Source organism: Pyxicephalus adspersus, chromosome 11 (genome assembly GCF_032062135.1).
Source record: "Pyxicephalus adspersus chromosome 11, UCB_Pads_2.0, whole genome shotgun sequence".
NCBI lineage: Eukaryota > Metazoa > Chordata > Amphibia > Anura > Pyxicephalidae > Pyxicephalus > Pyxicephalus adspersus.
This window is the reverse complement of record NC_092868.1, coordinates 41,891,187-42,035,365: the sequence shown is the minus strand read 5'-3', so window position 1 is coordinate 42,035,365 and position 144,179 is coordinate 41,891,187. Positions and strand designations below refer to the sequence as shown.

The following is a 144,179-nucleotide window of genomic DNA, read 5'->3' as shown; positions in this document are numbered from 1 at the left end:
GCACGACAGGAAGTGAACGAACGTTCGTTCATTACGCATGCTCAGCCCATGAACGATCAACGAACGACCGTACACACGAACGATGTTCAACGATCGTCGTCCAATCCGATCCGCCGGTCCGGTCGTTCTTTTCCAACGACTTTCCTCGTTCGTCGGCGTCGTTGGTTACTTTTTTACGAACGATTTTTTGCCCAATCGATCGTTCGTCGTTCGTTTTGAACGATAAAAATTGGAAGTGTGTACGCACCTTTAAAACAGAAATTGTGTACAAAACACTAGATGACAATGGCATATTGATGTGCTGCCTAAAGTGATTGCAAAGCCTCAAGATTGGCCTAAAACATTTACCCATAGCAGAGGACATTCATGTTTCTTTGGCTTTTTGTGCATCTACAAAACAAGATAATGTAAGAAAGGTCCTCAACCACCGAGCCATGCACCGGTACCAGGTAGTGGGCTTTGCCAAACCGTTACCATCATTGCCAGCTGCAGCCTTGGCTGTAACAGGAAAGATCGGTGTCCTCTCTCCTATCATTTTGCTCACCCAATCATGTAAGCTGGCTTGCATGATTGGTTAAAAAAATGGCAGGAGAGAGAAGCCGGCATACATAATTGGCTGAACAAAATGACTTCCTGTCACAGTGAAGACTGCAAATGACAAAAGAAGATCTGTTTGCAGGTTCTCCCCGTGTTTGTGTGGGTTTACTCGGGGTACTTTGGTTTCCTCCCACATTCCAAAAACATGCAGTTAGGTTTATTGGCTTTGCCCGAAGTTTGACCTTAGACTGTATTAAAGGGACATTAGATTGTGAGACAATTTGAGGGACAGCTAGTGACATGACTATGGACTTTGTACAGGGCTGCATAATATGTTGGTGCTAAATAAATATCATGTAATAATAATAATTCATTCATATATTTCATATTCAGCTGTATAGAATTATGAAAATCAATTGACAACAAGATATGAAATATCTCTGCATGTTACAAAGTACTTCCAAATGTAAGGATTCACATTTTCCCCACCCAGGATAGCCCTTAAACATCCAAATCCTTGCCTTAATCAGTCATTCCAGGGGCAGGGCAGCTTTTCCTGCTGAACAAACTTAGCCAACAAAGCAGAGGTGCACCAAGACAACCAAACAAATCTAAACACACAGCCATGACTATCCTAACATTGCTGCATGGGTTGCAATCATTTCCATAAATACCGGCTTTTGGCCGTACTGTTCCTCTATAATAGGCCTCACAACAAGGTTTTCCCACAGTAACAATCCATGGACAGTCTAAAGGTGCCATGTGGCAATAGAAAAAAATGCTGTGAAAGCAAAATAACTAAAACTTGATTATTTCACACTCATATAAAACAATTTTGCCAGACAAGGAAAAACAAGTATCATTTGTCCATAATAAGGAAGTTTTTTTTTTTTGTTTTTAACAGAAATAAAGAAGTGAATGGCAGCTTTAAATCCCCAGTAATTTCTTTTGCATTGGTTCACAGCCCTGAAATGCCATGTAATCACTTTTGGCGGCAGCACACTTCTTATACATCACTTTCTATACGAGTATTGAGCAATTATCAGACTATACTCAGCCAACAAGACAATTGTGCCAGCGGCCGTACATAACGGATCAGGTTACCCTGGTTAATGTACAAACAAAGCAAACTTCTCATCGATCCTGGTCATCTATGCAGCCGCCTATTTGTTTAGTAGCTGCATTGCTTTTATTCAACAAACCGCTGTTTATGTAGTAACAAAATTACCGGAGTGCACCAGGAAGAAATAATACCATACATTCAACATGTCCTGCCCTGCTACTGTAAGATTTAGGAGATGAGAGTAGTTATCCATATGTCTGGTGGACACTGTTTTATAAATGGAAAGTATGGCTTTGGATTAGTTTTACTGCCACCAGAATAACTCAGATCTGCCAAGGCATGGACTAGACAAGACCTTTAAAAGTTTCAAGATGTCAGCAGCTGATCATTCAAATCACATTGCCTCTGTCATAGAAGTGGACTGAATCTCTACTCATCCACCCAATTACTTTTGAATCTACTGAGTTGGGGTGAGCAGATCCAATTAAATGGGGACAGGTAGGGATGGAGATTCTGTCCCTGTGTACACCTCTGCAATGCCAACCTGCTTCCTCCCCAAAGTGTAGCCAGGTAAACGACACACACCTGGCCTTTCACATGACCCAAAAGAAAACATAATTCATCAAACCACCGCTCCACGGTCTAGTGCTGATAAACACGTGAACACTGAGGAAATTGGACAGAGGTCAGCATGGGTACTGTGATCTGCAGAAACTGAAACAAGCTACATGGATTGTGAATTCCAACACCTTTCTCCTGGGCAATGTTAAGTTACAGCATTTTGTGTTCTAGTACTTCTTCTGAAGGATCAGACCAGAAAGGTGAGCATCACCTGCCTCAATGAGCCTTGACTCTGTCAGTGGTTCTCTGTTGTCTCTCGTTGGAAGGCTTTTGGTAGGTACCAGGAATACCCTACAAACTTTTCGGAGATGCTCTGACCCAGTTATCTAGCTACCTTAATTTAATACTTGTCACAGTCACCCAGTTCCTTACACTTGGTCATTTTTCCTCTTCTGAAACAGCGGTCGCCAACTTCACGGGCCACTAAATTCATAATTTTAAAGCCCACGGACCATTATTATGAGTTTAAAACGAAAGTAAATACATTTGTAAAATAATGATTGCTTGACGAGGACTGTGGAGGCTCTTATTCATTGATCAGCTCACGGTTAAGTGAAGTATTACTATTGTTACGGTACTATTATCATTAGTTGTATTATCTTTAGTATTACTAAGGATATGCTAAATATTTGTTTGCTTTTTCTCACTCATTATGGGTTTATTTCATTCCAATCTAAAACTAAACAAGAAATGATAATTATCAAAATCAAACTATTTGATGCTATTAAATATAACAGTTAAAGAAAATACACAGTTAAGGTCATACTTACCTAAAAGAGCATCTGAGAAATAAATAAAATAAAACAATCGGATGAGAATCGGTATTCGGGGAGCAGCATGACTGTTGTAATGGTGGAAACAATACTGAAGCGTACGGCTCGGCAATGGTTGCCTCATATAACTTAACACTACACTGACGTCACGCTGCACCTCCCTTGTTTTCCCGTCTCTAGTACAGTTTGGGAATTTAGTGCAATATAAAGGCAAAAATTGCATTCAGAATTTAGGAAGTTATTAGAATATTTTTCTTGTTTTATTATTAATATAACATTAAAATTGCAAATAATGTCCAAAGTTTTCTGTGGATCAACTAATTTTTGTCTGGGTTGTCCACCACTGATCTCAAAGAACCAACCCTTCATTTACTGGTTATTATACCCCCCTGACAGATACCGCTGAAACCAATTCATCAATGGTATTCACTTTACTTGGTGGTACTAATTGTGTGAATGACTGCCATGCGTGTGGTCATATATATATATATATATATATATATATATATATATATATATTGTATTATCCAGAGATGAAATCTCTAAATATATACAGGTTCTCCACGTGTTTGCGTGGGTTTCCTCCCACAATCCAAAAACATGTAGTTAGGTTAATTGGCTTCCCCCACAAAAAAATTGACCTTAGACTGTATGAAAGACATATGGCTATGGCAGAGACATTAGAATGTGGACAGTTGACATGACTATGGACCTTGTACAGCACTGCGTAATATGTTGGCGCTATAAAAAATACTGTGTATTAATAATATAAATCTCTTATCTGGAGAGCCGGCACAGCAGTCACTGCCTGCCCAGACTTATGTACACTATTTCTTTATCATGATATGGTTATAACCACTACACATTCGCTAGAAAAAGTTGCAGATTTCAGGGCTACCACCCTGAGCTTGGTTTTACTATTTACATAGTGAATGACCTGGAAAAAGAATGTAGGATGGCATTTCAGACTTCACTGACTGCATGATTGTTCCAGGACAGTGACTTGTTAAGTGATAAAACCAGCATCAGAACAATCACCAACGATATTACTTATATTATATTACCATATTCTAGAATACAAATAATTATTGATATTATAATGCAGTATTCTCCCCAGAAGTAATTAAGCTGGGTGGGAAGAAGTTGTAGATGGGTGCTAACCCCTGTAAGTTGCGGACCCAACTTTTCAATAACCACCGAAAAACAGCCGGGTGGTTACTAAAAAAATGCCGGGTGGTACGCCCGTCTAGAAGGGTCCGGGGAGAACATTGGAATGTAATAACCCTGCAACAAGAACATGAAAGGTATCACCAGAGATGTACAGAAGAGAAGGAAGGCAAACTGCTGTAGCTGAACCTTGTCTTAAGGCTCTACTAAAAATAACCTGAAAGGTAAGGTTTGGGTGGAGATGACCTTTAGTATACATTTTGAAAGGTCTTTCCAATCATAATGGAAAAAGTCAGAACTGCACTATTACTGGTAGCTGCTGGGACATAAATTCATTACAAGCCACATAACAATTGCTGAGATGGATATGATTTAATCCCTTCAATCAGGTTTGCTGGGATTAGCCTTTAAACCAGTGTTTTCCAACCAGAGTTCCTCCAGAGGTTGCTGGGGGTTCCTTGAGCAATTTGTGCCTCTCAGAACTCAGGCCACTAACACCAATGATCTTTTTGGCCTAAGGAACCTCAAAAATGATTTTAAGGTGTCAGGGAACCCCTGCTATAAACAATTAGTTGCCAGTGGGAAGATCACCATCCTATACATTTGGTGGTCAGATTGCCACTGTTACAGACAGCTAAAATAAATGTCCTTAGTTTCATGCCGTGGTTTTGGCTATGCCAGACCATCTTATAGGAGGTCAGCCAGTCAGAGATAAGGGACCTCTGGGAACTTGTGGGGGGACCCTAGGGTTTCTTGGAACCTTGGTTGAGAACAGCTGCCATAGACGGCTCACCATGGATGGCATGGTGTAGATCTGGTAAGGGTATAAACAAGTCAGTAAAGAAATGGTGGCAAAGTTTACCTAACCTTTAAAGAAGTCTTCTACCACCAATCCACAAGCCAAAAAAACACCTCCAGCCAATGAAGTCTACCTTACTTTTCACCCCACCATGTTACTTCTGGCCCTGCAATTCTGTTCTCCACCATGGACCTCCTAGAATGATTTCTTTATAAAAAAAAAAAAGTATTTCCTGTGCTGGCAATATACAACATTCCTGGAAAGGCCAAGCAGTGCCAACCACACTGCTTTACACTTAACCATAAAGTTAGCTGATGCAATGCCCAATGACCCATTAGGTGACACGGAGTAGAAAAGGGATGGATGACCTTTAAAGAGAACCTGTCAGTATAGTAGATTTCCCACCACCAATGCTGGAGGCTGCTATGGGTAAAATCTGGTGCTAGTGTGGAGATAACCATGTTCTGCCGCAGCTGCCAATAGCAAGGAGGATCCAATGCTGGGTTGGAGTGTGTGCTAGGGGGGCACAAAAGATGCCTATAAGGATCCCACAGCTGGCACTTCCCCCTGGAGGGCAATGATATGGAAGGGGGACATCCAATACTGGGTTAAGTCTGTGCTATAGGGACAGAGATGCCTAAAAGGACCCCACAGCTGGAACCTCCCCCTGGAGAGCAAAAATACTGAGGGGACATCCAATGCTGGGTTGCAGCCTGTCCTTGGGGGCAGAGAAGAAGTCCATAAAGATATTGCAGCTGGCTCTTCTCCCTGGGGGCAATGACATAGAAGGGGGAATTCCAAAGCTGGTTGGAGTCTGTGCCAGGGGGCAGAGAAGATATCTATAAGGATCCCAGAGCTGGCATATCTCCCCGGGGGGCAATGATACAGAGGGGGCATACAATGCAGGGTTGCAGCCTGTGCAAGAGAAGAAGTCCATAATTTTCCGGCCGCTGTCACTTCTTCCTGGGGGGCAATGACAGAGAAGGGGGGCATCTAATGCTGGGTTGGAGTCTGTGCCAGGGGGCAGAGAAGATGCCTATAAGAATATTGCAACTGGCACTGACATAGAAGAGGACTTCCAATACTGGGTTGAAGTCAGTGCCGGGGGCACAGAGAAGATGCCTAGTCAATATACAGCGCTGCGTAATATGTTGGCGCTATATAAATCCTGTTTAATAATATAGTAATGCCTATAGGGACCCCACAACTGGCACCTCCTCCTGGGGGGCAATGACAGAGACGGGGGGCATTTATTGCTGGGTTGCAGCCTGTGCCAGGGGGCAGAGAAGAAGCCCATAAAGAACCCACAGCTGGCACTTCTCCCCGAGGGCAATGGTACAGAAGGGGGGCTTCCAATGCTGGGTTAGAGTGTGTGCCAGGGGGCAGAGAAGATTCCTATAAGGACAGACAAATAATTTGAGGACTTTAGGTTTTTTATGAGGTGGACTCAGATCCTAAAGTACAGATCTTTGCCCTGCCATGGCAGCAACAACCGTATGTCAAGAATAGGGCTGGCATTCCCCCTGGCACTGACATAGTCAGCACTGTGCCTCAGCAGAGTTCCATGGACACAGGGCAGCGTGCAAAGTGTCACCTGAAAGTACCCATCCCAGGGGCACATGGCAGTAGATGCCAACCACCCCCTCCTCATACCGATACAAAATATAGAGAACGGGGCACTCACCAGCCTGGACGAGGACCCCGGTAATTCCTGTGCGTATCCTCTGCTCACAGCCGCATTTCCCTTTCCACTTTCATCCCTCTCTGACAGGAGAGACGGATAAGCCCCAGCCGTGCAAGGTCTGATGGGAATTGTAGTTCGCTGGCTGTTGAAGACGTCTACCCAGAACAGGAAACTAGACTACAACTCCCGGCATGCAGTCGGCTGGAGGCAGCTCAGATGGTCTGGGGCTCCCTAGAGCTCTCTGCAGTGCTTGGTGGTAGGGGAAGCCCAGGCTGGCTGATTGCAGAGCACAATTATTCCTGGTGTGTGTGAGGAGAAACATGCCACATTCTCACCCTGTGAAGGAAGACTTCTAATTATTTACCTGCTACAGATAATAAACATTCCACATGCCCTGCATGTAATTACAGTGTGACTTGCAGCACATATGTTTGTGTGTTTATAAACACAGCTCCTCCCTATTGCTTATCTATGCCACAAGGCTTGTGGTTACACAAAACAAAGCCATAACCCAGCAGATCTGTGTGTTACCAGTAAACAAATAAAGGAATGCAGACAGAACATTAAAGTGTATTTATGGACAAATAAAACCCCATGAGTTTTTTTTTTTTTACTGTGTCCCATCGGAGAGATTTCCCTTTACTTCCTGTTTTGTAGACACAGCTGGGAGTTGGAGCAAAGTGTTGGACTTCCTGCCAGAGCTGAAGGATAGACGACGACTCACAAGGGCTTAGCATTCTGGGCTTTGCAGCTCTGCGTCCCAGGTTTGAATCTCAGCCAGGCCACTATCTGCATGGAGTTTGCATGTTCTCCTCATGTTTGCGTGGGTTTCCTCTGGGTGCCCTGCTTTCTTCCTACATCCCAAAAACATGCAGTTAGGGTAATTGGCTTCCCCCCAAAATTGACCTTAGATATCGGTTTTAAAGACATATGACTAAGGCAGGGACATTAGATTGGGACAGCTAGTCCCTCAAACCATGCCAATTGTTTGAATATAAAGCTGATTAAAGCAATTAAATCACTTCTGTTATTTGGAAGCACTAAAAAAAGGAATCAAATTCCTCTGCCACGCAACCCTGTAATGGAAAGGAGCCTATAAAGAAAACCGAATCATTCAATCTGAATCAAATTAAAAAAAAAGTTGTATTAGCCACATTTGGGCAACATTCTGTCTGTCCAAATCTGTATTGAGAAATCTGAATTGTTTTTTGGAGAGGGGTACATGCCTCTTCCTGTCCACACAATGACTTTCAGTGAGCATTGTATTTTGGAAGGCAGGTTCCATGTTTAAGTTTGTATGATCAGGCAGGTCATTATTGCAGAAAGGGACAGGTGACAGCGACATACCATCCTGATTGCGCCAGGTTTCTTTGCATGTGCTGGGATGATAAATGGTTATGTCATCCTAGCACAGCCAATCAAGATAACTGAAGATCACCCGGAAGTGGGACAATTGAAGGAAAATGGCGGCCCGATGCTGGGACGCAGACAGGTGAGTTGGTTGGGTTTAGATCTGCTTTGATTGAGCGTGCCAAGGCCATGTTTACACTGGCCATAAGGTTTTATTGCGTTTACCGCTTCCTTATGGCAGGGAACCGCTGCCTCTGGGACAGCCACAAGTGGTGTTTCCCGAAGACAGCTCCATAGAGAACAAATTGCTCAACATCAATGATCAATATTCCAATCTGTAAACATTCAGAAGGCCCAAAACACTGAACCCAGATCCAAAAGATTATGCCCATTCAATTGTTTTACCAGATAGAGCAACTAAATAAATTTTGATGAAAAGTTTTATTGCATAAAAGCAGGATACAACTTGTGTACATTGGATCAATATTTCTCAACCCATCCTATCTGTCCACAACTGAGTGGAACCACCAAAATCGCTTACAATTGGTCAGCTACTAAATTGAAAACCTTGTTGGTTTTATATATATTTTATATGTATATACACAGAACACACACTTACTTTTTATATTGTTTTTGTACTTGTAACTGCTGTACCAAAAACAGTGTGTTACTGATTAACCTACACTTAGGGCTCTATTTATAAAACAGGGAATCTGACACTCCCTCGAACATTCCCTGGGGGGAATCAATTACTGTTGTTTAAACACCTATGATTCCTAAAGGTTCCTACAAGGGAATGTCTATTATATATGTTTATCCATGAGTTTTGTTGAGTTTTTTATATACATGTTTGTCTTTTAGATTCAAATAAATAATAATATTTGCGGAAACACTAGAACAGCAAAATACATTTTAATGCCTTTATATTAGGTGGGTTGTAGTGGGCATGGCTGAGACTCCCTACAGGGATTATTGGAGAATGGAGAATGGGTGTCACAGTCATTGGGGCAACACATGGTAGCCACTGGCAAATTAAGGACCAGGTTAGAGTGGTGCTGGCCCAAGAAACTAATTTTTTAGAAGCTTCTAATAATGCTGTTCCAGCAATTCTTTTACAGTATAAAGATATATATATATATATATATATATATATATATGATATAAAGTATACAGTATAAAAAAGATATACAGTATAAAGAGAGTATAAAAAACAGGGCTGCTTCAGCATTCTGCACTGTCAGTAACATCAATAAACACTGATCACTATGAATATTGTCTACATGAACTGTTTACAACTGTATTACCTACAATAAAGAAGCCCAATGCAATCCCCATCTCCCTACATTTGCCTTAATTTAAAAAGCAAGAATAGCCAAAGGCCTAGTCGCTTCCTTTCATCCATTACTAGCCAGCCCAAAACCGGCTGCAGAGACTCTGGTTCTTATAAAGCCCTAAAAAGATGACTTTTATTGAGCAGAGCATCCCTTGGCCTCTATAGATATGCAGTCATTCACTTGGCATCTCATTTACACATCTATATAGAGAGTACGGCAAGCAGATAGTGTTGTAAAATAAATTACAAATAATATTTTTGATTCAATAGAGCATTTTAGCATTTCATTTGCTTTTGATAACGGTACTGTGGAAGTAGATTTTACAGCACTTGGATTAACGTTTGTTTGACTGCCTACAGTAACTCCACAGGCGGGAAAAAAAAGAATGCATTACAATGTGCTGTGATTTGTAAGTAATATCCACATAAACCTGTCTGATGTAAATGCTTAGCATGTTCTCCACAAGAGGGCATTGGATGTGTTTGGAGAATGTTACGTAAGTTCTGTCTGTAAATGCAATATTTTATGTATTATAAGGAATGATTGCAGGCATGGAAAAGTTTTGACTAAGACAAAAGGAAACATACACTGTTATTATAACACAGAATTCTGCAGGAAAGAAGTTGGCTTACCATTTGTGCCCTAGCGGCATTTAAGGAAGATACCACGGGCAACATAATAATGAATTTGCTTTGTTGCACCACTACCCCATCATGTGATCCAAAATACCTTGATTAGTATATTTAAGGTCCAACTCACTTTCCCTAACTTTGCATTATTCTGAACATTTTGACATCCCTTCCTGGGAATAATCTCAGAAAAAATACAAAATAAGGAAAAGTGTCAGGGGACCTTCCAAATGGGCATTTGCATTGGCTTTGGATAATGATAGTAATACATCACAAAAGATAAAACAGAAATGCTATAACAATTTGGTATTAAAAAGAAAATATCTTTTTTTGTGGCTGGATGAGCACAGGGACACCCTTGACTGGCTGTGGGGCTCCATACTTTACAATTGCAGGACTTTATAATTGTGCACTGGTACAATGTTTGAGCATCTATATACTATGTGGATTATAAATATTCCTTCCTGGCATAGTGTTCTGCAGGGCATTTGGGGAGACTCCTTTTCTTTGATCTTTTTTTCCCACACCTGCAGGACTGGTGGACGCTGCTGTTCATCCATATTAGCAGGCAGCCTGTGTATAACTGAACAATTTGAAGTCAGATGGCCGGCAGAAAAGGAGGATGTGTCCCTTTATCATCATTACCATTTTCTAAAAGTTTATAAGAGTACATTGGAAACCAATAATTCTTATTAACTTGTATTCATTGAGTGCCAACATATTACGTGTTGCTTTACTCAATTCATAGTAATAGCACTGAGGGCAGTATGTTGGCTCAGTGGTTAGTACTCTGTCCTTTGCAGTGCTAGGTCACAGTTTCAAATCTTGGCCAGGGTACTATCTGCATGGAGTTTGTAGGTTCTCCCCATGTCTGCTTGGGTTTCTTCCAGGTACTCTGGTTTCCTCCCACATCCTAAAAACATGCAGTTAGGTTATTTGGCTACCCTATATATATGACCTCAGACTGTATTAAAGATATATGACTATGGTAGGAACATTAGATAGTGAGCCCTTTTAAGGGACAGCTAGTGACATGACTATGGACTTTGTACAGCGCTGCATAATATGTGGGCACTATATAAATAGTGTGTAATAATAATAATAATAGCACTAACTGTCACTCAAAGAGGCAATCTAATGTCCCTACCATACTCATATGTCACAGTCTAAGGCCAGTTTTGGAATTACTATAGAGAGTGGCCTGGGAAGACATAAGAGGTTGTTTGCTGTCCACAACTGTAGAGACACAAATGAAGACATGACAAGCCTAAGGCTACGTACACACCTTCAATATTTGTCGTCAGAAAAACAAACAACTATTCATGATTATTGTGAACGATTGTTTAGTGCAGGATTCGGTACATGCTGTAATGATAAGATAGTTCAAATATATTCCACCAATAGTGTACACATGCCAGATACGATCGTTTGAACGATGTAGGAAGTGACGTGTACCGGAGCAAGCGTACTGCAGAACAATCTGCGATGACTAAATGACCGTACACAAAATAGATTGCAAACAATCGCAGCCCAATCAGATCAGCCAGGACGGTCATTTGTTTACAGCGACATTACTCGTTCATCGGCCTTGTGCACACTTTTTTGTTAACGATTATCTAATGATTGGTCGTTAATCGTGTATCGACAATTATTGCATGTGTGTACGTAGTCTAAGACTTAAACCCCATATAGACGTCAGATGGACATTTTTTGCAAACGTTTCCGGTGACAAATGAACAAAGGCGTACTGTATACATAGCGCCGTCCTGTTCAATGGAGAGGGGAGGATGAGTGAGTGGCACCCTGCTATGTTATCCTCCATAGGAATGCACAGTGGTTGTTCTGGATTAGTAGTTCATTATTCTGCCACATGGGTGACCGCTGTACACGTCACATTTTCAGGTGGTGAGCGCAATCTTAGGTAGCAATAATGTGACATGTGTACATAGCTTTATTCCTGTCCATGACAGCAGAGGAAGAGGACATTCTGAGAAGGCTTACTGGTTAATATGTAGCCCTAGAACATGTAGTGCCTATTTACTGCTGCTAGAAAATATATCCAAAATATAAACTAAAATATCTCACTCTGTATTCGTGAAAACTTTTTTTATGAAACAGCTTCCCTAACTCCATATTGTTCACATGAAGGATAAACCTGTGCATGTAATACAATCTTGGGAGCACAGCATAGTAGCAATGCCATTTTGGTAGTAGTACCAAAAGCTGTTTGAAAGTAATAATAACTAAATTTATATTCTTACTATAAATGAACTACAATTTCTCTTTAGGCTATCATGAGATCAAGATAGGGCCATCTATCCTGGTTGGGCTAAAGCCAAGGCTGCAACATCTAACATCAATACTAATATTTCTCCTGGCCAGCAAACAAACTTTGACAAGATTACTGTAATGTAGAAAATCTAGGGATCACCTTGCACACAAGGGCAGAGGAATGCTGCATTGTGTCATCCTGATTTGTTCCTGCTGTACTGACACTATGCTGACCAACCTGTCCAGAAAAATGCATCATGTCAGCAGTTTCTCTTTTGCATGGTCCAAGGCTGAAGTGCAGCAATGCGTGAATTATAGTGAAGTTACCCTGACTAGCATTTAGTGTAACTTTATACTTTTATAGAAAAAAAAATCCTCCCTGGGTGATTAGTGTTCATTGAAAGTATTTTAGGAAAATTTGTTGAATATTTCTACTTTTATCTGTTCTGAAGAAATTGCTGTTTGTTTGCAAAATAATTTTAAATGAAAGTTTGCTTTGTTAAAATCAACTGGAGCACTTCCCACGCTCTAATGAGGAAAGCTGCAGTGTCTACATTCCCTAAAAAGTAATTACCCTTAAAGAATTTCTCAATAAAACTTACATTTATATTGTAAGGTGTTTTGTCAGATAATATTGCCTTGTCATATTATCCAACCTGAACTCAGTGGATGCCTATAATTTAACTTGTGTGGATTTCTGGATGTGATGTACCTGATGGATGGTGGAAGAGATGAAGGTGGTCTCTCTTGCCAGCCTGGCCCTAGTGTTGGTGACAGAGGGCACTGTGCACCAGGAGGGCATGAGTGCCAGCAATGAGGTACTAAAGTGCAAGTTTAGTAACTAGCAAGGGTCAGAAAAGTAAGAACAGTAAGCTAATCATGTCCAAGAATAACCCAAGGTCATCAATGGTTAGACAGAGTCCAAAAAAAGGTAACAGAAGGGTAATTCAAGAAGGTAGGTAATCCAATCCGAGTAAGGTCAGATTACAATCTGAGTTGCCACACGTGATCCAAAAACACAAGTTGGGTTGGTGCATACAGGGATGAAGACCACTCAGAAAGACAGCAGACATGAGGCTTAATTCAAATAGGCTGCTTAATCCAAGTTAAGAAGTGTGTGATACAAACCTGTATACCATGCGCACAGTTACGCACGTTTCCTAATGTACAGACTTGCACACATGAGTATGGTAATGCTCCTGCAAATTTGTTTTTTCTACATGCGTGCACAGAAGCATGGGTAAGCAGGCCTGGAGCAACATAATGGGCGGAGGGCCTCATGACAGGGGGAGTATTGAAGACTGAATATGAAGGGGGTGAAAAGTTCAGGAAAAGGGGGCCAGGTGAAGTTGGAAGTGAGAAGGACCACGAGGCAAGCAAAGGAGGGGGTCATAAGTTCAGAGGAAAGGCTGGAGGGTGAGGAGGTGTAGGCACGTGTGCAGGGTGGTTAAAAGAAAAGGTTAATAGTTTAAAAAAAAAAAAAAAAGATATAATATATGTTAATGAAAGAAAATGTGGGAAAATCGGGGATCAGGATTGGAGGGGAAGCTTAAGGGGTGGTGAGAGTTAAAGGGTTAAAAGGAGCGAGAGGGTTAAAAGGAGGATGTCTGGGGGGGAAGCAGAACCTTTGAAAATATTATTGCTGTGGGACTGCATTCCCACCCTCCCTCCCTATGTTAAGGACGGTGGGGGGGTTATTGTCACAGCAGCTGATCCGGGGCAGGTTTCTGTTGTTCGGGTCCATGGAAGTTAGAGGTGGGGTAATGGAAATATAGAGGGGATGGGGACACAGAAAAATTTTGTTGGGACAGTAAGGGTGGCCTCGCATGACACTTGGTTGTTGTGGAGGCTAGTTTGGAATATGGGGATCCGCTAACTGTCCCCGAGGCGGGGTATGAGCGCCTGGGGGCCTGGTGGGGATGCGGAGACAGCTGGAGTACTATGAGAAATTGATACCTTTCATGGATCCGTTTAAAGAATTGTTCCGGTTTTATGCTAAAATATTATTGTTAATGTATTTAAGAGCATGGTTAATAAAAGGGGGCTGCTGTGGCCAATTTTTCCACCAAGAAATTGTGTGATGGTTTTTCTTTATTGGTTGGGAGCAATTGGGGGTTGGTGGATTAATCGGTTATGGCAGAAGAAGGCTTCTCATGCTGTACCCTGGTCATGCATCTGTACCAATCTCCATGATCTTTTCTTACATTGGGGAAATGAATGAGCCAATCACACAATCATGAATTGACATTTCTAATCAGTACTCCTCCAGTTTGTATATTGGTTGTAACTTTTTGACATTACAGTGGCTGCAGAACAAAAGTGAGGTAGAATTTAAAGTTTAAATTTAAAGTACATTTAAACACAGTTTAGATTTAAACAGTTTAACACAGTTTACTAACATCCTATCATTTGTACAACGCTGATGTAATAAGTTAAAAATGTTTAAATGTTTATTATTTTGAAATCTGCAGGCTTGTTAAAAATGTTTGTGTCTTGCCCTAAAGGTCACCTGAAACTAAATTCACCTGTCCTTGTTTGTTGCTGATACCGTTATCTTCACCTTCACCTTTGGTTTGTGTCTTTGGCTATCATGATTGGCTCAGCCGGAATTACATAAATCCCGCGTTCATGGACATAACATTTACAGTACCCAGGTATATCGGGATTGTACCCTGACATGTGCACAGATCTGTGTGCATTCAATAGAAGATTCTGAACAGGCAGGTAAGTTTGTTTTGTTGCAGAAGAGACAGAGCTTACCTTGCATTATAAAGTTTAGTTTCTCTTTATAATCAATGAAAACTAAAGTAATACATTTACATCTGCTTTAACTTAATAATACTCTTCAAAGCTAAAGTTTCTTTTGAAATAGATGTATACAGAGTGTGGCGTATTACGGGGGGTTGCTCATGGTAAAGGGATGCTTACAGGGCGGATTAGAGGCAGCAGACTCCAAAAGTCCAAAATAACAGCAGTATTTATTTTAGCCAGGTGTTACAGCACACATTCGACAACTTTATAATAAAACAATAAACAGTAGCCCAACTGGGCATCTGGCTACCTCACTGCATGCCCCCTCTTTTTAACACACACTATATCACCACTGTTCACTAACAGTTTAAGTCTTGTTTGGCCGCTGGCTTTCCTGGAATCCTCTGGCTCTCTCTCAGCCTGGAACCCTCTGGCTCTCTCTTCAGCCTGGAACCCTCTGGCTCTCTCTTCAGCCTGGAACCCTCTGGCTCTCTCTTCAGCCTGGAACCCGGAACCCTCTGGCTCTCTCTTCAGCCTGGAACCCTCTGGCTCTCTCTTCAGCCTGGAACCCTCTGGCTCTCTCTTCAGCCTGGAACCCTCTGGCTTTCTCTCAGCCTGGAACCCTCTGGCTTTCTCTCAGCCTGGAAAATTCTAGCTCTCTCTCAGCCTGGAACCCACTCTGGCTCTCTCTCAGCCTCTTGCTGATCAATTCCCCTCCTTGCACCCGAGTGCAGGTGCAGATAACCCAGATCAGGATTGGGTTGGGCCGGCTCCAGGGCCCCAAAATCCCTCTTTTTTTCCTAAAAATCTATCCAAGCATATTGACACACTCTTTCCCAGGAGCCTTTTATACACGATCCCTGACATTTTTGGGACACTCTGTCACAAGAGTTACAAAACAGAGAAAATATTTACCCTCACTGGAGGAAGCTTTATGTTCCCTTTATTACTGCATCCAAAAGTAAAAATATTTAGGCTTTGGTTTTGTATACTGAAATGATGAAAACCTACTACAGCATTGTATTGAGTAAATGTCAGTATTTTACCCCTGTCAGTATGTATTAGATTCCATCCACAGCTTTATGAAACATTCACTTCAATCCCAATAGTAACACTGCAATGCACTCTATACAGAGCAAGTTATACCCTTTTGTGCTGCAGGAAAGCAGGGACAAATGATACAAAGTTTGTTTTTGATTGGACAGATCCAGATTTGGAACATACAATGTTTTTAGTGAACACTGAGCTCATAGCTGCCATTTACTTGTAAAGTAGAAGATTGTACTGTTGGAGTGTTGCTCAAACAAAGCTTTGTTTTTTACAACACAGCATTTAGGGTGCCTAGAAACATTACACACTGACCTGCTATGCATGAATAACCCAAGAGGCGAATGATTTATTTAAAAAAATATTTTTTTCCAAATATCTGCATTCTGAAAACTTGCATGTTTGTGACTATGGAGAAGGGACATAGGGGTGAATGTCAGGAGGAAAAGAAAAACAATAGTGAATGTCCAAGAAAGTTGATCCAATCCAATCAATGTTCCCTTAGGCAGGTTTTACAAGGAAGTGTCAAACAGGCTTTGGAGGCATTTAGAAAAAGAATATATATATATAATTATATATAACTAAAATCAAATATGCTTCAGTTGAACAACTGGTGGTCCACAGAAAAAATGTGGACATTTGAAATGTTTATGTTTAATTAATAGTTAAACAAAAATAATATTAAAACAAACTGTTATATTCTGAATGACAATTTTTGCCTTTATATTGCGCTAAATTCCCAAACTGTACTAGAGACGGAAAAACAAGGGAAGTGCAGCGTGACGTCAGTGTAGTGTTAAGTTGTATGAGGAGACTGTTGCTGAGCCATACGCTTCAGTATTGTTTCCACCATTACAACAGTCACCTCGCTGCGCCAATACCGATTTTCATCTGATTGTTTTATTTTATTTGTTTATTTCTCTGATGCCCTTTGAGGTAAGTATGACCTGAACTGTGTATTTTCTTTAACTGTTATATTTAATAGCATCAAGTAGTTTGACTTTGATAACTATGATTTCTTGTTTGGTCTTAGATTCGAATGAAATAAACCTATAATGAGTGAGAAAAAGCAAATAAATATTTAGCATATCTTTAGTAATACCAAAGATTTAGTAATGATAATAGTAACAATAGTAATACTTCACTTAACCGTGAGCTGATCAATGAATCAGAGCCTTCACAGTCCTGGTCAGGTACCATTAGGAAGATCATTATTTTACAAAGGTTTTTTTTTTTTTTTTTAATTCATATTAATGGTTCATGGGATTTAAAGTTATGAATTTAGTGATCCATGAGGTCCGAAAGGTTGGCCACCGCTGCTCTAGCGCATAAACAACTCTTATGGAACCTCCACCACCATTGATGACAGCACTAACGTTTTTTTTATTAGAACAGGATCTTTTAGACACTTAGGGGGCTATTTGTAAAGCAGTGAATCTGACATTCAATGAAACATTCCTTGGTGCAGAATCTTCCTGGTCCAAGTACTGGACCAGCCATTGAGGCAGTAGTTGGTTCTCCACCAGGGAATGCTTCATTGAATATCAGATCCGCTGCTTTATAAACATCCTAGTTGTCTTTTATTGTCTTTATAAACATCCTCTAGAATCTGGCACGCAAAAACCCTGGTGGAGGTTCAGCTAGAGGATGTCTATATAAAAATAAAATAAAATAAATTAAATTTATATTGTAAAAAGATGTACTTTATTAATGTGCCCTCCACTAGGCTTGGTTCGGGACTCCGAATTTCGGGGTATCTATTTTAATGAATTGAAAAAAGGTACTGGGAAGAAGAATGCCCAGTTACATGGACTGTCACATGAACGTGTGAATGATCTTGGTTCCTATAATAGACTGTGCAGAGAATAATTTGAGAGAAAGCACAACCTCCAAACAAGTTGTAACTGTATATAAAGAATGCTTAAGGGTTAGGTGTTATTAAGAATTATGATTCACTGTGAATCACAAGCATTTGTTTCCTTTTATTGAAATAAAAATTTCCCCGGTAACACCCACGCAAAGCCTTCATGATTAAAAGAAATGAAACCAAAATAAAGGATGGATAATAAATAAATTGATCAGTACAATTTTGAAGCAGCCAGATAAAATTTAAAGGAGAAAAGTAAATATTGGCCACTTAGAACTACATAATGAGATGGAATGTAGATTAACCAGTACAGAGTCCTTGCAAGTGACTTGGAAATGTTGGCAAAGAATAAACATGAGCACCATGAGAATTCTAGTTTTTCAACACTTGTTGCTTGTACCACTTGTATGCAATGTACAGGAATCAAGGGTACATTTATATTTAAAAAACGCTATTGTTCTCTCCGATTTCTCCCCTACTAGGTACCAATCAGATATTGTTGTCACCAAATCAGTGTGGAAAATGTAGGATTTCCAATATCATTATCATGGCCTCTACTGAAAAACTTTTGAGCCAAACTTTATGAGGAACCCTAAGTTTCAGCCTTGGTTACTGTTGGTTATCCAGCAATAAATCTATCAGTTTGTTATTTCATAAAATGTTGATTCGAGAAATATTGGAGCTATTTGAATTATGACATTTAGCTCAGTAATATTAATATTATTATTATTAATATTATTAATAATAATAATAATAATAATAATAGTAAAAAGGATTTATATAGCGCCAACATACTATGCAGCGCTGTACATTAAATAGGGGTGATACAGGAGGAGAGGACCCTGCCCTGAAGAGCTTACAATCTAGTAGGTGGGGGAATTTCACACACAATAGGATGGGAGATATGTAATGGTGGGAAGTAGTGAGGGTTTCAAAAGACAGAAGAAGATTGGTAGGCAAGTTTGAAAAAATACGTTTTGAGTGCTCTTTTAAATGAGCAGAAAGTAGGAGCAAGCCAAATAGGATGAGGAAGACCATTCCAGAGAGTTGGGGCAGCTCTAGAGAAGTCCTGGAGCCGTGCGTGTGATGAGGTTATGAGTGAGGAAGTCATTAGTAGGTCATTGGAGGAGCGGAGAGAGCGGCTGGGGGAGTTCTTTTCTACCAGGTCAGAAATGTAAGTGGGACAAGAACTGTGTAGGGATTTGAAGGCAAACCACAGGAACTTGAATTTGATTTTAAGGTGAAATGGAAGCCAATGAAGAGAACTACAAAGAGATGCAGCGGAAGAGGAGCGGAGGGAAGGATGGGTGAGTCTGGCTGCAGCATTCATAATAGATTGTAGAGGAGAGAGTCGGGTTAGTGGAATACCAGAGAGGAGGAGGTTACAGTAGTCCAGATGGGAAATGATAAGAGCATGTGCAGGGAGTTTGGTGGTCTCAGGGGACAGGTAGGGGCGGATTTTGGAGATGTTGCGTAGGTGAAAGTGACGAGACCTGGAAATGTTCTGAATATGGGGGGTAAATGAGAGGGCTGAGTCAAAGGTGACACCAAGACAACGTGCCTGAGGGGAGGGCCGAATAACAGTGTTGTTAACAGTTAGATATATGTCAGGGGGGGATTTGGAATTTGAGGGGGGGATGATGATGAGTTCTGTTTTATCCAGGTTGAGTTTCAGGAATCGGTCAGACATCCATGATGAGATGGCTGACAGGCAGCATGAGACCTTATCCAGGACTGAGGGAGACAGGTCAGGGGTGGACAGATAGATTTGAGTGTCATCAGCATACAGATGGTACTGTAAGCCAAAGGAGGATATGAGACTACCGAGGGAGTACAGAGAAAAGAGAACTGGTCCAAGGACTGACCCTTGGGGATATATATGTGACAAAACCTCTAAGGAACAGAATATGGACCACGTAGCCATGTATACTATATTGCAGCTGTATTCAGATCTACATTGCAAATTATCTTCAAATTCAGAAATCAAGTGGTTTGCAGATTTGTAAATTGGTGTTTAGCAGCCAAATATTCTTACCTGGTATATACTTAAACTTTTGTTTGATAGGAGTCTCATTATAAAAGTTTTCACCTACGATTCACCTAACGTTTCCAGAAAATGTACACATTTTTAACATATGAAAACATTAAAAGATGTGAATCAGCTTTTACTTATGATTTATAATTTTCACTAATTTAAAAGTGTATAAAATGTGTAAATTTGGGGTAAAAGTTGGGTGAATCTTGGGTGTGTTTCTTTGAATGCAATGCAGGCAAATATTGGGTGCTGTGTGGGGCTGGGATTGTGCTGCACATTTCTTTCTGGAAAATCACACCACCTTGCCTGAAATCATCCCAGCCTGACCTGTCACAATGGTCAAAGATTGGAACCAGGAGGAAGAGAAGAAGAAGTTGCCATTGTTAACGATGGAATGGACACCGGTAAATGTATTTACCTAATCATGATATGACAGGTAAGGGTATTTTATTACGAAAGGTACATCCCCTGGCCTTTCTACAATAAAGAACCTGCCTGATTGAAATTGTTTTCAATAAGGGATTTGTTCTGCTTTACATTTTTAAACTTCTTATTTCTTTGCCACCTGGTTGAAATTTTTGCCAAAAGAACTGACAAGAGAACAATAAGTTGATGATATGCAGATGTTCCATAATGTAATATAGTGAAAAGTTAAGAGAAACTTTGGGCTCTCTGGTTATTGTCTAAATCCCTCTCTAGGCCTTGCTATTGGGCATCCGATGATATTTATGTTCTTCATCTGATTGATTCATTATGTGGGCAGTGATTCTGGAGGGTCTTTCTATCCCTATGATGTTAGCCTGGGAACATGTATCTGATTTGTTTGGGTAAATGACTATATCAAATTATATGTTTGTACTGGAGTTTTAGGGGGGGGGGNNNNTCATGGAGTGACATTTAGACGTATGTACTCAGGTAAGCTACCATTATACTATGTGTCTGTCTTGGCATGATTTTGGTTTATGATGCAGACAATTTGCTAGGAAAAACATATTTAGTATAGAATTGTTTTACTATGTTTTGTTTAATTTATGTATGTTTTAAGTTTCAATAAACATATGCAAAAAAACAAAAAACAAAACTGGCAGCATTATTTCATGTCATGTTGGTTGCAATTATTTGTTGTCCTTTGTCCCCTTGTGCTTGCTGTGGATTTCCTCTGATTTCCTATGTGGGTTAAAATGTACTGCAGGGAGGGCACACTCCGGCTCATTGTTGTGGTTCTATACATGACCTGTCTTTAGGTTTGTGTTGTTTATCTTTTATGTCTCCTGGCTCAGCTTGTGTGTTTGCCATTCTGTTTGCTGCCTCCTTTGTGCTGCCTGCTAGCCTGAGGCTGCCTGCCATGGCATTTTTGTACTTTATCTCCATGTCAGCTCATCAAAAACTCATTCTTGGGTCTTTTTCAAACTCCAGGCATTCTTTAGACTCAGGGTTTTGTTTTTGGGAAGTTCATACCCTGAAGGACCCTACAAACCATCTTCAGAAACATTCTTGTTTTTTAAAACTACAGCACAGCTGTTTCTCTCATCATGCAAAATAATTGTTTAATTAACAAACAATTTTACTAACCAATAATCTAAGCTTCTGTGAGTAGACAACAAACATTACTTAAGTAAACATGCAAAAGGCAGAGCTTAATTCAGAATGCACAAACATTTTCATACTCCTGCACAACCAGGGTATATGGTCCAGGGATACTGATAATGAACACAGGTTGATAAAGGTACAAGGATGAAACATCACATATTTGTTCTGGGACTAGTTGTAATGTTCACCCATGTTAGGTCCAGCTGTGATGAAGATGCTGACTCGGAATTCATATATAAAGGGGATTACAATCTCGGTGGTTTATTCAGCCTTCATGCCTCTGGATCTGACTGGTCTTCCCGTTATACTCCAGAGGTGAAGAGTTGTTCCAGGTGAGACATATCTTCTGTTCTATGGGTGCAGTGGGGCTACAAATATGCTGGTATTGTTCACCACAAAATACATGACTGCTTTAATGTTACTATTGTTCTTTAAGTTTACATTGTACAAGATTCCCAAAAATATGTAAATTTTGCTGAGCTTGTCCATTTTTACAAAACGAGGTTGAGCATACTGGGGCAATGTTTGGTTAGTATTACTGGGAATGTAAGAATATATTGTAAATTGTTTTTTTTTTATCTTTGTAAAACATGTTTTAGACATCAACCATACTGTATTTAAGTATTTAAAGAGAAATTGAAGTGCATAAGGCAGACAGGGCATAAATGACCTATGACCAGTGTTGCCTGTGATCTCCTATCAGCTGATTTTTCCCAATACTGTCTTACCATGCCTTGTTCTGCATTGTGTCTATGTATGGAAATGGCCATCATGGTATTGGCAGGGCTATGCTTCCTCATATCAGAACTTCCTTACAGAACAATGAGCAGCACAGTAAGGATGTCATTTATTATTATTATTATTATACAGTATTTATATAGCACCATCATATTACACAGCACTGTACAAAGTTGATAGTGGCGTAACTAACTGTCCCACAAAGGAGCTCACAATCTAATGTCCCTTCCATAGTCATATGTCATTAATGTAGTCTAAGGTCAATTTTTTAGGGGAAGCCAATTAACCTTACTGAATGTTTTTTTTGGGATGTGGGAGGAAACCAGAGTACCTGAAGGAATCCCATGCAGACACGTGGAGAACCTGCAAACTCCATGCAGATAGTGTTCTGGCTGAGATTCAAACCTGGGACCTAGCACTGCAAGGCAAGAGTCCTAAAACACTTAGACAGTCCAAGGTAGTGGCATGTTAGAGCTCTCACTGCATATATAATGCTGGAAGTCCATATTCATAGGAGTGCCTAGGCACAATCATTCATGCAGTGCTGATTAGAAAGCCTAAGGAAAGTTTTGAGGAACATCAATTAACCTACCAGTATGTTTTTGGGATGTTGGAGGGAACTGGATTAACCCCTGAACACACGTGACATGATTTCCTTGGTGTGTAGTCCCTCACCTGGCATGAATGATAAACTGGAGGAGGCTGATATCTACAATGTTACACAGTTTTATGTAAACTTTTATTTCAATTATATTTTTATGACTACATAACTCTATTAAATGTTGGATTTGTATTTGCCTGAAGCTCAGCTTTAAAGTCAATGGGCCTGATTTATGAAAGCCCTCCAAGGCTGAAGAGGATACACTTCTGTCAGTGAACCTGGGTGATCCAGCAAACCTGGAATGGATCTGGTCCAGGATTGAAAACATTTGCTAACCAATAGCAAGTGACTTTCAGGAAATCCATTCCAGGTTTGCTGGATCACCCAGGTTCACTGTGGAAAGTGTATCCTCTGCAGCCTTGGAGAGCTTTAATAAATGAATGACAGAATATTTCTTTTTAGTAAGACAATACATAACACTTTGTTCTTCGTTCTCCTTTCAGCCTAAACGTCAATATGGCAGGATATGTCTCCTTTCAAGTCATGAGGTTCGCAGTGCAGGAGATTAACAACAGCAGCTCCCTACTACCAACCATTACTTTGGGATATAACATATTTGATACCTGCTATACGTACAACAACATTCAGCCAGCGCTGAAATTTATATCCAAAGATAATGTTATTGACACAGAGGAAAATTATACCAACTACATCCCCACTGTGATTGCTGTGGTTGGCCCAGACAACAGTGATGCAGCAGAGACCACTGCTGACCTTTTCAACCTGCTGCGTCTTCCCCAGGTAAGTAGCCATCCCAGCCTGTGGTTTATTATAACTAAGTATATTATTGTAACATTTCTAATTTAAACACTAAAAGTAAATTTCTTACTGGAGAGTACTAGAGGCTTTCTGATAAGGGCAGGGTTGTAGTTGTAAAAAAAGAAGAGGGTGCACAGTAATAGTGATGTCTATCCATGGCAAACACTAAGGGGAGGCTTATACGGGGGTCCCAAAAAAAGTAAGGGCATGCCGTGCCCACCCCTCTACATCCATGGGGTATATTTATTATATTTATTATTTAAATTCACAGTTGGAAAATCAAATAGAGCCATTTAAAACACATGGATCTCTGAGAATGTTGCCGATTGTTAAATTCTCTGCCTTCTAAACAGGCCCCCAAAAGTCAATTCATAATCACCTAGACCTACATCAACCAAGCGCCCCTTCCCTACACTAAATATGTGTTCAGGCTATTGGAAATCAAGACTGTGCCATTGTTTGTGGATAAGAAATCAATTTTGAGTGGAAAGTAATAAAAATTAATCTTAGAAATAGGAAGAATTCAGTAGTCATGAAGACAGAGCTGACAACGCTGGTTGAGATTTCCATGCAGTAAAGGTAAGGTGTTGTCTGCTCAGAGCACACAGGTTTTCTGGCAAAGCAAAATATTTTTTTACTTGAAAATGTGCATGTATTGCAGAGATGTACTGAAAATGCTTGCCCCATTTTATCAATACAAATATTTTAGGAAAAATAACTTTTACATAAGGAAGGTTTTACTTATAGAGGCCTGATTTGCCCTTACTTTATACCAATGAACCATATCCAAATTCAATAAAAATTCTCACTTTGGTTGAATATTATTCATTGACAAAGAAGTCTGCTCCCAATAAAAGAAAGGAGCACAGAAGATACTTTTCTGGTTTAGAGCTGCAGGGTGGACTCTTATTTTTACAACTTATACAACTTAGTAATAAAACACAACTTCACTATTAGGAAGCCCTAGAAAATACAGTCATATAAAGTTCAAAACCAATAGTTCTGAAGATTCATCCTGGTCTATATACACTGATATAAGTTCTATGTTCAAGCTGTTTTTGCTCTCTTTAGCCACTAGATGTCACTGTCTATTTTACTTATTGTAAATAGATTTTTCTTTGCCATACTAGAAAGGGTGACATCAATTGGCTAAAAATAGGAATATAACAAAACAAAAAAACAAAAGGAAATAGGAGATTTTAAGATTTATGAGTAGTGCAATCTATGGCAGCTTCTGAGAGAGGATGGTGCATAGATCAAGAGCACACATGGTTAACATTTTCACTTGGTGACAATTAAAGATTGGAATACTAACTGTAATAAAAACGCCACTATGACAATATTGTAATAGATAGATGCCACTGCAAAAAAAAAAAAAGACAGTCAGCACATAATCTGTGTCTCTTAAAAGAGTTAAAATTGTTTCTGTCAATACTGAAATATGGGCGCTACCATTGCTATCCTGTTTTTGAAGCAATACTGAAGAACATTTTTACTTTCCCATTTGGCAGGTAACTGCTAAGGACATAATTGCCGTCTGTTTGTTTTAAATGTGTTTGAAAACTGGACCCCAATTGGGTGCCAGGTTATTCCCCAGGAGGATGTTTAAAGTGATTTCGGAATTTTTGAAAGACAGATTATGGAGTGCAGGGTAAAAGTGTTATTGAATACATAAATACTGGTAGTGCCCGAGTTAAGGACATCCAACATACAGACGACTTCTAGATATGAAAGGGGGCTTAATAGGGGTGAGGGGGGTGGTTCAGATGACTAAAGCTACGTACACACGTCAGATTTTTATCGCCCGATAATCGGCATCGGCCAATTATCGGGCGAAAATCTGCCGTGTGTACAGTCGGTGTCGTCCATCGTCCAGACGGCCGACCTGTCGGATCCACGGACGATGGACGACAGCCGATCGTAATGAAAGTGAAGGGGAGAGCGCGCAGCAGGGTGCCGCTCCGTCGCTCTCCCCCTCCCCTCTCCATAGAGCATGAACGGTGCTGTATGTACAGCACCATTCATGCATCGTGCACTCCCTTGTCGTTGGAAAGGATCATGAAAGATCCTTTCCAACGACAAAAATTGGCAGTGTGTACACAGCTTTACAAAAGAAATCTTTTGCTAAACACAGACTAAGCTGCAACATCTCTCTAGTAACCAGGACAAACCTTGCAGCTGTTTCTTTTTGCATATCAAAGCACATTAATGAATGTCAAGGCTCCATAAAGTTTTTTTTTGCTTTGTTTGTGATTAACTCACAGTGAGGATTTTATACAGTAACTGACACCACACTGCCTAATAATATGTTGAGACAAACATTTGTCCTAATTACATGTATTAAAACAATGTACCTGTTCCGACTTACATACAAATTCAACATAAGAACAAACCTACAGTCTCTATCTCGTATGTAACCCAAGGACTACCTGTATAAACAAAAGCATCCATGTTATCTTTTTCTATCTTTATATTTTGACATGTTACATTATTCATCCTGTTTTCACTTGTACTGCCTACTAATCTTTTTTCTACTCCTTTTATTTTTGGCAATTGAAGCTGTCTCAGATCCTTCCACCTTAGACATTTCTTTACTCTATAGAGATCTTGGCCATGTGCATTCTGCCTCTAGTTCTATTGTAAAGTGGGTCCTCTTGTGCCCATGTGACATGACCATATAAACAAATCTGTCATCGTCATTACTCTGCATTGCATCATATTTTCTATTTCTATGGCAGTGACAGAACGTACCAAGTCTAATACAAAAATACTGCCCTAAAATAGAAGTTGGCCCCCAAAAAGCAACCTTCTTATGGTTAGTCCAAATACTCAAATAAATCTTTGCTCACATAACAAGGCAGGTCCAATACTTTTTTGGACCAATAGTGGAAGGGTCCATCTTTAGGAATGTGTTCACATGGTGCCTGGAATGTGCATTTCCATTGGCTTTAGAACCCGTGAGTGGACCTCCCAGGACCTTAAGACTTCACTGGTGGTGTAAAAAAACTGTGAAGACTGGTGGTGGGCTCAGGTTAGTAGAACGATATTTTTTTGGTAGGGGTGTGGGAGGTTGAGAATGAAGTTGGGAACACATTTGCCTAGAGATGGGCTTTAAAGGTGGAACTTTCCTTTCATTATAAATATTTTTTCTTTTATGTTTACAGATCAATGTTCTTGCCACCAGTAAAAGGATGAGTGAACTGAGTCTGCCAGGTTGTTTTCAGACGATTCCCAGCAGTGAGGTGCAGCAACATGCATTTGTAGACATCCTGAATTATTTTAATTGGACTTGGGTAGCTGTCTTGGGAAGTTTTGATGAATATGGGATGCAAGGAGTCCAGCATTTTTTAGAAGCCACCTCCAATCTAAATATTTGCCTTGCCTATAAGGACTTTATACCCATTAAAATTTCTGGTAAGGAAGCAGTATGGAAAAGCACAATACGCCAGATTGCCAACAATATCACCTTCACCAACGTTAATGTCATTTTGCTTTTTTCTCAGGACATTATTCTTATTGACTTTTTTAAAGAGCTTGTGGAAATTAATTTTCCTTCAAAAATCTGGCTTGCAACTGAAACTTGGTCATTGTCTAAAGACATTTACAATTTACAGAATATTAGGAAACTAGGGGTGATATTTGGTATTGCCCTAAAATATGTGCAGATCCCGGGCTTTGATGAATATCTTACAAAAGTGTATCATCAAAACAAAAATAGTTCTGGAGGGTCCAGGCCTGAAGAAAACTGCAACCAGTACTGCGATGGTTGCCGAAACACCACACTAAGCAATTTTCTGAGTTATTTTGAAACTAAAAGCAGCTTTAGCATTTATTCTGCAGTTTACGCTGTGGCTCATGCATTACAGGATGTGCTTGGTTGTAATGAAACTTACTGCGAGAACAAGGATGTCTACCCATGGCAAGTAGGTGATGTTGCTTTTGTATTGTTAGTAGATGACTATTGATAACAGGTATTAAAGGCCGGCAAAATAATCGTGATATGCTGAAATTCCCATAACAAGACGTCTACCAGTGTGCAAGTACACCCCACCATTGATATTATTGCAAATCCAGACTTTAACCATGAGTCAAATTTTCAATGTCTCCTCCACACCACCAGTGGGCAGGAGAAGGTGCAGATAACCGATCCCCCATTGGTGATGCCCGATGATGTCCCATTTGGTCCTTTAACTGCTTAACATGACATAAGTTGAAAATACAGCAATTTTGCCTATTTATTTGAAAAGAAGCTCCCTCTGTCTTGAACTTCCTGATGCTGGAAGTTGTACAGTCTGGTTTAGCATAGACACATAGCAGAGATTTTCAGAGATATATACCTAAAGCTATTAGCTTCAGCTTTTCTATTCCTATATTTGATTTCCACAAACAGCTTTATTGGCCATCTTGAATTAGAGATCTGAAGTGGCAGACTTGCACTCACTCAGGCTTTATTTCCAGTGGCCACCATGCCAAAATACTGCGAGCTGTGGATATAGTAATTATTGCAGGGCTTCCCTGAAGACCTGAAAGTTATTCCAAAGGTTTCCCAATGGACAGATAACTTTGGGAGGTGCTGAGACTGGATGAGGTCAGGTAAAATACTAAACCAAAGCTTTAAATATATATTTTGTGATTTTGATTATTACATAACTGCATTTGTTGGTGTTTTATTTTAGAGTTTAGCTTTTTGTCCCCATTGTCCATTTGCCCATGTCCCTGCAGCTTGATGAAAACATGTAATTGGATTTACTTACATTTTTACATTTGTACATTTGTTTAAGATCACTAGGACCTGACAATCTATGCTTTGAACCTACTTATGTCATAGTTTTGCTCTGCAAAAGCACAATAATGTATATAAATGGTCATAAAGGTAAAAATGACATAATAGACACTGTACAACCCTTAATGATATCTTTAGTGCTGGCCCTATTGGGATTTAGAATGTAAACTAACTTACCTCTCTTTTCTCCAATCCAGGTCACAGAGGCACTAAAGCATGTGAATTTTTCACTACTGGACAATGAAATAAGCTTCAACTTCCGTGGTGACTCTCCAACAGGATATGACATTGTCTTCTGGAACTGGTTTGGTGGAACTTCATTTTTAAAAGTTGGATCCTACACCAGTTTAGGAAAACTCAAAATCAACCATCAAAAAATGTTATGGCAAACATCAAACAATGTGGTTAGTTATGAGTTTGGGTAGGGGAGAGGTGTAATAAAGTGGTAAATGGCAGTGAGAGAACAAGCTAAAACAGTAAGCAGTACACAAATATGAAACCTGCCATGGTAAAATGACTTCAGCCAAGGAAAATATAATTATTGTAGGTATGGACTTATTTTTTAGAGTTTAGAGTTCCATGGTTGCACAAATTAACAAATCAGTAATCACATTTCCAAATAAGTTTTGGTACGGTTTGGAAACCTTTATATGCCACAAGGTCAGTTCTAGCTGCAACTTATATGCATCTAGAAACTGTTATCATTTTATAAGCTCAAAATCAATAGAATCAGAAGTTAAAGTTATAATGCCAAATTTTAAATCTGTCAAAAACGTTGATCTTTTAGGGAATGAGGTTTAATAGTGACAGCTCTTTGGCAATCTCACTGGCAATGTATGGGCAACTGTAGAGTGAAATAAGTTTGTACATTCTAACTATAAAATAATTTTCTTCAAGTTTATTGATAGGCACAAGCAGTTTTGTACCTTTGGGTTCTATTGCTTGGACACTTGCAAACTTGTGGGCCCTCCAAGAAAAAAATCTCCTGCTAACCAAGTACCAAGAGCATGGGTATGAACACAGAGGGGTCCAAGAAAAAGTTTTTTTGCTAAGATTTTACAATATATTTTTATTCTTTGATGGACAAAGGAAATTGGTTATCTTCAGGACATGTAAAGTAGCCCAGTTGAGGGGGGCAATTGGAGCACAGCAAAAAACATCAATGGGCCCAAATAAGTCTGCTTGCAGATCTAGCCACATGAAACTAGAGCCAATGAAGACACTCTTACAAACTGTAAAATACCCAGAAAGTCCAGGACCAGAGCAAGGATGGAGGACTAGGCATGGTGTCAAGGACTTAAAGAGGTGCAACACCGACCTTAGCAAACAGATGCTTACATCTATCAGACCATCTTAGAGGTTCTAAATGCCAAAATAAAAAACAAAATAAACCAATTACTGTTGTGAAGACAAAAAAGAACAAGGACAACCGCTCCACTACAAGGTAATATCCAGCATGTTCCTACACAGTCACAGAAAACAAGGAAGAACATTATAACTCTAAAGTGACTCTTGACACCAAAAAAGGAACCAATGTCCTATTGGCAAGCGATACCTGTAATAGGCAAGCCTACCTTTCAGAACTGAAGTGACAAAAAAAAAAGACCCAACTGACCTCCAAGGAGCTTATACCTTTGTGAAATCAAGGAGGGACAAACTGAAGTCTCCTCCAGTAGGGGAAATTTTTATATGGACCAAGGATGGGCCCGGAAAAAGAAGCCATTCAATAAGATAGTGAGTTCTGTAAAACTGAGCCCAAACAGTCAACAGGGGCTTTCACACTTCAACCAGAATACTCAGAAACTTTAACTATCCAAAGAAGCTAACTAAAAATGGAGGAGATATCATTCTCAAGGAGATTGCAACCAGTAGAACATGTATGTGGCTAGTATATAATGCACAAAAACAGCTCACAAGCCACTAAGACCCCTCACACCTGTAAGAAGGATGTTTTTTTTTCTCCAGGAGGATTCTGGTCATCTGAATTCCTTCAAACCAAACCAAACTCATTTTCCAGAAGGACACCCTAACAAGAGCTCGCCTCCAGTCCTTAAAACTCCAAAGCCAAAAAATGTGTACACAACCTTAGTTGCACACTGTAAAATAAAGATTCAAATAGTGGGTGCCTAATATCCTAGTTAAGATTACTATTAGTTAAAATAGCCAACTAAATATTTTACCCCAGTTTAGAAAAGAGGGTCAAAATCTGGCTTTTAGGGTCAGCAATAAACAAAGCTAAACACCCAATAGGGTCGCGTGAGGTTTTGAGGGACCATATTGGAACTGGACTATACTCAGGGCTAGGGTAGAATCTGACATAGCAATGAGGAAATGATTTCAGGTTACAGACATCCTTACCTTGGGGGCAATGAGGATCTTAATTCAGAGCCATCAGGAGAACGTAAGCCAGGGCCACCGATAGTAGTAGAACCAGGTGATGAGGTCACTGTAGATGGACAGTAAGAACAGACCAAAAAAATCATTAGCAGAAAGCATTAAGGATGCACATGTTCTTTATGAGTATACGTTATTAAATCAGCCTTCAGGGACTTATGTAGAGAGGCAGTGAAAAACAGCTAACTAGTACCAGAATTTGGTCTAAACAGTTTTTTTTACATAGAATCCAGTGGAAAACTCTAACTTCCAGGTGGGGGTCGCAACATCCAGTCCAAAGGGGGCTGGATTCAACACTTTTATGTCAGACATTATGATCTGATATAGCTACAGAAAGATAGAACAGCTCATTGCAATATGCAATCGGCAATATGTCAAATCTTGATTGGAGAAAAAGGAGAATAAAAAAAAGTGTTGGAGAAGAAGTGGACAAAAGTATATCAAACCTCCTAAAACATTAGCAAAAACTGAGGCATGCTTATGGTAGGAGTGTTCTGTTTATCAGAGTCCAGTCTTCCTGTAGGTAACAGCGTAACCTAAAGATTTAGGATTTCCAGTGCGTCATGATGAACAAGAATTAAAAGGAATTTAAAAAATAATAAACATCACAGTGACATATACAGACAGCTGAGGGGTGTATACTTGAATATCAGTGTGATAAATAAAATAGTAGACTAACTGTATATATTGGCAGATCACTGGCAAATAAAGGTAAAAAAAATCCATATACAGGAAACCTAGTTGGTGTCTGCAGCCAAATGGCAATATATTTTTTAGGTTTGCTGCTATGGTTTGGCTTTCTGATATGTGGTTATACTGTGATCAATTGCTATTGGCTAATACACCAGATTGATCTTTCCACTTTGTTATTAAATTAAGACCCACTAGTTTTGCGGCTTTTTCTGAAACTGTATTTATTTTATTAGGTGCCATCATCAGTGTGTTCTTCTGAATGCTTACCGGGGCAGGAAAAACAGCCAAAAGGGTCCTATAAGTGTTGTTTTGACTGTGTTAGCTGTGCGGCTGGGACCTACCTCCATGCAAATGGTTTGTAGATCATAATATGCGCAGCGTTTATTCATAAGTTCATAAAAATAAATACTTTTCATTTGGAAATTACAGTAGACTCAACATTAAGCAGTTGCTTGTACACTGTTAGGTAATAATTCTTGTAAATGTTCAGCTTTCTGTTGTTATGAAGAAGAAATCTCCCAAAGTAGAATTCCTCTCTTAGACAGTTGTCTCTGAAACAAGTCCCCCCTTGGATGTGTCTACACCCCATAGGACTTGAAAGAATTAGAACTCGGAGTCAGAGGCTCCTCTGGAGAGATTCCTTTACTTACGATCTGGTAAAAAGGTTGTCAAACAAGGGTAGTTAGTATAGTAAACTCCCTGACAAGGACTTTCTGTTAAATAGGGCATGCTAGAACCTCTGTTTTTTTTTAATGTTGTCTATATCTTTGTTGTAGATTTTTTCTTTATTGCTGTTTAATAAAAGGTTATCACAGGGACAAAAAAATAATGGTGCTAATAAATCTCTCCAATGGAGCCTGTGATATTGCTAGAACCTGACGAGGGTTTACACCTTTCCCTATTCTATCCAAAACTAAAAAATATTTTGCATATAGATATACTCATATCTATACCCATGTGTCCACACCAACATTTCCAACAAATTCTTCATAGGATTCATTAGGTTATTGCTACCAACCTCAAATGATGCTCAAATGATAATTTCCCACATTTTTGGGAAAAGTAAACAAGGGCCCAAAGGATATCCTCTCAACTGCATGAGTTCTAAATCATGGTGCATAAATTATATCACAAAATACCTTAATATAAAACAGTTTAAATGATTTATTTATGACCATATTTGACACCATAATCATCTTCTTTCATAGGTACCTGTGTGTCCTGTAGAGACGACCAGTGGTCCACAGAAAGGAGCACCATCTGCTTGGATAAAACAAGAATATTTATGACTTGGAGTAATGTTATTACCATTACTTTATTGACTGTAACACTTATAGCTATACTTCTTACCATTGTGATCATGGGAACATTTTTTGTTCACTTATCAAGCCCAGTGGTCAAAGCTGCAGGAGGAAGAATGTGTTTTCTCATGCTTTCATCATTGACAGTTGGATATATCAGCATCTTGGCTTACCTGGGTGAACCAGGGACAGTGAAATGCATCATGAGACTTCCCCTGTACAGTATTGCACTCACTGTCAGTTTCTCTTATATTTCCATACGTTCCTTTCAGATAGTATGTATATTTATGATGGCTTCTAAGCTCCCAGCTACGTATGACTACTGGGTAAAACAGAACGGGCAGTACATATGCCAGGCCTTCCTTAATGGGGTACAGGTTTTCATATCTGTTATCTGGATCATCACTGACCCACCTACAGCTACCACCAAACACTTGAGTTCTGACCAAGTTCTGTTGGAATGTAGTCAATTTGGCTCCGTATACAATATCTTACAGTATGGCTACAATGCCATTCTCAGCCTTCTGTGCTTTACCTTTGCTTACATGGGCAAAGAGCTACCCAAAAACTATAGTGAAGCTAAATGTATTACCTTTGCCATGTTAATTTTTTTTGTGGTCTGTATTTCTTTCTTTACAGCCCAACTAATTGACGTTGGGGAGTACATCACTACTATCAATGCAGGTCTGGCCTGGCTCAGTCTGATGGGAATTACAGGGGGGTATTTTTTCCCCAAATGTTACATCATTTTTTTTCATCCCCAATTTAACACCACAAAGCATTTTCAAACAACCATACAGTCCTACACAAAAAGAGGAAGTGAAAGCACCAAATGATTTCAAATCTTTACACTTTAGATAGGATGGGCCAGATTTATTAAGGGTTCTCTAAGGCTGGAGAAGATACACTTTCATCAGTGAAGCTAGGTGATCCAGCAAGATTTCAATAGGGAGATTGTAAGAAAATTGTATGTATTAATAAAGAATCTGTTCGGATGTTAGGATTTCTCTGCCTAAAAAAAAATACATCCAGGCTATTTCAATAAGGGTGGAAGACCTTCAATTTGCCAGTATAAATTAAAATTAATAATTCCTTAAATCTGTTGTAATAATGAAAGTAAAAAAAAAGTAATTGTATATATTAAATGTATTTTAAAAATAAACTAATGTAAGTATCTAAATGTGTCTTTTCTCCAACTCTTAATAATTACCTGTGGAACAATAAGATCCAAAACTAGCAGCCAATCCTATTCTGCTTTAGTACTTTGTGTGTATATCCACAGTATATATATATATATATATATATCACCTGTGTAATAAACTACTTTCTTGGGGTTCAGCCTTTAACAAAAGACATAAGACATATATATATATATATATATATATATATATATATATATATTTATTTATATTTATTTATATCAACCGTGTTATAAACTACTGGGACAATAGGATCTAAAACTAGCCGCCAATCCTATTCTGCTTTAGTTTTGTGTGTGTGTATCCACAATAAATATATATATATCAACTGTGTAATAAACTACTTTCTTGGGGTTCAGCTTTTAACAAAAGACATAACTGAATATTGTGCACTGATCTTGGGAAGCATGCCAAATTGCTAATGATATGGAGTATGGATAGTTTGTTATGTATGAAAACACTGCTCTCAGATTCCTTGCTTTACAAGGAATTAGGAAAATACAAGAAAATTAGAGTCAGCGAAGCATGCAAAATATGAGTGATGTTTACATAAGCATGTGTACAGTATTAAAATTAGCTCAAATCTCTTGTTTGTACTGCAAAGCAATACTACATCATTTGTACATGACAAGCCTGATAGGCCATATATATATATATATATATATATATATATATATATATATATGTATATATATATAATTACGGCCTGTGATAATTAATTAGTTAAAACAGACATAGAAGAAGATTTGTTTTTCCATGGTAAATTTAATTATTGTGTAAGTGTAATACTTCCATATTGAGGCAACAACAACCTCTTTTTTGGTGCAGGTTTCCTTTAGAACCTTAGCAGTCTTATTGCTTACATTACTGTTATTTCTGTATTCTGTATTATTTTGTCATTTACAAATCCTGAATTGTTCCTGACAGTGTCTATACACAGGAAAATGTATTGGTCTGATAATGATGATACGGACATCCCATGATTACTTTTTCCTACACGTCTATATGCAGCCTAAGTTGGTTATGCAAAAAATACCAACATAAACCTACTAGAGCTACTGGAACACCACCAACTATCATCTCCCTGTCCAATGAGACAACTGGGACCTTTTTGAAAAGGTTTATTATGGCTGACTGGTTCACTTTAAAACCCAACCAAACCCAAAATTGAACAATTTAGTAGTTTGTAAGAATTACTATTAAAAAATGTACATATGCAAAGCAAATGAATGTAAATGTGTTTGTGCACTGCACTACATCTTATTTCTGTCTTATGTGGATTCAGCTGGTGGGCACCCAAAGAAGAAAGCTAAAGAGCAAATGCTAGACTTTATTTGCCCTGAAAAACACAGACGTTCGAAAGTCCCTAGGACTTCAGGTTTCCAAGTTCATTGCTGAAAACAATCAAGCAATCTTCATAGCTCACTGTGCCTGCTTTATTAAGGCTCTCCAAGGCTGGAGAGAATACACTTTCACCAGTGAAGCTGGGTGATCAAGCAAACCTGGAATGGATTTCTTCAATGCCATTTGCTATTTGCTAGCAAATGCTTTGAATCCTGGACCAGATCCATCCCAGGTTTGTTAGATAACCCAGCTTCACTGGTGAAAGTGTATTCTCTCCAGCCTTGGAGAGCTTTAATAAATTAGGGCCACTGTCTCCACTATGTCCACTTATATCACAAAGTCGCGCCTTATAGGGCCCCTGGAACACTCTGGGCCAATGACGAAGAGAACTGAACTAATCCTACAAAAGAGTTTAAAACAATTAGTTTATTAGCCTATGTGGATGCAAACCACCAATGCATTTCAGGACCCAAACACATCCCCCTTCATCAGGGCCCAATGAAAACAAAAGGACTCATTATTTACTGTTGCTGGAAGTAAAGAAATACTGGGGTTGTTGCCCAGGAATTCCTGAATACGACATGCATTTTCCAGCATCTCTTTATTACAGTGAAAACCATATGTAAAAATGAGAGTGGGTCCAGTAATAGGTAAGTAGGTCATGAGCAGAGGTGTGAGATGTCTACAATCTGTAATAATAAGTGTACAGCTTTAGATAATATTTACCATTTACACTAATCACTATGGTTGGTTTGAGAACTTTAGTTGGGCTTTAAGAGTTAAATAGATGAAAAAACATCTAGAAATTGTAGAGATTTCAGCAGCTTTCAAATATAAAGAGAGGCATATTATTTTGATAAGGTTCACTGATCACAAACTGTACTAAGAACATTCTGAAATTATTAGTACGGTTTGTGGTCATTGAACCATATCCAAGTAAAGAGAGTCTAAATACCCTTCCAATCTGCTCTAGTGTCTGATGCTCTAAAAGTGCTATAATATTCAGCCTATTTGTTGTCAATTTTTTTGGCAGGAGGAGAAAAACGATAAATCTCTATGTATTTTTTTCCGTAGGTTAAAAACATCTTTCCCGTGAGTGCCATGTCCTTTCTGCAAACTATTTGCTTTTTCAAATAAATGTAAAATAGCTGTAGCAAAAGGAAAAGTGAATTGCTATGTAGGATTTCTTCTCTACTCTGACTGAGAGATTGTGTACAAGCTAACAATAAGGTACATGAAGACATTACAACATTCTAAATTGCAGCAAATTTCACAGATGGATCTATTGTCACACTACAGGTAGGGAATCTTTTTACCAATACAAAAAGTTATGCATAAAGTTTCAAAATGTGACAAAGCAAAAATAATTGGTTTTCTTTAAAGTGGAACTAAACCTATGTCACCTTTTTGTTCACCTGAACCTCCTCCAGATTTGGGATCTTCACCCATCTTAATTGACTTGGCCAGATTGATGTACCTGCTGCGCATGCGCATACAACTAAATATGAGGTCAGTTATAAAATAAATGCAAGATGAAAACAATTGCTTTTATTAGATGGGGTTGATATACGAAAAGTGTAAAGGATGTTTGTATTTAAAGTTTTTAAAACTTTACTAAAAGTAAAAAAATTTACTTTGCATTGAAGTTTTTACTTATCTTAGTGGATGAAGTGAAAATTCACTTAGCAAATATTATCTAATTATGTGCAGTGGAAAAAACAGTTTTTTTTTTGCTTTCACATAAATGGATCACAATAATATATATAAAGTATAAATTACAATTGCATTTTGTAGATGGGGGTTCATATACTAAAGGAGAAGATCGTGTTTGCTTAAGTGACATTTAAAAAGGGATAATGAGTTATTATTTTAGAAGCATGCAGATTTTTTCCCTAATCATTTTTATTGTATATTTGCATGAAATGTAAAAGTAGAACAGAGTATAAATCTGTTATAAACTGGTGTGACAGATCTAAGTTTATTAATGTATAGTGATAGAAGGTTTTCCTTTAAAACAGTGGTTTAATTCCTTCTTTAATAGTAGCACTAGCCCAGGTGTAAAATAATGTACCTGATAGGCACTCATGACAGCCAATCAGCATTTACTCTCGAGCCAGACCCTCGGACATCATCTTATGTAAATCTCCATTCCTACATTGCTCTTTTGAGCAGTTGTGAGCAGGCAGGTCATGTATTAACATGTAGTTCCTGTCATAGAGGTCAATACCTGATAGAATGTCCATACTAAAGAATGCTCAGAACAAACTTAACTTTTTCAACACCTAACAGTGTTTCAATGTATTTTCCTGCAACCGGTCCAAATAGCAGAACAATACAAAACATTTACACCAAGTTGTTCCAAACATTTTACTGATTCATTTGGGTTGTTCTTCTATCTTCTTCCTCGACTGCCTCTTGCTATTGTGAATTTACAGCCAGAGTGTAACAGGTAATTCAGAAAACACCCAAATTGGGTTCGACTAGGACATGGAAAGTCCAGCAGGCCTTTAGGTGGCATTATCTCTGTACCAGGTCATATAATTATTTTTTCTGGTAGTTTATTGGCCCATAAATCACTGCCCCTTTATCACTCCAGCACAAATCTCACCTCCATAAAGGTCCTCACCTACTAAAAGACGTCTAGTACTACTACACAAAAAGGAAGATCATCACAATTGTCCTAAAGCAAATATCTCTAACTTCTCTCTACCCCATTACATGCTAAGCAAGAAGAAGTCTTTAGGTTTTATTAAAAAATCAGATACTTTTCCTGAATATAATCCCTTACAGTTGAAGCTGTGTTTGGTTTCCAGAGGATTGAGGAGCCTGGATTAGTTAAAAGGAATGACAGAGGCTGTTTTTCGAAAATAGGCGATAGGACGCCAATGGTGGAGTACAAAAAAGCTGAGCTTTTAGAGAACTAATTAGGTTTATTGGAAACTATTGAAAGTTATTCTTTACAATATGACTGTGAGGCTACTTAATGACCTTATGCACCTCAACATTCCCCAAAAATCTTATAATTGCCTATTTTTGCTTTTGCCCAATTGATTCTGTGTGCCTTTACATGGACTATAGCAGGGGTCAGCAAACTTTTTTGGCTACTAGGCCATTTAAGGAGGTCAAGAAGGCACACTAGGGCGGACCCTCTTTCGCTGATGGCTCCGCCTCCACCAGGAACACCCCTGAAAGGAAATCCCTCTCCTCCACAATGCATAGGGAGGAGAGGGAATGTCCCCTTACCCCAGCGGCGGAAGTGGTAACGCCGGCTGCGGTAAATAGGGAAGGGAGGCATAACAAGGAGGGTCAAGAGCCGTGGGTAGCCGACCCCTGCCAGCCATGTTTAGACCGGATAGACCGGGGGGGGGCCATTAGGCCGGAATGGACTACTGGCTAGGCTGTATCTGGCCTAAAGGCCCAAGTTTGCCTACCCCTGGACTGTAGGAATGGATGGGATTTCAATGTACATGTACAGAACATTGAAAATAAACTCTGGAGGGGTTTCCAGGGGCGGAGTAACCCTAGGATTAAATATACAAAAATGTATATTTTTCATTATCACTTTAAAATATACTGGTAGCCATCAGTATAAGAACAATTATGTTGTGAGTTAAAGTAATATTGTTAAGTCTGTTACCAGAAGTGTTATAAGTTTCATTTTTTGATACTTGATATCATTTGTTACAAGGGGGGCTTGTTGCACTGCATGCTCACAAATACTGGCGTGAAGGAAGTTGGGTTCCCCATTACCAGCAAATCATGAAAAGTTGCCTTAAAGTATCCAGCAGGAAAAACAGCTATTAACTACACTATGGAATCAGTGCAAGCAATTGCAATATCTAATCCCATCCACATAAGAAAAACCCTTTAAAATATGCTTGTAAACCATCCACAACACTGTCATGATGATCAGCAAAAATGTTAATGCATCCTGATAACCCCCAGCAAGAATTTTGATGTAAACTTGATTAACTTTGGTTCAATACTTCCTAATTATTCAATAAATTCATCTGCACACTGTGTAACAGAGAAAAATTAGATGTCACCCAGTTTCTGCTTTAATACTTACTGCATGTAATCCATGAAATGCATAATTGTTGAAGAGGCAACCATAGCCCAGTATGAGCATGTCCCAAGTAAAAGGTGATAGGAACATTATTCCTTCATAAATCATGGTACATTGGAGACCCATTTATACTAGTCAAAGAAAGGCATCATAAATCATAATGACAGAATCATTAATTGCAACTACATACTTCAATTCACTTAATACATAGGATAGAAGCAACATTTGCCACTTTTGGCCTCAATACATCCAACATTGATTTTTTTAAATTCTGATATCCATGTATAAGCATGAAAACACAGATCTATGAGTCTTCCTTAAAATCAGTGGTTTAAATCCTCAATTAATCAATGTAGTCAAACAGTCTGGAGCTGCAGTGGCTATAGTAGCTGTGGCAAGAGAAAAGCAACTTGGTATTGATGGAAACGTGCAGCCGCCATGGGATGGACACTGCATTATGGTAAAAAGGGAGGGAAGCCAACATGTGAATGGGTGGGTGCAGTTGTACACTGGAGAACTATGCTTGCTACAGAAAAAGCTTGAGTCTGGTCAACACATTGATAAGAGAGAAGAGTCATGTCACTAGAGACCTAAAACTAACTGGTATAACTTTGCTGTCTCTATAAGTTAAGTTTGCAACCCAAGTTGTTTTCCCATTAAATGCCTTCTGAAGCATTGCTGCATATTGCAATTATTTTTTGGAGACCACAGCTGTCTTTCTATTTAAATTCTGGGCAACATCTAAATATCCAGATGGATCAGGCATACAAGATCACATTTACCTACCAAATATTTTGCATTGCTATCCATTTGGTCCTGAGATTTACACATTTTTATCATCCAGCAGATGACAATTCTTTCACCATTAGGGAGTGCAGTAGCGTTAACATTCCACCAAAAAACTATTAATGGTAAAGTGAAGGAGGAGAATCAAGTAGATAATTGTCTCTGCTTAAGCTGCTCTGTCCTAGTACAGGTAGTCCCTGGGTTAAGGACATCCAACATACAGACGACTGCTAGATACAAATGGGGCTTCCCTGCTTGCTCGTGAGCAGGACAGAGGCTTGATGGGGGGAGGGGGCCGTTTCCATGACTTGCATAAGAAATCTTTTGCTAAACACAGCTGAGGTTGTGGGTGATTTTAGGGGGGTGAGCTCTGACAGGACAAACTTTGCAGTTGTTTATTTTCGCATATCAATGCACAGCATGCTCCAGAAGTTAATGAATGTCTAGAGTTTGTTTGTGATTAACTCACAGTGCGGATTTTATACAGTAACTGACACCACAATGCCTTGTAATATGTTGGGACAAACATCTGTCCTAATTGTATTTATTAAAATATTGTACCTGACCTGATTTACATAGAAATTCAACTTAAGAACAAACCTACAATCCCTATCTTGTATGTAACCTTGTAAGCACATTAAACACACTATATTAGTCACTCTTCTTCCACTCTCCCAGTCTAAAAGTTGTGGGATTAAAGGATGGTGAAACCAAATCAAATACAAACATTGACATTCAAAAATCCGGAAACCTCCGGACCTGAGGAGTGTCGGATTTTAGAAAATTCCGGATTTGTTTTTTTCATACTTACCTCCACACACAGGCCAGCCTTCCTCACACAGCACCGCAGACATCTGGCACAGTTCCAGGGAGCAGGGAGGTCTCAACGTGTATTTAGTGTAGCAAGCAAGACCTAACAGCTGTTTCTGCAGAACAGCGCCATGAAAACATTAGTGGCCCTGTATTGTAAATGCGATTCGCAATTCATGCCGGAAAACTGAAGGATATGGATTATCAATGGCCGGATTTTCGATTGTCAACCTGTACTAGCACTTGGTATAATAAATATATATAAGCAGGAATACACAATTTTATTAGCATCAAACATGTATGTCTGATTGGGGATTAACCTAAACTTTAAGCCACAATAAAATTACTTTTCGTTTTGATGTTGACAATGCAGTGCACCAAAAAATGTATGTGCTGACTCGCAAATACAATAAAATGTGCATGAGGGTGCTGTGGTCCTCATCTGAAAAGGAAGTGCATCAAAACTCCTGAACTCCCCAGGTGCAAGAAGTCCACCTGGATGAAACTAAGTGTGCTTCAATCTTTAGGGATTTAGAATTGAAGATTGCCTTCCAGTACCAGGGAGAGACTCTCCAGATATACCTCCTTAGGAAGATTTGAGGGCGAGCCTCAAACAATTGGCACCCTCCGACATGAAAACACACAGTGAGGCATAAGTGAAAAGTAATTGCAACAATTATTAGCATGTGGTAAGCCATAGCAGGTCTTGCATCTGGTAATAGTTATATAAGTGGAGTATTCTGGTGTCAAAGTGTTAATGTCTAAGCTGCTTATTGTAGGAACTTAAGGTATCAGTGAACAAACATAAACTACTTCTGTAACTTTGCTAAATGTATAACACATTACATCAGGAAGGATTGCTGTTTGTGAATTTGCATGTGCTATTTGTAAAACACCTGTCATCGATTCCCCACCTGAGTCCTGGACTTCACAGTGTTCAGTAACAGGTATCCCTAATTTTCTGTACTCATTAATGTACATTAATAATGTGTATTTTTTAGGGTGTGCTGTCTATGAATGCATAATGATACAATACAATTCTCACGTTGGCTTTGCTGCCTACAAAACATGAAAAACCACAGCCAATTTCTATGGGATGTATGGGATCTTAAGGTACTCTTTATATCTTCTGTTACAGTACGCAGGTAATCTGTGCTGTATTAGGCAGCTCATTCATTTTGAACAGTCTACCAAATAGTTACATGTGTTGGAATGCATTTGAACGTGTGTAAGTCTCTGTTGAGCCTGGTGGTTAAAAACTGTGATGTTTACTGTTCCCTGGTGCCAGACTGTTGCCAGTATATGCCCAGGGGTGGTAAAAGGAGGTAAAACTTTTATAGCCATTTGCTTTTTTTTTTCTAACTTCTATATAGAATTATTATTATTGCACAGTATTTCTATTACGCAGCGCTGTACAAAGTCCATAGTCATGTCACTACCTCACAATCCAATGTCCTTACCATAATCATATGTGTTTATTACAGTCTAAGGTCAATTTTGGGAGGGGAAGCCAATTAATTTAACTGCATGTATTAGGGAGGAAGCCAGAGTACCCGAAGGAAACCCACGAACACGGGGAGACCTTGCAAACTCCATGCAGATAGTGTCCTAGCCAGGATTTGAACCTGTGAGTTAGCGCTGCAAAGGCCAGAGCACTTATCTCTGAGCCACTATGTATGTATTTTTGTAAGCAATTGGTGCAGTTATTATGAATGCTGTATGGATTGCCTGAAAAAATGTACAATAACACTACCGCAAAACCTAAGTTTTTTTTTTAAATGAACAAACGTATTTGTTTTAATGTTAAAATTTTTAAAGGGTGGCACCGCCCCATATGTTATTGTGTGTTTCAGTACTGCATGGAAAAAAAATCACAGCATGCTAATGCAATGTACAGATTTTGAAGCCGGCCTTGGCAATCCTTAACCCTGTTTTAAAGGTTTTCCTGCTACCAAATGTATTTAATGTTCCCTTAGTTCTCCAGCTGATGGATGATGTCTCTGTCTCCACAAACCTCACCATTTGACTGTACATCCTGTCCGTCCTGTGTAAAACAAAGGTTTTCAGTTACTCAAATCTTAGGGTTAGAGTCTTCCGGGATAACAAAAGATTACTAATTCTATCCTTGTTTCATTCTACTTTCAGACCTGTGTGTTGACAATAGCTGACAGCTGTTGACGTTCCCAGCCACCTCCATTCATTGTCAATGACTTAGAGCTATGATAGTTTATGCGGTCTTATCGCTGGGATTTTGTGTGGGGGCTATCCAGGGAAACTATGAACCTGTAGCCTATCAGGTTTTCAGAAATGTGGGCGATATCATGCTTGGAGGCCTGTTTCCCTTCCACACCACCGTTAACGACATGGATAACTATTGGAAACCCGAGCCACTGACATGTTCAAGGTAAGACCAGGGACCATATAGGGGAAGACGTATACCTGGCTTATCTGGGGAAACCTATGCTGAAATAAATACTGAGGCTGCTGTTGATTATCTCCTGATTGTCCGGCTGACCACGGCTTTATTACTTTAGGGAACTGAGCTGGAAGATGGTAAAGATCAATAATAATCAATAAAACCTGCATAAATTTGCCCTTTCAGTGACTTAAAAGTTATTGTATCAGCACGACAGCCAGACAAGTGCTATGTTCCCAGGGAGGTTAGCAATACCAGTCTCTAGGCATGGTCACTGCATACTCATCATCTGTTCTCAAGAAATCTTCTGTTATATATCAACATATTTGTGCCTGGTATATGTGAATATAGTGTTCATATATGGAACTCCAATGATATTCCTTTATAGATATAGTACAGTGTTTCTCGACCTTTTTTACCATAGAGGAGCTCTGAAAATAACTTTAAGATCTTCAGGGAAACCATACTATAATTACTAAATCCACAGCTCAAAGTACATTAGTGTGGTGGTCATTAGGAAGAATGCCTCTTACATTGTTGGCTATTGGGAAGAATGTTACAAATAGCCAAAAAGATAATTGGATTAAGTTAAACTGACCCAAGTCAAGGGACCCCTAGGAACCTCTTGACGAATCCTGGTCGAGAAACACTGGTGTAGCACATACAGTATACAATGTATGTTCATTCTCATAAAAAGAAAAAGTTTACTGAAGCTTGTATACTTTAGCTTAAACCCTACAGGTTTTCTCCAAGCTATAGCAATGATATATACACTGGAAGAAATCAACAACAGCACTACCCTTCTTCCTGGATGGACCTTAGGCTATGAGATTTACGACACTTGTCTTAATACCCTGGCTGCTCTTCATCCGGTCATGCTTCTCTTAGCCAAAAATGGGACAGAACACGTGGAAATGAAGTGCAATCTTACCAGCTACAAAACCCGAGTGATGGCTGTAATTGGACCTTCATCCAACGAGGTGGCCACTGTCACCATGAAGCTCTTCAGTGCTTTCCTTATACCGCAAGTATGTCCCTATTTTCTAGGGAGGGGGTTTGCAGTGTCTAGAGATTTAATCAATAGCACCTTAAACATTTAAGAGTCTATTAAAAATGTAATCATCCAAAATATTTATTTCACTTTTATTCATGATTTATACATTTTTGTAATGTAATGCATGTTCACATTTTGCATGACTTGCAGAAGAAATCTTTAGTTAAACACAGCTGAGGGTGATCTTAAGTGCTGAGCTGATCTGTAGCATCTTGACAAACTCTGCAGTTGTTTCTTTTTGCATATCAAAGCACAGCTTGCTCCAGAAGTTAATGAATTTCTAGGCTCCATAAAGTTTTTTTTTTTGCTTTGTTTGTGATTAACTCACTGTGAGGATTTTTTACAGTAACTGACACCACACTGCCTAATATGTTGAGACAAACATCTGTCCTAATAGCATTTATTAAAATAATGTACCTGTTCCGACTTACATACAAATTCAACTTAAGAACAATCCTACAGTCCCTATCTCGAATGTAACCCGGGGACTACCTGTATAGTTAAAACATTTTTCCTTTTTACTAGAAGAGGGTAACTCCTCCAAGGCTTTTTGCAATATATATAAGATAATGAGGATTATTCTGGATTTCTCTTTACTTTGTTTTGGTAAGAATGGTCACCAAATAGACTGCTGACAAAATTCCCCCAAACCCTTCCTTATGTTTTTCAGAAATTTTTGTTCAATTTTTGCTTTTTCACACATATTAGGCTGCCAAATGCTTACATTTTCTAAGTAAAAACTGTATTCTTAGCCAAAAAGTTTTACACATAAAACATACCACGCTGTAAATTCTACCTGATTTTGTAGTATTTTGATGTATTTGTAAAGTGATGGAAACTTTTTTTAGCATCACTTTCAGATGAAGCTTCTTGTCCCTTTTTTTTTCTATGTCCAGGTCAGCTATTCTGTGACTGCTGAAGTATTTAGTGATAAAGCTGTCTACCCTGCTTTTTTCCGAACTGTGCCAAGCGACAGTAAGCAAGTTAATGGCATGGTTGATTTGATGACATACTTCAAGTGGAACTGGATAGCTGCCGTGGCCAGTGAGGACGATTATGGTGAGACAGCTCTACAGCAGTTCTTTTCTTCTGCCATGGGGAAAGGCATTTGTGTCGCCTATGAAGGACTGATACCGGAAATACTCTCAGTCTCTGAAACAACAACCATCATTGAAGACATATTGGACAAAATAGCTCAGACTGATGCCAATGTGGTGTTGGTGTTTGCTTCGCTACCCCAATCCATAGCTCTTTTCAAAGAAGTAATTATGCGAAACATGACAAAAGTATGGATAGGAAGTGCCTCCTGGGTGCTCTCAGAAGCTGTTTTGTCTTTGCCAGGCATTGAACGTGTTGGCCCAATCATTGGATTCTTCCCAAATGCCCACTACCTTTCTGGATTTGAGGCATTTCTAAAAAACACCATCTCACAAATATACACATCACAGGCCTCGTCTTTGGGAAACAGTGAAGTTTTCAAGTCAGATGTAATCAGCAGTATATTAAACCCCTTGACTGCTTTGCATGCACATAGTGTATACACTGCTGTGTATTCGGTGGCCTATGCATTGCACAATCTTCTTAACTGTACCTACATAAGGTGTAACAACCAAGATTCCAACCTATATGCTTGGAAGGTAAGCACCAAATTTATACAGCTTTATCTTTACAAATGCCAAGTAGGAAAGTTTGTTTTTAAAAGGGGGTATACTAGTGTAACCATTCTTGGCCAACCAATTGTGGATTTCTGCATTTATCCACCGATATGCCAAGGTGTTGGGAACCTACAGTTAAATTAATGGATTTTTTGTCCCTGGAACCATTTTAAATCCACATTTTGATATCAGCACAAACATCTTTATTAAATCAACCCCAATCTTTTATTTGAATGAATACTAAACATGGTCTTAATCTGTCTGAAACTTAGCTTAGTAGTGGCACTAGCCTAAGTCTATGAAGACCTCTAGTCACCCAATTAATGTTAGGAGTCATTGTAAGCTTTGCTTATGTGAAGGTATTAGGTGAGAGGTGATGGTAAGGTGATATATTGCTATTTAGTAACGATATTTTATTGTTTATTATTATCTGTAACCATTTCTCTTTAAAATACTACAGTTACTAGAAGAAATGAAGAAGGTGAATTTCTCAATCTTTAACACATCCTTCACATTTAACAGTAATGGAAATCCCAACACTGGGTATGATATTGTTACACATAGCTTGTCTGGGATGGGATTCACCATAATCGGATCTTATAATAATGAACTGAAGTTGAATAGTTCTCTTATTAACTGGGGAACCAAACAAAACCTGGTAAGAAAGTTTATATATTTCAGTACATATCAATCATTCTTATTTTGTTACTGCTGATGGACTGATTTCTACCCAAGGAATTGCTTTACATTTCTATTCTAATAAATAACTAAAAAACACTAGTTGGTTCAAAGAATAAAAATAAACTCTCTTACATCTTATGCAATCACATTCAAAGGTCCTAGTCTTTTAATAAAACCCATTATAGTATCTTCTATCAAAAAACATTTATACTGAAAACTTTAAATAATTTAGGAGTGTGGAAGGATCTGAATCCTTGTAGTCTGATTCTCCATTGGATAGATACATTCACTTTCTGTCTGTCTTGCAAAGGCACATAGGCAGAATTACTTTTTTTAAGCTCAGTTAGGCAACAACCCTAGAACCGCTATCAATTTTTTATTTAGTATTTTACCCTGTCACAGATTTTCACCACTTTCATCCCATAAAAGGTTGTTGCAAGAATAAAAAGTGTGGGAAAATCCTACTAATAAAGCCCAAAAAGCATTATGTAAAAATCAATACCTCTATAAGCATAAAATTCTCTACTTTTTATCATACTAAAGTAACTATAATGTTCCATAAGTAGTTCTTTTATAAAAACACTTCAAAAGGTTACTACAAATTTAGAGGTTGATATGCTGTCTGTGTAACATTTGGCCTAGGACATTGGGTACAGGTTAAATCAAAAACTGGGAAATTCCAAAGATTATTTGACTAGTAAAACACTAAAATGACCATTAAGGACATTAAGAAGTGATAATTTGGAACTAAACTGCAATAAATGCCTTATTATTATTATTATTATTAAACAGGATTTATATAGCGCCAACATATTACGCAGCGCTGTACATTAAATAGGGATTCCGTTCTTAGTTGTGGTCTGAAGTTATATAGCAGACTGCAATGCAATTTTTTTAAAGTATAAAAAACACACTAATCTAGGTTATATTTTAGAAGTGACCCTTGAATAGTATAGTAACCCTGAATATATTTAATGAGCTAATGTGTTGTGCCAGTACAGTTATCTTTCAATACAGATGATTAGGTCTCATGGCTCTGAATATTTACAATCTTCTTTCAGGTTCCAGTATCTCAGTGTTCCAGTGACTGCTTACCTGGTCAGATTAAGAGAGTGAAAGGAACACATTCATGCTGTTTTGACTGTGTTGATTGTCAGGAGGGATTATTTCAGTCCTCTGGAGGTAAGTATTAATCATTAAAGATCAGCAAGATATTTTATTTCTCAGTAAAGTTTCAGATTGTATAGAATTATCTAAATGTAAGTACTAAGTTTTTTTTTGGCAAGTGTAATAAATATATATTATATATATATTCTCCCAGAAAATTATTGCAATTACAAATGCTTGGGTATTGTCATGTGTATTTCTTTTGTTGGCACCAGAAAACACAAAAAAGCAGAGAAAAAAAATCCATTCCAATAGCCTGGATAAAATGATGGGCACCCTTAACTGATGTTAATCACTTTTGGTAACAATAATTGAGTGATTTACATTTTTTAATTTTGGACCACTCTTTCTTTGCCAGATTTATGGAGATGGACTGGTAGCCTTGGGATTGTCCATGCTTTTCTATAATTTTGATTCTCAAATCCTCTGACAACTCTTTGCTCTTCTTTCTTTACTTCATGCTCAATGTGTTGCACACAGACCTTCAAATCTGAGAGACCTGAAGCAGCTGGCGAAGGAAGAGAGTTCCAAAATGATATATTAAATAGGGGTTACAAATAAAAGACAGACAGTGACATGGGAGGAGCAAAGGACCCTGCCCCAAAGAGCTTACAATCTAGGAGGTGGGGGAAGAAGCACACATTAGGAGAGGAGATATGGAGTGGTGGAAAGTAGTGAGGATATTAAGAGACAGAAGAAGACGAGTAGGCCAGTATGAAGAGATGGGTTTTGAGTGCTTGCAGAAAGTAGGAGCAAGCCGAATAGGACGAGGAAGACTATTCCAGAGAGTTGGGGCAGCTCTAGAAAAGTCTTGGAGCCATGCGTGTGATGAGGTTATGAGTGTGGAAGTCATTATAAGGTCATTGGAGAGCAGAGAGAGCGGCAGGGGAGTATTTTTCTATCAGGTCAGAAAGGTAAGTGGGACACGAATTGTGGAGGGATTTGAAGGCAAAGCACAGGAGCTTGAATTGGAAGCCAATGAAGAGAACTACAAAGAGATGCAGCAGAAGACGAGTGGTGAGAAGGATGGATGAGTCTGGCTGCAGCATTCATAAGAGTTAGTGGAATACCAAAGGGGAGGTTACAGTAGTCTGTAATAAAAAAATAATTGCTAAATACAATTAAAAAATAAATAGAAAACTCATCAACAATTAACATAAATCAATATTCATGTAAGTATAACTCAATAGGGATATCTAAATAATCTAAATCCAAAAATCCTTTAAAACTAAATGATGAATGCATTCTGAAAAGAATACTGAATTTACATGCATATATTTTTTTTAGATGACTTCCAGTGTGCATCTTGTCCGGCGGGCCAGTGGTCAAGTGTACGGAGCACCAGCTGCAGCTACCCCACCTACCTGTATTTACAATGGAGTGACACTTCCGTAATTTGTCTTCTGCTGCTTTCCTTCGTCCTACTCTGTTTTGTCCTGGGAACCCTTATTCTGTTTTTCAGGCACAGGCATTCCCCCCTTGTTCAGGCCTCTGGTGGCTACATGTGTTTCTTCTCTCTTATTTCTCTAATGGTTGTATTATGTAGCATGGTCCTTTTCATAGGAAAACCTGCGTACGTGGTGTGTCTAATCCAGCAGCCATTCCTAGCTATGAGCTTCACTTGCTGCTTGTCGACATTCTCCATCAAGGCCCTTCAAGTCATGTTGGTGACAGATTTTAAAGACGTTCCCACTAAATTTATCCAATGGTTGAAGACCACAGGGACCTGGGTCTCTTTACTTACCGGCATCCTTATTCAGGGTTTGTTCTGCACTTGGCATATTCTAAGCACAGTCAGTTATCCTGAAAGCCATGAGGTCACCTTCCTCTACAAATATCTCAAGTGTGAAATCCCCAATATTCTTGCTTTCTTCTTGATGTTTGGTTACAATGGATTGCTAGCTCTTATATCCTTCATGCTTAATTGTGTAGCACAGGCTCCACCTGGCCAATACAACCTGGCTAGGGATATCACATTCTCAACATTATCCTATTTGTTAATTTGGATCATTTTTGTTCCTGCTTATGCTGAAGTTACAGATGTTAGTCAATCTTTGTTGCAAATGGCAGTTACTGTTATCAGTTCCTTTGGTATAATGTTAGGATATTTTGCTCCAAAGTGCTATATTCTTTTTTTTAATCCACAGATGGCATCAGAGGAGCATTTCAAAATATATATTAACTAGGCTGCTTACTGGAGAAGCTTCCTTGACCTATATATAATTTATGATTTTAAAATATTGGTGTTGGTATATCATAAGTTATTTTTTTTTAACATTATAGTGTACATTGAACCTAAAAATAAAAAGTATCATACTTGCATGTATTAAAACATTCTATTTAAAAAAATAATATATAATCATAATATCTTAACTTTTTAAATCCTTATCGTCATAATATCCTAATTATACAATCCTATTGTGTGCAATGTATCGATCCTTTCCTCTCTTGCTGCCTGTGTTGCTGAACTCCATTGACTTTAGGAGAAAAACTTTATAGAAAACATTTGGTACTCTTCTGACTGTGTCAGATGAATGACAAACAAACGTTGCTCCATGGTTCTTTCCATCAACCCTATGATGTGTACCTACCAAAGTGTTTTACTGCACTACATATTTTATCCGTCCAACTACTGAGTATATTATTTGAAATAAATCCTGCATAATGGAAAAGTAAGGGTAAAAAAATACTTATGCTTTAGCCAGACATTTTTGGGTGTATCCTCCAAAATTTGTGTAAATTGGGATGTGGGATGGCTAAGCGTTCTTCTTGACTTTTCTTGTTCAATAAAAAAACTTTAAAAAGCAAAGATTTGGCTCTATGTACATTTCAATTAAGCTCTTTGCTCATCATTAGCATGTCACATATTTAATCAGTTTCTATTTGTACATGACCAGCTGGAAAGCAGAGCACAGTACACAAATATAAGTGCAAACAGCAGCTTATTTCCATGGTCCATCAAACCGTGTCCATTTTCTGCTATACTAATGGCACAAACGAGTGGCTCTTCTTGGACTCCATGTGGAAATGTCCATCTTTGGTATATTTATTATTCTGCTACCACTCAGTTGTCCTTCGGTGTGTGCCTTACTGAAGACGAGAATATCCACCAGTCAAACATTTTTCAGCTTACCTGGAGACTTCAAACTGGGGGGTCTGTTCAGTATCCATAATGAGGCCAACATGTCGGAGAAATGGGGAAAGGATAAAATCACTAAATGCAAAAAGTAAGATTTTTATTTTCTCTTATAGGGGCTTTATAACACAATCAGTGGTCCTGTTTAAAATACCTAAGTGGGTCTGGGGTACACAGAAAGTTATTAGAGATCACCTATACTAATGTTTCAATGTTATAATGTAAGGGCTTTCGGATATGGGAGGATAGCCTATGATTCTGGATTTTTGCTTCTAGTGTCTATCTACAGAGTCTATTTGGTGTACAGTGTTTTATGGGTCTATAAGACTAAAAAGCCCAATTTTGATCATGATCCCACCTATATATTTATGGCTTGCTCATATCTATGTTTATAGGGGTTTTATCTGGAATATGTTTATTAATGTTAATGGACTTATGTATCAAGATTCTAAGCAGAAAAACGTAAAGTTTTGCTATAATTCTTACTAGTATAGCACCTTATCTGCACATTCCATTTGCGTACTTAGAATGCGAAACAGCGGCATCTTTTTGGCTATGGGGGAGCATGTGAACCCCTCCCATGCAACAAGGAGTGGTGGGGTATTGCAATAAAAATGAATATTAGTTGGTCGGCAAAGTCTTGTCTCAGACTTTGAATATTCACCTCAAATAGGCAATATATTTTACTTTAGGACAGAAGCCTATACAATTATGCAAGACTAAAATTAAGGCTGGATTTCATCCTAAAGAAATATTTACATACGAGATAGGCACTGTATGTCTGTTCTTAAGTTGAATTTGTATGGAAGTCAGAAGAGGCACATTATTTTAATAAATGCAATTAGTACAGATGTTTGTCTCATCATATTATTATGCAATGTACAAGCGCATGCACAATATGGTTCACAACTGCTCCTATTTACATGAATAGGAGTGACTGGGACCATGGTTGACCCTGCACTATAATGCTGCAGTCACCCACAGGTCTGAGAAAGCCCCTCAATTTAACAAACTGTGCCCTGTGTTTATGACACAGTTTTATTACAATCAGATCAAGACAGCCAAAAATGTAAATCCCTGTTTTAACAGCTTCAACATCTATGAATTTATTGGGTTATTGGCAATGAAGTTTACAGTGGAGGAAATAAACAACAGCAGTACCATTCTGCCTAATATCAGTCTTGGATATGAGACGTACGATACCTGCAGTAATACAGAAGTCACAATACGAGCAGCCTTGAAGCTTCTATCTGAGAGAGAGGAAAGCACTATCCAGGTAGTATGTAACTACACAAACTATGAACCACAAGTGATTGCTGTCATTGGGCCTTCTACTACCGAAATGGTTGCAGCAACTGCAAGACTATTTGGCTTCTTCCTTTTACCCCAGGTAAGTGCACTTTACAATAATGTATGGTTTACATACTGAAAGGGGAGTTTTGATGTACAATGTAAAGTAATCTATAGCAAGCAGTTCAGCAACCAAATGCCAGAATCCAAAATAACATAATAATTTCCCTTTCCTGCATAACTTGCTGTATTTATCAGGTAAATTACTCATATTTGAAGTAGATGGAGTAGCAAGTGGGACTTTAAATAAATGCATGCATTGCTGCCTCTGGTGCTGGGATTTAAGCCAATGTTCTGCAATGGATTGCAATGGCTGAGATTGGATGGAGCCGGCTTTAAATCTGTCTGGTTGCAATGAATTACTGTACTTTTCACTTTGACCAATGAAAAATATACCTTTGGTTCAAGTCTACATCATCCTGGAATGGGTTTGCTTGTTTAATATCAATTACATTGAAATATATAGACCATGTATATTTTCAGTAACATCGGGATGCATCCAGACATCTTACATACAACTTATATAAAGGAAACTTGAAACTCTTTACATCAGCAGTCACCAACCGGTGGTCCGCAGCTCTGGACGGTGCTTCCCTGAGCAGGGACAGGAGAAGATCCCTGCTGGCGGGACGCACTGACCAGAGCAATGGATCATGTCTCCCGTACGGATTGCAGAGAAAGGGCAGTGGGCCCCCACTCGCCCATTGTAGGCCCAGATCTGCGATGGGAGAGTGGGCGGGCTCCGGAATCATGACATCACTTAAGGGGCAGTTTCTTCCCCTTTGAGTGACACCTGGCATGCGTGCTCTTAAACCGGTAAATTTAGTGGCCTGTTGGCCTGAAAGGGTTGGCGACCACTGCTTTACATATATGATTATAATTGTGCAAGGTAAAAGCTTTCTGGTGATGAGTAGCCTTATTCACAGTTTAGGAATACTTTAAACCAGACCTTGCGCTAAGAGGCAGCATCTGTTTATTACATTGGATTCACTCCCTCATCTCAGAAAGTTAAGGTTCCCAGAGAAGAGACAGAACCAAGAGAACCTAAATCTCCTAATGTTCTCCCAGGAGCACTGGGGAACCTCGGTAACACTAAAGATAATTCAGGGGATCTTGGGAACACTTAAAATCTCACAAGGAGACAAGCCCGCACTGTCTTCAATTAAGATTTGTGATCCTCAGCATTCACAGGATCTAAGAATCCAGCTGTAAGGTATTTAGGATTAACATTTTACCTACAGATTTGTTTTTCTACAATGATGTGGCAATATTTAATGGGGTGAAACCTAATGTAATAAGCCTGATGTACTATATATACTCGAATATGAACCAAGATTTTTTTTTGTCCTCAAAATGCCATTGGAGAAAGAATCTCAGTTTATTTTTGTCCATTGCCATTGGGGACATGAGTTTGTTACACGCTTTACATAAGGACACAGAGCCATCTATTGGTAACCAACCTGATCCACAAGAAGACAAGCCTGCACTTCTATTAAGACTTGTGATCCCCAGAATTCACAGGATCCATGAATCCAGGTAAGTAAGTAAGGTATTTAAGATTAACATTTTACTCACAGATTTGTTTTTTTACAATGATGTGGCAATTTTTAATGGGGTGAAGACTGGTTGTAATTTTTTTGCCCTCAAAATGCCATTGGAGAAAGAATCTCAGTTTATATTTGTCTGTTGCAGTTGGGGACATGAGTTTGTTACATACTTTACATAAGGACACAGAGCCATCTACTGGTAACCAACAATAAGTAAATAAATAAGTAAACAATATACTTTAATATGTAAATTGAGGGAAAGAAGCAGACTGATCTCATTTGATTTTTGATTTTTCCACCTATTAAAAAAAAGTTTTAAAAAATACACACAATGAATGTATTTGTTCACGTTAATTTTAGTGGCATTTCTATTGATTACTGTTTTTAATATTAGCAGTGATGGCATATATACTTATATATTTGTCGTAGTGTAAATTGGTCAACTCTTTTTTGTATTTCAGATCAGCTATCAGGTTTCCAATGAAAAGTTTAGCGACAGGACAGTCTTCCCATCATTTCTTTTCACCATACCTGGTTATTTAACGCTCACTCAGGCAATTGTCAACCTTTTAAAGGAATTTCATTGGAACTGGGTGGCCATAGTGGCTAGTGGAAATGAATTTGGTGAGCAAGGACTCTTCTTTTTCACTACTGAGGCTGCCCAAGCTGGCATCTGCATTGCCTACCAAGCTTACATTCCAATGGATAAAACCAACCCAAATTTTAATACTTCTTTGCAGAACCAGGTTCTTGAACTTCAGAACACAGGAGTCAATGTCACCGTTGTGCTCTCCACAGCACAGGAAGCCAAACTATTTTTTAATGCTGTAATAGACTATAAATTAAAAATGGTGTGGATTGCCACAACAACCTGGTCCCAGTCTACATATGTCCAGCAGATGCCAGGTATGCAGTCTATTGGTACGGTTATCGGTTTTACGGAAACTAGTAAGCCATTGCCTGGGTTTGAGGAATATGTACTGAATACTCTATACCTGATACAACAAGAGAGACAGATTCTACTCAACAAAAGCACATCAAATCTAAATATCAACCATCAGAATATTTTCAAGACCAAAGACCTTCTGGAAGACTGTGAATCATGCAGCTTGTTAACACCTGACAATATAACAATGCTACAAGACCCTATGGCACTTGGCCTGGTATATCGAATATATATTGCAGTCTACTGCATTGGCCAAGCTGTTCATAATATTGTAAATGGTCCTATTGGTCAATGCAAAGATGTGTATGGCACACTTCCTTGGCAGGTAAGTATCAAATCTAAAATAATACATAAAAATTAAAAATAATATATAATATTCATGTAAGATTTCTAGACAAGCCTTTTTTAACAGTTTTATCCTTGAAGAACTTTTTACATGAGTTTTTTGTCTTAATAAAATGAAATTTACAGCGGATGGTACTTTAGTATGATCAGTAATTCTTAGATCTAACAATCTAACAATTTAACATTTTCTTCTCTTTCTTTTCCACACATATATTTCACCAATTATATATAAAAACACATTTTTTTCACTCAATAAAAGAAGAAAAAACTTATTTGTAATATGTATGGTATACATCCAGTCTCTATTGGTATTTGAAGTGTTGTGCAAGTTCTGCTTCCTCAGGAATGAAGAATCTGCCATTAAATGGAAAACAGTATAACTCAGTATAACTCACACATTAAAAGCAGTAACTATGTTCATGGCATCTCCTTATGTTAATGAGTCCTAGAGTGGGACAGGATCGACAGCGCCAATGTCCGCAAGGCAAAAAGTTCATGTGTACACATAGGAATCAGTCCAGCAGCCAGAGATTCCTGATGGGTGATGAGTCTGCAAAGTCAACAGCAGTACTCTCTGCTGGGGACATTTTCACAGAACAGACATATATATATATATATATGTACACATATATATATATATATAACCATATGGGCCCCCAGGGAGCCACCATCCAATGGAAGCACCCCCTGCTGTTTACTATTACAACTGGCAGAGCCATAAATGCAGGAAGGAACCTGCCCTTCTCTGTGTCCATCGCTAGCTTTGAACTACTCCATGCAGTACAAAGCAATGCACCAGTGAATATGTGCAAAGATAATTGCCACAATTTACACATAATACATTATTAGGAACACATTTAATAAGAATCCTTGTTTGACTTTGTTATTACACCAAGAGAATCTCTGATGTCCCTAAAATCTCTCCAAATTTCCTCTTCTGCATTGACCTTTTACTCAGTTGCCCATTTGTTCTAGATAATCTTTAATTTTAATATTGTGTTCTCTTTAAAGCTTCTGCAAGAACTAAACAGCAAGAACTTCAGTCTTAATAATAAATCATTTGATGTTCATGGGAGAATGAATATGGGCTATGACATAGTAATGTGGAAATACAATACAAATCAACCATTCTATAAAGTGGGATCTTTCTTGGAGAAGCTGACTATCAACAAATCCAAGATTGTATGGTACAGTACAAAAGTAAGTGTTCGTACATACAAGTGCTGGGTGTAAAGTGTTTGGAGTGTGTATGTTCTCAAATATCAGGCTGTACAGGGTAAAGTTTATGTAAGATCAACCAGTTGACAGCCAAACCGTGTAGGAATTACCTTCTTTTGTTTATCATCAAGGTCAGAGACATTGGTACATTAAAATACTATTGAAAATCGTGTAACTGTTCAAGCATATTAGTAATATTGAATTCGAGTGCTCAATGTGGTGACCTTCACTATAAATGTGAGATTACACTGCTATTTGTTCAGCTATTGGTTGTAAACAATAGATTTACACCGATTTTACAAAAAAATTGGTATATTTCACTTTGCCTGGGTGTTTGGAATTCTATACAATTATTGTCTGATGTTGGAACTGGCACATATAAAAGTTGAGCCTTCTGATGAAGCCAACTTTAAGGACTACAAATTTAGAAAAAAAATTATCTGGGGAAATTGTCCCACAAAATGTTGTTATGTGCTGGAATGTGTTTAATATTGTATATACATATGTAAAATTATAAATGATATGAATTGTTACTATATAAAAGTAAAGGGAGTTGTGGTACCTAAAAAAATCCCTAAAACCCAAAAATGCAATTGTAAGATCAAGCAGAACGAAAACCAGTAAATTTGTCTCTCAAAAGAAAGGTTATGTTAGAAATACATTTACAAGCTTATTGAAAAAACCTGAACCATTTATTATTATTATTATTATTATTATTAATAAACAGGATTTATATAGCACCAACATATTATGCAGCGCTGTACATTAAATAGGGATAGCCATACTGCTAAAAAATAAGCACAGCAATATAATTTAATAATGTTAACTTCACTGATTCAGCTCTGGAACTTTGGATCCGACCTACCAGAGTATAAAAAAAGAAGGAAGGCCACATAATTCTATATTGCAAGTGATTAATTCTGATTTTTAGTGGAACTTACCTTTAAAAAGGCCATTTACAGTGCAAACCATAAAATTCTTGTTGTTCTACAAAACACTTTCAGCTCATTCCATTAGGGGGCAATATTCTGTTAGAAGTTGAAGCTGAACAGCCAAGTACAAAGGCTGGGACAGCACCAACTCCATGAGTTGTGACATTTTTGAGCAAAGAACCCTATGAGACAGAAAAGTCCCTTGGGTCTTAGGAAGAAGAAGTGCCTAGGTTGTTTATAGCATTGTAGGATTTACTTTACTATTTCTAAACTGCAATTCCAACACTGGAACTTTTATTCTATATAACACTTTACTCCTTTTGGGTTAGGTAGAGCTTGCAGCTAGGGACAGCTAGGTTAAAAGGAATGACCCCTCAATATGAATTAAGCCTTTAAGTGACAGGTATTTTTTTTTTTTGGGGGGGGGGGGATTTCCTCTAAGACTTGTTAACCTGTAAAGTAGAGCCAGTTTGCCTCTGGGATTTTTTATTATTCTGTCATTTTACCTGACCAGACAGAATGCAGATTCTCTTGTATGCTACCCATGGGGTATTTAGTTTGCAAGCATAATTTAACTGACCTTTGGACATGTCCGTCAGTTGTCAATCAAGCCAGTATATTTAACAGTTTATAACATTTATGTGAATATAGAATGTTCCAACTAGATTTTTGTGGCATTTGGTGAAATGCTCTGCATCATGCATCCAAGTTTAGGGGGTCATTATAAGGGTAAATAAACCAATAACAATAAACAGTACCCCGGCTGGGCATCTGGCTACCTCACTTAGGTGCCCTCTCTTACTAACACATACACTATGTCACTACTGTTACACTCACAGGTTTGTAGTACTGTTTGGCTGCTGGCTTTCTTGGAACCCTCTTGCTCTCTTTCAGCCTGGAACCATCTGGCTCTCTCTCAGTCTGGAACCCTTTGGCCCTATCTCAGCTTGGAATCCACTCTAGCTCTCTCTCAGCCTGGAACCCTCTGGCTCTCTCTTTGCCTGGAGTCCATTCTGGCTCTCTCCCAGCCTGGAACCCTCTGGCTCTCTCTAAGTCTGGAACCCTCTGGTCCTCTCTCAGCCTGGAGTCCACTCTGGCTCTCTCTCAGTCTGGAATCCACTCTGGCTCTCTCTCTCAGCCTGGAGTCCACTCTGGCTCTCTCTCAGCCTGGAGTCCACTCTGGCTCTCTCTCAGTCTGGAATCCACTCTGGCTCTCTCTCTCAGCCTGGAGTCCACTCTGGCTCTCTCTCAGCCTGGAGTCCACTCTGGCTCTCTCTCAGCCTGGAGTCCACTCTGGCTCTCTCTCAGCCTGGAACCCTCTGGCTCTCTCTTTGCCTGGAGTCCATTCTGACTCTCTCCCAGCCTGGAACCCTCTGTCTCTCTCCCAGTCTGGAACCCTCTGGCCCTCTCTCAGCCTGGAGTCCACTCTGGCTCTCTCTCAGTCTGGAATCCACTCTAGCTCTCTTTCCCTGGAGCCTTTAATACACTTTCACTGCCATTTTTGGGACACTCTGTCACATAGTTCACAATAAATTAAGTTCTCGCTCTGAGTTTTTCCTCTCAGCAAAACAGGTACAGACTGAAGTCAATAACCTGCAGTGTTTCAAGGTAAAATTACTGTAGTACAGCATGGTATCATGACCAGAAAAAAATCAATAATGCAAAAATGTGCATCTAAAATAAACATAACAAGGCAGAAAATGACAACTGCACCAACACACCACTATATCAGCGCTCTCACATTTCATTATATATTTATTCCACCTATTAAAATATTAATGTAAAAAATTTTCCCTAGAGAATATTTAAGGCTTGGCTGCATTATCGCAATCGTGAATAAACATTCGCATTTCAGAGGATGTTAACTGAAGCATTGTAGTTCTTGAGATTGTTTTAAGTGTTTAAGTGTGCTTGGAAAAGAGGCCATAAGCAATAAAGAAAAACTTTGCTTTGACTGGACGATGATTTGCTGACTGTTTTTTTGGATGACCCTTTGTCTGGTTTACACTGCCACAAGCATACCAGACAATGTTCTGTGGTAATGTTGGCCAATACATTTGTTTTCAGTGCCAGGCACAAAACGGCTGTAAACCGGTGTGAACAGTCCCTAGCCAGTATTGTATCCCCTACATCAAAGGAAAACAGCACTTTTATATAAAGATCAGTTGGTTCAAAATTAACCCACCCTCCAACTTCATGGATTTTTTTTTTCCAAGACCTGAGAACTGGTGGTTTTCCTATATGTTTGCATTCGGTGTCCTAGTACAGGGGTCCCCAACCCAGGAGAAGGAGAAGGACCCTGCTTGGGGAGGCGCACCGGCCAATGCCGTGGACCAAATCTCCCATACAGATTGTGGGCTCAGGGACCAGAGACACAACCCGTCCACTGAACCCACTGGAGAGTTTTGGCATCATGGCATCACTCTGGTGGAAGTTCCTTCTCCTTTGAATGACACACGGCTCCCCGCACATGCGCGCTCCGGTGTCCGTGCATTTAGTGGTCCATGAGCTCCAAAAGGTTGGGGACCACTGTCCTAGTAGATTCGCTCCCACAGAAGGAATCCCTTTAGATTTCAATTGGGTTGTGTCTCAAGGCAAGCAGTAGGTATGCCAGACCTCATAAATATATGGATACATTTTCATCTACCAAATACCAAAAAATAGTGTGCTCCTAAATTGCCCTGTTTCAGTTGACATCACAGTGCCAATCAGTGGTATCAACCCTGCTGGCTGGACTACAGAAGTTCTCCAACCCTCTATGTTCATCTCCACATGCATACATGTATTTCTTTCCTCACCAAACAGTGCTGCTACAGGAGTATGCCCACACACTATGGACCTCCAAAGCAGGAGACCTTAGACTGTCATGGGAGAACCTGGCTGAGCAAACATAGGAATAAATATTAGTTCTTAGTTGGCAAATGTTTCATTCCTAGATCGGATCTATTCCTTTTGCTGGGTCACACAAGTTCTCCCATGATAGTCTTATCTTCTACAGTCCTGTAGAGCTTTAATAAATCAGCCACTATGGGTAGGGACTGAGGTCTTGTAAGATGTAGTTCTGTGGGTGTACCTACATCAAAATGAACTTACCTATAAACAACCCCTGTAATAATCATGCAAGCCTGGTGATAGGAAATTAAATTAAAAAAAAAAGTTTCTCGCTCAGGAACAAGATAAAGAATAAAAATAAAATGCTGAGGTACGATCAGGAGGCCAGTAACACAACTTAACCAATTGATACTACCCCTAGAGCTTAACCCCATAAAGGGTATCTACTTTGGTACTTTGTTTTATTAGATCTGCACTTTTTTTATATCTGCATATCTGTTATGTTCATTATGAGGGGTCCCACTCTCCAGGCAAGGTTTGGTATTTGTTTTATCAAGGAGGAATGTAGCAGGAGGCGTGGGTGGACAAAAACCCAAATTCTCCAGTGGATGACCTCAGAAACTATAACAAGAAGATCTCATTGTCAAAATATTTAAAATGTATAAAAATCCAAGGGCTGAGTGAGCCAGATATGCTTTGTCCATGTTTAGTGGACTGATGCTTTGACGAAGATGCCATCAGACCATGGTTGAAGTTTAAGTAGGGGCGAGAAGATCTTTTTGTTAAGGGAGTTCCAAATCTCCTTTTAGGATTGCATTTTGAGATAAGTAGTTTTTTGACATGAAACACTGTGTTTGATCTGTTTTGTTGAACGGCACCTTAATAGAACATGCTGTGTCCAAAAAAACAAAGCGTTATCTCAGGCAGATCAATTGCCGCCTGTGATCTGAAATAAAGGGAATTCCATTTTGCCAATTTATGTTTGATATGCATTCCAAATGCACAGCAAACACATAAAAACAATGTCCATTAAAATAAGCCCTGACAATCTCGCCATGGGTTGTTATCCAACACACTGTTATATCATTTATCTTCTCCGAGACCATTATAGTAAATATGAAAAAAAAATATGTAAAAATAAATTTCAGAGAAGACTTATTTGTATATTTATAATCAGTATAAATATTCTGATATATCACTCTGGCTGTTTTTTTGTTTTTTTTGCAGGTCCCAGAGTCCACCTGTTCTCGACAATGTTCAGAGGGCCAAGTCAAGTTGACCAAAGGCTTTAATTCCTGCTGCTTTGAATGTCAAACTTGTCCAGAGGGAACCTTCGTAAACTTCACAGGTTGTCACACTCTCCATTTCTTTTTTAAGACTTTAATGTTGACCATGTCAAAACAATAAAGTGTATATATAGCATTATTATTTCATTTTGGATAGAGTAAAGAAAAATATATACCTGTCAATTTTTTCAGTCTTTGTACCAACAAGGAAACTTTCATTCACTTCTTGTCTTAGAGAAGCAATAGGAAATAGTTGAAAATCTCCCAATATGATGGAAAATATATTTTGCCAAAATAAGTCATGCCTATTCTTACCTAACTATGTGTATTTCTTTTATATATTAGCAGTAATACAACGTGAAACGTTTAATTTGTGCAGTTAAGACCAGCTGCTTTCTTTCCTTGTAACTGGTCTTGGTGTGGGCCTGTTAGGCTCTTCCCACATCTCTGCTCTCCAAACAGGCTATGAAATGAATGAAGATGTCTCTGCTACATTTACAATGCAATAACTTGCATTTGGTACACGCAAGGAGCTTAATTTATTAAAGCTCTCCAAGACTGGAGAAGATAGACAATCATGGGTAATCACCCTGGATCACCCAGGTTCTCCCATGGTAGTCTATCTTTTTTAGTCTTCCGGAAATTGAATAAATCAGGCCCAATGTGTCCTAATATCCTTTTAGGTTATTGTGAAATATACCAATAACCTTCTAATGCTATCTGTTGCACAGATATATCACTTCCTTGCAGCTCCTGATGTTACCAGGGACATTAGCCCTTATTGCAGTTTTCAAATACAAGTTTACCTGCCTATAAGTCTGGCGTTGTGATAGATCCATACAGAACCTCATATATGTCTTTTAGCCTGGGACTTTCTTCTGTCCTTCAGTTAATAAAAGCAGAAGGAAGACTCACTGCTGCCTACCACTCAGTTAGAATAAAGACTTTATACCAGTGGTCCCCAACCTTTTGGAGTTTGCGGACCACTAAATTTATGGACTCCGGACGACGGCGCATGCTTAAGGAGCCGTGTTACTCAAGGGGAAGGAAAATTCCCCCAGAATGATGTCATGATGCCAGAACCTGCGATGGGAGAGTGGGTCCGCGGCTCAGGCCAGTGGGGGGGTGCACAGGCCAGAGCTGCAGACCACCGCTGGTCTCCATGCTCTCGCAGCCCAGCTGTCAGCCAGCCCCAGACCGGGGGTTGAGGATCCCTGCTCTATACTATACAAAGTGGATCTTAGATGTTCTAGATAGGATATATATATATATATATATATATTTTTTCTTTTTTAAATAAAACCCTCTTTTATCTAACAAATGTTTACCTGTTTATTTCCTAACAGAATGCACACCATGTCCTTCTGGCCAGTGGTCCAAGTCAGGAAGCAAAGCCTGCCAAGATCCCACATTCATTTTTTTAACATGGAGTAACTATTATGTTATCACCCTTCTTGGCTTCATGGGACTAATCGTGGTAATTATCGGCACAGTGGCTGTGATCTTATTCCAGCATTGGCGCACGCCTCTGCTTGTTGCTGCTGGTGAAATTGAGAGCTTTATGACCTTGCTTGGTCTAGCATGCATGTGTTCCTCTGTCTTCCTTTATATTGGAGAACTTTCTGACATGATGTGTCTTCTACAGCAGCCTTTGCTCTCCCTAAGCTTTACTACATTACTAGGGCCGATATTAATCAAATCCATACAACTTCATTTTAGTTCCATGCCCATCGAGTCCTGTTTGTATTGGTTACTATATCCAGGAAGATGGATTATCCTAATCTGTACATTCCTATGTCAGTTTTTCTTCTGTGCCTTGTATGTGAAGTCTTCCCAGCCATTCTCTGTAAAGGTGGCAACCCTTGATGTGAGCTCCCTGACTATTTATCTTAGTTGTAAATATGAACCACTGCTTCAGTTTGGTTTGATGTTTGCCTACAATGGACTTCTGGTCTTGTTATCCTTCATATGTTCTTTCATGGCTGAAAAACCCGTCCGCCAGTATTACATGGCAAGAGATATCACCATAGCCATGCTGACTTTAATACTTGCTTGGATCATCTTCATACCCACTTATGTCAGCACAGGTGTTGCCTACAAATCTCTCATTCAAATGGTTTTTATTCTGAGCAGCTGTCTAGGTGTCCTGTCTACTATTTTCTTTCCAAAATGCTACATTCTCCTTTTTAAGAAGGAAATGAACAACAGTGAATATTTCAGCACTTACGTTCCAAACAGTCAAGCTGAAAAAGTTAAAGAATAAACACAATTTTTTTTATAACTTTTCTGAAATTTTGTAAATATAATAAAATACCTTTCAGAATCAATGTTTCTATTTTCATAAGTAAATTACCAGCTAAACTAAATTAGCAGTTAGGTTGTACACAGGGAGAGAGGGTAATTCTGTACCAGGTCCCAATCCAAAATCATTACCAATGCTGGACCATTTAAAAATGGTAGAGAGGGCCCAGGAAGTTTACCAAGTAATGGGGCTCAGAAATTTCTGATGGTGGTCCTAGTTGTATATTCTGTACATACAATGTTCCATGGTAAGTGTTAGGCAGAAGTTCAATGGTCTTCAGCAACAACTTTTATTGAGATTGTTTGGAGGTGTTTTTGTATTAAAGTATGCCATGCTTGCAGAGCTTTTCTATACAAGAAAACACATGGTTTAAAAAATACTATATTTTACTTTAAATACATTGTAAGTCATGGTGAATACAGTACATTTAATACAGGATGCAGAAATTATAATATTTATATTTACATACAATTGATCTCTTCCAACTTGAGTGGCTACAGACTAATGGACCACAAATAGGTAAAATGAACACAGTGGGTGTGATTAAGTAAAGATCTCTAAGACTGAAGAAGATAGAATATCACAAGTGAACCTTGGTGATCCAGCAAATGCTTTTTAAGAAATATATTCCAGGTTTGATTGATAATCCAGATTCACCTTGATCAGTCTAACTTCACCAGTCTTGGAGAGCTTTAAAAAATCAGACCCAGTATATTACATTACCCATGACAATATGTGAATATTCCTTAATGCTATCATCTTCTTACAAAGGCTATCCTACTAAAAGATCTATATCATCACATAGAACTTATCAAATATGGCCTGTTCCTAAATTATCTTATAGCTTTTTCTTCGATAAGATCAGTAAGCAAATATAGGAGAAAACGTGAGTTTCAAGAAGTCAAACACATAGAGATCATTTAAACTTATGATTTTCTCATGTACCAGCACATACCATGACTGTGCCATGGGTGATATTGCTAAATAGTATTGACATAACTGTATTGACTTAGCTTTTCTTTTACAATACAATATTACAATATAATGACATATTAGTACGAGAGCCCAGCACCCAAAATTTGAGAGTGCCAATCTCATCATTTCTGAGTCTCTTGATCTTGAGGTTAGCTGATGTTGGGAGTAACACTTGATGAATAAAAAGTCTATTTTATGTTTAAATTAAAGTATACCTAAAATATTCTGCAGAATTTGACTTAAGAAACAATTTATTACATATAAATAAATGTAAAATATTGGTTACTCTATTAGAATATATTTGTCATTTGATAACTTACGGCTTTGTATATTTATCTGTTTAAGGAGTAGTCTATCTTTAGGTCTACCTAACACTTGACAGTAGTTACATTGGTACTAAAATTAGGTGAATAGCCCACTGGATTAACCTGACGTTTAAACTGTTTACATATCAGGCTAATTAGTTTTCTACGCAGCTTGCTGTGTCCAAACATTAAAACCAGAGGGCTAAAGCCCATAAAAATATAAGTACCAAAGTTAGCCATGGGCAGCAGAAAAGCGGGAGCAGACTGCCCTTTTGTAAAGTTGTAGAAGTTAACAGCCAACACATTGGTTCCCCAACAGACGACAAAAAGAAGAACCAAAGTGGTGATTACCAGGGCTGCTTTCTTCTCAGAAGCCACACGATTGATAGTTTTCTGGGCAGCTATGGCCCTTGAATGTTGCTGCAATGTGTACAGAGTACTTAAATTGGTGGCAACCATAAGAATAACAGGTATGATTTCATGAATAACCAGAGATGTGGTGACAAAGAAAAGGTTTGCATTAGGGCTTGGAAAGTCCCATACACAGCCAAGCACAGGTCTAGTACTGCTGCTTATTAGCTGCACTGAAAAAGTGGTGTTAGACTCTCCACGTGATGTAAATATCAATGCCGGTACATAATACAAACTGTTAAATGTCCAAATCGCAGCTAGAGCTTTTATGGTGGTAAAAAAAGAGTTTATTCTCAGTTTTAAATAATGGTTTCTGATGCTGATATAATGAAAAACACTCATGGAGAATGTCCCCCAGACACTCATTGACCTCAAAACGGTCCAAATGAACATGAAGACTCGACACCATAAGGTGGAAAAGAGAAGATCTATTCCCATCTGGAAAGTAATAACCAGGACATTTCGAAGGACAGATATTAAAAGATGAGTCACAGTGAGGTTTGTAAGTATCATATCGGAAGCTGGCATGGTCTTGTTGTCTATAGCATTACCAATTACTGTCAGAAGCACCAATGAATTCCCAAGTATTCCAAGAATTACCAAGATCAAGTAAAAAATGCTATCGGTTGATATAATGGCCATTTCAATTTACCTTTATATGCAGAAACCCAGTGGAAGAAATCAGTATATCCTCAAATATTTTGAAAAATCTGATAAAGAGAAAAAAAATATATAAAGTATATATATAAAAAACAAAAATTAAAACATATACATACTAAAGGTCACTGATTTTTTAACATTGTAGGCAAAGACGGTCACACAAAGTCTACCTACATTTGTGTGTATTTTTTTTTTAATTGCCGATAAAAGTAATTGATATATTTAAGTTACAGCAGTCATTTTTATTCATCAATGAAGGCAGACCAAGATCTGAGCTGTCAAACCATGATCTTTCACTCCTGCAGTTAAGATTGGAAGAAGTCCAAGCTGGCTGCACAATGATATCGGAGCAGAACTCTCCTAGTGCAATCTGCAGGATTGAGAACTCAGATCTAGCACATATTTTCATGAAAGCAAATGTTTTACCAATTTGCAATGTCACAACTACAATTTTCAGTTGTACTAAATTGAAAGTGTAACCCACTCACTCAATTTTATATAAACTTTAATATGTCAATGTCATTTCAATTACCTTTTGTTAAAAAAAAATCTGCTGCTCATTCTGCATTTTTTCTTAACTGGTGGTTCAAAATAACACCTTTCTGTGATGAAGTGACAACAATCTTCCAGATTTGTCCCAGCATTTTCAATTTGTCACATGGGCATTTTATAAAACACCCAGTGTTGGCCGCATACCCCAAGAAATGACAAGTGGCTGCAAAAAGTTTGCAAGAGGTCAGAGATGTGAAAAAAATGATGCTGCATACTGCTTTAGCAAGTTTAATGTTCTTTAGTTTGGGGTTTACATCCAGTTTAATGTGAGCCAGGTATAATAGGAGTTCTGTAGTTCTACAGATTTCTTTGCATAGGTTCTTCTGGTTTGGTGTCTCCTTAGCTACATCTGTTCTTTATGTTTTCAAAATATAATTTCAGTGTACCTGTTTAAGGTAGGAAGATTGCATCCATTATAATCACTTGATTTATAATGATCGTGCTATGGAAGAACAGTGCAGACATCAATACTGGGGTCTCGAACAGCTAGAAGAAACATGTGAGTAAATTCTACCTGCAAGAATCTGGCCTAAGGGGCATTTATTAAAACAGGAGAAATGACAACGCACACAGCAGGCTTTTATATCTTAAGCACTAAGTTGCAAAAATAAAATGATAGTTTGCACCAGATTGGCATACACCTTCCAACTCCTAAAAGAATTTGACATAATATTCATATTCAAGCTAGACCAAAGAAGAGAACATACCTGTAATTTTGAGGAAACGTCTCACTCCAAAATCCAAAAGAATCTATTATCACGCCGTCTTTCTGACTTGTCATTTTCTACACAGGAACAACAATTGTGCTGATGAATTCTATTTGCAGCCCATTTAACCCGAGCATCAGATGCTTAGCAACTAGACAACTATTTCTTGAGAGTTGGCTTCCAGAGTAATCCCAAGACCACAGAGAATTTTAAAACCCTTCCGCTTTCCAAGGCTTAACACCTGGGATCACTCATATTTATATTCTTGACACACGCAAATGGCATTTATATGAGTTCTGATAGCAAACGACAAATAATTCTTAAAATGTTTCTGGGTAATGATAATTTGTAAATACTTTTATAGTGGAACATAATCTTTTTAATGAACACTGCTGAACCCACAGTGCAAAGGGCTTCAGATCACTATACAAATTTTTTGAACTTGACAAAACTGAGCAAAGACTAATGAAACATGATCAGATGGGGAAGGAGCACACCTGCCGGTTCAATGCACCCGGAATATATGTTGCCAATTTAAACCAAAAGGTAAGTAGACTTTAAAGTTGGGAGGTATGTATGTAAAATTAGGTATTTTAATAAAAATTGGATTAAAAGCTAGTGCACATGGCTGTTTACCTGGGCTTGAAATCAAGTGTTGATAAACAGATCACACTTTTGGCATTGTTTGCATTTCATTTCTCTGAATATGTGACATCATATTGAAGGTGCATTTGCATTGCATGCAAAGATGATCAAATAAAGCCTCTGGCATTTAGGCTGCCATCTGATTAAATGTAAAAACACGATTTCACATCAACATACCTATAGATGTATTCCCATTAAGGGATTCCTAGCAATATTCACATTCTGCTACTACAGTGAACTTTTAGCTAACATAACAGGGTCATACCTGTCACTGGGGCCCTTTAATATCTCCGTGCTGCAATGCAGTATGTTGTAGAAGATGCAGACAACATTAATTGAACTGCTTTAATGTGTGTTTTGAGGTCCACAGAACATAATTGTAATGCAGTACAACACACATAATAAAAATGCAGACACGGTATATCAGAAGAGACTTTTACATTTTTTGATAAGGCAAGAATTGAAAAATCGTGCAGAAAACACAGAAAAACTGCTTTTTAAAATCATGTGTTCTATAAAACAAACAAATCACATGCATTTCTACCACATCTTTACTATTTTATGTTCCTTAACTTTGGAATGCACAAGGTAAAACAAGAAATAATTGTTGCTGAAAACTTTATAGATTTTTTTTCACCATTGCTGATCAGTTAGGCCCAGTGGAGCTGGGATTGCAACATTTACTGAGAAAAATATCACCCCATGGTCTTTTTCCTATGGCAACAAAGTATATTTTTACTGGTCAGTCCGGTAAAATACCAGCCAGGTGGCAACACTAAGTGGGGCTGATTTACTAAAACCAGAGCAATAAAAAATACTTTGCCATATAAGGAGAATAAAACACTCCAGATATATATCATTAAAGGCATAACACTCAACTGACTTTCTTTAGGAACCACTGTTTGCATAATATTAATTTATGTGTAAGAAGAGCTAGGGGCCTATAGGAAACATGTTTGCAATTTCTACTTAAGCAGGGGTGGAGTTTAGGAGGAAGTGTGGTCCTCTGAGGAGTAAGAAAAGTGTGCTGGGTGGAAAGAGTGTCCGTTTGAAACCTAGTTAAAGGAGAAGATGAGAGCCTTTCTTCCTAATCTTCTGCTTCTGAAGAGGAGAATATTGCATACAATGTTTGACTATTTTACCCCAGCAGAGGCAGTGTGTAAGAATGTCATATTCTTCCTGGAATTAAAGCTCTTCATTGTGGAAAAGGGGAAATGATACGTTAAGATGAGGCAGGGTTCTGCCACAGGGTATACAGGAATAAACACTTGATTTTATACAGGTGCATTATGTAACGTTTATAATTTTACTGCACTGAGATGGATATTGCAGTATTTCCTGACGAGAAGAAAAGAGAAATATTAATAACAAATCTTGGTCGACCTATGTGGAAGGAGTTAGCATTTTGTTTTTTTTGAATGTTGAATTTATGAAGTGTGTAGCTGCAGAGCTGGAATGTACAAAAATTGAGGGGGTAGCCATGGGTTCCTCAGGGATACCCCCAAGCTTATCTATAGGATTAGTTTAGGAAAACGTTGGTCTGGTGACCCAGGTGAAATGCATAGGACTTCATATGTCTGGCCACTCTGGAGAAGCCTTGACTGTTGATACCTGAGAAGCAGGTGTTGAATGTTCATACAATATATTGGTAAATTCAACCGGTCCATGGTGGGTGCAAGGTGTCCATTTCTTATTTCAGATAGTTAGGAGGTAAATTAAAGGTTGTTCTCATCTTTACTTCATATATACAACTGTCCAGCAAGGGATGTCAATTCCAAGGTATGCCTACAGATTAAAGCTACATACACACTTCCAAAAATTATCGTTGGAAACGAACGACGAACATCCGAAAATCGTTCACAAAAAAGGTAACCATGACTGACCAAGAACGCCGACGAACGAGGATTGTGGTTGAAAATTAACGACCGCCACCGCGGATCTGATTGGCTGACAAGTGTTCACTATCTATTGTGTGTGCAGTCGTTCAGTGATCGTGCATGTTTCTGCAATACACTTTCTCCTTTACATGTCACTCCCTGCATCATTCAAACGATTGTATCTATAGTGTACACTATTGATGGATTATATATGAATGATCGTATTGTTACAGCATGTACAGAATTGTGCACGATACGATCGTTCAAATATAATCGTGCATAATCGTTGATCAGTCATAATCATTCGTTTTCTAATTATTTGATAATTATTGGTAGTGCGTACCTAGCCTAAGCTTGATAGACCCAAGAGCTGCTAGTATATGTGTAGTCAGTAATCCAATGTCAGGTACAGGTTATTTTTCAGAATCCCCTAGGGTTGTGATGTTGTGCTTTGACCTTAGTGTGATCTGCTGGACACCCAGAGCTGGTGTTAGGGTAGGGCAGGGTGGACAGTTGCCCATGGCCTCCAATTGCCAAAAGGCAGGGTTGCAGGGAACTGAAAAGTTGTGTATCTGTGGCCTAATTTTAGCTAAAACTGTTCCTGTGAACAACAGTGTGCTACAAATGTATATAACCCAAATTTTTTTCTTACCTGACTTGAAAATTGACGATCAAAGAGTTTCCTAAAGAACTCACCACATCATAGCAATCTATTAGGAATCGTTCATTTGAAAAGCAAAGAGGGGATCAGGTTACTATAGGCAATCTCTTCATTTGCCCCAGTTTTGTTCTGCTTTTTATTAATCAATGTTCTTGGCTTCCTTGCCAAGTTTGACTAAAGCAGGTCCCATGGTGTCCTATTAGTGGCTAACATGAGTCCCAGGAGACTTCACAGCCTCATAATCTGTTTTGTGAACAGCAGATCAAACACATGTCAACACGACTTGTTATGAGAAGTACTCAGTAACTTTCCACTACATTGATGAAAATAGTACAGGAGAACTGGTTTTGATCCTAATGAGATTGAGCTGATCACAGGCCTAATTCCCTACTTCTGAACTTTTAGAAGTTATACTAAACTTTTAAAGTATAAAAATCCATTTGTTTTCTGGTTTCAGTATTTTTTAATACATTTTATGGAAAAAGATAAAAACAAAAAAAATCCATTTTTTTTCTTAATTGATTTTTTCTTGTTAAAAAACTGGATACATTATTTTGTGTTTAATACTTTTTCACAGTAAAATATAAACAATATTGAACAATTAAAAAGGCTAAAAAGTGTAGTGTTGCAGTGTTGGCTGGAGGTTTTATGGTCTAACAAGTGTACAAAGTACATCAACATAATGGTACATATTGGTGTATTGGATACTTAAATTGTCTTCTACAACTTGCAGATCTATCTGAATCTGCTGTTATGAGGTTTCTTTATGCTGTTTGTTATTTATTGTCTGGTATGTTCTTCATAATAAACATCTTTCATTGTATTAAGGAAGACAGGAAAGACTGGAGTTTGTTGGCAAATATTGAAGCATATATTTAAATGTCACACAATTTTACATAATAGTAAATAAAATAAACCAATATTTGTATATTGCATTCCAGCACATTACATTTAACACAGATAGGCAAGTCCTTGTTCAATACTACTGGGAAGTAATGCCTGATATCTATACAATATCAACTAAGTTATTTTTAAACGTGTATGCAAATGTCTCAAACCCGACGCGTGTCGCCAGATGGGCTTCCTCAGAGGATACACTGAGAGCATTACAACATTGCATTGGTGACCTAAAAGTATAAAATCTAGAACTTCAAAAGGAATTGGAATTGGAAATCTAATATTCAAAAGGTCCTTGGGATAGCTGAGGTTTCTGTAAGAATTGGAAGGTATACGTTCTGGTAAGAGAGTGACGTGCAACTTATTTATCAAAACACCTTAATTGGACATTTGATCCCATTTAAATTTCCTGTTGTGTTCTTCTGGTGAGGTTGTAGATAATGGATGTTGCCCACACAGTAGGCAGGAAATAAGGGTACCTGTAATTTACCTTGGTCATATGTTTTTGCTGTTCTTAGACTCAATTACTAGCATAATTTCTTATGTCTATAAGGCAAAACTAGTGGTTTGTGCAGGATTACTATCTAGCTGCTAATTTGTTTTTACTGTAGCATGCTGCCTGTCATGGCCTCCAGTCTGTCAATATCTGTTCCTGCTTTGCAATTCCTACTGGGTTTGGTTCTGCCTGTCAAAGTGGCTGTCAAGCCTCAAAGTCACAGAGGGAATTTTCTTGCCCAAGATAAATATGAAATAACATATACAGGTATTTCATATCTATGACTTGTAGGTAGCAATTCTAGAACAGTGGTCGCCAACCTTTTTGAACCTACAGACCGCTAAATGCACGGACTCTGGATGGCGCATGCGTGAGAAGCTGTGTGTCACTCAAATGGGTAGAAACTCCCCCCAGAGTGATGTCATAATGCTAGAATCCAACCCCCCCACTCCAGAGACACAACCCGCCCACCGCCCTGAGCCTACAATCCGTACGGGAGACGTGGTCCGCGGCTCTGGCCAGTGCGACCCCTCAAGGGGTCCTTCTCCTGACCCCACTGGGGGGCGCTCCGGCCAGAGCTGCGGACCACTAAAATTTTTTGGTGGACCACTGGTTGGCGACTGCTGCTCTAGAGGACTAAGCAGTTTATTACTTGATATTCACATACCAGTTGCATTGTAGAGATTGTAGAGATCTGACCACACAGATTGCAGAATTACTCAGTATATAACACACACTTTCCTAATCTTAGTAAGGATGGAACCTCCTGGTTTGTTCAGTGGTGTAGGTTTTTGGTTCAGAATCCATGCCATTGCTGTGTAGTATGATGGAAGGGTGTACATGCTTTGCTGGAGGTACCTCTGCTTGCTGAGAAGTTTGAGCGACATTAAATTAAATTATTCTATATAAAATTATCAATACGTTAATATATTTCATAGGTAAGCATAAAAATAACAGTACCAAATATTTTGCTAGAGTTGTGTAATGATTAGCTAGTAAAAGTTCTGAATAAGAACAGAGAGCACAAAAGTGTGGCCAGAAATGCTTCATGCCCGCCCTTAGTTTCAACTTTTCTTGTAAAACCTAACTTTCTTTGTCTTATTGGGTAATCCTTCCTATCCACCTCCCCCCGTATTGAAAAGGGGTATAATCTACCAGATGAAATTGCTTGGATTGGGATCACTTTGATTCAGCTGGCCGGCTTGAATATGTATTGCAATATATGAGAACCAAGAACGTATGTTTTTGCTAAATGTTTGAGTATATGACAGTATATTTAAATGTGAAACATGAGGTCAAACCCCCTAGCACCTCGCATATACTGTATGTTAGCTACTTGGATTTATATACTGACATATTTTCTATATAGCCTATATGAGAGTGGAAACTGAATTCAGGAGCCATGCAGCAGTTACCAGACCTGTAGATGAATCATCAACAGATTCCTCGGCACAGAACTGGAAAGATAAATTATCTTTAAAAAATGTTGCAAGCTGATGGGTTCCTTATTGCAGAAGGTCATGCGGTGTCTTTTCTGCAATAAAACAAACTTACCTGTTTGCAGTCATCCCTATAATGTATATGATTCTGGCTTATCGGCTGCTGGGAATGTGTGCATGTGTCATTCTGGCCTGGTCAATCAAGTTGGCCAACGATTGGAAATGGACTGGGGGAAGATGCCAGCACCAAAAAAACTTAATTAGTAGCAGCCCCATACCAAACTCTAACAGCACCAATATCAGAACAGCTGATCTAGTAGAAAGACCTGTCAATATTTCAATACACATATTTAATTATCTTTTAATTATCTGTAAAAACAAAAAAAAAAAGAACCAGGGATATTTCTTACTAAAAGAAATACATTTGTGGATTTCTAGTGTTTTCATTTTGCTTTTCTGTTATAGACTTCTTATTTGCTGGAAAGATAAAACAATTGTGTGAGGGAGGATTCATCACTTTTGGTTTTCAGTAACGACAGCATGTCCTCTGAGATTAATTACTTGTGACTCTGGAATCAGCAAATTCCGTTTTCTTTCCAAGATATGCTGAGCTCACGGTTCTCTGTGCAGCCTTGCACACCTTGAGTCTTCTTACCGATTAATATCTCTTTAATATATGTAGCTTGTCTGTTTGAAGGTTAGAAGAAGGATCAAGTCAATAAACTGTTGACTTTTTAGCCCTTTTTTAGATAAATTAAACATTTCATAAAGTTATGAATTACATTAGCAAATATCTGTGATGAGGATGCCTTTTCATTAAAAATATTTCCCAAAAAATAATTTAATACTTTCATGTTATTTGCCCATAACTATGCGTGACTTGTATAGGCTGGTATCAGTGATGGGCAGGTCAGTACCAGACATTGTCAGTGGTGTGTGTAAAGTCCAGAAGATCCAAAAAACACTGGTTGCTGGCTTCAATATTGTTCCAATTTTAAGGATAGCACACTAAAGTATTGGGGTACAAGGAAATGAGGAACAAGGATCCAATGCAATCCCTTGGTAACATAATTTCTTGTAAATTATCTTTTACTTTCTCACCATATGGGATTATACTGTTTGGTTTACATTGTGTTGCTATTTTTTGAATATGTTATTTGTATGATCCTTTTTGATGTACTGTTAATTATCCGGTATACTGTACACTATGTTTATGTTTATATATTGTCCATTCTCTGTTTTTTCTGTTATTGTTTATTAAAATTTTCTTAATAAAAATCCTGTTTCAAAAAAATTCTTGTAAATTATAGGGAATAATGCATCAGCTTTATGTAAAATAAAAATATTATCTGACAACTTTTCCTGTCTAGGGGCTTTGTGATATTATAACAACAGAACACCTTTTAAAGAGAGTGTGTGACCCCATGCTGGAGTTACAGTGTTAAAGACCAGAAATTCAATGGACTGCCATTTCACATTTATATGATGGGTACACATATTGGGACCTAATCTAAAGAGAGACACTGTGATCACTTTGGAGACTAAACAAGGAACCTGTGGCCACTACAAGGCGTCTATACATATGAATTGTTATTATCTTAATACATTTACTCCTAGACTAGTAAAGGTAAATATTTGGCTGGTAGCCGTGTTTAAATGTAATTCGGAGCAGGGCCTGCATTCACTGCAGTGACTCTGCTGGGTGTTAAAGCTGCCTGATCCCAGCTCATATCTTCTAGCATAATATTCCTTTGCAGCTCTGAGATGTTATGTGTCTATATGCAGAGAGTTGCAAAGAAAGCCAATGTTAAAAGAATGCAAATTGTTAATGTTTTGTGCTCATTTGTCTAAAATGATACCCCAATCTTTCCCAAATTGAAAGTTTAGGGATCCCCAAAACCTTTACATACACATTTAAAATGCACATAAAGACACATTTTTGAAGAGTGACATTTTTAATCACTCCTTGCGGGGAGAAAAAAAAACATTTGTCCTGGTGACCATTGTCAAAATCCATAAAATTCAAGTTTTTATCAAAGCAAAAAGTAAAGAAAAATCCTCTAATTATGTTCATTTTAGAAAGATTTACTTTAATTTCATGTTATGTCTTCTCTACAAGAGGTGAAGAGTCTTCCATTCATCTAAAAAGTGTTGACTTGTCATACACTATAATACAAAGTTTCTCAAACTTTTTATCATGGGGGAACCCAATGTCTTTATAGAACACCTTCTATAATTATGATACCCACAGCTCATAGTACATTAATGTGGCTGTCAGAATTCCTCTTACATTGCTGGCCATTGGGAAGAATGCCACCCTTACAGATAGTCAAAAAAGATCATTGGTGTCAGTTAAACTGATCCAAGAGATCCAAGTTGCTCATTGCTCAAGGAACCCCATCAACCTCTGGAGGAACCCTGGTTGAAAAATATTGCTTGGATGAGTTTTCAGGTTGTTTGCATAATTATCTTGTAATCAAACATATATATAAGAAAGGCAATTTATCATGTAGCAAAAACACCACAATTTCTTTATTCCCAATCTACACAGATGTATATCTATGTATAAAATATATATGAAAAAACCTTCAGCATCTTTGACATGGAAAAGCCAATGGAGTTCCTTTCATACATTGTGGTTCTGTATATAATTTCAGCATATCCCAGCTTTCCAATGCCGGCTATATCTAAAGACAGCAATCATTTCCTATTAGATTTACCATGAAAATAATGCATTTGTTCCATTATATATTTCTGTTGACAAATCCTCTTAATGCAGACAGATGGCTGATGCAGACAAATGGAGCCAAATTCATGAGTAATACAAATGTATTATACGCCTGCTCATGTTTGATTTCAGGCTGAACAGTCACTACAGAAAGGTTGCTTTTAATATATCGCTCATTCTGGTGCACAGAACAGTGGATGTGATTCATAGATGAAATACAAGTTCAATAAAACATAATACAGCCATGTATCAAAACACAATTATCCCAAACTCTGCCTAAAGCCGCGCATGACCCGAGTAACGGGAAATTGGAAACTAATTGCTTTGGAAGTCAAATTAAGAAATTATGGAGAAAATTAGGTATCACTGTGGTGAGATTAGGAACTGATGGGGGAATTAGGAATCATTGTAGTGAAATGGGATGAAAAAGTCTATCCTTTGGGCGATGATTATTTTATTAGTTATTTAATATTATTGTGAATGTCAGGCACACTTCTACTGCTATTTTTTTTTTGCCAGGTTTATTTGGGAAGGCAATTAACCTAACATGTTTTTCAGGATGTGAGATACTCCAGACTACATGCAAATTCCTTGTGGATGGTGGCCGGGATGCAAAGCTTAGGACTCTGCGCATGCAAGAGTGCTACCTACTGAGCCAACTGTGCGTCCAATTTTATATCATTTTACTGATACTTAATACTCTTGTGCCAGTGACAATCCTCTTTGCTATGGACAGAGTTTTAGGTATTGATGCCTGCAAAATATTTATATACAGGGCTGCAATTACTATGGGGTGCCAGGGAGAGAGCAGCACCAAGACTCATTGGGCCTGATTTATTAAAGCTTTCCAAGGCTGGAGAGGATACACGTTCATCAGTGAAGCTGAGTGATCCAGCAAACCTGGAAAGGATTTCTTTGAAATAATTTGCTATCAAATGTTTTGAATCATGAACCAGATCCATTTCAGGTTTGCTGGATCACCCAACTTGATTACCCAGATGAAAGTGTATCCTCTCCAGCCTTGGAGAGCTTTAATGATTCAGGCCCAGTGTTTCTAAAATTAGGATAATGTTTTTTTTTATTGTTGCCCTTTTTTCTTTTTTTTTTAAAGAAGAGACCAAAGATAGCCAATAAGCGGCAATATGATCATATATTGAAAAGAACAATTTGGAAAATAGCTATACATATAATTCATTGTATAGCATTTTAGTCGGTCTTTCCCATATATGAAGTCAAGGCAAAAAGGACCATTGAACTAGATCAGGGGTCAGCAAACACCGGCCTATAGGCCAGATACATCCTAGCCAGTAGACCGTTCCGGTCTAACGCCCCCCCTGGTCGATTCAGCCTAATCCCGGCTGGCAGGGGTTGGAAACCCGCGGCTCTGGAGCTGAATCTGGCTCTTGAACCTCCTTGTTATACCTCCCTTCCCTATTTACTGCAACCGGCGTTAACATTTCTGCTGCGGGGGTAAGGGGACAATCCCTCTCCTCCGTATGCAATGCGGAGGAGGGGGATTTCCATTCAGGGGTGTACCTGGTGGGGGGCGGAGACATCAGCGCGGGACTTCAGAGAGAGTCCGGCTAGTGTGCCTTCTTGACCTCCTAAAATGGCCTAGTAGCCAAAAAAGTTTGCTGTACCCTAGACAGTGATATCCCTAGTTAGGTATAAAAAGAAAAATAGGAGAAAACGTCCCATGAGTCCCGATGAGTTTCCATGTTGGCTTCTTCAGGGGGTTTGACAAAGAACATTTGTTTGCATATTGGGATGTTTTTTTTTTCTATATGTGTGGGTAGATACACCGTAGGAACCGTATGGTGAAGTGGTGCAGGAGACATTGGGAACAGTAAGGAGACTCTTTAAGCAGCACTCCAGTTTTTTTTTTTTTATTATTAGATATGTTAAGATAATTTACCAATAATTTTATGTATTATCCATGGCATTGCATTTACAAAAAAAAAAAACACAGTTTACTTCTGCAGCACATTACAATTTCCGCTGTACATCCAGTGTCCCTATATATGGAAGATGAAGCTCTCACCAATGTTTCGTTTCTACACCTGCTTTCTTTCTTAGACAACCAAGGCGGGTGTAAAAACAACTTGACTTTAGTCATACATGAGGGTTGCATTTCTAAAATCTGCAGGCATGAAAGCTTAACAGTGCATTACATTTTTTTTATTGAAAATTGCAATAACATGGATTTGTAATTCAACCTTTGGAGGGTATTCCTTGAAATGGCTGGAGTCCTGCTTTTAGGAGTTTTATACATCTCTAAAACACACCACACATACACAAATAATAGATCCACCATGAAATAGTCATCTATACTTGCATTCTGTTTAGAACAGAAATGTATGCAGTGATACAATGGACACAACTAACCATTTCTATAAAGCTGATTCACATCCATAAGATACTGCTGGTCACAGTCTGTAGACTGCCAATGACAACTAACAATAAACAGGAAATTCCATGTGCACATACCCTTATAATCCAAAACTCTTCTGGCTAAATTCAGATTCTGATAGTGAACTAAAACAACAGGAAATATAAATAGTGTGGTAGATTAAATATTTGTTGTAGTAATTAAAGACTAAAAACTAAAATATTCCTTATTAGAAAATAAAGTTTCTGAACTTAGACTGAAGATGAATGTGAAGTTGTAGAGACAAGTTGTAGAGAAGTTGTAGGGAAATATTAAGATGAAAACCTTTTCAGTACTTCCATAATGAAACATTAACAATTGTCTTTCTTTTTCTTCTTGCTTCTCCTACAAAAGAAGACAACATTACCAGTATACAAACCATTGATGGGTACAGATCTTAGTGGTCTAAAGTTTTCATCCAAGATTTACCCAAAATGTACAAAATTTCCCATTGGTTTTAATTAGAAAATGTATAACGTTCAGATAAATGTTGGGTGAATCTTTGGTGAAAACATTCAAAAAGAGACCCCTTAGTTCTTCTAAAGGCAAAAGGCAAAAAATTGTATGTACTTAATGATATTAGATTTATTTATGTATTTGCTGGGATGTGTAATTTGCACAGACTTGGATATATCAAATTATCTCTTCCCTGGATCCCATAGAAGGCAACATTTTCAGCAGGTTTAACAGGGTCATATTACTTTCTACAGATAATAGCTGTATAAACTAAGATTACATAGAACAAATGAGATCCAGAGGTCATGCTCAATGATGATACTTCATATTACTAAAGATACACCATTCATTAACAGCTCTTTATCTCCAACTTGGCTTTTATTTGTCTGTAGAATATAGGCCTGGGTATCTGTTTGGGAATTCATTGCATTATTGGGATATATATGTGTATATATATATATAAATATATATAATATATTATATATATATATAATATATATATATATATATATATATACATAACTTATAAGTCACTTAAGCAAACTTGTACATTGTTATAGACACAGATTGTGTGCCCTCATGTAAAATACTGTTTTGTGGTGGTTATACGAGTAGGATATTAATAAACTTTACACAATTTATGTTATTATATTTTTGTTTTTAGTTTTTTGTTTTTTAGGGGTTATGTTAGGGCATATGTTTTTTGTCATAATGAGGGACACATTTCTATAAACATTTTTTTTTATTTGTATGACAATTCATAACTGTAATTTCTATTGCCATAAATTTAGGATCTTTTACCCCTTCTTTGGCCTAAATGAATCCAATGGTGGTAAGTATTTAAAATGTGTGGATTTCAATGACATCCATGACCATCACTAAGAAATTTGACCAGTTTCTGAAATTCAGAATATTACTATGATTTTTTTTTGGTGAAAAATCATTAGACATAGCTTCTGTAGCCAACTTTAGGAACCTTGGGCAGCATGAGGACTAAAGTTATCTTTTTGAATAATTTTTAACTACCACAATATAATATCTGCCTGTGTATAACTAGAAATAGTTGCTGTAATTTTGCTTGATTAACAGTTTAAAAATGGGTGCAGGTGAATTTTATCAGCAAAAATGGGAAAAATGCCTGTATATAATTAGAACGTGGTAACAGTCATATTGTTACCAAGCATTTTCTTAAAAGCACATTTCCCAAATTAACTTTTTCTAAAAGGAACTTTTCCAAAGTACGTTACCCTTTATTAGCAGAAGGCACTGCCTGCCCCCTTTTTGAGGTCAAGTGGCAATTACGAACTCAGAATTTGATCTCTAAATTGCTGAAATTCTCGGGTCCATTCTGAGGTTGGAATATCTCAAATCCAGGTCAAAATTGACTCCAAATGGAACTATCTGGCACAGTTGTTTTGTAATTACCGTGTTATAGCCCTGCAAAAAGTAATCACTGGTCTTAAATTCACCACAAAATAAAGTAAAGAAAGAAGCTCCAATATTCAATACAGGTAGTCCCCGGGTTACATATGAGATAGGGACTGTAGGTTTGTTCTTAAGTTGAATTTGTATGTAAGTTAGAACAGGTACATTATTTTAATAAATTCGATTTGGACAGATGTTTGTCTCAACATATTTTTAGGCAGCATGGTGTCAGTTACTGTATAAAATCCTCACTGTGAGTTAATCACAAACAAAGGAAGAAAAAACCCAAAACGTTATGGAACCTAGACATTCATTAACTGCTGGAGCAAGCTGTGCTTTGATATGCAAAAATAAACAGTGCAGAGTTTATCTTGGTCATTAAAGAGTTACAAGATGTTACAGATCAGCTCAGCTCCTAAAGGTGCGTACACACTTCCAATTTTTATCGTTCCAATCGAACGACGAACGATCGATTGGGCAAAAAATCGTTCGTAAAAAAGTAACCAACGACGCCGACGAACGAGGAAAGTCGCTGGAAACGAACGACCGGACCGACGGATCGGATTGGACGACGATCGTTGAACATCGTTCGTGTGTACGGTCGTTCGTTGATCGTCCATGTTCAGAGCATGCGTGATGAACGAACGTCCGTTCACTTTCCTGTCGTGCACATAGTTCCTCTATCGCTCAAACGATCGTATCTATTGTGTGTACAATATCTACGAACGATCGTGTCGTTAACTCTATGTGCAGGATCGGTGCTATACGATCGTTCGTATATATCGTGCATGAACGTTCGTCGTTCGTTTTCCAACGATAATAATTGGAAGTGTGTACGTAGCTTAAGATCACCCACAACCTCAGCTGTGTTTAGCAAAAGATTTCTTCTGCAAGTCATGCAAAACACCCCCTTCCCCCTACAAGCCTCCGTCCTGCACACGAGAGAGCAGGGAAGCCTGGTTCTGATCTAGGAGTCATCCGTATGTCGGATGTCCTTATTTCTGGGACTACTCATACAAAAACAGCAGCACAAGGAAAAGTGCCTCAAAGATCTATCAATCAGAATTAAAGAACTTTTCCTAACTGATTCTAATCTTTCCTCTTCTTTTATAATGGGGCTGTTGGCCTAAACGTATTGACCTTTTCTAATCTTGCTGGACATAGTTGAAGGGCCATGCATCCCCTGGGCAAATCTGGAGGCACTGTGATAAACCCGTGCAATAGCAGAAAACTCCTTCCTCTGTTAATTTTCATTTTTCAGTTTAAATAACTTATCACCATGAACTGCAGTCTGCAGCTGGCATTTAAAATGATATCTCTATAAGGAAGGTCTTACTATGATGATCTACTTTACAAGACACATGTCCCTGCTGGATATTGTGCGGTGCGATTCTTGAGAGCCTTTATGGTTTATAGAAGCTGAAAGGACATTAATCAACCGGCAGAATAGGGTGTTCTTTAGCCTTGCTAATTGTATTAAACCACACAAGTTCCCCTTAGGACACAACAAAGCAAACCAACTGCTGAGCAACTGACAGTGTGATTCACTGCCCTGTGGACTGATGTGTCTTTTTATCCACCTGAATACATTGAATATTTATCTATATGTTTGACTCACGTGTCAGCCAAAGGTCCCAGAATGATGCACGGATCTGTAATTGCAGATGATAAAATATTATCAGAGGACAAATTAGTGACGAGGCATCATAGAACAAGAAATGCTGAACACCTAAACATGACTTGGTTTATAGGGCCATGGAAAATAATACGATGGAAAAGTTTTCATGAAATGTTTAATTTTATTTTATATACTGACACCCAAAAATAAAAAAATAAATAAATACAAAAAACTGGGAGCTATGATGGATGAAACAAATAAATAGATGTCTTTGAGATTTATTAAAGCCCAGCTGATTATTTAGTTATTTACCCCAAAAAATTAAAGTTGTGTTGGACCTCCAGGGAAGGGCGGGGGGGACAACGAACCCCTTCTTCCCCCTTTTCCACATCATCACTACTGGGGACAGACGCAGCCAATGAGGCTTCTGGTAGCTATTAGGAAGAGAAGGCTGGAAGTTGTGGCAGAGTGTGGCAGGAGTTGGTGTTGTACGAGAACGTGTTCGTGTTTGTGTGTATCTAAATATATTTACATACATGTGTATATATGCATGTAGGGGTTTGACACACATACATTGGCCCTGATTTCATTGGTGAAGCTGGGTGATCCAGCAAACCTAGGATGGCTCTGGTCCAGGAGTCAAAACATTTGCTAGCAAATAGCAAATAGTTTTAAGAAATTCATTCCATGTTTTCTGGATCACCCAGCTTCACTTATGAAAGTGTAATCTCTCCAGCCTTGGAGAGCTTTAATAAATCAGGCCTGTTCTGTTTGTTTTTGGAGGCAATAGTTTGTCCTGCCTAGGGCACCAAAATAGTTAAAAACAACCCTGCCCCTACCTATCCATGATTTCCCAATATCTACCCCATCCCCCTTTTGGTTAACCCTCCCACTATTGCCCCCTCTCCTTCTTTACCTTCTTTCTATTCACACATACCCACAAATACCATCCACAGCAGCACGAGACCCAACCAAACACTTGCCCTGGGTTTGGGAAGATTTTTTTGTATCATTATTTGTTTACCAACTTTTTTTGTATACTAACTTTGCTTGTGTTTTTCTCTTATTTTCTGATTTATAAATCATGGAAACTTTTTTTTTTAATAGATTATACAGAAAAGGGTGTGTAAATTCAGTTTCCTTGGAGCCTCACTCCTGCCAATATAATGCATAGAGGGACTTTTGCTATCTGTTTAAACAGTGGTCTCTCTGAAAAGGTCTGACATCATCCCCTAACACTTACAGGTCTTGCCTTCCCCTAGCTTGTGCTTGTACAGTGAAATAAAATAGAGCTTACTAGGAAATGTATTTCACTCTGCTTTCGTTATCAGCATAATTTTTGTTAGCACATAAACAATGCCACACAACTGATCATCTCCTTGAGTTCCTTTTCCATTTAAAAAGTATATTATGAATACAGTATTGAAAATCATATTTATATAAGGCTCTATTTTCAAGTTCTTTTTATACGTGCCTGGAGTTCAGCTTTAGAATATAATCCTTTTACAAACCCAAGTATATCTAGAATATAACGATAAACCCTTCTATCTATCATGATCTCCACAATGCCCATGACTCACACAGATATAGCTGTGCTGTCTGAATAAAATAACCCGCCATGAGACCTCTTTGCTGAATACAAGCCGGCCTCTGATTGCTCACCCTAAAGCTAGATATACAGTATGCAAGGTTTATATGTAACTGATTAGACATTCAATTTCTACAGAAATCAATGAATTCCTAGGACCTTGATTGATTGATTTTGACCAAAAAATTGCTTAAACAATTATTTATCAAGCATGAATGGGAGCTGTGAGTAATCAATGTCTTCATAGCTTTGTATCAAGCAGTACGAAGCTAGGGATGACAGCATACTATTGTTTTGTGATTAGATTTGTGCTGAAATTTGTTCTATACTGAGTGATGCAAGATTGTAAATGAATTGATATTTTCCAAATGATTTTAAATTAGGTAAATGGATCATGTGCACACGTCTGATCGATGGCCGATGTAGCCAACATCCGCCCCGCTGCAGAACTGACTTGGACCACCCAGTTGAACTGACTTGGAGTCTCCTTTGGGGGCTTCTTGTGGCTAAGGAGACTATGGGGGCCTTCTGGGGAGGAAAACTTTGCACCTATTTCCGTCCATGTATCTAATAGAGCACCAGTTTGGTGATCCATGGTTCTGATCAGTGCGGTGTGGTCAAGAGAAGGAGACCTCAGCTGGGAGGGCGCACTGGCCAGAGACGTGGTCCATGTCCCCCGTATGGATCGCAGACTCAGGGCGGTGGGCCAGTTGTGTCTTTGGACGCAACCCACACACTCTCCTTTTGGCTCAGGAGTTAGCACTCCAGTCTTTTTAGTGCTGGGTCCCAGGGCCGAATCTCGGCCAGGACACTATCTGCATGGAGTTTGCAGGTTCTCCCTGTGTCTGCGTGGGTTTCCTCCGGGTACTCTGGTTTCCTCCCACATCCCAAAAACGTAAGGTTATTGGCTTTCCCCAAAAAATTGACCTTAGACTACATTGATGACATTAGATTGTGAGCTCCTTTGAGAGACAGTTAGTGACACAACTATGGACTTTGGACAGCGGTGCGTAATATGATGGCGCTATATAAATACTGTATAATAATAATAATAATAATAAATTGCAGGTTCAGACCTGCGATGGGAGAGTGGGCAGGTTCTGGCATCATGACGTCATTATGGGGGAAGTTTCTTCCCCTTTGAGTGACATACGGCTCCCCGTGCATGCGCAGTACGGAGTCCATAAATTTAGTGGCCCATAAGGTCTAAAAGGTTGGTGACCACTGTAATAGAGTTTGCCTATGCAATTCTACAGGTTGCCCCGGCATCACTGAGCTGTACAATTGTTAATTACAACCTCGATGAAAAAACAAAATCTGCCTTTTACCGGTTCCACGATGCGTCAGTAATGCGCCAAGCGTTGTTAACCTCCCCGGTAACTGGGGCACAAGTAATATGACCCTCTCTGCGATATTGCTCAAACAGCTGTGTTGTCATTCTCCCGCTGTTCTCAGCGGAACAGATAAGCTTCCAGTAATGGTTTCTCGTTCAAAGGAAGCAAAGACACAAAACAGGATGTTTGTCTGATCGAGTACATTAAATAATCAGCTTTAGACTTTGATATGACAATCCGTGTCACTTTAATTGTGGGCTCGATGTCAAGAGGCTTGTAGAACGTGAAACATCTATCAGACATTCCGCAAACGGAAAGTGAAATCTTCCATCAAGGCAGGAGCACTTTCTGCTTCATTAATAATAATATCTTCATGTACAGCATGCATTGACAAGTAAAAAGAAGGAGGTCTGATCAAGGACAGATGCTCAGTGCTTTTTAACATGGGGCCCCACGTGTCGGAGATACAGACTCTTGGTTATCAATATTTATATATATATATGCAGGTAAGTGAAGGAAGGAAAATGGAAACTTCCTGCTCTTAGGGGGTTTCAAAATATTATGCAAGCCTACCCCAGAAATATGTAACAGTGGAAAATAAGGACGAGAAGATGATGGGGTTTGTAGGCAAATTATGAAGTGTGGTAAGTCATATTCATAATCATATAACACACAATCAATACATATTCATAACATATCATGATAAATAGATGTCCCATCCCCTAATCGGAACTGAAAGGTGGATATGATGGGACTGATGTACTAGACATATAAATTTCCTGATGTATAAGAACTTTACAAGTCAATGGTTGAGTATCATGTCCCGATGCATTTCGCCTGTGTTGGCTTCCTCAGCGTACTTATGGACTGCAAAATGTAACTGCATATAAACATAACATGTATTTGGGTTCAAGTAAATCAATATCAGCTTAGGTATGAACATGCGTATCAAAGTGCAATGCATGTCTGACAAGGAAGTATATACATATACATGCATGAGTGTAGAACTAGACTGCACGGTATTATTATTAATACTTGAGTATTGAAATCGATATTAATAGCTGAACTTTATATATATGAGGCTTATGCGTCTATAGAATGTCAATACAACATGGATCAAAATAAATGTATAAGATTGTAAAGGTTGGATATTCATTGTATAAACTATATGCAAATATAATTACGGGACAGAAAATCATAATTGAAATAATGTTCTGGTTGTATAACTGTATTATAAATATTTTGTGCCATATATATATATATATATATATATATATATATATATTAGGAATAAAGAAAGACCCCCTCAAAAACAGGCGGTGTACAGTGCTTTTTTATTCATCTATCACTGGAAACAATGACAACATATTGTTTCCAGCAACAATCGATCCATTGGATGTGTATGATGGCTTTAGGCTCATGGATCATAATGGAGGATAACTGACGTCTTCACCAATATCCTTATGACATTTAGCACAGGATGAGAACAAAGTCACTTTGAACAACTGCAAAAAAGATACATAGAATTTGTTCTTCCCAGCATCTTATTTCCAGCTGGCCGATATATATACAACTTGTCTAATGTCTCAGTTAGTTACATCCATATGCCAAGGTGTGTTTATTTCCTTGCTGCTTATTACATTTATATGTCAACAGTAAGATATCCAAGCCCTTTGAAAGTCCCACTTTCTTGCGTTATACCTTCGGGATGTGGCGTTTCTTTTTTTTCTTTTATTTTTGATGAAGATCATCAGGGGTCCTTGCACATTACCCTGAGTAAGATATCCATGCAAAATTTTGGAATATAGTTTGTACCTGCTTGGGTTCTATGATATCTGGAGGGGGTCCAATTCAGCTTCTTTATTTCTTTATGCTGTTGGCTTGTCATACAACACCGAGCAATGTGGACTGGGTTTAGAGGATAGAAACATGATGTCAGTTTTTAATCTGTGGTAAGTGCCCCTAAACATGCATGTTGTTTTAATGGGAACATTTGATGCATTTTCTAAGCATTTTAAGCAGTTTTAGAGCATTTGATGAGTATGTATGGGCATTTTAACATTTTACAAATGGTGCAGGATGAGTTTTCTTTACAGCCGATCAGGAAAATGCTTTGTTGTGGACTGGTCCATGTTGCATCTACCTGCAGCAGTTCCCTAAAAATTAATGGTGGTGACAGGAAGCATTTCAGTATGGCTTACTGCTGCTCGCTCTCAAAACGCTGGCTCTTTAGAAACCAGCACTGTGGTACAAGTGGCTGAGTGGGTGGCAACTGTTGGGAACTACGCAGGGCCACTCGATCACACTACAGGTCTGAACCCTCCCTATGGGTTTAACTCCCCCATAGCCTTGAGGAAGCGAGGGGGCAGTCTGAGCTGTTACATAAGGCAGTGTATTGGTCAGACTCTGGTGCTTGCTCACATTACAGGAAGCTGCTCTTTAGCTGTATCAGTAAAGATTATGAAGGTAATTATATGTAATTATAATTACATAAACCCCCCCACTACTTCCCATCACTCCATACTTCATTGTGTGAGACTTCCCCCACCTCCTAGATTGTAAGCTCTTCTGGGCAGGGTCCTCTCCTCCTCCTGTGTCACTGTCTGTGATTTGCTACCCTTCTTTAATGTACAGCATTGCGTAATATGTTGGCGCTAAATAAATCCTGTTTAATATTAATATAAAATAATTATGACCAAATATCTATTTACAATGACTTTACTGGGCATTATAAACAGAACCTTTAAAGACTAGACCTACAAGCAGGCAAACAACTTTTCACAATGCATATTTATAATCAACTTATGTGCTCTTCTAAAGATTTACCCATAGGGCTCCTAACAATAGATATTATGCATATCACATGGGTTTACATTCCTACATCAAGTCAATTCAAGTCTTGAAGCAGGTCAAAAGAAGGTCAACTGCAAGTCAAATGCACCTGTCACTACTTAGAATCTTCCCAATCTCATATCAACCTGATGCCAATAGTACAAGTCTAGGGCTATGAACACACGTGCAATGTTGGAAAGGATCTTTCACGATGCTTTCCAATGACTAAGGACTGCACGATGCATGAATGAGTGTTGTACATACAGCACCCTTCTGCTTCATGGAGAGGGTAGGGAAGAACAACAGAGTGGCACCCCACTGTGCTCTCTTCCCCTTCACTTCCATTATGATCGTTCGTTGTCCATCGTCTGTGGATCCACCAGGACGGTCATTTGGATGATGGACAACGAGCCCTGTACACATGCAAGATTCTCATCTGATATCGGCCCGAGCCGATTATCAAACAAGAACCATTGCACGTGTGTACCTAGCCTAAAGCCTGCCCTTTGTACAATCACTGGCTTTCCAGCTAAACTGGAGTTAGACACAACTTCTGCCTAAATGTTAATTCCCAAACCTCCTCAGCTACTATTATGTGACTCAACGCCTATACATATGATCACATACCCACCTTCTATGGGAGCGCCATTTCTGTGGGTATTAAAGGCTTTAAACAAATCATAAAACAAGGAACAAGGCAGCAAAGAGAGAGATGGTGAGATGACTGGCCCACTTTATTCTTGCAGAATCCTGCAGATTGTAATCGATGAGAAGCAGCCTCTGTGTCTGGCAGTGCTGCTGAAAGGAAACTATTTCTTTATTGTAGATAACAATATTGTGGGAGGCTCATAAACAGCAGTTAATCATTACATTGGAAAACAATTTATTTTTGGTTTGTTTTTCATAGTGACTGTTATATTCAATGACCATCCTCATCCATCTAGAAATGGGACACAGAAGGCTATTCACAAAGCCTCCGCACTTCAGATAAGATAATACAATATACTTTTCTCTTAAAGGGAAACTACAGCCATTGAGATGTTATTGCAATAACTGCCTAAAAGCACAAATTATGACTCACAGTTTTATATATGCTTTCCATATCAGATTTCCTTGACTGTTTTAGATATGTATTGTCAGGCAGGCTGTTATCAACTTCTATGAACAGCTTCTGAGATAAAGAATGAGCCACAAAGTAAAGCTACATACACACTTCCAATTATTATCGTTGGAAAACGAACGACGAACGTTCATGCACGATATATACGAACGATCGTATAGCACCGATCCTGCACATAGAGTTAACGACACGATCGTTCGTAGATATTGTACACACAATAGATACGATCGTTTGACCGATAGAGGAACTATGTGCACGACAGGAAAGTGAACGGACGTTCGTTCATCACGCATGCTCTGAACATGGACGATCAACGAACGACCATACACACGAACGATGTTCAACGATCGTCGTCCAATCCGATCCGCCGGTCCGGTCGTTCGTTTCCAGCGACTTTCCTCGTTCGTCGGCGTCGTTGGTTACTTTTTTACGAACGATTTTTTGCCCAATCGATCGTTCGTCGTTCGATTGGAACGATAAAAATTGGAAGTGTGTACGCACCTTAACTGCTTGCTTTCACTCACTCAAAGCAGACTGATTAACATTCACTGATTGGGGAGAACAGAAAAGTAGGATCAATGTGCAACACGACTAAAGCCACATACAGATGTCAGATGACTGTCATTAGAAGTGATCTGACAGATGAACAGGTGAGCACTGTTCATTACTGTTCCATAGGACTACACACCAATAATTCCTAACCTGTTGTTCATTAATCTGCCATGTACAATTGATGAACCACTTTGGGGCCCACTGTACACATCGGGTTTTTGCCTGAGACGAGCATGATCATTCAGCTCAGATTACAATCATCTGGGTGTACGAAGATCAAGAAGGATGCATGTTAGTGTAAAAAGCTTACATTACAAGGATCATCTTGTTAAAGAACATCTTCACCTTGCACACTCCAGAAACCAGAGTACCCAGAGGGAGCCCACGCAGACACAGGGAGAACTTTTAAACTTCATGGAGATAGCGTCCTGGCTGAGAATCCAACCTGGGACCTAGCACTGCAAAGACCACTGAGCCACCATGCACAGTTACTAAAGGTTGGTAAACAATAGACTTTTGCTGGAAGTTTGCACGTTCTCCCTGTGTTTGCATTTATTCCTCTGAGCCCTCTTGTTTCCTCCTACATTCCAAAAACATGCAGGTAGGTTAATTTGGCTTCCCCAAAATTGGCATTAGACTGTGTTAGTGACTATAATAGAGCAGGGGTGTCCAAACTTTTTGCAAAGAGGGCCAGACTTGGTGAGGCGAAAATGTATGGGGGCCAACCATTCAGCATGTACTCAGGGTTAGTGTGGGCATGGTCTATGCAGGTCCCGCACAGCACACGCCCACCAGAGTGACGTGAAGGATTCCCTGTGCATGGAGTCCGGTGTAAGTGGAGGCTCCGTGCAGAGCATGTTCTTGGAATCAGACTGGGCGTGGTCCGTGCAGGTCCCGCAGTGCACATGCCCACTATAATGACGTAGGGGATTCCCTGTGCACACATGGGGGACGATAATTGCACGGCGGTTGATCAACTCTAATGAAATATAAAATAGCTTTTGTGTACACGTGTATTTTATACTATGATCAACAGTGCTGGCGGGATGCCAATTTTTTATTTTTTTGACAGAGGCTGCAGCCAGTGGAAATCTGAACAAGGGCCGCAATTGGCCCCCGGGCAGGCCTTTGGGCATGCCTGCATTAGACTGTGAACCCCTTTGGACACAGTTAGTAACATGACTATGGACTTGATTGTTGCAGGGTCTCAGTCCCAAATAGGCCAGGAAATTCACAGCATATTGGGTTATTTAATGCAGAACCTCAATTATAAATTGTTTCCAGCCACATTTATATGTATTACATATTGTATTACATTTTGACTGCACAAGGCAGTGAGTGATCTGGGTTCTTCACCAACAATAGCAAGGTAAATATAGGACTAGAGGACTGATCCGTATCAGAAAACCTTTGTATATCCAGCCAAGAACAAGAACCTACTACATGGGCACTGAGATATACATGATCAAGTCATCCGGGAGAAAGATGTTCAGGAAATACACTCTGCAGCTGAATGAGCTAAATAAAGACGATGAGGGGATTGTAGTGGAAAGTGATCACTTACCTGAGTTACATATCACTTAGCATGGTTTACATAAACCCTGAGATCTGATGTGTCAGCTTCAAATAAGCCTTCAGCAAGTTTGCTGTAACAGGTTCGAACACTCAGAATTCATTTTCCTCATAAAGTCCTTTTATGTAAACCCAGACAGCCATCTCATCCCCCCAGTAAATTATGATGAAAACAAACACGTTTGGGTGTCTCTTGTGTGAACACAATTAATATTGATGAAGTGTGAGAGAAAACAAAAATCTAACACATCCAACCTGCCAGGCAAACCTCTTAGTGTCTCTCCCTCTTATCCAGCAATGGATCCGCACAACAACATCCAATAATTCAGTTAAAGAACAACATGAGCATAAATTTTGGATATTTTTTAGCTGAATAGTAAATCTAATAAAATATTTCATAGGGCTCTTTAATAAGCAATAAGTAATCTGATAACAGATTGTCACCTTTTTTTACTTACCTCTTACTTCAATTTACCCTACTCCATAACCTTCCCTGCATCTTACTTTAAATATTTCTACTTTATGTCACTGTTACACCTACTTTTTAAATACATATCGCTTTAAATTTCCTTTTTTTACAAATAAACTGTCCCACCCTCTAATTTACATTTATAGTATCAGACAAATGTTCTCTATATTAGTACCCCTGAGGAAGCCAATAGGCGAAACGTGTTAGTTGAAGAAGAAACATTTGGTTCTTCTCTAAAATTCTGATAAATTAGGAGATCTTATGTATAGTATTTTTTACTATACATAATATACTTTAAATTTGTAAGAACTCACACAAGACTGTGAATGGGGTTTGGCTGTTTTTAAAATATACTTATGGAGCTAAGTCTGTGGTTTCCTATTTAAACTGATCGCCATATTTGAAAGTGGTCCATACAACCCATTTGTTTTACCGGTGGTCACTTTTTGACGATGACTGTTGTGCCATTATGTCCATGACTGGGTAATCTTTGCAACATGAATTTTCGCCACATTCGCTTTTGCAAAGGAAGATTCACTGTGCTAAGAGAACCACATACATTCCTTTAGTAAATCACCTCCTGTGGCTAAATGCTTATGGACGTTTCATTGATACAAACCATTTGCTTCTCTATAACATTGAAGCTACATACGCATATCAGATAGAAGTCGCCTAAATTGACTGGTTGGACATGTGTACAGTGGTTCCCTGACATTGTTTATCAATCCGCTGTGGCCTGTCTTCTACTATGGGGAAGAGAACAGTGGCGTGCCACTCGCTTGTCCTCCCCTCCCTATAGAACAAATCAGTGATGTGCATACAGTGCTTGTTCATTAATTTCTTACTGGAAAGATCATTACCAGCAACAATCTATCATCAGTACAGGGCTTTAGATGCTGCAGATCAGCTGCTAAAGTTGAACTCCATCAGGCATAAAAATCATGGTACCGCAGATTACTGGAAGTCATTTAAAGAAAAAGTTAAAGATTGTTGAGGGTACAGTCAGTGACAGTATTGTTTTTATGTGGTTGGAGTTCTGCTTTAATATCAAATGTAGACGCAGCCATCATAGAACCCCAATTTAGCACATACAGTTTTTTTTTTATTCTGAGAAAACTGCTCCAAACAGAACGAACATTATAGATGTAATATTTTACATTTTGTTGTTTTTAGTGCTCATTGGTCCTCACTGCTAGTTTCCTTTATATACTGCCATAGCATAGCTAGGTTAGGCCTATGAGAATTCAAATGTCAGCACACTGCATTTGATTCACATCAAAAAAATCATGATACACATACGCAACAGACAATATGTATAGAAATAAGAGATTTCAGTGTTATACCTTCTCCCGTTACAATTAGTGGAACCTTTTTGTATTATTTTATGCATGCAGATTAGCTATGAGCCCCCATTTCTCTGGAACATTAGGTCACCTAACAGATGTATTATTCAGGAGAATTGCATCTATTTCAGATTCCATGTGAGTGACACGTTTGGAGGAGGTAATTAAGCTGACAGTCAAGGGCTGACTGCACACCTCTAGTCCCTGTAGATACAAAACCTTGAACGCACACTGCTGAATTAATTGCGTTACTCCTTCAATGTTTCTAGATCTATAGGATGCCAGGAAAAAGTTACTAAAGAAATATGGTATAGACTTAGTGATGGGAGAGTTAGGAGATTGTGTCCATACGTGGGACAGACAAAATTTCCGGTTGGTGACCGCCGGTTTGCTGCTCCAGAGGATGCTAGGGTTCCTCAAACTTTGCCTGATTGACTTCCCATTTTATCTGGGGCCAACACCATTTATTAGAGCCCGCTTCATGACTTTAATTATGTGTATAATTGCTTATTAAAAATGGTATTCTAGGCGAGTGGTTGCCAACCTTTTCGGTCCTGCGGACCACTAAAGTTACCAGCTCCTGACCGCGTACGCCAGGTGTCAATCAAAGGAGTAGAAACCTCCCCATAGTGACGTCATTGTGACATAACCCTGCCCACTCTCCCATCGCAGATCTGCGCCTGCGATGAAAGAGTGGGTGGGTTATGTCCAGGGACACAGCCTGCCCACTTCCCTTAGTCTGGGATTTGTACAAGGGATGTGGTCTGCGGCTCTGGCCAGTGCGTCCCCCCAACTGGGTCCTTCTCCTGACCCGGGCAGAGCCGCGGACCACCAAAATTTTTTCACAAAACCATTGGTTGGCCACAGCTGTTCTAGCCATCACTGTATAAAGGGGGTTCTTTCCACTGGCTACCAATCTAAGAATTTCCCCAAAAATGTTGGTTTTAGAAAAGGTTCCTCAAGACCTGAAAATAATTTCAAGGATGGCATCAGATCTGAAAGTGCTTGAGTGGGTTAGCTTTAAGAAGTGGCAGAAGACAATAGACAACTTTCTCTTGGATATGTTTTGGCTACATTTCTTTCCATAACCAGCAGGATTGCAGTCATCTAATAAATATAGTAACATAAATGTTTTTAAAAATTAAAAAATTTTAACTGAACCAGGCTAGAACCAGTAAACAAAAAATATTCTGTATATGGGGTGAGGGGAGAGCAGAGGGGTGTTTGGGTACTATATTTCAGCAATGGAGGGGAGGACTGGGCTGGTATTATTATTGTAGTTTTTTGTGTGCTATTCTATCCCCTAGAAAAACAAGTAGTATATTCTCCATCATCTAGGAGAGGTTGATGGGACGGTCCATTTTTAATATTTTTTGGAGCTCCTAAGAAAGCTTTTGGAGAAAGCCTACTCCCTGATACCCCCTTGTGTACTGTATTTCAGTATTGAGAGTGTAAGATTGGGCTGGTAATATTATTGTAGTAGTTTTGAGTGCCATTCCATCCCCTACAAACATGAGCAGTGTATTCTCCATCAGCTAAGAAATGGTGATGGGAAGGTCCATTTTTAATATTTTTTTGAGTTCCTAAAGCAACCTTTTGGAGAAAGCCTATCCTCTGAGACAGCATATACTGTATATATTTCCTTACATTGTTCTGTTGGAACATTTGGGAATCAATTTTCAATATAATTAAGTTCAATATAAAGTGGCCATTTGCAAGGCCTGAGCACTGTCACTTGGGGGGATTGGTATCATCAACCTTGTTAGGGCTCTGAAAACATCTAACATGGAGCTTAGGACTTCTGGATCCACATAGAGACAATGGGAAAACATGGCAAAGGTCTGCATAGAGGAGGGTTTTCTAGAGACTTTTTCTAATGGATTTCCTCCATAGCAGCATTGCAGCCCACACTCACACAACAGAATCTAAATGCAAAGTTTGTTCACAGTTCCCTGAATTTGCTGTATATATATTAAATGGCAGTAAGAATCCCTCCTGTGCCCAGAATGTACAGATAAAATTATTCTACCATTTCTAAATACACACCATAGTAAGTACACAAAGGTAATAACAAAAGAAAGTAATAATACATCTAGTAAGTAAATAGCGGACTATTCATCAAGAACAATATGGAACATTCCTGTGGTGGTCGAAAACCTGGCCAGGATGGATAGTTTTGTTGTTTTTGAATAGGGTTTATATTGGTTCATATGGTTCATAGCACATAATAGCTTTCGGAGTGCTGCATTTTGTTATGGCATCCAACAACTATGGCTACATGTTGTATTTGTTGGTGTATATTAGATATTTGATACCAATGTAACTTTTAACTGCTGCCATTTTCAGGCAATGACAACACTTTGACGTTAGTTTGAGTCTCTTCTGAGATCATTCCAAATTCACCAGTTGACCTTCTCCTTACCTACATTAGATCTACATTAAGTTGGATGTAAAACCCATATGAACACTGATTCTTTGGCTACAGGTGAGCCAAATGTGAAAGGTGACCAGAGCAAGCCTCAGGTCTGGAGCACTGTACAATATTTTGGCATTCCACCTTGGCAATATTACATTTTGCTCATGGTCCTTTTAACTTGTGCTTCTGAGCTTGGCTTCAGTTTCTCTTTTCAGTCTTTTCTTCATAGAAGTTGTTTTATCCCTCGTATTTTGTTAAATAATGGAATCTCCTCTTGCAGGCGAAGCAGATCTTCAAGAGATAAGTTATATGCTGGTAGACTGATTTTAGATGGGTTGCCTAACTGGACCCAATGTCGTTCAACACTCAAAGGTGAGCTACTATTGTTTGACCCTTTGGAAGTGTTAGGGGATTCTGAAATGTAGGATTCTGTATGTCCTGGTATAGGAGGAGGTCAATAGGAGCGGTGGCACTATAGGTTACCACAATGGGGGACCTAACCCACAGTGTTCTGTGGCTTATCCATTTCTGATTTTCTGAAAAGGTCTGGAACAAGCAGCATAAATTACATATTCTGTCTGCAAATTCTGCTTCACCCTACTGGTCATGATGAAGTTTGGACAAGAACCAGGCCACCTATACTGGGAGACATATTGAGACTACCTTCTAAAAATTAGTTACATGACTGCACCTGGCTGCAATACTTTCATTGACCTGGAACTCTTAGACAAAGTCAGAATAACTTTAGAGCTTGTCATACACATACTTTTTGTGTTTCAGTGCCTCAAAACCTTTTAATCCATTGCATATGCAATTAGGGAGCCAAGCCAGGGCACCCTGTGTATAAGCAGTTTTTGCACCCCCTATTATCTACAGACCAAATTTTAAACTTGCCCAAGTAAAAAGTTTTGATCACAGCGTTTCCAATTATAGCTAGGTTGAAGTAAGCAGTGTCTAAATCTAGGTGACGTTGGGAAGGGTTCCAGCACCAATCTGACCCACATCCCTGAGGGTCCTTGTGTACGATCTGTACAAATGGTATGTCTGCCTCCGGATCTTACATGGGGCTCGGGGGAGACAAGTCACTCCACTGTCTGTGTGCCTCCACAATCCATTATTACCATATAACACATGCCAATTACACACAGCTGCAAAAGCCAAAAAAGTACTATGAGAGGCCTATTAATTAATTAGCTCCAATTTTTCTAGTCACCCAGGGAACAGAGGCATAACTAGGTATTTTATGCTCCCTGGCACATCGTTTTTAATAACACCTACTCAAAAATAATAAGCACAAGCCACAGCTGCAGTCATTTTCTATGCCCTGCCTCTTTTGCTTTAATTTTGTATTATTATATAAAACAGTGCAATTATGCTAAATATAACACCAAAACCAATCATACACAACAATGCAATGCAACCAAAGCTTCTCTTGCAGTTATCAGACTATGTTATTGTTAATGCTCCAGAAATAATCAGCAGCTAGAGTTTGCTATTAGAAATGGGAATGGGTTACCGTGCTGCAATATTAGCCCTGGTTTACCATTCTAAAGCATTTACCAGCTACATGCATATATATCACAGGCAATATTTTATCTTTGTGTTTGGGTGCCCCATGTATTCCGCAAGCTTTGAGCCCCTGCTTCCAATGCTCTCCTTAAATATTCTTTTTGGTTTTACTATTATTATTTTTATTATTAATAAACAGTATTTATATAGTGCCAACATTTTGTGCAGCAATGTACAATAAATACGAGTTGCAGATGACAGACAGACATAGACAGTGACACAGGAGGAGAAGACCCTGCCCCGAAGAGCTTACAATCTCTTTTTATTAAACACGTCCAGGGTCAAACTTTAGGGAACAAATCCTGTGCAGTGATTCGCCTAGCTGTTGGGCTGCAATGGACTTGGAAATTAAGTCAAAATGAGTCCTTATGATGATAATAAAATATTGATCATGTCTGACCTCACACCAGCAGAGCACTGTTCTGTAGCTGTCAGAGGGAGTTTTTCTTTCCTTCCTGTATCGATTGACATCAGAGTCTTCATGACAGCTGCTTTTCCTCATATCTCTGGCACAATGAATTCATCAGGCGGGTAATGACAATCCTGAAAGCCCCAGCCATTATTTGTTTATAGAACAAGGATCAGTATGTTAACCCCATCAAAGTGGATCTAGCAGACATTTTGTGCATTGGGGTTAGTGGTTCCAATAATAATTCAAACAGAAAAAGATATTTATGAACACTTGGTAATCTTTATAAAAGGGTAGATTCCCATTTTTACTAATTTGTTGGTGTACGCTGTGTCTGCCTACCTTTTGGTATTTATTAGGTGGGACAGAAGATCAAAGTTTGATTTCGTACAAATATAAGAGCTGAACTGTAGTAGCCGTCTGTTAATTTGAACCAAAAGACATCTAAAGATGTCTACTATATATTGTTCACAGTGGGTGCACTTTCCTATATTATTCTGAAGTGTCAGATAGAAAAATGAACACAGAGTCCACAAAATCATCACTCCTGTCTTACTTCCTTCACTCTTTACTCTTCTTTATTGCTGACAGTGAGAAAATTCACTACTTGCATACGTTATAACTTTCTTTCCTGTTTCCCATTGGCATAAATTACATGTTTTATTTGGGGGCTAAAAGTTGTATTTTAAAAATGAGTTTTTGACAATCAGATACAAATATTTATATGCCTCTATTAAGCCTGGAAGTAAAAGTTTCCCTGTCCCATGAAAGTAAAATGAATAAGTCATGTAAGGACCAACTAACAGAACAAGTCATAAGAGTGACTTTGTTGTTTCTCAGGTTGAGGTTTTATTCAGACAGAGCCAACCTAAAGCAGGCTGCGTTTTCACTTTACCTAAATCTGGCCATATTTACGGTAGATATTTTTAATAGATTGTACTTAATGAAAACATTAACTCTACTAAAAATTATGATCAATATTGATTATTTTGAATTCTCTTCTTTTGAGCACAGGGGGTGCATTGGAGAGTGGAATGTGGACAATGAATGGCCACATAGCTTCTCTGCATTGATGTTATATCAAGATTTATTTAAATTTCTGGTAAAAATCTGGTCGATATGGAGTAGATCACGAGGGTAACACAAGTGAATAATCAATATTGGAGCAATTTGGATGAATACCTGATCAGTAGATACCTGGCCATGCAAAAATGAAACAGTATGTGGCCGGGATAACCCGTCGTGGTCCTAGAATCTTTTTTAATATATGTATTAAGTACACTTTGTTAGGTACAGCTGTTTAACTGCTTATTAGCCCTAGTATCTAATTAGCCAATCACATAGCAGCAACTCAATACATTAAGCATGTAGAAATTATCAAAATGACCTAGTCAAGTCCAATTTGAACATAAGAATGGGAAAGAAAGGTGACTTAAGTGACTTTGAACATGGCATGGTTGTTGGTGCCAGGAGGGCTAGTCTGAATCTCGATTTCTGCTTCAACATTCGGAAAAGAAGGCTCAGAATTTGGCATCAGCTCAGTGACCGTGGGAACTGAACTGCAGATGAACTCTCAATGGCAAAACTCCATTGAAAGTTCATCTGCAGTTCCACTGCAATCCCCAGGCACTAGATGTTAATGAACCGGGGATCACAAACAGAAGGATTCCCAGAGCTGCAAGAATGAATCCTGTAATGATTTCCTCGATCTTCTCATGGTTTCGCGAAATTGGTTAATTTGCGGACCCATCGGAAGTTCGAGGCATTCTCGCTCATCCCTAGCCATGAAGGATTACAGAAGTTCAGAAGGTAAAAGTGGATCTAACCTGGTATTGATTGGGTGAACCTAGTATGCTTGTGAATATATCGTAATATACTTATTCTATGAAGTATAATAATATATATGGTGATATAAAACAAATTTTCAAAAACCTTAAAAATGTACAAATTACAAAAACTATTTCAATTTTCCTTAAATATTTTATACTAGGTGGCTCCGCTGCCAATTAGGAGGGCACAAGGGGCAGGAGGAATGACAAATTTGCCAGTACCCTGTGTTTTGGGGGCTCTGAAAAGTTACCCCAAGATTTCTTCATTACATGACTGATATCACTCAAGGTTCACTTTCATCCTTTAGATAAAAAAAGAGTAGAATTCATTACAAGTAGCAAACATATTCTTGATAAACAGGGCAGTAACAGTTCTTCATGAAAACATGCCAGTTACAAAAGAGCCATGCCAGCCATGTAGTTATAGTCAATAAAAATCACTCTGTAATTGTGTGGACTCATAATTTATTTAATTAGCTATTGACAGGTTCCTGCCAGGCACTGGAGCTAGGTGACATAATTAAAATAAATACATTTATTTTTCCTTCACAGCATGCCCTTACCAAAAGAAATGATGCTGAACTGGCATCTCTAAGCTAAATTCACCCAGCCATCTCTCCATTGTTACCCCATTTGTACCCTCATTAAATACCACAGTCAGTTGTCGCAACAACATGTCAGAAAAATTACTAAACATTAAATAAACTTGAAATAAAGAGTTAAGCTACGTACACACTTCCAATTATTATCGTTGGTAAACGAACGACGAACGATCCTGCACGATATCTGCGAACGATCGTATAGCACTGATCCTGTACATACAGATAACGGCACGATCGTTCGTAGATATTGTACACACAATAAATGCGATCGTTTGAGCGATACAGGAAGTGACGTGCACGACAGGAAGTGAACGAACGTTCGTTCATCACGCATGCTCAGACCATGGACGATCAATGAACGATCGTACACACGAACGATGGTCAACGATCGTCGTCCAATCCGATCCGCCGGTCCGGTCGTTCATTTCCAACGACTTTCCTCGTTCGTCGGCGTCGTTGGTTACTTTTTATACGAACGATTTTTGCCCAATCGATCGTTCGTCGTTCGTTCGTCGTTCATTTTGAACGATAAAAATTGGAAGTGTGTACGCAGCTTTAGTGTCACTTACTCACAATCGTTATGTTTTTTCTCCTTTAGGTGCCCAGGCTTGGTGCATTTAGAGTTAATCTGATCTTAAGTTTTAGCTGATATGCCGGTGCTAGGGGAAATTTAAGAAAGGATTTCTAGTTACCTTTTGGAGTTATGTTATCTCCTAAACATTGGAAACAAAAATTGTCATCAAAGGTAGATAAGCAAAAAGATTTTGAAATTTTTTAGAGGCCAATTAGATTTTTTGTTTTTGGATTAGGTTGACAGTGGTTCAGTGGTTAGCACTCTGGTATTTGCAGTGCTGGGTCCCAGGTTCGAATCTTGGCCCTGGATACTCTGGTTTCCTCCCACATTCTATAAACATGCAGTTCGGTTAATTGGCTTCCCCCAAAATTGACCTTAGACTGTATTAAAAACATATGACTATGGAAGGGACGTTAGATTGTGAGCTCCTTTGAGGGACAGCTAGTGACATGACTATGGATTTTGTACAGCGCTGTGTAATATGTCGGTGCTATATAAATACTGTGCTCCCCAGTTTAGGTTAAAGGTCTGGGTGAATGCCTTAAAAAGGTCGACTTATACTCTAGGGGCCCCCTTCTCAAACCTTCTTTTAGTATGTGTCTTAAAAAAAAATGACACTTACCCAACCTCTGTCTTCTATGTGCTGTGCCTAAGCGAAGATAACCTCTCAGGTGGATTCCCTTGGAATGCAGAGAAGATGACATCCCATGAGAAGGGTCTCCTGCATTGGGCCGGAGTGTCATCTCATGGGATCTCACCTGCTCTGCTTTCAATGGGAATCTACCTGGAAGGACAAGGACACCAATGCAGAGATAGGCATAAGGTGGGAGGTAAGTACAATTCTACTTTTTCCTTTTTAGGTGTTTTTTTCTTACCTACTAAAATCTGCTTTAACTTGTTTGCAGATTCATAAACACCGTTCAACAAGTAATAGCTCAGAAAACCAACATACAAACCAGGTGCCTGCCAGTGTCTTATACATCATCCATAATGTTCTTAGGGAGCCGACACCTGGGCACCGTGCCCAGATAGCAAAGGCCTTGACTTGTTCATCTTGTAGCTCAGCTGCACCTTTGTTAGTATTAGGTCCCACTGCTTTCTGAATTCTAAATGCATATTTTGTCTTACATAGTTACTTAGGATAAAAAAAAGACACAAGTCTATCAATTTCAACCACTAGGGAAATAAATAAGTAAAAAGAAATCCTGAATATTCCAGAAAGATACGGAAGGTGAATATAACCCTTATAAAGCATTTAATATTTATTATTATTAAACAGAATTTCTATAGCGCCAACATATTACGCAGTGCTGTACATTAATAGGGGTTGCAAATGACAGACAGATACAGACAGTGACACAATTTAGTCCCACAGGTGCAAAAGTTCCCTCCTGATTCCCTAAGGCTACGTACACACGTCCAATAATTGGCTGAGGGCTGATATCGTACGAGAATCTGGTGTGTATAGAGTGCCCGTCGTCCATCGTCTCAACGATTGTCCTGGCAGATCCACAGAGAATGGACGACGAACGATCCTAATGGAAGTGAAGGGGGAGAGCGTGCAGCACGGTGCTGCTCTGTCGTTCTCCCCCTCCCCACTCCATAGAGCAGAATGGTGCTGTATGTACAATGCTCGTTCATGCATCGTGCAGTCCTTAGCCATTGAAAAGGGTCATGAAAGATCCTTTCCAAGACAATTATTGCACGTGTGTATGTAGCTTTAGGCGTTCAGTATTCCCTGGAACAACACTCATTCCTTAACTTTCTTTACTATGCAGAGTTAAGGAGAGATTATTCAGGGATTGTCCTTACTTAGGAAATGTATGTGTATTAGTATTAGTTCATGTGTGTGTTATTACAATACAACATACAATACCTTAACCCATTAGAGATGCATTGCAGCAACTTTTTTGGTGCCATCTTTATTCAGGAATCATCTAGGGTTAGCAGCAACTTTCTGGACTAAAGTTTTCCATACAAAGTCACACTTATGTAAAATATATTGCTTGTGCAAATGTCATCATATTCTAGGATGTGTATTTGAAAGATATCTTACAAATTACCCCCTGATTACAGACTCTTATCTTGTAACGTGCTGCAGAGTAACAACCATTCATCACTGGTGGAGAATAAATTAGGGAAATGTTTCCTCCTGCCTGATGACATCTTCAGATTCTATCTCTGAGCTTAGACACAGTCATTCAATTGGAGCTTTATGATAAAATTAAATAAATACAGATGTTAAGGACATCTGTCATACGGACGACTGCTAGATAAGAACGAACAGGGCTTCCCTGCTTGCTAGTGTGCAGGACGGAGGCTTGATTGGGGGAGGAGCTGTTTGCATGACTTTTAGAAGAAATCTTTTGCTAAACACAACTGAGCTTGTGGGTGATGTTAAGAGCTAAGCTTTTCTGTAACATCTTGTAACTCTTTAATGACCAAGATAAATTCTGCTGTTGTTTCTTTTTGCATATCATAGCACAGCTTGCTCCAGAAGTTAATGAATGTCTAGGCTTCATAAAGTTTTTTTTTGCTTTGTTTGTGATTAACTCACAGTGAGGATTTTATATAGTACCTGACACCACACTGCCTAATAATATGTTGAGACAAATATCTGTCCTAATTGCATTTATCAAAATAATGTACCTGTTCCGACTTACATACAAATTCAATTTATGAACAAACCTGCAGTGCCTGGCTCGTATGTAATTCAGGGATTACCTGTACATTTATTGAGTGACTCTGGGCATCATTTTCCCTGGTAGACTGAGGATGCCTAGTGGTGGAGAGTAAGTACTGCAACGGACAGCTTTAGAATAAATGTGAGCATAGCAGTCACAGTTTATCACAAATCACATAGTTCAGAGATCAGCTTTAAAGACTAATTCTTATAAAATTAAGCAATTACCAAAAACAGTGATTTTGCATTCAGCTTATTCTGAAATTTACATAGCCCGGGGGTCGGCAACCTGCGGCTCCCGAGCCGCATGCGGCTCTTTGGATGGGAAGCTGCGGCTCTTTCTCTCATCCTATGTGAAACTATCTATCTGTCAGCCTCGCTTTTCACTGCACCCCTCCCCCGTGACACGAGTCACTGTCCTCAGTCTGTCGGAAGCTCACGAGTCATTCCGAGCTTCCGACGGACTGATCACAGGGGGAGGGGTGCAGTGGGATGACAGGGGGAGGGGTGCAGTGAAAAGCGAGGCTGACAGATAGTTTCAGATAGGATGAGAGATAGATAGATAGATAGATGGCTGACAGATAGAATCGGTCCCTGATCCTTGTTTCTATGACAATTTGGCGTCTTCACCAGTGCTTTGGCTGTGACATATAGTTTGTTGTTTCAATAAAAAAACAAAGTAAAGGTAGGTAACATAATAAGTATTATATTTTTAACATACAAATAAGATACCTAACTACTTTTTTGAAGTCAATTAGAATTGTCAAAAAAGAAACAAAGTAGTACTGTTGGATATTACCGCGAAAGTGTTTTTATTAAAATATATATTTAATAAATTAGCTATTTTATTATTTATCAATTTTATAGCTTTTATTATTTAAAAATTAGCGTTAAAATAATAATTATAAGTGTAAGTACCTATAAATTGTTATTTAATAAACCTTAATAAAGTACAAGTTCGTGCTGTAAGTAAATGTTTAATTGGTTTAATTTTTTACTTACATAATAGGTAATTATCTAATAATGCCATATATATCTAATTTGTTGTCAAAAACACTACTTATATATGAATAAATAGATATTTTTTCTTATGAATAAATAGATTAGTTTTTTTATCAAAAAAACTTTATTTATGCGAGTACTATTTATTGTTGGCAAAAAAAAATTTTGCGTCTCTTTAAAAACTTTTTGTAAAAAAATTTTGTAAATTGTAATTTTTGGCTCTTCCGACTCCAAAGGTTGCAGACCCCTGACATAGCCAAAAGCAATATGACTGAATCTCTTCCTGCTTTAAAATCAGTTTTTTTTTTAGACTAACCTTGCTTTGTACATGCTTGCAATATGATTTTACTCATCTTCCTTCCCTGTGCTTCGTGTATGCAGGTTGGCACTTTCCCCGACTCGTTTTACCCATCAGAGAAACAACATTGTTTTCAGTCCTATGGGGAAAGCCTTACATGTATGCAGCTTTATAATACATTTATTCTCACGCTGACCCAGAAGAGGCCTGCAGAGCTCCGGCTGCTGTATAGAGGACAATGCGTAATAAATCTATTTGATGTTTCCGGAGAGGAATGAAAACTAAAAGTAAAACATATTATTTCTCTTTTGAACCCATATGACAATATAGTGGTATTTAGAAAAGAAGAATACATTGTCTTTTACAATACAATATCAGCGGAACTTATTAAAGTGTGCTGAGGGACATATGATAGCTGCCAGACATTGCTTTTAAAAAAAGCCAGGTGCCTGTCAAGGTCATCCAGGGCTTTCCTGTAGATTGATCTGGAATATGGAGAACCATTGCTTTGACTTCTCTTGCTGCATACTTGTTCCCAACCCTGGGACTCAAAGAGCACCAAAAGCAGAGAAAACCATAAAAATGCCATTTTTTAGCCGGAGGTCATCAAAGGTGGCATTCATTGGAGTTTGGCAGCTCTGGGTATCATGCTGGTATAACATGGAAACATTGGAGAGAGACGTGGGGGATGCCATGGTTTACTTGGCTATTAAAGAGGCCCTGTCAATAAACCCCAAACAGCTATTAAAGAGACCTTGTCATTAAACCCCAAACAGCTATTAAAGAGGTCCTGTCGTAAAACCCTAAACAGCCATACAAGTAAAGGGGAACTGTCAGTTTTTCTTCTTCCTTAAACTGACAGTAACATGGCGGTCAGCATTAGAATCCAGTGCAAAGTTTTTTGGCGGCACAGGTAGCAGGAAAGCTAAGTGTTGTCAATCTTCTTTATCAGAAACAGCTGTTTGGTGAAGGCTGGATTTAATGATAGGTCCTCTTAAATATGTAGATCAGAGGGCTATCATGATTGCTTGAATACTTTTTGGGCCTGATTTATTAAAGCTCTCCAAGACCGGATAAAATGGACTAATGTGGGAAAACCTGGGTGATCCATCAAACTAGGAATGGATCTAGTCCAGGATTAAAAACATTTATCAACTAATACAAATGATTTTTAAAATCCATTCCAGGCTTGCTGGATCACCCAGGTTCTCCCATTATAGCCTATCTTCTTCATTCTTCGAGAGCTCTAAAAAATCAGGTCCATTGAGTCACTGACCTAGAGCATGAGGCCAGTGACGTCTTAACATCCATTCTGTCTTTTTGATTAAGTCCAATGACTCATTAGGTTTGAAAGCGAGGATCAGGCCCTGGAACTTGTAACTTTAAACGCAAGTCAACAAAGGCAACTTCTATTTTGATTGAAAATGTCCATTAGCATGTACACTTTTTGAATCTTTTTTTTGGTAAAAAAAATTCTCCCCCTGCCGCTCTCTCCGCTCCTCCAATCACCTATTACTGACTTCCTCACTCATAACCTCATCAAATGCACAAATACAAGACTTCTCTAGAGCTGCCCCAACTATCTGGAATGGTCTTCCTCGTCCTATCCGGCTTGCTCTTACTCATTGAAAAGAGCGCTCATAACCCATTTTTTCAATCTTGCCTACCCATCTTCTTCTGTCTTTTGAAACCATCACTACTTCCCAGCACTACATATGTTCCCTTCTATTGTGTGATACTTCCCCCACCTACTAGATTGTAAGCTCTTCGGGGCAGGGTCCTCTCCTCGTGTATCGCTGTCTGTATTAGTCTGTAATTTGCAATTCCTATTAAATGTACAGCGCTGCGTAATATGTTTGCACTATATAAATCCTATTAATAATAATAATAATAATAATAATAATAATCTGGCTTGCAGTTCTTGAGCTCTGACTCCTCAGGGGCGTGTCAGATCTCTGCAGAGAAACCACTGCTCCCCCACGGGAAGCAATGGTCCCACTCTTTACCTGGTAGCAGGCCTTTTTACTTCTAGTAAAATGTAACATATTGGGTCCGCAGCCAGTCAGTTTCCTTCCTATTATTATTATTATTATTAATAATAATAAACAGGATTTATATAGCGCCAACATATTATTATTATTATTATTAATAATAATAATAAACAGGATTTATATAGCGCCAACATATTATGCAGCGGTGTTTACACCTTATTACCTGCATATTGAGGCACTGCATCATTTTACATCACATTATCTTAATGTGTACCTAAACTCAGAAATTTCACTTTACATAACAGGGTAGACAATCCTTTTATGTAAAGTAAAAATTCTATTAGTTTGCGATTTTTGTTAAGTGCAACAAAAAGGGTGCAGTACCGCCCCCTTAATTCTTGATTGCCTAGGCAATAGAGAATGAATGGGAGCTCAGAGCCTCCGGAGATTCCTACATCACGCATCCCGGGAAGCTCTTGGCTGTTCCTTCTGCCCATGCCTGGGCAACTCTTGGAGCCCTTTTATCAAAAGGGGAAACAAAATCTGATCTCACACATGCGCAGTGAGGTTGACAAGTTTTTTCCAAACTACGTCACCTGATCTCATGCCTGTTTGTTTTTTAAGTGCAACACTTAACACTCACGCTTTTAATAAAAAAAAGGTTGCAGTTGAACCCCCTAATTTGACTGCCTAGGTGATCGAGAATAAATGTGAGCGTAAAGCCTTCCGGGATACCTACGTCACGCATCCATGAGGCTCATGTCCGATACTTGAGCATGCGCAAAAAGGCAACAAAAAAGCTGATCTCACCTATGCGCAGTGAGATCGGCAAGTTTTTTTCCAACCTACATCACCCGATCTTGCGCCTGGGACGGGTGACATAGGAAGAAGAGGGGAAAATGGTGGCGCCTAGCGTGCCGGCTTGCTGACAAATACCGGGACCTGATGGAAGACACCTCCGGACCGATCGACTGCACTGCAGGATTTTAAAAATGTTTTTTAGGTTGAAGCACAATGTCCTCTTTGCATTTCTCTGCTGACCCATGTGGGTGACAATGTGATGGCAGGAAAGGGTTAAATCCTGAGCTGCTGGAGAGACCTTTAATAGAAGCCCCGCCCACTCTGTGTAGCTGTCTCCTTTTCCTCGCTGCCTATTGGTGGCTCTTCCTGTCACTCACTCATGCCTGCGCTGCTTCCTCTTTGAAAATGTTGCAAGTTTGGGAAGCGATGTGGACGGTGTGAGATCTGGGAGCTGCCAGGGGCCCGATGTGGGCACACACAGGAGTGCAATGCAGCTGTAAACTTATCAGTGCACTGAGGGGGATCTGGATGATGCTGGATGGAACAGCTCTGACCTGCTGGGGATTTTTAGGATAAAAAAAGAAAAGCTTGGCACCTGCTGGCATTCTTCATAAGAGAAGGTCTGGGGATCAGCATGCCAGCAGCAACCCAGTGTGACTTGCTGGTGATTTGGAAGTCTAGGGGCCCCTGCTAGCTGAGTGCCATGGCACAGTGAGGAACTCTGGGACTCATCAGATCATCATGGGCACAGGGGTGTGCAATAGGAGGCAGAAAAGTCTCCTGCACACTGGCTTCTGCTTGTTGGCTGTGCTAGGTCTGGGCAGTGGGGTCTATCTATATAACTATGTGCAGGAGAAAGCCAGGACATCACAAGCACAGACTGCCAAATTCAAGCAGCAGCAAGAAGCATTATCAGCCCAGCTACAAGGTAAGCAGAATATTGCTGGGTATGGGGGTATTCTGCTATATGATGGCCAGCAAAGCTTTTATTATTATTACACACTATTTATATAGTGCCAACATATTACACAGCGCAGTACAACGTCCATAGTCATGTCACTAGCTGTCCCTCACAATCCAATGTCCCTATCATAGTCATATGTCATTATTGTAGTCTGAGGTCAATTTTTGGGGGGAAGCCAATTAACCCCACTGCATGTTTTTGGGATGAAACTACCCAAACCCACACAAACACAGGAAGAACCTCCTTTTATTTCAATAAACCATCTACATACCAGGCTCTGGGGAGAAGCACCCAGAAATATTCCTCCATGCAGCCCTAAAGTTCTCAGGAGGAGGGTGAGACTTTTCTAGGAGGGGCTGGGGTATGGGAGCTACGCCATATAAATGGGTATAAATGATTGCTGTAGAGGGGAAAATTGGTATTTATGCTGAGGGGATGCCAACTTAATCTACTGCAGCACCTACATGCCTCTAACATGGCACCGCATACAATTATTTAAGTTGATTATTATAATCGTCATCAACTGGTCACATTTTGCTTTGGCATAAAAAACAACTTTTTCCAGACTTTTGATTGGAACAGTGGATTATTTTTATTGATAACAATGTACTTCTAATATTGTAACAATATATATAATAAAAGGAACCATGGATCAATATGGACAGGTACATTGCTGATCGATGTGTAAATGTCAATATAAAAGCAATCTAAACTTTTCTATGTATCAAAAAATGGAATGATAGTACTAGTGGAGTTGGTTCTATTGACAATTATGTACAGTTCCTTTAAATAGGATGATTGCCAACCCTTGTTAAAGTTATATTAAAGCAAAGAAAAACAGAAAGGGTTTTGTAAACAGAAACCTGCAAATATTTTATTTATTGAGCAAATATCATTTAACAATAACAATAATATGCATACTTTTTTGTTTGGGACCTTAGTCATTTAAGTACAAAATGTTTATCTGTGGTAACTTTACTAGACATTCATCACCTACTGCCTGGACAAAGATTGTTGTCTAGGAGTCACGTGCCGGCTAGTAACCGACACAATAGTGCGGAGAAACAATAGGTAGTTTATACACCCGACGCGTTTCGCCCAAATTGGGCTTCCTCAGGGGTGACTGTGCGCTTTAATAAATGCAGTATTGTCCAGGATGTAGAGTAATATGAGGTCAGTAGATGGTATTGAGTTGGACAAATAGTATTGTAGGTACTGTATGTATGTCTCTATCTCCATATCCATGCTCGTGTCACCAAGTTGAGGTGTCCAGGGAGCTCCAGCCGCAGCTCCCTCTTTTATGAAAATAACTTTTCCTTATAGCTCTGGATAATTTTGGGAAATGGGGCAACTCCGGCCAAGTTTTTATTAGGGTCTGTGTACTGCCAGGGTTATTCTTTTCTATTTGATCTTCATTGGGTCAGAAACGTGATGGACCAGTTTAACCTGTTGAGGTTTTTAGTGAAACGAGATAAGAATTTCAAAAGCAATCACCTGTCCACCTTACTCAACTTTATTTACCGCTGAGAAACCCTTGAATTTTTTTTCTACCAAACATTGTTGGCTCTAAGAAGTGGTGTTGGTGTTTACCGGCATCATCAAATGAGAGGTCTATTAACTACAGTTTGGGGAACTTCTGGCAACCTCGTTTTATCATGAGGGAACCCTTGAAATAACTTTCAGGTCTTCAGGAAACCCATTTTTATAATTACCATCTACACAGCTCACATATATTTGGTTTGTGGTCAGTGAGAAGAATGCCTCTTACATTGTTGGCCAGTGGGAAGAATGTTGCCCTATAGCCAAAAAGGTCATTGGTATCTGTTAAAGTGACCTGAGTGGCTCCAATTGCTCAGGGAACCCCTATCAACCTCTAGAGGAACCCTGGTTTTAGAAACACTATTCTGGAGTATGTATGATCTAAATCCAGGGGCCACTCTGACCTTAATAAGTAGTGCAGTAACGCCTATTTTTTTGGGTGTTATTCATTTATTGTTTTTGGCAACACATTGTGGTGCTCTGTCAGTGTCACGGTTCATTCAGGTGCTTTTCAAAAAGAATGGCAACACTGAAACCTGTCACATGGCACTGGAAAGGTGTGATGGACCATAATATCTGTTCTCACTTTTTCCTTTACTTCCTGTTGTGTCTGTGGGATAGGAAATACATAGAAATCCCCCACTTAGATTCTGGTTTTATTATTATCACAGTCCAATTTAATATACTTTAAAAATCATTTTCTTTTGTTCAGCAAGCTACCAACCAAATACACCTTCACATAGTAGAGATGAAAACATTATAACTTGGTGATAAATGCAGGAAACCATTAAGCACTTTGGGCACAATGGTTAGCTTTCCTTTTGGACCATAGGGTCACATCTAATATGTCAGCATTGTATCTTGGTGGCCCCCAGCATCTTTGGCCTGTCTTGCGGAAAGGGTTGTTTTTGGATTTTAAAAAGGACAAATTTACAGAAACTGCCCTAGCTGTAGACAGAGTTGTAATGGACGATGGATGAAGGCAGGGCCTTAGGATTTGTTTTCCCGATAAAATGACAAAAGATCCAATTGGCCCTTGTGGCCCAAGTCCGTACCTTTGGCTGAACTGTTAGGTTACTCTTCTGCTGGGGCTTTTGTGATAATGACTTTATGGTTGGAAGTGGATTGTTCGAGATTAAAAAATGATGTCAAGGTGAAAGTATTTTGTATTGTATTGAGCGTTCATCCAATATAGTTGTTCATAGATAGGATATGGAACATTTGTATGTCATAGGCCAATCAGATGTTCCCTAAAAAAGACTTCCTGGGCTAATAGCTAATTCCACCACTCTAAACTCTTCTTTAGACTGTCAGTGCTGCTAACTTGCGCTTTGGGGTAAACTCACATGACTGGTAAGTGTAAGGTATAGAAGGACTTTTTTGGAGGTTGGATGTTTTAAGTCAATGGTGTTAGGTTGCTTACTAGGAGACAGATGTGAGTTCAGTGTTAGGAGGTGCTAGCATGGGGGTTACTTTTTTATATAGATTTGGGGATCCTGCAATGGTTGCACAGTGCAAGAATTACCATCACTGGACTCTCATCATTGCACTAAATGTTTGCTTAATGATAATCTGCATGCTTGTCCCATTCTCTCTTGTTGGATCATTCCGCAGCCAGATCATAAATGTGAGTACGTTGTGCCAAACACTATGAGCCTGATTTATTAAAGCTCTCCAAGACTGGAGTATATAGACTATCATAGAAGAATCTGGGTGATCCAAAAACCTAGAATGGATTTACTAATATTTGGCAAATGTTTTCAATCCTGGATCTATTCCAGGTTTGTTGGACCACTCAGGTTCACCCATGACAGTCTATCTTCCCCAGTCTTGGAGAGCTTTGATAAATCAGACTCTATATGATGTGGATGTTATTCCTATTCATAGTGTATTTATAGGCTGCTAGGGAAAATAAAACATGCATGGGAAAAGTCATGACAACATTTGGAAAATATGTAAGTTTGTGCAAATGTGACAGTGTTGTGGCAATAAACCAAAGTGTATAGGCATGGCATGAAGACTTCTTCCAATATATACAGGTGTTCCCTAGTCCCTATAGGGCCCTATACCATTGGCCCCAGAGCTCCGGCTTTTACTTCTTTAGATCAATAAAGAACAAATTCATTCAGAAGAAATGTCTCAGTTTTGCTTGGTTGCTTTCAGCATTGATCACACAAAGGAAGCGGTTCTCAGCCACAGATATCACATGTTTTCCTCTTCTCCCCTCTGATATGCGCTCATGGTCACAAGCTGGGACAAATATTTGAACTGTCCGGCTTTGTCCTGGCAAACCCAAGGCTTTTTTTGGTTTTTCTTTTTACTATAGAATTGCCAGTAGCATTTTTTTCTAAATAACTTGTGATATGTCAAAAAAAAATAATGACTAGCAAGAGTGCCTAGAGAATGTATTACTTTGTTTTTCTATGATTTGTATTTTGTAGGAATCTCAGATTTGTAAATATTTAAGTACATATATTTCTATTACACATATTTCTAATCTGCATATTTCCCCCCACACAAATCAGATGATCTATAAACTGCAGCTATAATGTTGAAACTTCTTACTTTTTTTATCTAGGTGAAGTGATGAATTAAGTTCTTTGTACTCCGTATGTGATTATGTGATGGTTTTTAGATATCCCCGCTGTGCTTTGTTGACCTTTGACTTTGAAAAATGCTGATTGGTGGTCAAAAAATCAAATATTAGAGGTGAACTTGGAGGTGAATCATGAAATTTGCAAATAAGAACTCTGTTTTGCAGATTCTGACAATGGGAAGCCACTGTTGGTAGAATAGATTAAAAATATTAATAATAATAATAATAAACCGGATTTATATAGCGCCAACATATTACACTGTACATTAAATAGGGATTGCAAATGACAGAGAGAAACAGACAGTGACACAGGAGGAGGAGAGGACCCTGCCCCAAAGAGCTTACAATCTAGGAGACGTTCTCAGGAGTTACGCGGGGGCGGTGCAATGCTTATCCTGACATGGATGAATGAGCATGTGCAAGTAGACGAAGCTGCCCTGCACATGCAGTGGTGTTCATCAGATGAATGCTGGAAGCTTTGGGCACAGCGGAGGGTGGCACCACTGGGCACAGTGAATTGGCAGCCATTGCATATATACAACTAGGAATTCCTCTAATGAGTAGGTACTATAGAAATTACTGCACTTTAAGTAAGAACAATTTATTTTGAAGACAATGCTTAAAAAATGGGTCTTATTGGCACCTAAAGGGCCCATGTCAATAGATGTTTCTTACACTCCCTGCCTGTAATGCACATCTGTACAAATATCTTTGACTTTAATTAGGAAGTACACATGGCAGTATTTGACCTGCATTTCTCTGCACCCAGTATATTCTACTTAAGCAAAGCAGGTCAAACACAACCTTTTCGCGTCAAACTCTGCATTTGCCATTCAAATGTATTCATTGGCGTTTGGAAAGCAAACGCAGCATTTAAAAAGAATGCCCATCAGCAGTGGTTCCGGAAATATGGAGTTGGCGGGTGTTTGTAAGCAAAGCCGGACTCTCATCACTCAGCAGGAAGGAGACTAATGTGGGATGCATTTGTAGGGACTTGGTGGTTAGAATTGTGGCCACGTCCATGGGAAAGTCACGTCTACAACCTAACCACAGCTTGCTAAACAGCTCTGATAGGCAACAAGTGAAATCTTTTACTAAACTAAGGAAGTCTATTTACTTTTCCCTTTTAATGCAAATCTGTCACTATAATCTAAGTGCCAATAAACCTGTTCTGTACAAGGAAGAATGTAAATACTTCCCTCTCCTGCTGCCCCATCACCAAATATTTGTGCTGAAGGGAAGTCCGTGTTAAGAAACCCGGAAATGTTGCATTTCTGGTCCCCTGTTGTACTAGGTGACCCCACAGTGGGATCTCAAGCATAGTGTTTTAGGGGTTTGGAGGTAAAAAAACAGCGGGGGACAAGAAATGCTACATTCCTGGATGTGTTGGTTCTTTATTTTAAATGTAAATTTTTATTGAAAGTTTCATGGTTTTTACAAAGAGAAAAGAATATAGACATCAGTGCACATATTATCAAACATACACTGATGTGTTGGTTTCTGAACAGACCTATAGTCTGCATTAGGCTAGATATTCACTAAAGGTTCAATTTGTAAAACAAGGAATCTGAAATTCCCTCAAACGTTCCCTGGTCGGAATCAGCTACTGCCATTGAAACACGTGGACCTGGAAGATTCCCACAAGGGAATGTTTGAAGTAATGTCTGATTCCCTGTTTTATAAATAGAGCCCTATGTGATACTTTCAATCAAGTAGACAATGATTCAAGTAAAAAAAATGGGTAAAAAACTATCATATATGATCAATTTATAGGCAGTGTTAAATAAAACTTGATCAGACAATTGTCAATTGGTAAGCATAGATTAAAATTGAAACTACTTTTTGTGTCAGTGGTATTCTATATCACTGGTGGTCTGTAGCTCTGGCCGGTGCGCCCCCCAGCGGGATCAGGAGAGGGACCCCACTGGGGGCGCACCGGCCAGAGCCGTGGACCATGTCCCCCGTACAGACGAGTGGGCAGGTTCTGGCATCATGGCATCGTTATGGGGAAGTTTCTTCCCCTTTGAGTGACACGCTGCTCCCCGTGCATATGCCGTTCGGATTCAATGCATTTAGTGGTCGGTAAGTTCAAAAACATTGGCAACCACTTTTTTATATGATGGTGATATCGATACCATTCTAATATCGAAGAGGTGAATAGTACATTGAATTCTGTCAGTCTATAAGAAAGATCAGTGATTTACTAAGATGATAATATTCATCAGAAAGAGAAATGGCGTAGTGGGCCTGATTTATTAAAGTTCTCCAAGGCTGGAGAGGATACACTTTCATCAGTGAAGCTGGGTGATCCAGCGAACTTGGAATGGATTCCTTTAAAGTCATTTGCTATTTGCTAGCGAATGTTTTCAGTCCTGGACTAGATCCATTCCAGGTGTGCTGGGTCACCCAGCTTCACTGATGAAAGTGTAGCCTTGGAGAGCTTTAATAAATCAGGCCCAGTGTATGCACAGCATTTAATTGGGATCAGGAACACAAGCAAATTTCCTATAGTAATGTGTGAATGGGTCCTGTTACTTTTTCTACCCTGCATAAAAAAAAAAACAGTAAAACACAACGCACCTTGAATTGGTCGACCATGTTTGTTTAATGATAACATTTGATATGGCAGATGAAAAAAATTGTCTTTGGGCAAATTCTGATAAAAAAAATATATTGGCTGATCTGCATGCAGCCTGGGTTTGACCATTTTTGCTGCCATTCATTCTGAAATTTTTGCTAAGTTATAACTCAAGCATGTGGAAATTGAAGACTTTGTATTGGATAAATGAAGATGAGGATTTTAAGGCTATAATATCCTTTTAGTGCAGCTCTGTGACTTGTCAACTGTAAAACCTTGTCAAGTGTTTCTTTCTTAGGATGTACTGACCAAACCATGCATCCATTGTATCCCCGTATAAGTGCAACATCTAAGCTAAAGAGAAATCTCAGGCTGCGGTAAGTCCTAGAATGTTATCAGGGCTGCTATATTCTGCATGGAGCCAAGCATGATATGATACACTCTGATATATACTGAGGATATATTGTATAAACATAGAAACAATAGCTTACAATCTAGGAGACGTTCTCAGGAGTTACGCGGGGGTGGTGCAATGCTTATCCTGACATGGATGAATGAGCATGTGCAAGTAGACGAAGCTGCCCTGCACATGCAGTGGTGTTCATCAGATAAATGCTGGAAGCTTTGGGCACAGCAGAGGGTGGCACCACTGGGCACAGTGAATTGGCAGCCATTGCATATATACAACTAGGAATTCCTATAATGAGTAGGTACTATAGAAATGACTGCACTATAAGTAAGAACAATTTATTTTGAAGACAATGCTTAAAAAATGGGTCTTATTGGCATCTAAAGGGCTCATGCCAGTAGATGTTTCTCACACTTCCTGCCTGTAATGCACATCTGTACAAATATCTTTGACTTTAATTAGGAAGTACACATGGCAGTATTTGACCTGCATTTCTCTGCACCCAGCATATTCTACTTAAGCAAAGCAGGTCAAACACAACCTTTTCGCGTCAAACTCTGCATTTGCCATTCAAATGTATTCATTGGCGTTTGGAAAGCAAACGCAGCATTTAAAAAGAATGCCCATCAGCAGTGGTTCCGGAAATATGGAGTTGGCGGGTGTTTGTAAGCAAAGCCGGACTCTCATCACTCAGCAGGAAGGAGACTAATGTGGGATGCATTTGTAGGGACTTGGTGGTTAGAATTGTGGCCACGTCCATGGGAAAGTCACGTCTACAACCTAACCACAGCTTGCTAAACAGCTCTGATAGGCAACAAGTGAAATCTTTTACTAAACTAAGGAAGTCTATTTACTTTTCCCTTTTAATGCAAATCTGTCACTATAATCTAAGTGCCAATAAACCTGTTCTGTACAAGGAAGAATGTAAATACTTCCCTCTCCTGCTGCCCCATCACCAAATATTTGTGCTGAAGGGAAGTCCTTGTTAAGAAACCCAGAAATGTTGCAGGAATGTTGCATTTCTGGTCCCCTGTTGTACTAGGTGACCCCACAGTGGGATCTCATGCATAGTGTTATAGGGGTTTGGAGGTAAAAAAACAGCCGTGTTGCTGAATGCTTTTCAAAGTGACGGAGCGTTAACTAACCGGATGGATAAATAGCTTGATGGTGACATTTAAGTATAGGACTTCTTTAATATGAACATCAACCGTTAGATTGCTACAATGTGCCTTCAATTTCTGTGGTCAGACCTTTTGTAAATATCTGCTGTACAAGGTTGCAGAATTTGCTGAGGCTGTGAAAGCGCTGCCAAGGTAGACACTGACGACATTGGTTCCTGTTATTTTAGAACACTTATCTGCGTCTGTTGTTTGTGTTTGCTTTTCTGATCAGGGATAATTTTTTTTTCCTTTTAGTCGCCAGTTTTGGAATAGATTTGTGCTGTTCATGTACTGTGCATGCAGAGATCTGAACTGTAAATATTACTAAATAATCAAAGCTAGAGACATAGTGGGATTTTGCAGCAGTTGCACCTTTGCTCCCATTATTAATTGTTCCAAGGAAAAATATCTTGGCAGGATCTATTATGACTATTCAGGGACATTGGAAGCAAAAATGGCGCATGCTGGGACATGTGAGAGCCTAAACTTAAAGGGCCGTAGTTATAATGTGAATCCTGACAAACTTTCACTGGGAATTAATCAATTGTCAGTTGAAACATACACACCAGGAGGATTGGATGTTTGGTGAATGTCAGATCCAATGCTTTATAAAAATAAGTAATAAAGTGCAGGGGTAAAATGGGGAATGTTTTATTGTGCTGGTTACATCACTTTTATTGTAACATTTCATATCTGGTATTAAAGTGCATCCAAAGCCAATAACAAAAAATGTATTATGTTCCAGTTTACTATTCCCAATGGACCAGATGTTGTGGCAGTATTTTTCTTTTTTTCAACCCTTTTTTCCCTTTTCATTATTTTTTGGTATGACCTGTACTTAGGTGAAACATTCACACATTGGAATTGATTTGTTAATGTTTTCCAAGACTAGAGAAGATAGACTATCAAGGGAGAACCTGGGTGATCTAACAAACCTAAAATGGATTTTTGTAAAACTATTTGGTTTAAATGACAAATGTTTTTATTCCTGGACCAGGTCCATTCCAGGTTAGCTGGTTCTCCCAGATTTTCACATGATAGTCTATCTTCCCTAGTTTTGAAAAGCTTTAATAAATCAGGCTCATTGTGTTGTATGGGACTGCACTCACATCTGTGAAAGAGATGGGTGGCCCGGAGGATTGTATGTTTCACATCTGTGCTGCCTATTATATAGTCCACGTATAAAATGGGATACAAGAAAGTGATGTTTTCTAGGCAAGGTTCCATCTTGGCGAAACCATCAGGGTTTTTAATTACCTCCCAACTCCTTAGCCAAACATCACAAACTTTTACTTTGCACTTTCCTTTCCTCCCCAACACTCTATGCACACAACAGGGGGAACTAGACTTAGCTTTGTCCAAGTTTTGAGCCACTCCAGGCCCAACGGCCAAAAACAGTTGCACAGGGCTGGGTCTTTTACGATACACTTGGTGCACACGCATGCATGCATGGTTATCCATGGAAGTTCTATTATCTTCTGTTTTCCCAGGGCCTGAAACTAGCAGCAAATGATCTAAAAAAAGAGCTGCTAGATGCTGCTAGGCAGCATGGTGGCTCAGTAGTTAGCGGTTCGAATTTCGGCCAGGACACTATATGCATGGAGTTTGTAGGTTCTCCCTGTGTTTGCGTGGGTTTCCTCTGGGTACTCTGGTTTCCTCCCACATTCCAAAAACATGCAGTTAGGTTCATTGGCTTCCCCCCAAATTGACCTTAGTGTTAATGACATGTGACTATGGTAGGGACATTGGATTGTGGGCTCCTTTGAGGGACAGCTAGTGACATGACTATGGACTTTGTACAGCGCTGCGTAATTGGTTGGCGCTATATAAATACTGGATAATAATAAATAGATAGGGGGCTTTATGGTGGACTTGCTAAGTTAGTTGGCTGCCGGGAATAATTGAACTACAGTGCGCATGCAAGGGAGTTGTGTCGTTTTGGCCTGGCCAGTCAAGATGACCAAAGATGCAGAATCTAGAAGAGGTCTAGGTAAAGACTTTGGTAACAATTATGGAGAGAGGGGAGGTGAGTTTAACTAAATAATTGTGAACAAGCAGGTAAGTTTGTTTTTATTGCAGTAAAGACATAGCTTGTCTCTTCCACTAAAGGGACCCTGCCTGGTCACAATTTTATTTTTAATTGATAGGTTTGGTTCCCCTTTTTAAACAGAATTTTAGGTCATCACCCCACCATATTGTTGCAGATCTTTGCTGGAGGAGGTTCTCACCATGGCTTCTTTCTGTTCACTATTTTGGAGCTGGCATCACCTCCTTGTAACTGTACAGATTCTGGGTGCTATAAATCTGGCTCTCTGTGCGATCTGTCACCTCCCTTTTCCTTTCAAGTAATTATTTTCTTCTATTTCATTCCAGCTTCTCTTTAACCTACTTGTGGTTTTTCTGAAATGTTGATAACTGTTTTCTTCCCCGTAGTCTGTTATTTGGGTTGCCGCAATAATGTGAACACCCATGAAAGGCTCTCCAGATGCATTACGGAGGCAGAGCAGACTCTGCTGTGTTCCTGGTTGATGTGAGGTTTGTTTTGAAAGACGGTAAACTTGCTGAAATGCAAATTGGCATTTTAAGGAGCCGGGGAAATTGTGTGTGAGTGTTCGGAGGACCTATGATAAAAGCCTAAGATATAAGTCATTGGGGTGTCTTATAAATTGGGATTTATACCCCTTACTGTGTTGTGTTGTACTTGTGTTATATGTGTTGGTTGTGGTTTAGTTTGTCCTAAACCCTGGGTGCTCATTAAGTATATGCCAGTCGTTAAACCTAAAGTTGGGAGGTCCATTTTTACTATTTATATTGGCATATTTATAAAGCAGAGAATGTGACATTCACCAAAGTTTTACTGCAATTGCAAATCTTTCCCTGTAACTGAAAACGTCTATGCCAGTGTATCTTCAGTGAATGCAATATTCATTGCTTAATAAATATGCCCCTTTAAAGTGAACACAAACTCAACAGGTCCACTCTATTTACTCTTCAGTAATATCCTCAAGCAGTCCACTCCTGTGTTCTCTCTAGGCCTGTGAAGGCCTAATAATAGTTCTGACTCTGGTTCCACTGGCCTGGTTCGGTCCATGGTGTTTGCCATTTTTGTTTCTGGGTCACATGACTACATTCCATCCCGGAGGTACAAAGATCACCCATGTGCAGTAACTTTGAGGCCTGAAGGCAGATCGTAACTTGTAGCAATGAAAATGTGCTACGCATTTACTTTTTAGAAGAAATCTAATGCAGAGCACAAAAAGAAGGGAAACATCAGGATTAGCAAGACAAAGGGGAAATACTGAATCTCTTCTATGGCCATAGAATACAGCATTCTCAGCTGCAGGACAGACTTCCATGTCATTGGTGCTCTAAAGTAACGTGCCAAAAAAATACATTTAAAAAGAATGCTTAACTGTTACCTATACATTCAATAGAGGCCAATAGAGGCAAGTTAGTAACATAAATTTATGGCTACTGATCTTCATCCCTTCCTGTCTACATGCATTCTGTCACTGAAGCCGAGCATTGCTCTGGGGCATTTCTAGTGACAATAGTGGACCCCATCCAAGCAATGTATGTAGGCATCATGAAAGCATGTGACAGGGTGACAACACAGGGGCATACCTGAAAGGTGGTTGTCACACTATCACTGGAAGTGCCTGAACAAAGACCTTCCTGGCAAGAACATCAGTTATTGCCTTTTAAATTTACATGATAGCACCCTTTTAGTATGGTGAGGTCCATCAAAGGTTGGTGAAGTTAATCCTAGTGCAGTCTGGACAGTTCTAGAATTGGTTCGCCCTGTTGCATAACTTTTTGGGCCTTTGACATTGTTTGGTGCCTTTCTAGGTGGGCTTCTGACACAAGTTATGGGAGAACAGAGCTAGGGAGAGGGGGCCTTGCCATGGATTACCAAAAAAGATAATGGAGCAAAGGCAGGACGGCCCCTGGGGCCTAGCGGGGTGGGTGGGGGCTAAAGACCGGACCACCGAGAGTATGAGCTGGATTCCCAGGACTTAGCTGAACTGATAGAAGCTAAAGGGAATTTAGGAAATTCAGGTAGGAGCTGAAAAAGGGGAATTAGGACAGAATCTTGTTGGTGCTGCATTAGTGAATGTTATTCACAGAGGGAACCCATTTAAAGGTCAGTGTTGACCGTATGGAATGCTTTTTGATGTTATCCTTACACTCTGCTACCCTGACACCTCTCTTAAATGTGTTGAAACCCCTAAAAAATAGATTTGCACAGCTATTTGCTGGGTCTCTATATTATGGTTGTGATTAGGCTGCTGGCAGGAGATCGGATCAGATCCGGTAACAAGAGGAGGCTGTTTTTGGTCTATGAACTGTTTGAAATAGAAACTAGGAAGCTCCACACCCTTTTGTTACTGAACATGATTTCCTAAAAGACTTAAGACCAGAGGTGTTAAATATTTTTTCCTCCCTCTTACATGAGCTCTTGGAAGTATGTTAAAACTTGCTAAAACTTTTTTATGTATATTTAAGTGTAATAGACGGCCCCTGTTGTAAAGGCTTATTTGTAAAAAGAAAGATTTTATTTAAATTTCATCTCATCTTTAATTCAGCTGGTGGGCAAGTCAGTTAGTAGTATTTATGTGAAACCTAAAATAGGAAAAACAGTAGAGTATGGGCCTGATTTATCAAAGCTCTTCAAGACTGGAGAAGATAGGCTATTATGGGTGATTCAGCAATCTTGGAATGGATCTTGCCCAGGATTGAAAAATTCTGAAAAATAATAGCAAATGATTTTAGGAAATCAATTTTAGATTGCTGGATCACCCAGGTTCTGAATGATAGTCTATCTTCTTTCGTGTTGGAGAGCTTTAATAAATCAGACCCTAAATTTCCCCAAATTCTTGCATTACAGAAGAATGTATCTACAGATGTGTCTTCATGAAGTGGTGAAACTGTAGTTCACAGGTAATGGCAAACTAAAAGGCACTAGAGCAGTGGTCGCCAACTGGTGGTCCAGAATAAAATTTTTGTGGTCTGAGGCTCCGAGGAGGGTCAGGAAAAGGCCCCCACTTGGGGGCGCACCGGCCAGAGCCATGAGCTATGACCCCCGTACACATCCCCGCAGGCTCAGGGAAGTGCGTGGGTTGTAGCATCATTACGTCACTATGGGGGAAGTTTCTTCCCCTTTGAGTGACACACGGCTTCCCGCACATGCACGGTTCGGAGCCGGTAAATTTAGGGGTCCGTGGGTCCGAAAAGGTTGGGAACCACGGCACTAAAGGTCTTCAGCCTATACGATTAGATATACAGCTACTGCAACCAGTGCAACACATGGCTACAAACACAGCTACAAAAATGTTCTGTTTCAAAGGAAATTATTTTAAAAATAATATTTAAATAAAACATATGAAAAATGAACATTACATCATGCATAGATAAGAAAAGGTCACATTAATGCTGCATAGGAAACATACATACACTTTGTTCAGATCATCTCAAAAAGGAATTGGAATTCACACTAAAATTATGATTGCTTTGAGAATGTGTCTTGCTAAGTTTGGGTTTTGATTTAGGATGGGCTTTAGGGCAAAATATGCAATGCGTTTCAGGTGTTTAAAACTATATATAATAATATTAAGGCAGGGAACACCAAGACCTCCTAAATCCAATCATTTATAAATGTCTGGACCATGATAAGTTATCAAATTATATAGGCAATCTTCATAAAAGTATGATCAAGGTCCATTTTAAATCCATAGAATTATCTAATCATGTTTACTATAGGATTCTGGTGGACCTTGATCATTCTATTTGAGTTTCAACAATATAATTAGATAACGTATCATGGACCAACAGTTCATGAATTATTGATTGTTTCAGTTGTAATTGTGATATAAGTTGTTTCACTCTATAAATGTTTATATACCTAATAATTTGGTGTGTTTATTATTAATAATAATATTTATTCTTGTGTGTTTGAACCCCTTTATAATGTGTTGAATGTTTTGTTTCAAGGATTTGAGAAACCTGATTCTTTATTTAACCTATTATTTAAATCCCAGTGCCTTTTATATACTTCTTTTAAATGTTACACTGCTTGCTATAAAGCTGATATAGATTGTAATAGCAACAGAATTTCTGGCTATTAAATTGAGGGGACTTGCTAAATCACTGTAGTGTGTGTGTAATCTTTTTGTCCTAAACCTTCCTGTTTTCAAGAAGCTAAATATGGAACCCCATCTGTCCCTTCCACCAGCCATGATCTACATGCCCTGCATAGAAAAGTACAAAGACTTTGTGATGATGACACAGTGGGGCTGATTTATTAAAGCTCTCCAAAACTGGAGAAGAGACACTTTCATCAGTGAAGCTGGGCGATCCAGCAAACCTGGAATGGATCTGGTCCAGGACTGAAAACATTTGCTAACAAATAGCAAATGACTTTGAAGGAATCCATTCCACATTTGCTAGATCACCCAGCTTCACTGATAAAAGTGTATCCTCTCCAGCCTTGGAGACCTTTAATAAATCAGGGCCATAGTATCAATTAAAGAAAGTTATGAAAACAAGTTAGAATGTTGATTTGGGGAAGAAATGGGAGACCATTGTAGGGATGTTAGATTGTGAGTCACTTTGAGGGACAGTTAGTGACACGACTTTGTACAGCGCTGCGTAATATGATGCTCTATATAAATACTGTATAATAATAATAATAATAAAATGGGGAATACAGATAGGGCAAAGGAATAAAAATTCAGCCTTAAAGTATTTTTGGTGTTTCCTAGTGTGGCTAAGAAGAGCCATCTTTTAATTAATAAAGATCCAGGTATAGCTGAGCACATTTATCCTGGAGCAAACCCAACGTGTTTCTCCTTATATTTGCTTATCATTTTTCTTGTACAGTACTTTGCGTGGGCATGTAATATTGGATTAAAATAGATTGTGAAATAAAATGCTTTTTAATGCGACATCAGAGTTCTTTGTCATCACCCATCCACCCCTAACACAGGAATTGTTTATTATTCGCTTCAGTTGCATCGGCTGGTAAATGGGACTTTAGTGATGCGCTCTTTGTCTGCCGCTTGCATAGGACATGCAAGGGGTTGTGTTGTGAATGAAATCTCTTTACAAAGAACTCTTTGTTTTTTAATGGAGCAAATTGTTACGACGTGAGCTTGCCCCAACTAGTGGGATAGATTTGGCTGGCTACGCTGCACAAACGAATAAAACAAAAGTGAGTACAAATTGTTTTCCTGGCCACTCACTCCACCTTCTCTTCACTGGGATTGAATTGTTTGGAAAATAGTTTATGAATTGCTGCCTGGGTGATGCCAATTGTTGTAAGTAAATCTCCAGATCTGCAAAGGGTCATCAAAAGGGTTTTAGCTTTTCCACGAAATTTCAAAACTAAAAAAGCTGAAATTGCTGTTTTGGACTCTAACCACTTCTAGGAATTTTCTAACTTTTGTTTTATTTTATACAAAAGCTTTTAGGACCTTATTTTACGCACCTGAACTCATTGTTACATGACAACCTGCCTTGCCTTTTTCTGTAATTGCCAGCAGGTTCTTTGGCAACCCATTGGTTTTAATACTGCCTTCACATCATGATGCCATTGCTGTAAGATAGGCAACAGTGTTGGGGCTCATTCATAACCAGACATATGACATTGTGTTGCATTTTACAAAACCAGCCAAATACATGATATGGCCAAAAGTTGGTGGGCACCCTGCCAAACTAGGTTCAAGTGTCTCCATTAATGGATACTCGTCTACTTCCAGCCTTGCAGTAACAGTTTTGGAAACAACATTTTTGCTGCACTTGACTGTGCACAAACATATAAAAACTTGGTTTTGTATTTTTGGCCAGAGCCCTGGCCAAAAGTCCTGGAATGGGTAAGCTATCCCAGATTTCCCTGCTCTACCTTGCATATAGGAAAGCAGCAGTTGTGGTTTAAAGCAGTGTTTCTCAACCTCTTTTACAATGGGAACCCCTTGAAATAGCTTTCAGGTCTTCGGGGAACCCCTTCTATACTCACTATGTCCACCGATCACCGTACAATAATGTGGCAGTCAATAGGACGAATGCCTCTTAAACTGCTGGCCATTGGAAAGGCTGTCATTCTTACAGATAGCCAAAAGGTTAAATGAAATCTTTTAAACTGATCTGAGATTCACAAACTGCTTATTGCTCTGGCAACCTCTGGAGCAACCCTAGGGTTCTACAGAACCCTGGTTGAGAAACACTGGTTTGGAGGGTCCAGATGGTGGTGCTGATGATGGATGCCTAGGGCTGCCAACCACCCAGTGAGTTTGGTTTGGTGTGAACATCCCTCAAGTAGGACATACCACTTTTGAAATACTTAATTTGACTCATCAAAACATGCCCTGCTTCATTTTTGGCTGGAAGAAGCTTAGGTTCTATTCCACCTTGAGTTTAAATCAAACCTTGTGGATTTAAGGTGTCACACTAAAATGTGGTTTGTTAGAGGAAAGGTGGGGCTGGAAGCTTTCACTTCTGGCTTTTTTGGCCACCCAATACATTCCTGTATAGGAGTCTATTTGGAATAATAAAACCAAAAGCTGAACGAGACAAATTCTAATAGCAATCAAGTTAATAAGTAAATACAAATGGTGTGTGAATATAGGCAAAGCAGTGGATAGAAAAAACGTTTATGGGCTATATGTGCTCTTATAAATGGTGCCACTGCTGAACTAATTGAATGAATTCCTTTTGCCAGATGTAAAGCTGATCTTTTGGCTTCAGTTGTTTCTGCAGATAACAGAAGTTGTACCTGAAGAAGCTGAACAGTTGCATACTCATTCTTAAGTTGGTAATTTAGAAAATATTTAAGTCACAGGATCAGAAAACTATTTTAGCTCAAATAGAAGATTTTACATCAGCTCCTATTCAGGTGGAGATGGACAAATAGTGTAGATCTCCCTAACAAGGATGCACAAAGCATTAAATACCTAGCAGGGGTTATGACCATTCTGCATTGAAAGAGGAACTAAACTAAAAAGTGCTTAAAAAAAACAAAAAACAATACACTTCCTTTGAATCCCGCAGGGCAGTCTGATCCATCCAGAGGTATCTTGCATCGGGTTCCGAGCCGCCACCATCTTCTCTTCTTTTTCCTACGTCACCTGACCCAGGCCCGAGGTCGGGTGACGTAGGTTAGAGGAAAACTTGCCGATCCGAAAAATCTAAAAATTTTAGGTATGTTTTATTAGGATGCTTTTGCTGGAGCTGTACAGTATGTGAACTTGTTGCTTGACCCTAGCTTACCTTTAGGAGGTGTCTTAGTTCCTCTGAGTGTTTAAATTGCATGCATACCAGTTAGCGTTAAATATTTATCTATACTCCCTAATGGTTTTTTCTCATGGCATAATGCCAGAGGTATTTAATTCCTAGGAACCTACATCTATATCCCACAGCAACTATTGCTGGAATTTCTGTAAGGGATCGGCCTCTGTAATCAATGAGCCACAGTGATTTATTGAATATTTCCAAATAAGATTCATTCTAACTTTTGTGCGTGTTCAGAGCAGTGCATACAGATGTGACTTATTGTGAAATACACTCCAAAGGCAAGCTCTCATTAAAAGCTTTGAAAGATTTTTGGCAAGAATTCAGTCTTGCTAATCTTTTAAACCTTTCTGTATTTTTAAATAAATAATAGTCCTAAATGTCCCCAGTAAGGGATTGGTATAGACCCTATCGTCTTGGTCATGCAGGGCAAAATCACAGCGTGACTCTTCTTTAGATAAAGGTAATGTATATGGCTGTGCTTTAACAAGAAAAAAGGATCAACTACCTAAATGATAAGAAAGCAAAGCTGCCTTTTTTCACTACATAGAAATATTACATGTAAACTGTGGAACTCCACAAGGTTGTTAAAAAAAAGCTGGAATTTTAGTCGTTTTAGGAGTATTGCACTTGGTGGGTTTCTGTGTCCTCCGTCAGAATCCCAGGCCAGCATCATACTTGTCTTGTTTTACTAAATATTTGCTGTATAATATGGTATCATAATACTATCCTACCACTCCCAATCATACACATGGCCTTCTCCATTGTGTGTGTGTTCATATATACATGTGCGTATATATACAGTTAGTACCCGGGTTAAGGACATCCAACATACGGACGAATCCTAGATACAAACGGGGCTTCCCTGCTTCCTTGTGTGCAGGACGGAGGCTTGAAGGGGGGGAGGGATGTTTGCATGACTTGCAGAAAATTTTTTTTTGCTAATCACAGCTGATGTTGTGGGTGATCTTAAGAGCTGAGCTGATTTGTAACATCTTGTAACTTTTTAATGACCAAGACAAACTCTGCAGTTGTTTCTTTTTGCATATCAAAGCACAGCTAGAAGTTAATAAATAAGATTGGATCATAGTGAGGATTTTATACAGTAACTGACACCACGCTGCCTAATAAGATCTTGAGACAAACATCTGTCCTATATGCATTTATTAAACTAATGTACCTGTTCTGACTTACATACAAATTTAACTTAAGAACAAGCCTACAGTCCCTATCTCGTATGTAACCCGGGACCACCTGTATGAATGTGTGTTATATATATGATGTTGTAGTCCCTGAAAAAAAAGCCCAACAAATGTGGTGTCAGTGCTATATTAACAACTGTAAACCTTGGATGAAAAAATATGTACTGTTCATTAGTTGAGTCACCCCCTTTTTTTAATTGAAATATACAGTTTAAAGTACTCAATGTACTCTTGCATTAAAGCATAGAACAAATAAACAATTAAATAAAAGTAGAATTTCACTATAAATTTTAAATCTACATTTGTTGACTTCTTGAATTAGCCACTTTTTTTTTACAGATTTATGAGCCGAACGCGAGGATTACAGTCTCTAATAAAAGTTAAATACCGTTTGGCCCATTTTTCCCAACTCAGAATTTCTCACAAACATATTATAACTGTAAATTGCTTTGCTTTCATTTTTCAGACCAAAGCTGCTTGATGACATTTAAGTTTGAATACTGTGTTGGCTTTTTCATAATTTCATGCATATCCTCTAGTTCTGCCATTATCTTTTCTACTTTTTTTTAGCTTTATTTTTTGGATCTCGGTGTAAACAGTAAATCATTTCAAATGGGAGGAGGGCAGGAAAAATTAGGAGTGTAATGGCCAGGCTTATGGCAAAAAAAGTGATCTAGAATGGTGATACAATGATTGGGAGGGATAATATTCAATGATAAGGGTGTATGTGATTGAATATAGGGCAAAATAGTAAATATGAAGGAAGGAGCCTGAGCAGTGGAGGGAAGGGAGTAAATGGGGAGTAATTAAAGAAAGGTCAAGGCTGTTAACAGTTATAGTTACATAGTAAGTCAGGTTGAAAAAAGACAAAAGTTCATCGAGTTCAACCACAACGGAATCAGGAAGGCAAAAAATAACCCTGGTACAATTTGCTCCAACAGGGGAAAAAATTCCTTCCTGATTCCATGAGACAATCGGATGTTCCCTGGATCAACAGTCACTGTTATCTTTGAAGCCTTTATACCCAGTTATATTCGGTGCTTCTAGAAATCATCCAGCTTTTTCTTAAAGTAATCTGTAGTAGTTGCTGAAACCATTTCCTGAGGGAGCCGATTTCACATTTTCACAGACCTTACAGTGAATAATCCCTTCCTTATCCGGAGCTTAAACTTTTTTTTCTCCAGACGCAAAGAGTGTCCTCATGTTCTTTGTAATGATCTCAAAGTGAATAATGGGGAAGAGAGTTCTCTGTATGGACCATTTATATATTTATACAGAGTGATCATATCCCCCCTTATACGTCTCTTCTCAAGGGAGAATAGATTCAGTTCAGCTAATCTCTCCTCATAGCTGAGCTCCTCCATTCCTTTTATTAGTTTAGTTGTCCTTCTCTGCACTCTCTCCAATCCCACAATGTCCTTTTTGTGAACTGGTGCCCAAAACTGGACTGCATATTCCAGATGTGGTCTGACCATCGCTTTGTACAGGGGCTGGATTATGTCTCCATCTCTGCAGTCTATTCCTCTTTTAATACAAGAAAGTACTTTGCTAGCTTTAGATATTACAGCTTGGCTTTGCACACCAATTTTAAGTCTATGATTTACCAGAACCACCAGATCCTTTTCCATTTCTGACTCCCCCAAATGTATGGGCCTCCAAAGTTCTTTTGATATTCGGTGAGACAGGTATTATATTTTGTTAAATTTGGTCTTGTCCATACAATAGAACCAGGTTTGCTTAAACGTGTGTTTTCTAATGACATAGGGAATTTGTGAGGTCCTGCATGATCTTGGAACTGTAAGGGAACCATTGTCCTCTAGTAAATGGGAAGGTCCGTTCCCACAGAACATGTATATATTCTCTGGCAGCCTTTTCCTCCCAGAAGCTTTTTTGCTTTGGTTTGCTTCTGGTCTAATGCTTAGTTCAAAATATGTTAGTGCGAAAATGATTTTTCCATTTCACAGTGGCCTCTTAGCACTGGACAGCTCCAAATGTGCATATGATTGTTCTCTTATATTCTTAAGGACAAGCGGGAGGTTTAAGTGTGAATACTATGTAGTGTATTTGGGATGTATACCATACATTGTATAATCTGAATTCTGATTCTTGGTATTTGTAGAGATAGAGGAGTTGGGGGCTAATCTAAGGCAATTTATTTATACCGGCAAGTGGGGTTTTCTAAATCCTTCTCCATTTATAATGGTTTGGCGAAAGAGTAGGGGAGGAAGTGTGTGTGTTGCAGTACAGACTGATATAACTGTACTTTTCATGGAGCCAATGGCTAATGCATAGCAAATTGAGTTTAAAATGTTGAATCAACTGTATAATCTGCTAACCTTTAGGGTCTTCACTGAATTTAAGTTTTAGAATTCCTGTTTTAAAAGTTATTCCATTAGCAATAACATTATATGCTTTCGAAAAACTTCTTTCACTGGAAGTGGGTGAATTGAATGTTCTGTATGCCAAAAAATAGGCAGAAGAATCTAATATAGGAATAAGAGGAGAAGGAGAACTGGTTACAATTTTACTATAAAGATTGTGCTGTCTTGGAATGGGTCTATTTGAATTGTTAGGAACGTGGTTTGCATCCATAGGAGTCTAGTTAGATGAAGTGGTACAGAGCCTTGCTCAAGTTGGATCCAGTGATTTATCCATTCGTGTTGACACTAGTCTTGAATTTGTTCCATATAATTCATCCGGTGGTATCTGATTGGGTCAGAGAAATCAATTTTCTTTGCTGGGTGGTTTCTAGGTGGTAGAGTGATTTTGTTTGTCATTGCATATGTAATTCAGAAGTTTAGATCAGAGAGGGGGAGTTAGAAGGAGATATCATCAGTAATTAGCATAGTTTTTAGAGGCCTTTGCCATTTTTACAGATAGTCACTACGTAGGCTCTTAGGGTGTCTTTTGGAGGAAATAGGGCATTAAATTGGGATCTGTTTGCATTGCTGAAATGACCCACAAGAATTTACTGAAATGTCTTTTATAAAATCAGGGTAGAAAAGCCATCTAAACCTTTACCCATTTTAATATCCAGGAGCACTACTAAGAATTTGTTGACGGTGGCTTTCCTCTGCCATAAAGTACTTCTTTATCCGAGAACTAATGTCATCATTTGGGTTTTAAAGATTGTATAAATCTAATAATTGAAAAACATTATCTATGTTAGTGGACATATGAAAAATCTTGCCTTTGTAATTTCACATCTGTGGGATATATTTTCTACTTATAGACCTTCAAGTGCTCTCATGCAATTTACTGGTTTATTACTGTGCATATAGCAAGTTCTTTTGCAGGGCATTAATCACTTATAGTCAGGAGCAGAATATGTTTGGAGGACTGTTAGCTGCTGAGCTACTTGCTGCTAAAAAGCTGAGATTTTTGTGATGATCCCTTTTTTGTGTAAGTTCCTGGTTAATGATTGTGCAACTGATAATGCATTTATGGTATTCCCCTTATGACAGAATAGTACAGGTAGTCCCTGGGTTACATACGAGATAGGGACTATGACCCTGATTTATGAAAGCTCTCCAACGCTGGAAAGAATACACTTTCATCAGTGAAGCTGGATGATCGAGCAAACCTAGAATGGATCTGGTCCAGGATTCAAAACATTTGCTATTTGTTTTCTGGATCACCGAGCTTCACTTCTGAAAGTGTATTCCTTGTATTCTTGTACACTCATACTTCATGTTTGACAAATGGCATGGCACTGTGATTTAATCTTTGATTCATCTGTCTGAGAACTTCTATTACACACTTACTTTCACAGTTGAAAGTGGAACTTGCATACCTTAATATCAGTTAAAGCTGTATTGTTAAGCTGTTTCCTTCCTGCTACCCATCACACAAGAAGTTGATTCCCAGACTTGTCTTGTCTGATTTTGTGGTGGCTTTCCAAGTGCCTTTTGATGGTTTCCGAAATTCTACTCATTCACTCGTTTTTGCTTTTGACATTTTTAAAGGAAATACCTACAATTTTAGGACTATTTTGGTCTTGTATGAAACTGATCGATGGTACGAAAATGGTCGGCATCACTGGCTAAGGAGACTTGATTAATGTTTTACAGGTATTACAGGTATCTCCAAGAATTGTTTTATTGCCAGTTCTCCTGTCAATTGCTTCTATACACATAAACTGGAATGCTCTTTAAACATCCGCAAAACAGTTTTTAAGCAGTTTTGGGAGCATTTGTGAGGAAGAGACGCACACTGACCAACAGTTTAGACAATGCCAAATATTAAAGTCTTTAATCCTCTATGGGGAAACAACAGTTTAAGTTCAGTACTGGATGGGATAGCTGGTAGCTCTGGTAGCAATTCCGAAAAGTCATCTGTATAATTTGTTCTTGATTGGAAATATCACTGGGTGCAGGAATAATGTCAACAGCCATCATTTGTATTTTAATGATACAGTACTAAATGAGTGTTATGTCCACATGTACACAAATCTTTTGTCCTTAATTTGCCTTAAACCTCCCTTCCACCCCCAATCCCCATAACAGCCACCTACAGCAGTGTGTAGGTAGTCAACAAAACATCTGTAGGAACATATGACATTGGACCTTCTCACCCATCTTTGGGTCAACCCTCCCCAACACTACTGAATTTTTCTCGTAAACTGGTATCCCATATTTTAGTGGCAGCTCGTACATTGATTCCCACTAGATGGAAAGTGGCTTTACCCCCTTCCATGGAGAATCTTTATGCACGGATCCAGGAGATCCGTCTTATGGAATATCTTACGGTCCTCATTAGGAACACGGTGGACAAATTTGAGAAGGTCTGGGAAGCTTGGGACCATTACTTTGCTAGGTTGCCCGGTTGACCCTTAGACCACTGTATGTGACTTCTTTCCTTTTTTTCTTTTCCCATGCTACTCAGGTAATGTGTTATATTCAGGAATTTGTTATCATTTTTCTTGGAAGCTGTATATGTTTTGATACTGTTTTCCAGTTTTATTTTGTTTTTGTTTTTTTTCACTGTACCTTTGTTAAAAATTGTCTTTCAATAAAAAAAAACATCTGTAGAAACTATATGCATCAACTTTCAATGCTTCATTTTCTTCTCTTCTTGGAAGTTTTCAACTTTTTTTTAGGCTTCCTTTAAAAGCTTTTCTGTAATTGATGATTACTGAACATTATTTTTTTAGTAATCTAAACCACCTCCCTACTATTTCAGTTTGTTTGGTTGACCCACATTTAAATGTAAGTACAACGTGGGAGGAAAAATATGATGGTGGTAAACTTTTGACTGGTAATGTATAAAAAAATAATAGCCCATCTACACTTATGTCTCGGGGCTTAGATTTCTTTGTTTTGGTCCTGTATTGCGGCTGTGTAATGAGGCTTATACTGAATTCTGCCAAACTAGGAGTGTGATGAAGCTTGCAGTTCTAGTGTCACGCCAATTGATTGTGTTTTCATTCATGGCATTTCTCCACCTTCCCCTTCACGGGAAATATGACGGGCACTCCTCCTTCTAAATGCAGTGAAAGGGTTTGTGTTGCATATCTTCTTTCACTTGTATAACCATGGAAGAATATAGCAATGGCTCTTGTGACATCTTTATTAGCAGGATATAGTTGTTGGCGGCTTGTGTGTGAACATGTAGAATTTCACCTGAGATGATCATGGACGTTCTTTTGGGTGACACACAAAGATAGTGTATGGAGTCTTAATATCTGGAGGCACAGACACAGGCTCCTAGAGGTCTGAATTTAGAGATCTGCAAATGAACAGGCTTTAGAAATTGATCCAAACTAATTACCAAATTGTAATGTCTTGTTTGTATTGTCTATGCCTAGAGTAGGTTAGGTTACATTCTACTGTCTATGTCCTATTGAGGTGATATCCCTTAACTCCTGAGAAGAGTTTTGCCATCCTAAACATTTGTTGCTGGAATAGTCATCCAATGCTTTGATTGTTACTGTACAGTTGTGGCTAGCCCATCACTTTTTGTCTTGTGACATTGGTCACCAGGACAAATAATGAATCTATTATCCAGCGGAAATGGACACAACAATAAATAAATAGGTTTTCTAATCTATTCCTACTTTTTGTACAACATTGAGATAACAGGTTGACTACATATACTCTTTAACTGGTTTGCACTTTAAATGTGTACTGAGAGGAAAAGTAACTTTTTATATTACTTTTATTACTTATTACTTAGTTATTATTAAACTTTTTATGCAATTTTTATCAAAAGATTTCTTTATAAACTAAATATCAATAACAAGCAAACATTAATAAAAGACAACAAAATAGAGTAAGAAATCATGTGTTTCAATATTATGGAAATAACCAGATATATGGGGGTGGGGCCAAAAAGAAAGAAACAAGAGAAAGAGTAGTGGTAGTATTATCAACCAAGGTTCAACCAGTGGAAAACAAAAAGACCAAAAGTTATCCCCCACAGCGACATCAGCCTGTCTGCACATATTAGGCCCTTGAGGCTCAAATATCAGTAAACATATCCAAATGTTTGTTAAATGAGGTTTTAAGCATTGCACAAGTTTAATGTTGTCACACTTACCTTTTCCCCTTTCCTGCACATGCACAAGCGCAGACGCCCCTTTTCTGCACATGCGGGCAGTTCTGACCCTGGGCATACCTTTGTTTCTGGGCTTTATCGACTCTGTCCATTCTGCTGGCCAATCAGAAAGTAGCCTCTTGACCAGCCCTGGCTATTTAGCTAGCTCACAGACTGTATTCTGTGTTCGTGCAACAAGTCTTCACTAGTGTTTGAGCTCCCTAGTTCTGTTGAGCTAGTTCCTGTACACCTGGTGCTTAATTCAGTGTTTCCTGTGTCCAGCTCCTGTGTTACCCCCTCGTTGTCCAGTCTGTTGGTTCCCAGCCAGGTTCCCTGTGCTGTTCCAGTATTCCTCTCTGTCTGTGGATATTCCTGTGTCACCTGTGCCTCCTGTTGCTTCCATTGTCTCCTGTGTTCCCTGTGCCCGCAGTGGCCTCTGTGTCATTGCTGTCTGTATCCTGGATCCCTGGCAATTGACCCCTGGCCTGTGACCTGACCTCTCTTGGTTGCTGCCTGCCTTGACCCCGGCTTTCCTTGACTATCCTTCTGCTTTGTGATTTGGTACCATGCTTTGCCCACCTTGATGTGCCCAAGGACTGCAACCTGGTAGTAACCAGCGGCATAACATCCTCACCATCAGAGGCTCTGGAGAAAACCCGGTTACTGCTTAGACTCTGCGCCTTGGCCCTTCTCAAGGATCACACAACCTCCGTGCAAGCCGTAGCGTCCCCTAGTGGTCCTGTCTCTCCGTGCATGACAAATGTCAGACACATTCAACTCTTTTAAATGGTGAATTCCTAAGGCTTCAATGCATGCTCCACACCCACATCCATGATACACAATAAAGGGATCATGGGGCGTGTAGTTTTCTTATAGGCAGAGAGCTGATATATAGTTATATTTTTTTTCCCCTATTATGGTATGCTTGCTGCTCTTTATTTTTATTGTGAGGCCTGTGACTTTTACTTTTGTACAAAGTTAAATAACTTTATGAATGGGGGCTGAAGCTGCACTTATACCTCCTATCTATACTATATATACCAACTACCACCATATATGCTGTACAACCCGTTCTGACTAATGGGGTCACTGTGCAAATGGCAAAACTTTGGAAAGTAATTAATTCAAAGTCTTCTTTTATGTAGACAATCAAAATGATGTAAAGCTTGTAAACTGTTTTAAAATAGAAGCCAGTCCTTTCTTGCTTCTCAGGCCTCCCAGTTGCTTAATTTTAGCTTTGTACACAAAGTATAATTTTAAAAGATAAAAATAAAACCCATGTATGACTCGAGAACTATTTTCTAACAATGACTTTGCCAAGTGCTAGCCTGGCTTAGCCTTACACAAAATTCCGGCTTTGGGACGTAGAAGCTGTGCATTTTTTTCCTTGTGCATTGTGCAGAGCGTGCAGACTTTTAGCTAGCAATTCTCTGTTATTCAGAGGCGGTAATTTATCATTTCTGGAATTACAATCATATGGTCTTGATTTTTTACAGTGCTTTTACCCATACCCATCAGTCAAAGCCAGATAGAAAACTTTCATGTGATCTGTGGCTGCAGACTTGTGGTTTAACTTTTCTCAGGGCTGAATGGGATTTGATTACAGAGACTTTTCATTTTTATTTTAATCTCTTGCTTACGAAAATAGGAGCTGTGTTGACTGGCCAAGTCTAGGAAGTCCGGCTCCAAACCTTTTTTGTGTTGCCATTCTTAGAGCTTAATTCTAGGCAGTGAGAGAAAGGATCATCATTTCATTTCATCATGGGGTGATTAAAACCTTTTATTTGAATTTGGCTAAATGCAATAAATCTGCAGAAAAACAAAAGGTGTGCCAAGTCTTGCAGTTCTTTAGAAGGACTACATAGAAAAACATGTCTCCTGCAAGCATAGATAAGGCTACGTACACACGTGCAATAATTATCATTGGAAACCAACGATTAACGACCGATTGTCCAATAATCTTTAACAAAAAAAGTGGACAACCACTGGCCAACGACGCAACTGAATGAGGAATGCCACTGGGAACGAACAAATGTCCTGATTGGGATCTGATTGGGAGACGATCATTTTCTATCTATTGTGTGTACGGTCGTTCAGTGATCGTGGATTGTTCTGCAGTACACTTTCTCCTGTTCACATCCTGCATCGTTCAAACAATCGTATCTAGTGTGTGTACATTTTTGGTGAATTATATTTGAACAATTGTTTCGTTACAGCATGTACAGAATTGTGCACCATACGATCGTTCAAAATAATCGTTGATCTGTCCTTATTCGTTCGTTTTCCAATGATAATTATTGCACGTGTGTACGTAGTCTAAGAATGCTTGTTCTGTGCTGTCTCTTTTCAGAGGTCCAACACTCCATCAAGCCAGAACTCTTCAATGAGCAGGGAGAACAGGAGACATGTGATTTGCTGATTGCGGATAGGTCTGACCTTTGCAGAGAATCCCCTGCTTCCACAGTCCTTGTTTCCATGCTAGCAAGGGACAAACTTTTAATGTGGGCTCTGGGTGTTTTATAAGAAGGACTACCCTAAATACTTTGCAAACCTTTCTGTTCTAAGGCACCCCATGTGAGTTTTAGCTGATTTAAATGGAAACCAGGTGTAGGGTTTTAAAGTTTTTTTTTCCTCTTTTTTTTAGTGGTGTATGAACATCGGTCAAGGCTCGAACGCTCTTTACAGAAGGAAAAAGGTGAACATAAGAAGACAAAAGAAGGTCAGATATTTCCGATATATTTATGCTAATTTAAATTTAAGCTGTCATTGCTTTTGTCACCATTCAGGCTTATTCAGCTGCCTTTCAAAAACCAGCAATCCATCAAAAAGGTGATCAGATTAAATTTACCTGGAGTCAGGTTGATGATGAGATGATTGGTCTAATTGGTTGCTGTGGGGTATGTTGCTCTTGGCCTATCATCTCTTTGCATTAAATATTTAATACGCCTTGTCATGGATGACTATTAGGGGGGTCAACCATAGAGGAAAAAAAATAACTATGATTTGTTTTATAAATGAAAAAATTCCAAATACAAATATATATTTCAACTCAATTGGAATTTCAGACATTTGTGGGGCTTCTCCCCTAATCTCATTTATTATTCAAGACCTAAGCAGGGATTCCTGTATTTAAAGCATCCATACCCAACTACTAAGATTTTACATGTAAGCTTTAACATATAAATGTAATTTTTAAAATTTGTTAGTATAAAAGAATACTCATACCATGAAGGTCATTTTTCAATTTAAGAAATTTTCTTGGGTATTGGTTGCTTCCAAAATGAAATGTTAGTCTGAGGCTTTTAACTACGCTACAATACAAGCAGCCCAGACATATGATCCCTGTAGGGTAGGAATAAAGGTTATCATGTCCCCAAATGCCTAGGCTATGATCATGGAGTGGAATGAACCTGGAGCAGTACTATTTTCTCCAAGGGAGGCCATAATATTCCTTCTGATATTTTCTATATTTACAGATAGATCTTCTTTAAAAATGTATCATTTTTGTCACTGTGCTTGATGTTTATTACTATTTTATTTCTTTAGCATTCTTGCGGTTATGTCTTGTTTGGGTCAGGTTCACATGAATTCTTTTTGTACTTTAGTTGTTTTATCTGGAACTTTGGAGAAATGTGTCTTTTATTTCTTAGTGTTTGTTTTTGTTGAAGACCTTTCAAGGAAATGAATAAGTGTGATGTCTCTTTCTGTTTTTACAGATTATTTAGTCTATAAACTGGAGGCCCAGGAGGCCCTGAACAAAGAGAAGGTAAGTTCTTCATGCAGAGGTGCTCTCCAGCAATGCGGACCATGCTGGTATGTTTTGAGGGAGATGGTATGTTTTGACAGGTTCAACAAATGTTTCTAAAAGCATACAGGTTGTTTAGTTTCTCTCCACCTTTCCGATGAACTCCTTAAGGGTTGGAAGAAAGAATGCCCCTATTGTTGTGATAATCTGGAAAGAATGCCCTTTACTGAAAGTCAAAATGCCACCCTTCTAGACAGCTAAAAAGATTAGTGGTGTCATCCTACTGGCTTGGCCAACTGGCAATAAGCCTGGACTTAGGCACCGTCAGAAGGTCAAACAGCCACAGCTCAAGAAACCTCCTGAAAACAGCGGAGAAACCCTGGTTGAAAATGGCTTCTCTAGTGTAGAGGGGGAGAGCAATATTATATGTCATGGAAACTTATATAGTGTGATTCAGATACTCGTGAATGCCTGTTTCTGATCTGTAGAAATTGGGGTAGACCATGCCAATGCATCTCCTAAAAAATAATCTCCAAGGCAGAAAATCTAACTTGACTTCAATCATGGTTAGGTCTCCATTCATTTACTTTCACTTTATATTCAATGCCAAGTGGAGGTGAAAAACATTATTTGTGTGCTTTAATTAAAATATTGAAATAATCGTTTCACCCAACGCCTTAGATCTATGTGCCGGTAGCTTTTGTAAAGGGCCGTGCCAGGAATGTCTGCACTTTGACTCAAGAGGAGAAAAGTTTGAATTGTTTCATGTACAAATTCCTATTTTGCCTGTTATTTGACCTTGAACTTTGCAGATACTTTGGGGGGTAAAAAGCCAGAACGTTAATCATGCAACAGGAGGATGGTACCTTATGTGTATCCTCTCCTGGATTGTGGAACACCTGAGGCTCTTGTTTATCCCAAAATCTAGGAGGGAGTGTTCTGTTTAAAAAGACCAGACGTGTGCACATATTGAAGAAATGTACTGAATGTGTTTTTTTGTTCTTGGACATACTATTCACCAATCTTTTTTTATGTGTGTGATATGATAAAACCAAGCTTTGAGTAATGAATATTTTTTGGCTCATGGCTTCTTTTGTTTTACAGCAAGATTCAATGAATCGCTATGGGGCCCTCAGCTCACAGCACAAGATTCTAAAGGTAATTGACATGCACATGTTTTTTGACTTTATGTCCATAGAAACGGACAATTATATTGATGTCTTTTGTAAACTTCTGGTGTGAATGGCGATAGTGTTGAAAACCACCAGAGTTTAATATCACCTACCTACAAATTATAACAATCTTAAATCATATCTGTTTTCTCAAAATTCACAAATAATTTTAGATGATGGGGGAGGTTACTAGCTAAATTCCTTTTTGGGCAATGAGTTGGGTAGTTTGGAAACCCTCCAGTTGCAGAAATGTTAGAGAACCTCTTCTAAGAGGCATATTAAGCCTTCAGTCGTAATCTTCATTTTTAGAATGCCAGTTGCCTGGCCATTCTGCTGTTCCCCTGGCTTCGGAGAACTGAGTCACTTGCCTAGACCTAGAGGCTACCAAGTGGGCAACGAGTAAATAAAAGTAAATAAATAAATAAAAAAAACTTCCGACCTGCTTATTTACTAATGCAGGGGTAATAATGTCAAAAGGCTGGCTTGCAAGTCTGGTATGAAGCACATTTGGAAAAGGAGGTAGCCAGTGACAAGGACTATACTTTCCTCTACACAGGTTTCCTGGGGATCAAAATGGCTAATTGTAAACTGCGGGCCATTGTACACTTAATTTTCCAGTGTACTGAAAAATTTTGGAGTTCATGACAAGTACTTCTACCTTTTGGAGGAGATGAAACAACTACGAGCTACATGTCTGACATTCACTGATTGAGCATTGCCATTGATCTTGATACTTCATGGAAAATTTTACTTATGATGGTTTAGTGGGGGGAATACATGACCTCAACACTGGGGTGCACAGGGCAACATAATTACCACCTATTGTTTTCCTAATGGGTCCAGTAAAGGATGCTACCGAGGGAAGTGTAAAGTACACATGCTACTTACCTCCCTAGGGTTTTTAAATAACCATTTAATGGATTTCTTTTTTACCTTTAAATCCCTAATGCAGTGCATCTTCATCGTCCTTTCAAAATGTTATTTTTACGTTTTAAAAAGCTCCTTTGATGGGGAAATAAAAGCCTTTACAAAAATGTTCTTATAATTGCTTTAACCTTCTGCTACCTTGTTATTTTGTAAAGGTGCATGCAATCTTTGTACTTCCCGTCTGTTTTAACTGCTAACGCCATTATAATTCCCTCTGCAGAATAAAGGGGAGCGAGAACAGCCTATTCCAATAGACGTCTCCATACAATAAAATGTGTTTAAAGAAATTTAAGTCCCCCTTTTTCTATAATGGTCCTCCACATTGATAAATTTATTGCTAAGATTGTGTTGTTGGCTTTCTTTTGTTAACAGAGATGGGCAAATCTCTTTCCAATAAAGTTTTCTAAAGATTAATTTACTGAACAAAAAAACTCCTTGTGGTTTTTTACAGAATGCCTTTTTTTGTACAGAAAATCCTTTAGGGCATATTAGGATGCATGAGATTTGTAGACTTTCTTTCCAACAAAATGAATGTTTGGTTTATTTCTATGAGCTGAGCCTTCTAACTCGTACCTAAAACATGTTATCCTTTTCCGTCATGCTTTGCAAAAGGTTTTTGAACCTTTGTATTTAAGAAGAGCTCCTAACAAACAATTTATTACAAAGCTGAAATACATGTATGCTTTCTGTGTTTTATTGTAACACATATTTATGACACATAGTCTAGTTAGTAGGATCACTGATATGTGGTGACACACAAAGCTGAATTGCTAAAGGTGGAAGATGAATCACCTAATCGGGAAACATAGTTGTTACCTGTCCGGATATCCATTGAAAACAATTTGTATAAACCCCAACCCCTGACTGTGTGGAATTCTTTAGGTCAATAGGAATGCAGTTTAGGAGGCCAACGGCAGAAGTACCTGTGTAGGAACTCAAGCTTCCCAAAATGATGCTAACTGCAAGATGAATGCAATTAAAAACACACAAAATCATACTCTGAGCCATGTTGGTCAGAAGCTTATGAATGTTGAAAGGACTGTGGGAGAAAACCAACACAGAAAGCATTAGGATACATGCACTGTGCCATTGGCCAATCTCGACTCCAGTATTGCCTTGCAAAATTTCCAAATTTTAAGCCACCATGTTGATCATTGCAGATTTTATGTATGCTGCCCAGTTAGCTAGTTGGGAGGTAGGGGACTTATCTGCCTCTAAGGGTTTGGCATTTTTTGAAAATGAATTCTGTTGCAGATATAAAAGACACAGCTTACGCATCTCTTTAAACTTACCTATACAGCAGCACTTGTAATAGGAGAGTAAGGGGCTGAACTAGGAGGTATGCTACATGAAAATGTTTTGAGAAGGAAGAAAACTTCTCTTTAGGGGAACAGGAATGGGTGATCTCTGTAGTTTTTCACTCTCCAGGCAGCAAGCTGGGGGAGTGAAGAGAACACAACACTTTATTCCTTAAATGAGTAGGGTCATCCATCTGTTTGTACTATTTGGCATTAATGTTTAAATATCAGATCTAGTTGGACAAACACAAATCCTCTGCAATGTAAATAATTTATGTTTCAATTTAGCCGTTTGCCGTTCTGCTGTAGGTAATTACCACCCTAGAAGGTTACCTTAAACAGCAGTTTCATTAGGAAAAGGATTATGCATTTGATGATCAAGTTGGATGACATTCTGGTTGACTGTGGACATACAAATACAGATTAATAATATTTTTACACAGTATTTATATAGCACCATCATATTACGCAGCGCTGTACAAAGTCCATAGTCATGTCCCTCAAAGGAGCTCACAATCTAATGTCCCTTCCCCAGTCATATGTCTTTAATACAGTCTAAGGTCAATTTTGGGGGAAAGCCAATTAACCTAAATGCATGTTTTTTGGGATGTGGGAGGAAACCCACTCAGACACGGGGAGAACCTGTAAACTCCATGCAGATCGTGTCCTGGCTGACATTCGAACCTGAGACTCAGGACTGCAAAGGCCAGAGTGCTAAACACTGAGCCAACGTGCTGCCCAGTGGATCTGTGGTTAGCACTCCAGCTAACCAGATACTCTCAGCTGAGTTTCATTTGGATATAAAACCATTGGAATGTTTTGGCTAGTAACCAATTGGCCCTAACCCCTAAAGAGTAAATGATGATCACATAAATAGAAGTGGGTTTATGAATGTACAATCATTGTATTAATCGGAAGGGTTCTCTTTAGGTTTAGTGACAAAAGCTGTGGGAGTGAGGGGGTTTCTTTTAATTTTCTTGTATTTTTCTTTATTTAGAACCAGAACGAGGAGATCAAGAAGCAGTTATCAGATTTACAAGTGGAGCATAGCAATCTAAAGCTGGATCACCGCAAAACCATGGAGCTGCAAAACCAGAAACTATCTCAGCTTCAGAGGGACAAAGATAACGAGATTCTCCATCTGCAAGGTAAGTTATTTTGCCTGGCACACCATAGACTATGCCTGTGTAGAGAGTTGGCAAATAGTTTATATTTTAGGTTTTTGTGTATATGTGTGTTTAGCTCTGTTCTTTTCTAAGTAGAAGTGACTAGAGGATAAGCAGGAGAGTGTCCTCTGTATTAATATTAAATAGTGGTCATTAAGGGTCATCCAGCAAATGGATCACAAATGATGTCTGGGGACAGCTGCACTAATGGGAAAATCACAAATAATGGCTAATCGCAATGCACATCTTGCTTCTGTACAAGGCTTAATTGAAAACATCTACCATAGTCCCAGGTGGTAAAACCTGAAAGGGATTCAAATTCTTCCTACTCTATCCAAAACTAAAACAGGAAATGTTTGGGCAATAGATAAACAGGACTCCAGGCACACAATAAATCTGACAGTAAATGGTCAAAATTCTTATTTTAGGTTATTTAAACCATTTCTGGTGCTTGCCTGTTCCCTGATGCCCTATAAATATTTCTCTGGGCGTCCTGGCTAGTCAATTGAAATGTGTGAAAAGTTCCCAGTAAGCATTATTACCATTACCATCTCTAACCAATCTTGTTTTGTTTAACGTGACAGTCGCTTCACAAACTTTTATGCCCTAAAAGTAGAAGCCCATGTAATGGTAAAAAAAGTCTTTCCATGGATCCCCATGCATTTAGCAGTGGAAACACTTATAGACTGCAGCTGCTATTTTACCACCTACTGACCAAGGGCACTTAGAATCAAATTTCAAATCACTAAAAGTGATTTGACATGAACCTGAAAGGTCAACTAGCTCGAGATTCTGGACACAAGGTTTTTAGTCTACACCATGGTACAGTTATTTCTTAGCACTTTGGCTGCCTTTGCAAGTAGTCCTATTTGATCCATGTATGCTGGGTGGTTATGATTGCCACCAATATGCTGTCACAGATCCTAGAGTTTGGTATTTAAATGGATCAATTTAACCAAAACCAGAATTTGGCAAGATGACTTCCATCTGTGCTGGTATATCTTGCAGGGACTCTTACTTTACAAACCTTTTTGCCTGCAGAATTCTGGTTTATTAATGTCACCGCCACCACCCCACTGTAATTTTGACTGAAAAGGGCTGGTACTGGATCAGGGATGAGGCTGATGAAAATATTTATTTTTTAAACCCACAGAATGGGGAGAGGGAACTGTTAAGAAAGTTGAAGAAAGTTTCACCTTAACTGTACCCTTACTTGGGTTGCCATGTCTTTTCCTTTTAATTAAACAGGTTCTATGAAGATAATCAACTGAATAAATCATTAACCATGAAATCGATACATAATTATTGACATATCTTACAGCCAATATATCTGTTGGCTTTATCAGTTGTGTATTCTGCCAAGGAAACAAGCAAACAAAGAATCCCAATCCATGCAAACCATGCAGTAACAACACCATATAAAGTGAAATTTAAGGAAAACACACTAATGTGCAGTCAGATTATATTTTATTGGATAAGCTATCATTTAACTTCTGTTTTATGGTGTTATGTAATGGAATATCAAAGAAAACAAGGCAGTCATACATTAAGGTATTAGTTAGGATAGTACTACCCTCACAAGCTAAGTTGTTGTTCTGGGTCACAAAGTAGTAGAGTAAGGATACAGAAGACCATCCTGCACCCTGCACCATCAAAAATACCAATGGTAGTTACCAAACCTTTTTTGATAGAGGCATTGTTTTGGAGACTAAAGTTCATCTTTGTCTTAAAAGGCTTATTTGGAAACCTTATGTTTGGGGTTTCCATTAAGTAAATAGAGAGATACGATTGGGCAATGCCGGAGCATATTTGCCAATTCACATAAAGGATAACAAACCAATTTAGGGACTTTTAAGGCATTAATTACAGGATAGAAGCACAAATTTATCATAAATAAACCATAATTTACTGTGCTTTTAAAAAATTCTGAGATGTGTTACAAGTATATTATTTGTACATTCAATTGTGTTTGAGGTGTATCATTTGTAGGCTGTAGAAATCAACAAAAAACTCACATAAAGGCACACGGACACCATTTATAGTAAACATACTTATCCTATGTATATGACTATTATAAGACTCATCACTTGGCAATCTCATCAAACTTGGCAATCTGTTGTTCTTTCAGATACTATTTCAAAACTGCGTGAGGAAAGTAAGCTTCTCAGAAAAGCCCACCAAGATGTCCACTCACAGCTTCTAAGTGCCCAGGTATATGTAACTCATTGGCTAAATGTCTTTACTATTGTGTTTTGGTTGAAGGCTTTGCTTCAATATTGAGGTTGATGTATGGCCAGAAACCTCTCCTCTGGTTTTCTATGATTTTCCTTTTTTGTTTTTCTAAAGCCCGATGATTGGTGAAAACACATTGGTATATTTGTGTTGTATTGCCCCACATGGCAGCTAGCCCCCAGCCTGACT

The 144,179-nt window shown here is 38.9% G+C and overlaps 4 protein-coding genes and 1 long non-coding RNA gene across 12 annotated transcripts in view; 2 read left to right on the top strand and 3 right to left on the bottom strand.

Annotated features, from left to right (window-relative positions):
- Positions 1 to 6,790, bottom strand: part of MIB2 (MIB E3 ubiquitin protein ligase 2) — a 69,627-nt gene extending 62,837 nt beyond the window's left edge. For 5 of the 6 annotated variants that reach the window (XM_072427145.1, XM_072427150.1, XM_072427149.1 and 2 more), the window contains exon 1: positions 6,645 to 6,790. The gene's annotated coding sequence lies outside the window, so the exon portion shown is untranslated. The remainder of the gene's footprint in view (positions 1 to 6,644) is intronic. The other variant, XM_072427148.1, reaches the window with a different exon arrangement.
- A 16,587-nt stretch (positions 6,791 to 23,377) lies between these two features.
- On the top strand, positions 23,378 to 33,988 carry TAS1R3 (taste 1 receptor member 3). Its single transcript, XM_072426751.1, has 5 exons — positions 23,378 to 23,658; positions 26,841 to 27,599; positions 28,657 to 28,863; positions 31,780 to 31,900; positions 32,755 to 33,988. The coding sequence occupies exons 1-5, from the start codon at positions 23,401 to 23,403 to the stop codon at positions 33,681 to 33,683; spliced, it is 2,274 nt and encodes a 757-aa protein (XP_072282852.1). The 5' UTR covers positions 23,378 to 23,400; the 3' UTR covers positions 33,684 to 33,988.
- Positions 33,989 to 64,381: 30,393 nt separating this feature from the next.
- On the bottom strand, positions 64,382 to 67,617 carry LOC140341197 (olfactory receptor class A-like protein 4). Its single transcript, XM_072426753.1, has 2 exons — positions 67,530 to 67,617; positions 64,382 to 66,320 (listed from the first exon to the last, which is right to left on the bottom strand). Exon 2 carries the CDS (start codon positions 66,250 to 66,252, stop codon positions 65,263 to 65,265), a length of 990 nt encoding a protein of 329 aa, XP_072282854.1. The 5' UTR covers positions 66,253 to 66,320; positions 67,530 to 67,617; the 3' UTR covers positions 64,382 to 65,262.
- A 3,943-nt stretch (positions 67,618 to 71,560) lies between these two features.
- Positions 71,561 to 85,304, bottom strand: LOC140340851 (uncharacterized). 2 transcript variants are annotated; one of them, XR_011922748.1, is made up of 3 exons: positions 85,116 to 85,304; positions 82,200 to 82,233; positions 71,561 to 74,231 (listed from the first exon to the last, which is right to left on the bottom strand). It is a non-coding gene; the product is annotated as an uncharacterized lncRNA (long non-coding RNA). The 2 variants fall into 2 exon arrangements; XR_011922747.1 differs by lacking the exon at positions 71,561 to 74,231 and adding an exon at positions 74,782 to 79,045.
- A 19,346-nt stretch (positions 85,305 to 104,650) lies between these two features.
- Positions 104,651 to 144,179, top strand: part of LOC140341302 (Golgi integral membrane protein 4-like) — an 82,014-nt gene continuing 42,485 nt past the window's right edge. Inside the window, exons 1-6 of one of the 2 annotated variants that reach the window (XM_072426944.1) lie at positions 104,651 to 104,678; positions 136,095 to 136,169; positions 137,167 to 137,216; positions 138,300 to 138,353; positions 141,590 to 141,740; positions 143,887 to 143,969. In XM_072426944.1, coding sequence (XP_072283045.1) covers positions 104,666 to 104,678; positions 136,095 to 136,169; positions 137,167 to 137,216; positions 138,300 to 138,353; positions 141,590 to 141,740; positions 143,887 to 143,969 — 426 coding nt within the window. In that variant the 5' untranslated portion in view covers positions 104,651 to 104,665. Of the gene's footprint in view, positions 104,679 to 107,577; positions 108,112 to 136,094; positions 136,170 to 137,166; positions 137,217 to 138,299; positions 138,354 to 141,589; positions 141,741 to 143,886; positions 143,970 to 144,179 lie in introns of those variants that run through there. The other variant, XM_072426942.1, reaches the window with a different exon arrangement.

Coding starts and splice junctions, on each gene's coding strand:
- TAS1R3 (XM_072426751.1), top strand. CDS start 23,401: ATGAGGTTCGCAGTGCAGGAGATTAACAACAGCAGCTCCCTACTACCA. Junction 23,659..26,840: donor ACCTGCTGCGTCTTCCCCAG/GTAAGTAGCCAT, acceptor TTATGTTTACAG/ATCAATGTTCTTGCCACCAG. Junction 28,864..31,779: donor GGCAAACATCAAACAATGTG/GTTAGTTATGAG, acceptor TTATTTTATTAG/GTGCCATCATCAGTGTGTTC.
- LOC140341197 (XM_072426753.1), bottom strand. CDS start 66,252: ATGGCCATTATATCAACCGATAGCATTTTTTACTTGATCTTGGTAATT.